We start from the raw sequence: 108,148 nt of genomic DNA on the forward strand, positions 1-108,148 counted from the left end.
GTGACATGGATGCCAGATGAGACCGCCACCTCTCCCCGCTCTTCCTTAGCGACAAATCCTGCCAGTTGCCGGTGACTAGACTCCTGACAAGACTCTGGAAGACTGGTCCCAGATGCACAAGGGCCTTCCCCGCCGCCTTCCTCCACATTCCCATCCTCAACTGCCCTCCTCCCATCTCCGGGTACCCACGGGGGCGGGGCCGCGGAAGCACACGTCCCTGCGTCATGACGTCATAATCCAGGCGCCGTGGAACCCGCCCTTAGCAACCGGCCCTGCTACAGCATCCAGCCGCTGCCGCCCCCCGCCGGCTCCTCTTCGCCAAACCTCTGCTGCGGGGGCTGGCCCGGCCCGGGAAGGACCGAAGGGGACCTAGCGTGCCCTCACGGCGGCTGCAAGAAGATCTAAGCATGGATGGCAGACGGAGAGGTAAAGGGCAGCTGTCGCGAGCGACCGCCATCGCGCGCTGGTCTGGCGTCCGGGTCCGGGCAGCGCGAGTCCAGGCCGCGCGCTGGGCACTCCCGGTCCCCTGCTTAGTCGCCGGTGTTGGCACGAGTGTTGCCCCGAGCTGCGCAGGTCTCTCGCACAGGAGGAAGCCCTGCTTGCGGATTTCACAGAATTCTGCCTCCTGCTCAGAATTTGTTGCCCTGACTCCAGGAGGCCCTGTCCCCTGAATTTGGGGTCAGTGACAGAGGAACCAGATTTTTCTTTGGAGTCAGACTTCCCTGGGTTTCAAATCAAGCCGCGCCAAACTCCTCAAATGTGACCCTCAGTTTCCTCATCTCTTGAACGTGGTGGTTAAAACACCCATGTCCTGGCGTTCTTGAGGATTAAATGCAGGTAATACATACAAAGTCCCTGGCACATTATAAGTACTCAGTAAATACAAAATCCTCCATACTGTAACTCCGTCCTCTCCTCCAAAACTAGTGAGTAACCCAGGGATTCTCTTAACTTTAATGTCAATAGGAATCCCCTAGGAATCGGGTTAAAATGCAGGCTGTGATTCAGTAGGTGTGAGGGGGGGCTGAGATTTTGCATTTCTAATAAGCTTCCAAACGATGAAGCGTTGCTGGCTACAGTTTTAGTAGCAAAGGATTAATCCATAATAACTATGTATACCTGCTCTTGACTGAATACTCTGGGTTAAAGTGGACATCACTTTGGAACATTTAGGGCCGTAGAACTGTAAATCTCTCAGAGTCAGCCCAATCCAAATAAGTTGCACCTTTATACTTTCTGAGCAAGGCAGACATGGCGATCTCCAGACCTCTTCTCCCAGTTCAGTGTATTTTTTTAAATGTATTTTAACCTGTACCTTTAAACCAAGCTGCTAGATGTTTCCTTGTGATAAGTCTTGCTTTGAATACGAGTGTGCCTTTACTGTTTAATCACTGGTCAAAATAAATGCTATTCTCAGTGTAGGAGATAACTGTTTGTTGATCAGCAAACTGTATATTCTGACACTTTACCAACCTAAGTTCGAGAAAAAGCAAACCAACATGCTTTTATGGTTCTAAGAAATTTTACCACATAAACTAACATTATTACTCTTGCTGTGTACCAGAAACTAGTCCCAGGTTATCTTGTGATTTAATCCACAAAACATCTTGTAGATAGGTACTATTCTTACTTCACAGTGGATAAACTAAAAGATCATGAGTAACTTGCCAAGGTCGCAGTAATTGGCACAGCAGGCTTTAAATCTAGGTGGTGAATGTGAAACCCTAGCACCATTGTTTTTGCTTACTATCCCATGGTGAAAGGATATGTGTAAAATTTAGAGCATGATAGACTTACTAAGACTTAGTCTCAGCATCTGTCAAATTATTTTTAAAAATTAAGTTCACATCAGAATGTCAAAAGATTTATATTTTCATAACTTACCCAATTTAATTAGCTTCACCTTTTGGACATTATGTAATATATAGTATCAAACATTGTTTTGATTTTGAGTTTTTAAGAAAAATGTAATATTCAGCAAATATCTGGGGTAGTCACTTCTCCTATACCATGATTATTAATAGGAAACCATAAGTAATTATAGCTAAAATTCTTAAGCTAAAATACTTAATTTTAATTGAAAACATTGTACTTTCTAAATTTCTTAGATTTCATTAAGAGGTTACCTTGGATGATTTCAAGAGCACAAAATCTGAAGGCATCTAAAGTTAAAATTCATCCTCTCTTTTGTCATTTACTCTGACTTTGTGTTCTCTAACTTCTCTAGATACACCTGCTTTCCCTTTTTCTGTGAACTGTAGGGAAACACATAAATTAGAAAGGACTTTGAAGGGAATAAACTATATACTTTGCAGCCTGTTTCATATGATATAATAGCTTCGAGCATGGTTTAAGTACTAAGCAATTTATATTGATCAAGATAGTGTAATGGCTAAGACTCAGGAGCCAGACTACCTGAGCTCAGATCTGAAATCTGTCACACAGTAGTTATGTGATCCTGGGCAAATTACATGCTTTACCTCTTTGTGCTTCATGGATAAAGTGGGGATAATGATAGTACCTACCTCATACGATTGTTGTAAGGATTAAGTGAATTTATAGCTACAAAGTGCTTAGAATAGTACCTGGCACAGTTAGCAATAATCAGTAAGTTAGCGTTTGACTGCAAGTGGAGAAACCCAACTCAAACTTGCTTAAGCTAAAATGGGAATTTTTCAACTCGTGTAGAGAACAGTCTAGGGAAGTAGGGCTTCAAACATGGTTAGATCCCGGGATGTTACCTGGGATCTCTTTCTGTCTTGCTTCTGCTTTCCTCTGTATAGACTTTATTCTCAGACAGGTTCCTATTGTGTGGTACAAGATGGTCACCTAGGTAGTGGCAGGCTTATTGATGTTCTAGGAATTTCCTAATAGTTCCAGTAAATGTCCCAGGATTGTGTCTCATTGGCCAGACTTGAGTCACATAGTCATTCCGATTTAGTTGACCAGTTTGGGGCAATAATGCCCACCTCTGAGCAGTGCGACCCGCTTAACCCAACTGGACTAAGAGAGGGGAGGAGTGGTTTCCCAAGCAAGATGAAGTCCTATTTCCAGATAAAGGGGCACTGGATTCTGGGCAGGCAAAAAGTCAACACCTTTTTTCCTCTGGAGAAATAAAGTTTGCTTGAGAGTTTGTTGGTTAGTTTGCTTTTTTTTTTTTTTTTATGTTTACTCTGTCTTTCCTGGTGGGAACTATGCTAATTTCATGACTGTCTTCATTACCAACTCAAATGGAATCACCTTGACTTCTCTTGTCCTAAATAAGTTGATTTTTTCCTTCTTGCTCTCTGGCTTGTGATGTAGAAGAAGCTTCTTATGTATTCTGATCTCAAAATTGTTTTATTTTAGTCTATTCTAGTAAGATTTGTTCTCTGGTCCTGTATTTTAGTTCTGTCTATTTTCAAATATCCATTTTTCTTCCAGACTTTGTCTGTGTCCTCCCCACACCTTTATAGCTTGTAAAAGCCTACCTGATAGCAGACTGGCCATTTTACCCACTTAAAACGTGTCTTGGGATACACTATTTATATTTTGCATGTTAAATTCTATTAAACTCTGTAACTCAGCCTTCCTATCTTGGAGGTTATCCCTAAAAACACAATCACTTTTGGGGGAGAGAAGTATATATCTAGTATTTTGTGATGAAATATATATCTAGTTTTCTTGTAGCCCATTTAATCTAAAAGATAAGACACTGACTTTAGGGGAGATAGTGAGTTTTCCATTACTAGAAGTGCTTTTAAATTTAAGATGTGTAGATAGGATCCAAGCAAGAGGGTAAGTGGGTTGAACTAGATGAATCTTAAGACATCTTTTAATCATTAAGTTCTGATTCTGACACTTTTATATACTTGTACATAATAACATGATATGACTTATAATTTATTAAATTTCTTTGTGAGAGGATTATTTTCTTTAAATCATTTTTAGGAACAGACTAGTCAATGGTTCAGTGAAATAATACATTTGTATTAACTCAAAATATTAGTTGTATTCTATCTCAAAATCATTTAAAAACCCAGTAGGTAAGTTTACAGAATAAAGTCAGTATATATCAAATAACAATTGATGTATTTATCATTTTATTCAGTGAAACTTAAATCTTAAGGCAAAACTATTTTGAAAATAACTTATTTTCTTAAAAAAGAACGCCCTTTATCTTTGGCAGCAGAATTTTTATCTGATATATCATTGCTGGTTAGTAATATGATCGAACACAATTTTAAACAATTCTGGTAGTGAAAGGTAGCTTGTAATAAATTCTATTATTTTTCATATGTTCAATTTGGTCTTTGTGAAAGTTGGGTTTCATTTATCCTAATTCATGTTTTTTTGTTAAAAGTCAGAGCAACCTCTGTCCTTCCCAGATATGGTCCACCATGCCTATTTAAAGGACAGTTGAGCACCAAAAGTAATGGTAAGTAAGGTACTTAAAATGATAAAAGATTGTTAAAAGATTGACTGTGTTTCCTTTATTTGTAAATTATATAATGTAATGAAAAAATACTTAATTTAATCAATATTTGAACTTCATATTATTAATTATAATTAAGTAATATAGGAATTCTTGAGATTAGAGAATTTAGGAGCCTGTCATGCCCTGGGTTGGACCTGGCCACCTCCTACTCTCTGCTGCAGCTCCAGCCCAGCCCTACTCTTTGCTGGCTGACTTCCCTGGCTGAAGGCATGCCTTTCTTGTTAAAACGGTGATTAGCAGCTTGTTAAAGACACAGCACTGAAAAGGAAAAGATATGTAGAGAAAAAGAGCACTTGAAAAACACATTTGGGTATCGGGAGTAAATGCTTAATCCAATTGGGACTCTATCTAATTGGATTTTTAGATCCTATGAAAGATGAATCAGTATTTTTCTAGATGTTTTCAAATTTTAAAGCCTTCAGAGTGAATTTTAATGTACTTTTAAAGTATTTTTATAATTATAACTTAAAAATTTTAAGCCTAGGGTTTTAGGCAAAATGATTGAAGGTCTTATTTTCCTTATTTACATGAAAAATCTTTGCTACTAATCCTCTGAATGTGAAAGAAGAATCATACTTTCAGTTACCTCTCATATTTCTTTGTAATAAAGTATATATACACATAGAGCCAGAATCATGAACTTTGAAAAATAATTTTTAACTAAAAATTTTGAACTAGTTTTAAAAGATACATAGAAGAGCAGAATGAAGAACAATATGTAGTTTGCTAGTATTTCTTTTTTAAGAATATACTTGCAGGGCTGGTATAGGTATGGTGGTTAAGTATGAGGCTGCCTTGGTTCGCATCAAAAGTGCATCCTTTTATCACCTGTGTGACCCTGAAGACCTTATATCTCTGTGCCTCAGTTTCCACATCTGTGTAATAGTGGTAATGATGACTAAATGAGTTTTTACATGTAAAGAACTTAGAACAATGCATACATGGTACCTATTCAATAAATGTTTTTAGTGTACTTATGATAGTCATATTAAGCGTATCATTATTGTATATGCTGTTGTTACGCATAGAATTTCCGTGGAAGAATACATTAAAAAAGTAGCAGCGTGCAATTCTGGGAGAAGAGCAAGGGGTCAGGGCAGGAAATTCACTCATTTTTCAATCTCTATTGCCATTTTAACTGTTATTTTAAACTCATGCATGTATTACTTCTCAAAAACCTTTTAATATTTTAAAAAGTTATGCCTAGGATTTACATTTACATTTTATATGTTTATACTTGTATATGCACGCTTAATTACTTCTCAGATTTCTTTTAAATAGTTTAGGTGAGGTCAAGAAGTTTAATGTCATTAAATTTCTTTGTGATTGTACTTGTCTTAAGATAGTCCTAATACTTCAAAAAGAATGCAGTAAACTGATTTGTTGGTCTTGTTTTCAGGTGTAAAATTAGAACTTTGCATCTCAGAATAGAATCTCTGCCTGGAGTTTTGGAGTTTGGGATTTGTTTGATTCCCCAAATTCCTGTTTTCAAGTATTAACAATGGTAACATTATTTTATCATCAGGTGAATAGCTAAACATTTTTAGTTACAAGGTTAAAAGATATTAATAAGAAATAGTTTTGTAAATATAATGGTAGATTATATTTCAGAATCTCTTTCCAAAACTCTCAGGCTTCTAAAATTTATTCCTAGAAAGGTTTGAACCCAAAGTAGTCGGTAGCTAACGAGATTAGGGCTGGGACATATTCAGCTTCACAAATATGATGTCAGTTTCTCCGTGGTTAAATTTCAGAACATTATAAAAATTAGCTTAAATGATCAGTAACTTGCTTATCTCATGGTGATTTTTATGTTAATTTTAAATATATAATGATTAAATATGTTTTAATTTTTAGCTTTTTGCACTGACTCTTCCTCTCTCAGACTAAGTACTCTCCACCTGGTCAAGAATCACATGGCTGTTCACTATAATAAAATCCTTTCAGCCAAAGGTAAAAATGTGCAAATGTGAACTTTTTGTACCCAACTTAAACCCTCCTCAACTTCACTTCTAATTAGTGTATATCTGTAGCAAAAATGAATACATCATATATAAGTGGATTTGTGTTTGGTGTAGTAAGGTATCAACTACTGACTTTATATGACTGAATATAAAGTTAAAATGCCACTTTTATTAACTAGCTTTGAAATCTGTATAATGCCTATGTTACTTCATTTTACCTGTGTTATTCCTAATATACTTTTGTGGTTAGATACTGATCTTAATATAGCAAAAGTTTATAATCTGCCCTTTTGTTTTCATATCTGAAGAAGTGCAAAGAAGATGGTAGCTACAATTTTTTTCTTTTTGTCAGCTTTATGGAGATGTAACTCACATACAATAAAATGCACTAATTTCAAGTGTACAGTTGAGTATTTTGAAAAATATGTACATTTTTATGATCACCACTACAATCACACTATAAAAGAGACGTCAGCTAACTACAGCTTGCAGACCAAATCCTACTGCCACTTATTTTTATACAGCTTGTGAACTAAGAATGGTATTTATATTTTTAAATGGTTAGAAAAACTCAAAAGAACAATATTTTGTAACATGAACATCACATAAAATTCGAATTTCATTGTCTGTAAATAAACACAACCACATTCTTTTTTTTACATATTGTCTATGGTGGCTTTTGCACTAAAAGGCAGAGTTGACTCGTTGTGACAAAGGCCATATCACCCTGCAAAGCCTGAAGAATTTACTCTCTGTTCCTTTACAGGAAAAGTTCACTGACTCCTGACATAGAACATTTTCATCATCCCAAAAAGTTCTCCCTAGTCCTTTGCAATCACTTCTCCCAAGTAACTGGCAACCACTGAGCTCCTTTCCATCACTATAGTTTTGCCTTTTCTAGAATATCATATAAGTAGAATTATACCATATGTATTATTTTGGGTCTGGCTCCTTTCAATTAGTTAACACTTTTAAAACTAATCCATGTTCAGTATTTCTTTATTGCTGAGTAGTATTCTATTTAATGAATATACCATAGTTTCGTTTATCAGTTCAACAGTTGGTGGACATTTGGATTGTACTGACTCACTTTGACTATTAGGAATAAAGCTGCTATAAACATTCACGTAGATACTTTGAACATATGTTTCCATTTCACTTGGATAAATTCATTTACTAGGAGTGGAATTGTGGGGTAATATGGTAAGTGTATGTCTAACTTTATAGAAAACTGCCAAACTGTTTTCCAGAGTGACTGTCATTTTCCATTTCCATCACTTCCACACCCTCACCAATACTTCCTATCGGCAGTCCTTTTTTAGCCATTCTAGTGGATAGGTAATAGTATCTCATGGGGTTTTAATTTATATTTCCCTAAGGCCTGATGATGTTGAGCAACTTTTTTTCCCTTTTTTTTTTTAACTGAGATATAGTTGACATATAATACTATGTTAGTTTCAGGTGTACTACATAGACATTTATCATTTGCATGCATTATGAAATGACCATCTGTCACCATAAAATGTTATTACAGTATTATCAATTATACTCCTTATGCGATATTTTGCTTATCTGTGACTTACTTATTTTATAACTGAGGTTTGTACCTCTTACTCCCCTCACCTACTTTGCCCCATACCCCTAGCCCCCTAGCCCTCTCTTTCCTGGTAACCACTCATTTGTTCTCTGTATCAGTCTGTTTTCATTTTGTTTGTTTTTTCAGATTCCACATATAAGTGAGATCATACAGTATTTGTCTTTTTTTGTTTGACTTATTTCACTTTACATAATACCCTCTAGAACTACTCATGCTGTAGCAAGTGGCAATATTTCATTTTTTATGGTTGAGTAATATTATATATGTGTGTGTGTGTGTGTGTGTGTATACCCCACATCATCTTTATTCATTCATTTTATCTATAGACACTTAGGTTGCTTCCATATCTTGGCTATTGTAAATAATGCTGCAGTGAATTTGGGGGTACATATAGCTTTTTGAATTAATGTTTTTATTTCCTTCGGGTAAATTCCAGAAGTAAGTTTCCGAAGAACCTCCATACTGTTTTCCATAGTGGTTGCACCAATTTACACCAACAGTGCACAAGTTTCCCTATTCAGTGAGCAACTTTTCTTAAGCTCATTCTCCATCTATATATCTTCTTTGGTGAAATATCTCTTTAAATTTTTGCCCATTTTTAAAAATGGATTGTTTATCTTCTTAGCGTTAAGTTGTGAGAGTTCTTTTTATGTAAGTATGTGTCCTGTGTCGGATACATATTTTCAGATATTTTCTCCTAATGTATGACTTGTCTTTTCGTTTTCTTTTTTTTAATTTTTATTATGAAATAATTTTAGATTTATAGAAAAGTTGCAAAAATAGTACAGAATGTCACAGAAACCCTTCACCCAGCTTTCCCTGATGTTAAAATCTTATGTAACTATAGTACAATTATTAAAATTAGAAATTAATATTGATACAATACTGTTAACTACAGGCCTTAGTTGAATTTCTCCAGTTTTTGTCTTTAAAAATTTTTTATTTTCTCATTTGAAGAGTAAAAGTTTTTAAATTTTAGTTGATGTTTTATGAAGTTTATATTTTAAATGATTAAAAATTGAAACAAAAATAATATTTGGTTACATGTGAAATCAAGTTCTTGTAATAGTTTATGCTTTTCATATCCTGTGTAAGAAACCCTTGTCTAATTTTAGGTCACTAAGATTTTCTTATGTGTTTTCTTCTAGAAGTATAAGTTTTAGCTCCTACATTTAAGTTTGTGATCTATTTTGAGGTAGTTTTTATATATGGTAAGATACAAGGATCAGTTTTTGCCTACGGATATCTAAATATTCCCAGTACCATTCATTGAAGAGACTGTCCTTTCCTTATGGAACTGCCTTGGCACTTTTTGAAAAACAGCTGACCATTTGTAAGGGTCTGTTTCTGGACTCACTCTTCGGTTTTGTTGATCTGTATGTCTACTACAATACCACACTCTCTAATCACTATAGCATTATAGTAAGTCTTAAAATCAGATAATGTGGGAGCTCCATTTTGCCCTTTCATTTTCTCGAGCTTCTTTTGGGACTCCAGTACAAGGTAGGTTAGGTCAGTGATGCTCTGTGCATTTATTTTTCAGTCTTTCTTTACTCTGTTTCATCTTGGATAGTTTATATTGCTATATTTTCAAATTCACCGATATTTCCTTCTGTAGTATCCACTGAGCTGTTAATCCCGACCAGTGTATTTCTTATCAAGGATATTTTTCACCTCTAGAAGTAGCATAAAAATCAAAACAAGAAACAGCGAGTTCTGGAACTTTTTGTGCCTTTTACATTTGATATTTGTTGTCATTTATAAATATTAAAAATATTATTGAACAACTGATTTTTCTCTTTCAGCTGCAGTTGACTGCTCAGTTCCACTAAGCATGAGTACCAGCATCAAGTGTAAGTAATTTCTGATATATTGCCTTTTTTTAAAAAAATATGGTAAACTGTATATAAACAAATTTACTATCTCAAATTTATCATTTTTAAGACTACAGTTCAGTGATGTTAAGTACATTCATACTGTAGTACAACCATCACCACTATCCATTTCCAGAATTCTTTTTATTTTGCAAAACTGGATCTGTATCCATTAAACAGTAACTTCCCCATTCACACCCTTCAACCATCGTTATGTTTTCTGTCTCTTTGTTTTTGACTTCCCTAGGTACCTCATGTAAGTGGAATTATCCAGTGTTTTTCCTTTTGTGATTGACTTACTTAGAATAAAGTTCATCCATGTTATAACATGTGTCAGACATCTAATGAACATCTCCTTGCTTTTTAAGGTTAAATAATACTCCATTGTATGTATATACCATATTTTGTTTATACATTCATAAGTCAATGGATAGTTGGGTTTGTTCCACCTTTTGGCAATGGTGAATAATTCTTCTGTAGACATGGATGTACAAATATCTCTTTGAGACTCTGCTTTCTGTTTTTCTGGGTAGGTACCCAGAAGTAGAATTGTTGCCTCGAATGATAATTCTGTTTTTAATTTTACATTTCCAATTTGAGGGTTCTGTTTTTTCCACATCACACCCCAACTCTTGTTATTTTCTATTTTTTGGATAGTAGCCATCCTAATGAGTATTGGCATTGCCTTTTGAGGAAGCATTTTCTAACTTTTAAAAATTATCCATTAAAGAAACTTGTGTTGTATTTCTAAGTTCAGAAACTTCCTTACTTGAGCCCAGGCTTTGCCACTAAATTGCTGTGTAACTCTGGATAAATTATTTAACTTCTCTGGGTTTTATTTTTCCTACATATAAAAATTTGAGTAGTACTAAAGTGGCTTGCCAAGGTTTAAGTTCTAGAATTCTGTGATTCTTACTGCCTTTGGCTTGTTAAGATTACTGAATTACTCATTAAAAATACCATAACTGGCACTTGTCTCCAGGTAAATATTATTTACTATTTGTATTCTAATTGCTTGATAAATATTATATGTTCAGTGTTGAGTATATATTTTTAAAGATCAGTTTCACCATAGTATACAAGTTAAATGAGCAAGTCATTTTATGTCTTGCCCTCCTCTTCTGTAAAATGAAAGATAATTAGATAATCCCTAAGGTCCCTTCTAGATTTTTAATTTCAATGCTTTATGTTTCTTCTGTCATATTAGTAACTTTTTTAGAGACAAAAAACTGTTTCAGTAGGCTTTAGAAATCAATCATTTGAATGAAGGTGGTTTTACCCAATTGACATTAGATTGGATAATCCTCTTTAACTAGAATCTAAGTGGAAAAGTTTTGCTAAATTTCCATGAACAATTTCCTGAACAGAAGATATATAAAATAAGGTTATCTCTCTTTTTTTAGGTTGTGTAGTTAAAAAGCCTGAATGTCTGTATTAATCCTCTTTCTGAACCAAACTGTTGGATTTAAATTCCAAATTTACCAATTAAAAGTTATCAAGCATTTTGCATACATTTTGTTTAGTTCAGTAGAGTTTATTTAGTGATTAATTCAGCAAATATTTATTGGGCACCTATTATGATAGGTTAGATACAATTCTAAGGGCTGGAGTTAAAAAGGTGAACAGAACAAAGTACCTGCTTTTATAGCGCTTATAAACTAGTTAAAGGAAACAATAAGCAGATACAAAGAAATAAGTAAATACAGACCAAATCAGATGGTGATAAGTACAATGAAAAAGAATGAAGCAGGATAAGGGAGATTGGGACTTTGGAGGAGAAGGCTTCACTGATAAGGTGAGTAGAGACCTGAAACTTTTCAGGAAGAAACAAGTGGGTAAGTGGAAGAATAATCAAGACAGAGGAAACAGTAGGTACAAAAGCCTTTACATGGCATTGTGATCAGTGTATTCGAGGGAACAGCAAGAAGAGCTGAATGGCTGGTGTGAAATAAGCCAGCTGAAGAGTGACAGGAGATGAGTTCGTTGAGATGGGGCAAAGGGATGAAGACCACGTAGGGCTGTGGCCATTTGCAAGCACTTTGGCTTTCATTCTAAATGAAATCAGAAGCCATGGGAGGGTCTTGAGTAGAAGACAGGAATAGAGCTAGTTTAACTTTAAAAGCATCTCTCCAGCTGGTGAGTTGAGAGCAGTCTTTAAGGGGCAAGGGTATAAGCAGAATGACTAGTTAGGAGACAGTAATTCAGATGAGAAATAATGGTGACTTGTTATGAAAAGGAATTTATATGTAGATAACTGAATCACTATGCTGTATACCAGAAATAAACATTGTAAACCAACTATACTTCAATTAAAAAAATATAATAATAAAGAATGATGACTTGGACCAAAGTGCTTGCAGTAAAGAGAGTGTGAAGTGGGTGGATTCTGGAAACATTTCAAATGTGTGTCAACAGTATTTACTGATGGATTGGATGTAGATAGAATAAAAAGAGGAGTGGGTCAAAGATGACTCTCAACACTTAGAATCTGTCAACTAAAATGACAGAGTTATAATTTACTGAAGTTAGGAATATGTTTAGAGGAGGGAGTGAATAAAGTGAATCAAGAGTTCGGTCTCGATCATTATAATAGAAATCCAAGTGGAGATTCTGAGGAGGCAGTTGGAATACAAAGTCTGGAGTTCAAGAGAGTTCCAGGATGGAGGTAAAAATACGGAAAATGACGGCATATAGGTTGTATTTAAATAATTGCTCCTATTTTTTGTTTTTAGAATTTAGATTTAGCTAGTGCTTATTTATCCCATGATATTTTCTGTTTTCAGTAAGTTGAGACGGAAGTTTTTCTTTTTTAAGCATGTGAATGAAGAAAATTGTGATGGCTAGAAGGATTGCAAAGACTGTATAATCACCAAACAAATTAAATTAATAATCATTATTACTTTGTGTGTTACAGAGCTGATGCTCATTATAATCAGTATGAACTAAGAAACATGTTTTATAGACATTTAAAAAAAGAAATCTCTGGTTTTGAGTCATCTCTGTTTTTATCAAATATACTTTTTCATAGCAGACAACTCATCAGATAATTTCAATCTTTATCTAAACTAGGATATCTAAACTAGAATATCTCTCTTTGTTGAATTGTTTAAATAATGCCATATTCTAATGCATTAGAAAGGCTTTACTTTTTATAGTAGTTTTTTTGGCAAATAATTTTCATACCATAAAATTCACTGATTTTTATTGTATACACAGTTGTGCAATCATCACTACAAGTCAATTTTAGAATATTTTCATCACCTTAAGATTCCCCACAAAATAGTAGCTTTGCAGCTGCTCCCTCATCCCACTCCCAGCCTTGGAAGCTACTAATCTGCTTTCTTTCTTTATATATTTGCCTTTTCTGGACATTTCATATAAATGGAATCATTTATGTGTTTTATTACATTATACTTTTCACTTACAATGTTTTGAAGTTCATCTGTTGTAACCTATGTAAGTCCTTCATTTCTTTTTAGTTATTAAATAGTATTTCATTGATGGGTAATACCACATTTTGTCTGTTCCTCCGTTGATTGATATTTGCACCGTTCCTGTTTTTCTTTTAACTGTTATGAATAGTGATGCTATGAACATTCATGTACAAGTCTTTTGTGTGGATATATGTTTTCATTGCTCTTGGGTATATACCTGAGAGTGGAATTGCTAGGGCATATAGTAAAATTAGAAAGAAAACGGCCAAACTGTTTTCTAAAGTGGCTGTCCCATTTTACATCCTCACTTCCAACATATTAGGACTTTAGTTGCACCATATCCTGCTAACACTTATTGTTGACTCCCTTTTTGATTACAGCCATTCTAGTGGGTACGAAGTGGTATCTCATTGTGATTTTAAAATTTGCATTTCCCTCATGATTAATGATGAGAGCATTTTTTCATATGCTTATCGGCCATTTGTATATGTTAGTAAATGCCTATTCAAATCTTTTGCCCATTTTCTAATTGGGTTATTTGTCTCCTTATTATTGAGTTAAATGTTATTTATATATTTTGGATACAAGTCTGTTATTAGATGTATGAATTTACAAGTATTTTCCCCCATCTGTAGCTTCCCTATTTATTTTCTTAAAATTTTCCCATTTTATTTTCTTCCTCTTTTATTTATTTTATTTCTTATGTTATTTATTTTCTTAAGTGTGTCTTTTGAAAAAGCATAAAAGTTTTTCATTTTAATTGTCTAATTTACATATATACATATGGGTACTTTTTAGCTTATGCTTTTGATATTGTATGTAAGAAATTTGGAGGTTTACTCCTATGTTTCTTCTAAGAGTTTTATAGTTTAAGCTCTTGCATTTATGCCTGTGATCCTTTTAGAGTTGATTTTTGGTATGATGCGAGGAAGCTTTACGTAAATGAATAGGTTGGACAGATTTGGTAATATGGAATTTAATTTTATATTTAATGATAGTATCTGAGGATTCTGACTTTATCATATTTTTTTACTTGCTTATTTTACCTGTAAGTAGGATAACAGATCTTACTGAAAAAGTTTAGTTTACTTTGCAAACATCATCTGCCATAATTTAGTTAATACATTCATTAAGTAAGTATTTGAGGATAGAATAAGCTTTTAAGTAATATTTCAGTATATGTTTTAACTGATAGATATATTTACTTTAATATGCTTATAATTTTATTAATCATTTTAGTTGAAATTTTAAATATACATATAGTTTTACAAGCTTGTAGAAATTTTTATAAATTCTAATTCAAATCAGGATGATTTGAAACTTGAAATTATCTTGTCCATTAAGTTGAGTTAGATTCCAATAAAAAAAGTATATGTTAAATTTTAAATTTTATATAAAAATACAAGTCCTTTTATGTATTGTTAACCTTTTTAACTCTGAAATTTGACTAGCTTTCATTTTGCCATTTTCCGTCTTTGATAACGCTCAGTAACTGACTTAAAAGCATACTAAAATGTGAAACCACTTTTCGTTTGCATTTTCAAATGAATAGCAGTTAAGAAAAATGGTAATTAATTATCCTGATTGAAAATAATGTTTTAATATTTGGTGTGATTTTTTGAGTCATATAAAACTTAAATTTTTATAGTTTATGATGATATTGACAATAATATTTCATTTGGGGGAGAGTGTATGAACTAATTCAAGCTCTGCATTTGGTGATTACAGTCACAGACTACGCGGTCAGGCATTTCTAACCTTCATATCTCTGTATCTGCTAGGAGTTGCTCCCTTGGGCCCTTAGGCTAACCAGTTTGTCACATCTTTAAATAGTTAATCCATTTGAAGTTTCTATAAATTAAATATTTGTTATCTTAGCTGCTCTTTATACAGAAAAGAATGTGGATTTTTATTTACATGTCAGTAGTGTAAACATCTTTAGCAAGAAACAATGTGCCCTTTATTAGTTTTCTAGGACCAAAAAATTAATTTTTCTATTTTATTCTGTATTTCAAAAGATTTTTTCCCCCTCAGATGCAGACCAGCAACGAAGAGAGAAACTCAAAAAGGAATTAGCACGACGTGAAAGAGAGTTGAAATTAGCTAAAACTACAGTGCAAGCCAATTCTAAAAGTAATTCCAAATCATTATTTAACACTCTACAAAAGGTAAGATAGTATTTTTACCTTTTAAAAGTGATTATTTCTAAGGTACTTCATTGGTGGTATATCCTGACTTTTAGATAACGTTTACAATAGGTCAGAGTTGGTAAACTTACCTGTAAACAGCCAAGTAGTAAATATTTTAGGCTTTTTAGGTCATACAGTCTCTGTCATAGCTATTGAGCCACTGAAAAGCAGCCATAGACAGTATATAAATGAGTATGTGTAGCTTTGTTCCAGTAAAACTATGTTAACAAAAAGGACAGTGGGAACACATGAAAAAATGCTCAATATCGCTAACTATCAGAGAAATGCAAATCAAAACTACAATGAGATAACACCTCACACCAGTCAGAATGGCCATCATTATACAGTCCACAAACAATAAATGCTAGAGAGGGAACCCTCCTATACTGTTGATGGGAATGTAGCTTGGTGCAGCCACCATGGAAAACAGTATGGAGATTCCTAAAAAACTAAAAATAAGACTTACCATATGATCCAGCAATCCCACTCCTGGGCATATATCTGGAGGAAACTAATTCAAAAACATACATGCATCCCAGTGTTCATAGCATCACTATTTACAACTGCCAAGACATGGAAGCAACCTAAATATCCATCAACAGATGACTGGATAAAGAAGTTGTGGTATATATATATGTGTGTGTACACATATACACACACACACATATACACAAAATGAAATACTACTCAGCCATAAAAAAGAATTAAAATAATGCTATTTGCAACAACATGGTTGGACCTGGAGATTGTCATACTAGGTGAAGTAAACCAGAAAGAGAAAAATACCATCTGCTATCACTTATATGTGTAATCTAAAAAGATGACACAAATGAACTTATTTACAAAACAGAAACAGATTCACAGACGTAGAAAACAAACTTATGGTTACCAGAGGAAAGAGGGGAGGGTGGAGGGACAAATTGAGAGTTCAGGATTTGCAGATACCCACTACTATATATAAAATAGATAAACAATAGGGTCTTACTGGATAGCACAGGGAACTATACTCAGTATCTTATAATAGCCTATAATGAAAAGGAATATATACATATGTATATATAACTGAATCACTTACTGTGCTGTACACCAGAAATTAACACAACATTGTAAACTGACTATGCTTCAATTAAAAAAAATGAAAAAGATGACAACAGTGGGCCAGACTGGACCTGTAGTCTCTAGTTTGGTGACCCCTGCCATAGGTTTTTTGTGATATGCTTTATCATCTGAGTAAGGAAGTTCTCTTCTGTCCCTAGTTTGCTAAGAGGATTTTTTTCCTTTCTTATGAGCACATGTTAATTTTATCAAATTAGTTAGGTCCTAAAGTTTTAGGTGGATCAGATTATTCCCTCTGATAATCTTTGCCCTTTAAGTTGAACATTTAGTGTGTTTTTATTTCTACCTTCTTATCTTGTACTTTCTATTTAACCCACAGTGGTAGGCAGAATTCTAAGCCCCACAATGACCCACACCCTTAAATAATCCCCCCGAGTGCAGACAGGACCTGCACCTTGCTTCTAACCAACAGAATGTGGCAAAGGTGATGAGGTATCACTTTTGCAGTTATGTTATACGCAAAGTAAAGGGAATTTCCCCCTGTGCGTGGAGAAAGAGAGGGAAAATAGGCCTGGGAAGAATTTCTGCAGTGGTTGCTTCCCCTAGCCACACCAAGGAATCAGGGAAGGGAGAGATTTTCTCAGGAATCTTCCTGCGTTTCTCTGAGAGCTCTTGGTGGGGTCCCCAGAGAAAAAGCTTGCAAGAGGGTACAAACTCCCCAAGTCTCGAAAGCTTCATACTCTGGTGCTACTCTGCACTCAGTCTTAGCAATTAGCTAAAAACTTCTAGCGTAATCTTCTTACCAGTTTATATGGCATTCTGTGACATCTGTCCTAAGTAAGCAAATGCTCAGGTCCTGTTTCTCCCTGCAGGTGCCTGTCTCACTCCAAATTTCAGGTTAGTTGTTGCTTCGTGACCTTAGTTCTATCATTAGTTCAAGAAAAATCATTAATTTGCAGTTCGCCCAGGTTTTTTCTTGTTGTAATGGAGAGAACTATGCTCTTTCCATCTCTCTCCATCTCTTGGCTGAAACTGGGAGTCTGTGTGTGTGTGTGATGGTCTGTTTTTTAAACTTTTTAATTCTGAAAATTATAGCATCTATAAAAGTAGAGTAGTATAATAAACTCATATGTTCTTGTCCTCCAGGTGCAACAATGATCAATTAATGGGCAGACTTACTTCACATATATCCTCACTCACTACCCAGTCCCAAATTATTTTGATGCAAATATCAGATATCATATAATTTTATCTATAAATATTTCTGTATGTATCTAAAAGACCATAATACCATTTTGTTATGCCTTAAAAATTAATAATTCCTTAATATCATCAAATATCCACTGTTTAGATTTCCCCATTATCTTTTTTTTTTTTTTAGTTTGTTAGAATTGGGATATAAATAATTTCAACTAATTGATAAATTTCTTTTAATCTAAATTTCTCCTTCTCCCACCTTTTTATCCCCTACAATTTGTGTATTAGAAAAAAACGAGTGCTTTTTCTTGGCTTAAAGTTTTTATGGACCACTTGTGTAATGCAAATTTAGTCTGCAAGCTTGTGTGGAGGCAGCATATGATTTCAGATTATCAAAGGCCAGTGTTCCCTCAGTGCCAGTATTCAAGATGGGCAGGTTTCTTTGCAGGTCACCTAATTGGGGTATAGCCATTGAGAGGATCTCAGATTCATGAGCATGGTCTTCTAGACTGTCCAGATGAGTCCCTGAGCTTTGTTTCCTGTCCCCTGGCACCTGTGTTGTGGAAGAACTATTGCTTGATAGTAAAAGCCAGTTTCACCGCTCTACTTACTAGGTACCAAGTGCCATATGTTTGACTCCACCTCTTTCTATTATACATGAAGGTGTGACATATCAGTAGGCAGAAGGAGAAGAAGTAGACCCCCCAGGACTTGGTCACTGTTTGGATGATGTGAAGAGCAAAAGACAGGAATTCAAGAGGGTCCCAGGTTTCTGGCTTGGGCAACTGGGAGGATGGTGATCATTCACTGAAATAATGATAACAGGACAAAGAGCAGTTTTTTTCTTTGGGGGCAGGTAATGTAATGCATGAGTTTACTTGTTTGGACATACTTGATTTGAGGCGCCTCTGGAGTGTCTACTATATTCCGTAAAGAGTTGGATGTAAGCATCTATGTCAGGAAAGAGATCTAGGCTGAAAATAGATTTGGGAGTCATCACGAAAGCTGTCAGTATATTGTTTAGAGTCCCCAAGGCTGTTATGCAGATAAAAGGACCAAGAATAGAGCTGCTTCCTTTAGAATAAATCTGCTATACACTGTACCACACTTCACCATCTGGGAATCTATTCTTCAGTATTTGACTCACGTGTGTATTTTCATTTTTAGGGATTGTACTTTTTAACTGAAAATTTAAAATAGTTTTCTGTTATCTAGCACTAATAATTGTATTTTAAGATAAGAATGGAATTTGTTGAAAATAAAGTCTGTAAATGTAAGATATTTTCCATTCATTTTTCCTTTTGTCACTGAAACCCTGTAACTTTTTGCCTCTAAGTATAGTTCATTTATGCTTTTATATAAGTATGTTTTTTACTCTATTTAGAATTCACAGTAACTTACAGTTTGCTTACACTTTTTATAAACCTTAATGATAAATATTTAGACACTTTCAAATTAAAATTATTTGGGACCTAAAATTTTGATCATTGGAATGGGTTTAATAAATAACAGATATCTGTTGTAGTTATAATCTGTATATACTGAAAATTTTTCCTCAATTAAAGAGAAAATGCTAACTTTAGCCTGTGGACATACTAGCTCTATATGTATGAGATCATGTAATCAGAAACTTTTTCTCCTAATACGGGCTACTTTTTTCTCTCACATTGAGACACACATGCTGTCACCCCAGGACCTTTCAAGTCTACACCCTATACCCCACAGACAGTTACTCATTATTCACTCACATCACTAGTATAGCACATACTGTGTGCTATTAAGATAAATTGAATATGTGAATGTAATCCATGTTTCTAAATAAATCTGTTTTAAAAACAATGAAAATCAGAAGCTGTCAGTTTCTTTTATAAAGTATACTTTGAAGCTTTTTGCAAAATAAGTGTTAATCAAACTTTTAAATAAATGCTATACTTGAATTGATTCCTCAACTGTTTTAAGACCTGACAGTTGGAAAATCTTTGTATACCTTTTCTTCTGATATTATTCCTGAAAAAGATTAAAACTCAGTTGTTCTGCATTGAATATTGCATATTGGATAGATACTCTTGACATGAAAACATGCATATGTTAACTGCGCAATGATTATCACTTTACATAAATTCTTAAATCACAGAAACTGTTTACAATAAATTGTATTAAACTATAAGGATGATATAAGAAAGTGAAAGTGGTCAGATTACCACCAGAATTTTTATTCCACTGACATAAAATTAACCCTTTTCTGATTTTAGAACTTTGCAGTGATCTTCTATTTTAACTTTAGTGAATTTACCAATGTGATACAGATTTTCTGTGAAAATTATATCCATCCAAGCTTTCTGATATTCATAGCTAAAGGAAACAATTATATAATCTCAAAAAAGCAGATTGGTACAGTTGATTTTACACTGTGTTCTGTTGGTTTCCAAGGAAAGAAAAAGTAGGATACAAGGTTGGGATTACAAAACATGAAGATACAGAAAAGTTTCATGCCTTCAATTAATTCAAAAACAATTTTCCCACTCATTTCAGGCAAATGAGCTCTTTTTTTTTGCCTTTAAAGACCTTCTTTGGTGTTTAATTTTGCTTATTAAAAATTCATCATTACTGATAAGAATTTTCTCATAGGTAGTCTAATGCCTTATGCATTTTTGCCTATTCTGATCTCAGTTTGTACTGTTGTTCCCCTAAGTGTAAATAATTTCTGTGATTACTGTTTAATAGCTTTAAAGGATTTTTCAGATCATACTTAGAAATTGCTTCCCGGGGAGCCAGACTCCTCTTGTATGTAAGCTGCAGCGTGAGTCTAGTTTGGGAGCACTTTTTACACCTAATGTAAAGTTATTAACCAGACAGTACCCCAGTGACTCACAATTTAATGCCAAAATACTTTGTTGCTTTGAGGTTTGCCTTATATTTGGGAAAGGGTTAGAAAGCACTTAAAAAGGAAATAGGTGACTTGACCTATTTTAGACAGTAGTTACAATATCCAGTTAATCTGCAATTTCCTTACTGCAGTACTTAGATACTTAAGTACTGAGATAAATCAGTACTTAAGTTAGGTGACTTGTTCACTACCAGGAAAGGAGTTAAAATCAGTTTTAGATTCCTGGTGGTGTAAAAAAAAATCTAAAAATGTATAATTTTCAAATGTGTCTGTAAAATAGATAATATGATGCAATAGGAAGAGCATAGGCTCACCTGGATTCAAATCTATGAGTACCTGCACCTCAGTTTCTTCATCTATAAAACAGAGATAATATTTGTACCACCACCCAGAAGTTGACGTGATGATTAAATGAGTTGTACCTGTAAATTAATTAGAACAGTACCTTGCACATAGTATGTACTCCATACATATCAGTAACAGTGATAGAAGTTCTTATTATTCCTCTTTTATTCCACTCATTGGCAATAACAGTACCTTTTCCACAGAAAGCTCCTTTCTTACTCAACTTGTTTATTTTCCTCTTGTTTTCCTCCCCATGAGCTTGTAGGGCAGATATAACTGGCTAAATCAGCCTTTTTCACCTCAGTTTTTTAAACTTCTATGTAACTTCCCCTCTACTGTTTAATACAGTGCCTTAGAGTTCTGTAAAGGATACGCAGGTGTCCACAAAGTCTGGAATCATGGACAAGACTTGGGCATCTAGTCTGTAAAAGAATAAAATATTGTCTATGCTCTTAAACCTTATGAAATAAAGCTCTTAAACCCTGTAGAAATAAAGTTAAACCAAAGAGAAACACAGCAGGCCAAAACACCTTCCCTTTCAGAGCTTTCCCCACTCATGATAAGTTGAGAAGGAAACATATATGAACTTTTTGCGGAATAAATCTTTCTTAATTATATTTAAAGTATCATTTACTTACATCAGGGCTCCATACATTGTGAAGAGAGGTTCCTTTTCATTTCTTCAGGCCTTTAAGTCACAGAGGAAGCGCTGGCGCTGAAGATTGCCACGACAACAAGACAGGAGGGGGCGGATGCTGCCACCAGCAGTGGTGGAGGAGATCAGTGCTCACAATTGATTTGGAAACTCAGAACCGAGCTCTGCCTCAGTACACAAGTTCAAGACCATGAACATGGATATATGTTATTAATCATTTTTTTAGTTTCAGAAAGAAAAATGATTACTCTTGCTTATATTTAAAATTATATTTTTATATATTAATAATTCAAAACCTTGAATATAACATCATATACAGTGTTCACATCTTCAGGAACCTATGTGTTAGTTTTGTAGAGCCCTGAAGCAGCCATTTTTTAATATATAATCTGGAGATCCCCAATTAAATGAATTTGTAAATGTAATTGATGACTGTCAAATCAAATTTTCTTAGCCTTCAGGAGAACCACAAGATGAAGATGGTATGTTAATTGAAGAAGTGAGTGGATTTCAATCCTTTACAAGATCACCGGTAACTTCTTCAGAGAGACTGCACCTAAGTCTACCCAAATCCAATAAAGTCCTCACAAATGGTGCTGAGAAGAACTCCAGTTCCTCCCTGTCCAGCATGGATTATGCTGCCTCTGGGCCCAGGAAATCATGCTCTGGAACCTCCTACGGCAAAGGGCCCAGAGGCACATTCCCAAATTCCCACCGGTTTCAGTTAGTTATTTCAAAAGCACCTAGTGGGGACCTCTTGGATAAACATTCTGAACTCTTTTCTAACAGACATTTGCCATTCACCCCACGCACTTTAAAAACAGAAGCAAAATCTTTCCTGTCACAGTATCGATATTATACACCTGCCAAAAGAAAAAAGGATTTTTCAGATCAGCGGTTAGAAGCTGAAACCCAGACTGAATTAAGCAGGTAATTAATGCACAACAGTCAAGAGTAAATCCTTCAGGATGTGGTAGAAACTAAATAATATTCCTTATTTTATATCATGTACCTTATGTGCCAGACTTCAGGTCTGGTGGTGCCCTTTTGATCGGAATGAGATTAATGTGACTTTCCCTTCTGCACACATCACTAGAACTATCAGAAATTGTTGAAAAAATAGCTATTAAACTTGTCAAGTACCTTATAAACATGAATGGTACGTCTTTAAACTTTTTGTTTCAAACATGCTACTAGAACTTGTGTATGTTTTTAAATATACTTTCAGAGAATCTTTAAAATATGTCATCAGACAGCATTTCTGTATGTCTATTGATTTATGTTAGAAATGGCAAAACAGTGGACTGTAGAAAGGGAGGAAAAGCAATTATTTGTCTGACTACTTATGTGCTCCCTTCCCTGCAAATATTCAGCAGCGTCTCCCCAGGTATAATATAGACAATTGGGGTGATTTCTGGAAATTGAGTATAATTTGCCTCACTATTCTGTATACACTAGTACCTGGCACATAATGAATTTTCATTAAAGGTTGCCAAATGATTGAAGAAAGAAACAAATCTCATAAAGTACTGAGGGTTAGCAAATTTGTGATTGTTTTTCCTTGTGTCATAGAAACAGATATTTATCTGGTACTAGGTTTTAATTATTTTAAAAAGTAAAAAAGCAATTTATGTCCAGCGTTCTTTTCTCTGGGTATAGTAAGATCAGTCTATATACATTTAATCAAAGAATTAAGGAATTGAATCTAATGGTAGAACTTTTCAAGTGAGGAAGAAATAAGGAAAGCAAGTATAACATATAATTTTCTGATTAGATTTATGACAGCTTTTTGAAGAAAATAGTTACCATTTCCCTAGTCCCATTTTATCCAACTGAAATCTAGCTGTTACTCAAAAAAAAAAAGGAAAAAGCATATATAATCCAAGTTGTATCTATTTCCTGATTATATAGTTAAAAATCACATTTTATAAGAATAGATGAATTCCATCTCTCATGTTTGAGTTTATTTTTTCTAGACAGTTAAGTTCATTATCACAGTGTTTATATTTTAAAGGTTTAACAATAATTTCTTTTAAAATATTACAGCTTTAAATGTGATTTTGAGACAGTTGAAATTAAGAACTTCACAGATTCAGAAGTGAACATAAAGCAGGTAATAAACATGAGATCTCTTTGTGTTCCACGTTAGAATTATAGCTGCTTTAACTTAATATGGTATATATAGCTGTTTGGACTGAAGAATAAAATTTTGTGTATGATCTGGCCAGTGCACAGAAGCATTGCCTGTTGACGAGTGGTGATAGCTCTCTGTGGGTGGCCCGATAGACCCTGCCCAATCTGAAAAACTACTTGTTGTTAGCATCTCTTCTAGATGGTTGGTTGGCTGGATGGATGGATGGGTGGATGAATAAAATACCTTACGTGTTCTTTTCAGAGATGCATACTGGGATCACTAAAGGAGCCAGAGAAGTTGTATAGAAGTTATTTTCACTTCTATGCCTGTAATTCTTTTTAAAGAATTGCCAGTGATTATATTATTAGAAATTACACATTTTATAAGAATAGGTGGATATCATTCTCTTATGCTTGCTTTTACTTTTTTCTAAGAGCATAAAGCTCCTTTTTAGTGTTTGTATTTTGAATATTTAGCAATCATTTCTTTTAAAATATTACAGACTTTGTGATAAACTGATTATTTTTATTTGGGGGGTATTACTCATATATACCTGCATCCTAGTTTAAATTTATTGTTTGTGAAAATGATTGTCTATTAAAATGTCAAGCAGAGTCAGAGATAGAAGAATAAAATATAAGCACACTCAACTTCCCTCTCCCCTTCTGGAAATGGGTAGAGGATCGTAGGTTGCCATCTCAGCCATTAATAGCTATTAACATAGGATTCTGCCCTTTAAGGCCCAAGGACAAATCAGTTTCTCTGAGAGCTGACTTTCCACATCTGTAAACACTGTACTTAATATGCAGGGTCATTGGAAGGAATGAACGTTGTAGGTAAAGTACTTGGTCTCACCCGGGCTTCATAAATGATACTTAGGACTAGCTAGAGATTTAGGAAGAGGGTTAGCTCTAACTAAACTAAAGCGGAAGTCCACTTTTATTGTGCCCCAAATGTTTATCCATAACCCTGTAAGAAAACAGTGTGTCCCCTTATTCTGTAATCAGTATCACCAGCAGTCTACTGAGGAAGCTAGTAGATTATTAGCTGCAGTAGATAGACCAGCATTTTAACAGCATTTTTAAAATTAAAACACTACACATAAATTAGCATTGTAAAGATTAAATCTGATGGTGCAAGTAAATGCTTGGCATAGTTATGTGGCCCCTTGTAAGGGTTCTATAAAAGTAAGCTGCCATTACTTTTGTTTGTTAATGTTATTGTTCAGACTGCCGTAGCTACCATTGCTTTTACATATTTGATAGGTTGGCATTTGAACAGATGGACTATTTGAATTTCTGAATAATAGGGTATTTTCTCTCCAGTTTACTTAAATCTTAACAAATTTGTTTCATTTTCTCTTTACATGTTTATTTGTGGTAATTCTTAAATGTCATTTAATATGTTCCTCAATAAAATATTAGAAATTGTTTTATTTTAAATTAAGAAAAAAGTATTGATTGTATGGAAATATATTCTAAAACATGCTTTGTTCTAATATGCCAGTCACTTTAATCTACTAAGTATCTGTACTCTCTCTCCTTGACTATTTTTAGAAATTTTTGCTCTTTTGCTTTATTTCTGCTTTCATGATTTTTGAAGCAACATAAAGATTTATTCTTCTCATTGCATCCCCAGGCATCTAGTTGCATGACATATGATACCAAAGGAAGAATAACCCCTTTACCTTTACAAGGGCATGAATTACCCTGGGACGAGGTTAAAGATGGTGCTCTTCAGTGCTCCGCATCAAGGTATTTCAGCTGTCCACATCGAACTGTCCTGTGTAACAGACATTCAGACTTTGCAGCACACGTACTGTTTTAATAGCGTGCTCTCATCTACTTAGGTGTTTGGTAGTGGCCTTGTTAGTTTTACTAAGGACTTTTTACAAAGTAAGTAGTCAAAAGTTTAAATGAACTGCTGCCCCACAGATGGCGGACCTGCCGGCACCACGGATGCAGCTGCCCTGCTGCACCCGTGACGTCGGGGCACAGAGGAAGCGGCTGTTTCTACGCTCAGTGCTCAGAACAGTGGGCACTAAGAATGGTTTGTAGCCGGACAGTACGATTTTCTTCTTCCATAGAGGAAGGCTCGTTGTGAGGATTAAATGAGATATATGAGCACGTGGCAAGCTTCGGGCACAGTGGGATTGACTCAGAGAGGGTCTCCTTCAGTCATTCAGTAGGTCTATCTGGGGGAGACTTTGTAGAAGAAAGAGTTGGGCAGGTGTGACCTGCTTCCCTGCCTGAGAGCCACTGAGCCGGTATCAGTGGCCTGTGTCCTGTCCAGACCCATTACTTCCTGTGCGGGGTCTGGAGCCACCTGGTCCATGAGCACTTGTGCTGTGAAGACCCTTGACAAGGAGCAAGAGACGGTTTGGTCATTCTGGAAGGAGCGCCAAAGGGTCACGCCTGGCATTTGCCCTGTGGGTGAGGCAGAGGTCAGGCCCCTGTGTGGAGCCCGTCGATGGACCAACCATAACCCTATAAATGATCATCCAGACCAGGGCCCTGGGGGGCGGAGGGGGCCGTGGCCCCCTGTCAGGTGGAGGGCTCAGTTTGCTGTTGAGGGTCGAACAAAAGCTATAGGTGACTGGCTCTCAACCAGCGTGTCCCTCCCAGGGCGTGTGGCAGTGGGCAGGAGGGAAGGGGGTCCCCGTGCTGGCAGGGCTGAGGTTGACAAACCTGCTGTAGAAAAACATGGTTTAGGGGGATTCACTGATGAGATTCCATGTCTCAGAAAAAAAAAGAAAAGTTTAAATGAATTCATTTTGTCAATTCATTAATAAAGGGAAAAGGGGCACTGGCTTTGTATTATTTATCATCACTACTCGTATATGAGAAAGGATTTCTCCCTAGACAGATCATCCAGCAGTGATGCAAACCAGTTTACATGGCACACGTCGTACTGAAGAACCTTACCATTGGAGATTCCATCATTTGTGATTTTGAACATCCATCACATGCTAGTGCTTTATCTATACATGCTTTGTAGAGGAGGCACTTTTTTTTAATGATTCATCATGTTTAGTAATTATGGTGCACTGCACCTAAATAAAAGTGATAGTTTAGCAGGTAGTATAGAACCTAAAAAATGCCTTTGATAGCTTCAGCTGTCAAATGCATTTCCAGTGTCAGCACTTGCATGTGAGATGAAGGAGGTGGAAGGAAAAAACGACTAAAGAGGGCAAGAATGAGGCATCCTACAGCAGGCCAGAAGGCAAGCATGCACGTTCCCTCAGGAACTACATCTGCCCTCGGGCCTGGCCTTACGGAGATCTCACCTGCCTGGCAGAACTTTGGGGGGAAGGAGGGTGTTGGGGGAGTGGTTCGTTGCTAACTACTCTGTCTTGAAATTCACGATGCTTTAGTGCTTATAACTTCAGAGGCTCTCCTGAGCTGGTGGAGCCAGTGCGCAGTGAACATAGAGAACGATGGAAAGAAGGGATGTTTATCTTCCCTGGTAGTTTCTACCTCAAAGACACAAAGTGTTGTAACTGAATATACCTGAATAGAAAGCTTGGCATTAACGAGTGATGACGTAACTGTGTAATGACAGAATTTATCATAATGACTAGCTTAAAATTTTTTCCATAGGGAAGTATGTTTCCAACATCATTTATGTTTTTATCTTAGTCAAATTGATAATTGTTTCTACAAGGTAAGTTTCATAGTACAGTTTTAAAAAAGGACTGTGAATTTATAATTAGAAGACTAATTTAAAAATCTGTCTTTGCTACTTACTGACACATGACCTTGGCAAGTTACTTAGCCTTTCTGCCCCTTGGTGAACTGTTTAGTAAGTGGGAAAAATAGTACCTACCTAGTGTATCTGACAGGGTTGTTCTGAAGATCAGATCAGATCATCAAGATAATCTTAAACGCTTATTGTATGCCAATCATTGTTTTGTTAAAATATTCTAATTCTCCCTTTCCAGGGCAGTATGTCAATATTCCCTGCAGCCTCCTTCAGAGAGAAAAATCTATTCTGAGTAAGTTCTTTTTGACCTCTTCATTTTGCTTAGTGGAAATCAGCAATTAAGAATCACACAAATTATTATTAAATAAGTTAGGATTGAACACTAATCTCTCTTTACAACCAGCTTTTGGGTTCAATCATGTAATACATACTAAATTTGAGAAAATGACCAGAATTTTCTGAAATAATTATTAATAACTTCATTTTTATGTCCAGTGGAACTTCGTCCCTAAGTTAATAATCTGCTTTTTTATAATTAGTACTCATCATTTTGATTTTTATAAATAAAAATAATAAAAACTAATAAAGATGAGTTTGAGAGAAATGCAGGCTTTTGGTAGTTCAGGATACCCTTCCTGGAGCTTTCTAACCTCACCAGTGTTCTGCCAATACTATACTTCTAGGTTTTAATGTTGTTTTAGTTAAGCTGCATTGTTTTTTAGGGAAAATAATCTATTGTTATAGTTTCATTTATTCTCAAAGTTGCTGCCTGTGAATCTGCTTGAAAGCATAATTTTATGCAACCTTTTAATATTCTATTTGATTTGCTAATTAACTCTTCCCCTTATATTTATTTATTCAGTAATTGAGTAATTGCTTGCTATTTATATTTTCTATCAATTTACTGATTTTAGCTAATTAAAATCAAACTTATAATAGTATCCTAATTTTCTTATAATGGCTACTAAAATACAGTTATCTCATAAAATAGTATAACAGAGAAATATGTCCAAGTAATTAAAAATTGTCACTATATTAATGCACACAGGTTTTTCTATTAGAATATTTTTGCTCATCTCCAAACATTTTGAGAAAAAAATTTTTTTTTCTGCTCAATAAATTTCCCAATCTTAAAATAAAATGCTCTCCTTAGGATCAGTAGAGGATTTCACAAATGAAGTTCCTGCTTCTCTGAATGACTTTACTCTTTCCCTTCCTGCAAGAACCATGCAGAGAGGTTCACACCCCTGTTGCAGGACATGGTTAGGAGCCAGAGTACATTTAAAATGCTTGTTGGGAACAGGTGCCCCCAGGGGATCACACTTATTTGGCCTCTTGCCCCAGGTGCTTTCTGTTTTGTTTAACCCCTGCTTATCCTTTACTGCTTGATGCATGTTGTAGATATCTATGAAATTTTATTCTAATAGGGAATATGTTCTCATCTTTAATAACTATCCTTGCATGCTTCAAGACTATAGACATGTTTATTTTATAATACCCCACTATTTCTAATTATGTACTCCTGTTCCCTATAGTTTTTAGAGTAAGTAAGCAATAATTTTTATGCTGTATATTGCTTTTCCTTCACAGTGAAGAAGAACTGTTGTATCTAAGTTTCATTGAAGATGTAACAGAAGAAATTTTGAAACTTGGTTTATTTTCAAACAGGTTAGATTTTTTAAAATTATATTATAGTGGTTGAACAATACATTGAATACTCTTCATTTGATGTTAATTTTTTTGTTTTGTTTTGTGTGGTTTTTGTTTTTACATTTTTTTATTGAGTTATAGTCATTTTAAAATGTTGTGCCAACATTTGAGGTTAATTTTTTAAAGTTATTTTCACATGTCAGGAAATGAAAATTATATTGATTTCATAGGGGACCATTTTCTTATAATTGATAGTAAATTGTAAAGAATATGTAATTCATATTCTAAGGAGAGTTCACAGTTTGAGGGAGTTATAGAAAAGAACAGAGCTTCTGTTCATTTCCCTTAGATACAGAGAACAGATTGGTGGTTGCCAGAGGCAGGGGCTAAGAGGTGGGGGAAATGGTTGAAGGGAGTCAAAAGGTACAAACTTCCAGTTATAATATAAAGAAGTCATGGGGATATAATGTACAGCATGGTGACTACAGTTAACGCCATATTACATATTTGAAAGTTGCTGAGAGAATAGATCTTAAAAGTTCTCGTTACAAGAAGAAATTTTCTTGTAACTATATATGGTGACAAATGTTAACTGGACTTACTATGATGAACATTCTGCAATATATAAATTCAAATCATTATGTTGTACACCTGAAACTAATATAATGTAGTTATATTACCTCAGTTTCAAAAACCTATCACAAAAAAAAAAAAGGTATTTGAAAGAAAAAAGTTAAATTGTCTTTATTCACAGATGACATTATCATCCATGTAAAAATCCCATACAGTCTACAAAGAAACAAGCCAAAAATATTAATATATTTCTTAGTTTATAAGACTAGGAAACTGAATTTTTGCTTCTTATTTGCAAAGATCCATCATCTGGTTTTCGTGTTTGAAACTCATGAGAATCCAAAGTAAGCTTGTTTGTTACAACTGTTAGTAGTAACAGGAGGACAAATTAAAGGTTAGGCTGGCACACTGTGAGTGAAAGGGGAAGTTTGGAAAACCAGGTTAGTATTGTATAACTTAAGGAAACTGTGTGGTCCTGAGCCAGCCTGAACATTTATTTGGCTAAAGTTTATTTAGATAACACTTTATGATAAGGATCATAGGACCCCATTATGTGTATCTTGCGTACTTTCCCTGTCATCATATGTCAAGTGCAGACATTTCTAATGAATTATTTCTGTTTCTATATGAAGCTTTTAAATTAAGGCAAACATTTTCATTATTAGTATAAAAAGCTACACCAAAAAGCCTAAATTTTTGATGGTAATTCTATTTACCCCTTTCATTTTAAAAAATTGGCTAAAAATGCATAATGGGTTGTAGTTTCAGATTTGCAAGATGAAAAATTTCTTTTGATCTGTTTCACAACAGTGTAAATATACGTAACACTACTGAACTGTAAATTTTATAATTAAAATGGTAAAGTTTTTGTTATTTTTTTACCACAAAAATAACAAAAATATTAAGATTCCAACTGTAAATCAAAAAAGGTTAGAAGCTGAAACAAAAACAAAAAGTTCACATGAAAAACATGTATTTTTGTTTTAAAAAACTCACTTTTTTTTTTTAGATTACAAGGCTGTTTATTGTGGCATTTTTTATAGTACATCAAAAAATGGAATCAGGCTACAGATTGAATAGTAAAGATTTGGTTGAATAAATTGTAGAATATTTATAATACTAAGTTCTGTTTAGAGATTTAAAATGATGATGTAAAAGTGAATTTATTGATACATGGAGATGTTCAAAATATATAATTGATTAGAAAAAACAATACAGGTATCAAAACAGTATGTACTGTTTAATCCCAATTTTGGTAAAGAAATAAACATGCATAAAAAAATGCCTAGAAGCGAATAGTCTAAAACATCAATGATAGTTGTAAAATATAAAATATAGATTTCTTGGGCTTTTTAAAAATTGCAAAATAATTCAAAACAAAACAAAAAATCTAAGGTTGGCTCATAACTTCATTGATAATAATAAATGGTAACAAGTGAGTTGTTTTTCAAGAAACCAATTGGTAACACTCCTGTGATAGCTGGACAGGCGTGGTAGAGCTGAAAGAATGTGTCTGGAGGCAGGCTCGTCTGGGTTAAATTCCTTAATAGCTTGTGACCTTGGGGGAGGGGAAGCCATCATCTTAGGGATGTCGTTTCTCATCTTTAAAATGGATTTTATAACACTTTCTCTTTCAGTATTGGTCATGATTAGAGGTATAATGATTACCATGTGTCCAACACAAATGTCTAGCACTTAGTGGTACTTATAAGTGATAACTTTTAGGTTATGTGAATTTACCATCAGTGGAATTTTTTTTAAGTATAATTTAGGAAGCATTGTAAAGTAATTCTTTATAAGAGAATTGTTTGGTTTTAGAGGTGGTTTGTCTGTGAAAGAGAAAGGGAGGGAGAAAGGCTTTTGGTGTTTGTGTACAAGTGAGAAAAAAAAGTTTCATGGTGTGTGCAGGGGGTTGGGGGAACTTTCTGTAAAATATTTTATTCACAGAAGTGTTAAGTAGCACGCGATCTTTCAGAAACACTGGCGTCTGTTACATAAATTACACATAGTGGCAGTCATACTAGCTTCCAAATCGGAGAACTTGACAGAACAGGGACAGTGCTCATCTTTAGAAAAGAAAAAGGTAATCTAAAACATATTTTCCAACCTTTAGTAGTTTAGTTATTGCATGGCTATTTTATATTCAGTTGATTTCCTGATATTGAGACATTAACATTTTTATTTATCATTTGTAGGTTTCTAGAACGACTATTTGAGAGACATATAAAGCAAAATAAACATCATTTGGAGGAGGTTTGTCTTTCTTTAGAACTTTATTATAAAAAATCTAATATCGAAAGAATTTAAAGTTTTACCATACTCTCAGAGAATACATTAAAAACAAGCACTTTTTTTCCCTTGCAATTTTCATGTGTATTGGCGGGGTGGGGGTGCAGGCACAGAGTGTGGAAGAAGTATTAATTCTTCTGAGACTTGGAGCACTGCGGACAAAAGTAATTCAGTTTCACTAGCTTAATTAATATAATTATTCACGTCTCTTTATTCTAGGCAAAAATGCGCCACCTGCTACACATCCTCAAGGTGGACTTAGGCTGTGTGTCCAAGGAAAACTCACTAAAGCTAGATGATGTTGATATGTTGCTTGATTTTGAAAAAACTGAGAATTCAGAACAAAATGAATGTAAAAATGAACAAGATTTAGCCATTAAACAGGAGCGTCAAGAATACCAAAAAGCTTTGAATATGTTATTGTCTGTACCAAAGGAAGAGAACGAGACAGTCTCCTCACCGGGTGAATTTTTCCTGCCCGTCTATAAATCAAAGTACTCAGAAGGGGTTATAATTCAACAGGTGAATGATGAAATAAATCTTGGAACTTCAATTTGGGGTGAAAAAAATGCAAGTATGTCAGACAGTTTACTAGACCAAGAAACCTCTGTGAATGTCATTGAAGGCGACAGTGACACTGAAAAGGTTGAGACGTCAAATGAATTGTGCTGTCTTAGCACAGCACTCTGCCCATCTATTCAGCTGTGCAGTATCGAAGATGATAATCAGGACATGGAAGCACCAACTCTTAAAATCATGGAAATGAGCATTGAGGACTAATCTTTGGATGTTTGATCGTCATTAATAAATATTCCAAATGGCCAATAATTCAGTATTCCTTTTACTCTTTTTTTCTTTTATATATTAAGATTTCTATGTTCATTTTCTATCTTGTATAATAAATTTCTATAAACTTAGCAGCTTAAAACAACACACATGTATTACTTATCCCATGGTTTCTTTGAATCAGGAGTCTAAGCACGGCTTAGCTGGGTCCTCCGTTCTTGGTCTCAGACGCCTACAAGCCGAATGTCAGTTGGTGCTATGGTCTCATCTGGAAGCTTGACTGGGGGTAGATTCTGCTTCCAAATTCTTTTCAGATTGTTGACAGAATTTCTTTCCTTGTAGCTATAGATTTGAGGGCTTTAGTTTCTTTCTGGCCGTGGCTATTGGCTGCCCTCAGCAACTAGGGTCTGCCCACCATTCCCTGCCACTTGGCCCCCTCCACGGGCAGCTCACAGGAGAACGAGCGAGAGTCTGCTAGCAAGATGGAGTCTCATGAAACAACACAGTAACGTAATGTGATCACAGGAATGACAGTAACGTAATGTGATCACAGGAATGACTTCCATCACCTTTGCTACATTCTCTTGGTTAAAAGCAAGTCACAGGTCCCGCCCACACTTAAGAGGTAGAATACAAGGGTGTGAATGCCAAAGGTGAGAATCACTGGGGCCTCCTTGGGATAAGATGGCCACAATTTCTAAAGTTACTTTTCAGGGGAACGTACTTTACCCAGACATCAGTGATTTTGTAGGCAGTGGGAAAGGGTCTATGATCTAGAGTGGATCTTGAAACAGTAAGCCTTCTCTACAGTACCTTTAACTTCTGTTTTCTCACTTTCCTGCAATACCTAAAACCTCAAGGCCTTTCTAGTTACCAGCTAGGATGGCCTGTCAGATACCTGAAACATCATCCCTTCCTGTGAGGGCACACATTCTACCAGGCTCAGTTTGACACCCTCCCCTTGCCCTTGTAGTCCATGAATGGGGTCCTTCATATTCAATCATGTCTCAGAATACTCTTCTGTACTTACATCTTTTTAACCACTCACAATAATGTAACAATATTTGAGTGCCTGTTACATGCAAAGTTTCACGCCTAGCTGCCATGGAGGGTAAAAAGATGAAATGGAATAATGATGCTAACCCAAATGTTCATCTAAAAACTTAGTGATTGCTTCCAAGTATCCCACTTCTTAACTCAGGCTTTTATCATCCTTTGCCCACACAGGTGTTTCCCAAAAGGTGGTGCATACCCCTGGAGGTATTAGACCTGATTTCTGGTGGTAGTTGGATGACAGGTCCATCTCACTCATGGGAAGCTGACCATCACCAGTGTGTTCAGGATTCAGGCTCAAGGACAACCTGCAAAGTATAGCATGGTAGGGCTGGGTACCCAGCCCAGTTCTCCCCCAGCGTCTTACGCCGCAAGTCACCATGCTGTAGCCCTTTCTCGGCTCCACCTACCCTCAGTTCTCACCTCTGGGATTTTTACCTTACCCCCTAAGCAACCCTTCTTTTCCCCATCTTGCAGTCTTCTTCAACCACCTAAAACATCCTAACATTATTCTTGGCTCCCACCCTGGGTCTCCCCATCAGTCATCCTTCACCCCTCTACTTGCTTCTTGAACTCCATCCTTCTTTCAGGCCCAGCCTGAACTTGCACAAACCCTTCCCGCTATTATCCATATAAGTACCTTAGACTCACTGCTCTGGTTCAGATTTTCCTCCCTTTGCTGGAGCTGCCATCTTGCTTAAGGCCTTCTCAGTAACTCTCTTCCTGGTGCTTCTGCACCCTTTGGGTCCAGCTCCAGACTCCTTCTGCCTGCCCTGACGTGTCTGGTCTTCTCTATCCTCCAACTCTAGGTCCAGCTTTTTGTCTCTCAGGCTATGACCCATCCTAACTTTTGTAGCCCTTAGGGTGTTTTGTTATCCTCAGGTTTCCCTTTAAAATTTAAGTTTAAAAAGATGAGTTGGTTTAAAGAAATACTAAAAGTGGTTCTTGGACATGGCAAAAGCTGTGTAAAAGTAGGAAGTGAATGGTAAATTTGGGAAATACTGGCTTAGACTTGAAGCAGCATGTTAATGTGTATCTTTCCCTCCATTTTCTCCCAGAGCCCATTCTCAGCTCTGACTCACAGAGTTGTGATGAGTCAGCCTTTGGAGCCAAATTGCTCAGGTGTGATCCTTATGAGCTGCAACTTTAAGCTGGTTACTGAGCTTCCTTGTCCTTTCTCACATGTTGAACAGGAGTAATTACAGAGCCTTTGTCCCAAGGCTGTAAGAAATTAAACAGGCTGTGTGGGACTCACCACAGGCTGTTATATTAAAACAGACCATGTCACCTCCTTCCCCCCCCCAAAATAAAACCCTTGAGAGTTTCCTCTTGCTAACAAGGTAAAGTACAGACCCCTCTGCATTTTTTATATTATAAAGTCGTGTCTCCTTCCCAGGTCATCTCTTGCCATGCTCTCCCCACCGCAGCCTAAGTGTCTTATCACATTTAATTGCTTGTTCCCTGAACCTCGAGGTCCGCCCTCTCTCTGCACCTTTGTGCTTGCTTCCTGCTCAGAGCATCATTGCCCCTCTGTCGCCCCCTGGAGCCTTCCCTGACAGCCCAGATTGAATGTAACACTTGGGTGACTGCCCCTGTATCTGTCCCTCCTGCTTTGGATGAGATCTTTCCACATCTGCCAGAAGATTTATAACATTGTGTACGTACCCAGTTTGTCTACTGTCTAAAATGTGGGCTTCTCAAAATAAAGGACTTGTTCTCTTTGGATCCCCAGGTCATCGTCTGCTTGAGCATGAATGCATCTGTTCGTGGAGGGAGACAGTTTGACCTCGAGGGGAGGTTTAGCTCCAGACAAGGGAAAACAGGACAGATATTTCCTCCTGTCTTTAACTCAACGTGCAAATTCCCCATATAGAACAGGCAATGTAGGAAACTGGTAAATTACATGAAGATTTCCTTATATGCTCACATTTCAAATCGTACAAAATATAAATTAGTATGTATTTGAGAAGCCTTAAAAAGTCACATTTTTCCCCCCATGAAGCCAATTAGAAAAGATCAGAGTAGCTTTTATAGGGCAAGATAATTTGCCAAGTGGATGAACTAGCTGTGAGCTTCCTAATGAATTATTTTATCCTGGGCCTTCATTTCAAAGAGTAGATTAGATGACCCAAAGATTTCTTTTAGTTTCAATATGCCAAAGTTAGTCTTAGCTTAATTCTTAGGGTCTTTAGAAATTATATACGAAATCATTTACACCTAGAAGTGGAAACCCCTGCTCACCCTTCATGTGCTATTATAGTCCCAGAAAGCACTCTGCTGAACTGACTCACATTTCAGTGATAGAAGATGTCACCTAGCCAGTTACTTTTTCCAGATTTTTTAAAAGCAACAGATGGAGCCAGTAATGACATATCCCAAAGAACAAATCCGTATGTTTAATTCCAAGGTCAGGAAGAAGATGCTTTTGAATTGGGGTAAGGAAAGCTTTGCACTAAAGCCAAACTTACTGCCTTGAGAATTGTCTTGCACCAACATTCAAGTTTTGAGGTGAAAACACCTAGCAGTCCTGGATGCAAGGGTTCTGTACTCACCTAGTTCTTCTAAGATCTTAAAACAGATGAGTTGAGATAGGCCAAGAGGGCAGAATAGAATGATCCTGAGTTCACCTCCAGGTGCATGAAAATTACAGCTATTTACAGAACGGCCATCCGTGAAAAAGACCGGAACCTACCAGAAAAGATCTTCTATAACTAAGATATAAAGAAGAAACCACAATGAGACAGGTAGGAGGGGCAGAGATGCAATTCAGTTGAGTCCCACACCCCAGGGTCGGCGGCCCACAACTGGGAGAATAATTACAATTGCAGACATTCTCCCCAAGGGGCAAGGGGTCTGAGCCCCACATCAGGCTCCCCAGCCCAGGGATCCCCAGTCCAGCAGGAGGACCCCTGGAAGCAATCCCAATTACAATTGCATCAAAAAGAACAAAATATCTAGAATAATCCTACTTAAGGAGGTAAAGGACTTGTACTCGGAAAGTTGTAAGACACTGATGAAAGAAATTTAAGATGTAAAGATATACTGTGTTTATCAATTGGAAGAACTAATATTGTTAAAATGACCATATTACCGAAGATAATCTATAGTTTCAATGCAATCTCTATCAAAATACCAATGGCATTTTTCACAGAACTAAAACAAATTGCTAAGTTTATATGGTAACTAAAAAGACACCAAATAGCTGAAACTATCTTGAAAAAGAACAGAGCTGGAGGTATCATGCTCCCTGACATCAGACTATACTACAAAGCTACAGTAATCAAAACAGTATGGTATTGGTACACACACAAAAGACACATAAATCAATTGAACAGCTATTGTAGAGCCCAGAAATAAATCCATACACTTATGGTCACTTAATCTATGACAAAGGAGGCAAGCATATATAATAGAGAAAAGACAGTCTCTTCAATAAGTGGTTCCGGGAAAACTAGATAGCTACCTGTAAAAGAATGAAATTAGAACATTCTTTTACACCATATACAAAAATAAACTCAAAATGGATTAAAGACCTAAATTAGGACTGGAGACTCCCAGAAGAAAACACAGTGAAACACTTTCACATAAATCATAGCGATATTTTTTTTGGACCTGCCTCCTATCGCAAAGGAGACAAAAGCAAAAATAAACAAATAAGACTGAATTAAAAACTTTTGCACAGCAAAGGAAATGATCAACAAAAGGAAAAGGCAACCTACTGAATTTGCCAATGACATATCCAATATGGGGTTAATATCCAAAATATATAACCAGTTCATAAAACTCAATATCAAAAAGCCAAACAACCCAATCATAAAATAGACAGAAGACCTGAATAGACATTCCTCCAGAGAAGACAGTGCATGAAAAGATACATGCACTCCAACATTCATAGCAGCATTATTTACAATTGCCAAGATATGGAAGCAACCTAAGTGTCCCATCAACAGACAAATGTGTAAAGAAGATGTGGGGGATATATATACAATGGCATACTACTCAGCCATAAAAAAGAGTGGACTCTTGCCATTTGCAGCAACATGAATGGACTTTGAGGATTTTATGCTTAGTGAAATAAGTCAGAGAAAGACAACTACTGCAAATTATGATATCACTTACATGTGGAATCTAAAAAATACAACAAACTAGTGAATATAACAAAAAAGAAACAGACTCACAGACACTGAGAACAAACTACTGGTTACCAGTGGAGAGAAGGAAGGAAGGAGAGGCAAGAAGGGGCAGGGGAGTAAGAGGTACGAACTACTATGTATGATCTACAAGGATATATTGTGCACACAGGGAATATAGCCAATATTTTGTAATAACTATATATTGAGTACAACCTTTAAAAACTGAATCACTGTGTTGTACACCTGAAACTTATACAATATTGCAAATCACCTATACTTCAATTTAAAAAATTAAAATTGAAAAAAATTTTAAAAACAAGTGAGTTGACTGTTTTTCCTGTGAGAAATACTTCTATTGCTGCTGTGATGATTTTAACAAACTTAGTGGCTTGTAAAAAAAATCCATATTTACCAACTTACAGTTCTAGAAGCCAGAAGTCATAAAATGAAGATGTTGCCAAGGCTGAATTCTTCTTGGAGGCTCTAGGGGAGAATCAGTTTCTTTTTCTGGCTTTTGGAGGCTGCCTGCATTCCTTCATTTGTGGGCCCTTCTTCCATCTTCAAGTCCAGCTGTGGAGCATCTTCAAATCTCTCTCTCACCGCTGCTTCCATCATCACATCTCTGCTCACTCTGGCCCTCCTGCCCCCCTCTTAGAAAGACTTTAGTGGTTACTTTGGGTGCACCTGGATAATCCAGAACAATCTTCCCCAATCAAGAACCTTAATTTAATCACTTCTGTAGAGTCCCTTTTGCCATGTAAGATACTATTCACAACCTCAGAGGATTAGGAAGTGGACATCTTTGGGGGCCCATCAGCCTACTACAACTATAAATACCATTAACCTAATAAAAGTTGCCCAAGTAAAGCTTAGTGCCTATTAACTGTAGCTTGGTTATGTCATGAATCCCAAGTTGTGGTCTATATTGAACATCTGTGGCTTTTTAATTACTAAAGCAGCAGTGCTCCCACTTCAGTGGACATCAGAATCATCCAGAGAACTTGTTAAGGCAGATTCCTGGGCCCCACACCCATAGCTTCTGGTTTGGAATTTGCAGACCTGGGATGTGCTTCAAGAATTTGCATTTTAACAAGTTTCCAGTGTTGCTGTTGCTGGAACAGAAACAACCCCACTAAAACGTGAAGTGGACATTCAACTAGTAACAAATTCTACTATAGGGATGACGGTGTGAGGAGCTCTGCCAACCTGCTGGGACGTACATAAATATTTATTCTTCAAATAGATTAATTGTTCCACAAATTAATGAAGCTGGGTATTTTGGCAAGAAGCATTCTAACTCGTAAATGATTGATTACAATGGAGACGTGTGATGACGGATTGGGAACTACTGAAGGAAATATCTATTGTCTGTACATTATTTAAAATAACCCAGTGGGAAAATAGGACTAATTATATGCCTCTTTGCAATAAGATCCAGAATGAAAAAAAGAGGCAAAACAGCTTTAATTGCACTATTCACACACAAATCATATCTTGCTTCAATATTTATTTTTATGGCAAAAATAGACTGGTTCATATATATTACATTTATTCAAACTCTTTGCCCATTAAATGTACACACTTTTACCAACCAATGACAGTTTAGAAGATTTAAACTCTGCTGATTTTATGTTTTTACATTGTTGATCATCAGACAGTTGCATGTAAAATTGCTTTTTAAACTAGAAAATACTAGACAACTATGTATACTACCAGGTCGAATTCCCAGTGCGTTGCTTGAATGATAGGGAAACTTTCTAAGAAAATGTATTTCATAAAAATTTTCTCCACATGTTTAAGTTTGTTAGGCCTATTAAATCATATTAACCTCTGTTGTAATTTTTATTTAAACAGATTTATCTAGATACTCATTTTTACAGTAAACTTTGCTAAATTTACTATGGATAGGGCTTGGACTGCTTCAATTTTTAACAAAGAAAATGTACAACAAATTCTTTTTGTTGCAGTGTAATTCTTCATCTGAACTAAACAATATCCTTGTAATTCAGAATATCTCCCTCTGTGAAGGACAACAGAGTGAAAACATTGAGGTGTTTTCACATGAAAATATTTAACATTTGCATGATGAAAATCTAAGTGTTTTATATATTAATGTAAAAAAATTACTTGAAACCAGTAAAAAGCAAAAATATATTCCAATGGCCCAATGCTAGTCTTTTGAGTAACTGCATCCAAGTTTTTTAAAGATATTTAAAAATATTTTTATTCTTTCCTCTCATTTCCAATGTGTTGCTTAGAAATTGAATACACTGGTAATTGTGTAATAGCGCAATTCTACAACAAGAAATTAAGATGCTTACTTTTAATATGGAATTGAAAACATCTAATGTGGAGAGAATCTAAACAGATACTAACAGAAAATTTTCAAAAACATTAAGAATCATCCCTGTACAATAACTACTTCACTTCTCCATTGTGCCACAGAACCAGACTATGTGGATAAAACCCAGCAGGGCATTACTAATCCAAAAGTTGTCACAAATTATGGTATTTCTCCCTTCTGTGTTTTTCTTTCATCTTTTTGTTTTATGGGCTTTAAGTTCTGCATTATTTAATCTTGTTTTTATTAAGTCTGTTCTAGAAATAAGTTTGTCCCTTCTGGAGAATTTTTACTCTTTTTCAGGCTATTTGTTGGACTGAACCAGTATGGTGTTATTCCAGTAAAACTACAAAACCATTAGATCCTTTCAGGACACTTAACTCTAAGATTAAATGACAGTTCAATAAATATTACTATAAAATAAGGAACAAAAAATTTCTCTCATTCAATGGTCCATTAATTTCACGTAATTTCTAATAAACTTCTGGGGATAAAAAGGTTTGGACAGTCTCTTAGCATTCATGACAGCAATCTGACCTGCGATATTTGCACTTATGAGAAATGAGTGACTGAGCTTATATTTCCCATTTATTTATTCAGTTTTCTTCAGCGGATAAACCAGCAGATAGAGGTGGAAAGCCAGTTAGCATGAAATCTGTACTAGTCTCATCAATTTACTCAAATACATGAGGGCTGACAGATTCCTATTCTCGCTCATCCACATAATCCAACCTTCTGAATTTCTTGGTAGCACAGACCTGGTCCTAAGAGTGAATACCGTAGATCTTTTCTTCACCAAGCTTTTCGAGTGTGAATTTAAAGTATACATGCACACTTAAAATGTCGATAGTGACAACCAAAATAAAGTACTTGTTTTGGATACACAGTTTAAAAACCACCTACGAGTTTACTTTAAAACTGCAGATTTAGTACACTGGAAGCGTGCACTGCTATAGCCAGTGAGGGTACCTTACATTATAGATTCAAAGCCAAAGTATCATAGAGATTTTAAGTGGTCCTTTTATACAACATATCACAGAGTCATTATTTGATGGAAGTTAAAGAATAATGATCAAAAGATCTACCTAATAAGTAATTTGCAAAAATTTGGAGCAGTATGTCACCCGCCCTGTTAGTTCTACAGGTAGTTTAAACAATTATTCCCTTCTTGTCATTCATCTGTAGTTATTTGTAATATTAAAGCATAATTTAAGTGTACAGGTACTATCTTTCTTAAGCCATCAACATATTGAACAAAGTTTAGATTTACTCCAGTTTTAAACTAAGTATTTTAATGTAAACATTTTTGGAAATATTAGTGCAGCCTGGCCCTAACTCACACCCATGTGACCTAGAGATACTCTTTACACGGGAGCATGTGCCTGGGAACCGCTGCTTCCTCAGCTGGGTGCTGCAGACCCGATCCATCCTTCTTGGCCCAGGCCCATCATCTGCTTCCCATTGCAGGCCAGTGACCATCCAGAGAGGCAGGAGAGGTAGGAGAGGTGGGGAGATGTACTGCCAATCTGTCCCCCTTCACCCGGCCCCACCTCACAGGCATTTTCACAGGCAGCATCAACGCTCATGTCACCATACAACCCATTCTGTTCCTTACCCTTCATACGCCACTCAAGTTTCTGAGACAAATGAGGGGACACTCACTTCTGTGTAATTCTCTCTTGAATCCCTGATAGATCTGAACTCCATTGCTTGCTGAGGCCCACTCCCCACTGCCAGGCAGACACAGATAGAATTTCTTCTCTGCTCTCACCGGCAGGGAGCAGCAGGGAGGAAAGTTGCCGTTATATTTTCCCAGGAGTACAGATGATGGAGGTTTGACTACCACTACCTAGCGCTCAGAGCCCCTGTGGCTTAAATGAGCTCCGGGAGGACAAGCTGAGAAAGTTAACACCAACATATGGTAATATTCCCCCTTGTAGGAGGGTAGGATATAGCTCAAGTGATAGAGTGCATGCCTAGCATGCACAAGGTCCTGGGTTCAATCCCCAGTACCTCCTCTAGAAAGAAAGAAAGAAACCTAATTACCTCCCTCCTCAAAAAAAAAAAAAAAAAAAAAACAAAATCCAAAACAAAACAGATATTCCCCCTTGTGAACAACATTCTCAGTCATTTAACATACACTTGGAACTTTTAGAGCATAGTTTTTATTTGGCAACTGCCTGTACTATAGAGAAAACCATGCCACTTTAACAATCCAAGGACCTCTTCAGGTATTTACTAAAATCCTCTATCCATCCACCCCCAACACATGCAAACCTTAAATTTCTAGACTTTCCAATTTTCCCTCATTTTCTAAAGTAATTATAGATACTTAGGGTAAATGGAGCCCTTGTCTACCAGAAAAATGTGAAAAACTCGTTCTTTCAAGAAATGTTTTTCCAGGCAAATTTCTAATGTGTCTATTCCTGTTTTTGAAATGTCTATCCCTCAGTTTAAAAGGAGAGCCCCCCCACTCCAATTCAGATTATTTTAGTAAATTTTAAACTGGGAAGAGACGGTTTAGCTTGTTCCACAGAACTCGATGGAAAACAAATCCCCTAAGCTTATGTCCAAAAAAGTTCCTTTAAAAAGTCTGGTTTTTAAAATGATTTACAGTAAACAGTAATTCTTTGTATTGTAATATGTTCAAAGTTTTGTAAGACATATAATGTGGACATTTATATTTTCTTAATATGGTCAACATTGACTTACCTACCCATTTGAAATGACTGTTCTCTTCTGATGATGAAAGCTTCACAGAAAGGTTGTCCAGGCCGTGCTGCCATCACTTGGGCCTACACCCGCACACCCTCCTCTGGGTTTCTGCCTAGACCGCGCTCTTTCTGGATATTTCTAAGGAAGTACAGCCTGTTTTAACCCTGCCAAAACGTTTTAAAGGCTACATTCTAGGGCTTTCTGTATGTTTCACAGTAGATGTTCCAGAAGAAAATAAGTAATAATGACTGCAATTAACATTCCAAATGATATTCTAAAATGAATACTTTCTGTTCTCAAAACAACTAGAATATTTTATCAAAAGATCCCACTCATCAGGAAAGCTGATGCCAAAGATGCCAAAATTGGTCAGTGGAAAACACTGGTTTATAACCTACTTTCTGTGAAAATGTACATTTTGGTAATTTTAATAAGAAATTAAGAGTATCAAGAAACTAAAGGACACTAAAATGCTGAAGCATAGTGGAACTTCAGCAGACAGACATGTCCTCAGTTCAGACACGGTGAGCCCGTGAGACCTCAGCATTCTACAGTTCGCTCTTAAAAATCACATGACTTCAAAGTCCAGTAATGTAGATTCATTTTTATTCAGAAATACTTTCAAATTCACTAACTGTTAATTAAAAGTTTAAAAATTCGAAAGGGACACCAAAAATTACATGGGTTTTAGAAGCTATGTCAAACATGCGAGTTTTAAGAGTGACGTTTATACAGTGTAACTTAGACCTCGTAAGTAATTCTCTTATAATCAAATTATTACAACAGAAACACAAACATACCATATATTACTCTTTAGATTTTTGTTTTACAATATGTTCTTGTCAATGGGACACTTCAAAATGTTTCAATCTGACAGAAAAGCATTTTTAAAAAACATACCATGGAAGAAAAAAAGCTTCAGAAACACTCCTGTCCTTTATATGGTATGGAGGTGGGAAATATTAGAATAAAAAACTTATTCCCTTCTTCTGGGATGCTCTTTCTGAATATTTACACTTGGGTCTATTGTCCTTTATAAACAATTTTAGATTTAAAATGAATGCTTTGTTCCCAAGTGAGAAGCATGCCCACTTTCAATACTCATTTTCATTAACATCTTCTGAATTTTCCTCTTAAATGGCTGTGTCTGGATCAGAGCAAGCAGACATACACTGTTTAAAAGAAATCCTGTTCTCACAGCCAACAACACACACTTAACAGTGACAAGAATGAGTTAAACCACTTTAGGAGTTAACGTGGGAACCAGAATTGTCCCTAGGATACTGTGATCTGGGGAAATAGCCCTGAACTTGACATTTTGGAAGCTCTGCATTTTGGAGAAGCAGCCTCAAGAAGGAAGAGGAAAGAGAAAGCTCCTCAGCGAAACGGACCTGTAGGTCCTTCCTCGCCCCTGCAGTGACCACTGGGACAAGGCCACCCCAGCCTGGGCTCCAAGCGACACCCCCCTTTAATTCATCCTGGTCCTGCCCATGGGGATGGGCCTAAATGGGAGCAGCAAGGGGCTAAAACAGACCTGGGGGGAAGTCAGGGGATTAAGGAGCGAAAATTCCAGTACCTCTTGAATACCACAGCCATCTCTGGTGACCCCGCAAGTCTGGGCTGCGGTTCTGGGAGATGAGGTGAGCTATTACTAACTCTTCCCTTCTTTCAACCAAAAGAAAACAAAGCCTGGTCAAGGCTTCTTTTAATGATAATATAAACCTGATTTGTTAAATAAAAAAAAAAAAAGAAGAAGAAGAAGAAGAAGAAGAAGAAGAAGAAGAAGAGAGGTGTAGATGGAAGAACTTCAAGGACACAGAGTGAGTCGTTGCCAGTGACGGGTCCTGAACTTCCCGGGAATACCTACCTCTGAGGGGGTCAGCCCCCAGACTCTTCCCAAGCCCCTACTCTCCATCCCAGCATCTCAGTCTGAGTATAGATAATACTGCATTTTTGTAAAGACGAAGGCAACTTGCATTTACCATCTTGCATTTGCACGGCACGTACTCCTGCCCGAGCCATCCTACATACACTTACTCATCTCTTCCAAGACACCTTCAACATGTCTGCTGTTACTGTTTCATCTATAAAGCAATATAACATTAAAAACTCAGGTTTGTTGTTTTCAACAAAAAAGTGCTTATAACCATCTTATGCAATTATTTTTCACTTCATTTTCAACCAATAAAATCAAACTCATTTGGGTTTACGAGTAATACTGAAAAACAATAGTGAATCTGATTATTCTCATACATTTTAAATAATGTGCCTTCATTCCCAGCTTTAACTTACATTAACTGTCTCATTTCAGTACCTTAATAAGTTGAACTCTTATTTGGAAAATATAGAAGGTACAAATATATAGAATTTTTAGGATAAAAAAATTTTCTGAATATAAAAATGTTTTCTATGTTTCAAAATAACACTTTTAGATTATTCTTATAGTTTTGGGTTTGGTAACTAAACTGTTATGTACCCAAGACTTTTTTCAAAACAATGAAATATAATAACATGGTTTTAAATACAAAGTTATATAGGAACCACTCATATCTGTGGATCATCACCACAGAAAGCTCAGTTTCTGGACAAGAAAACCCCAAATATTTTAGTCATAAAATAAAATTTCATTATCAAAAATTAGTTTATGATAGAAACCTATATGACTTAATGATTGCCAGAATTGCCCAGCGTAGCTTCTGTGAAATAAGAGAATTATCTAGAAAATACAATCGCCAAAAGTGTGCAAGTACTGCAGACTGGACAGACTGGAGCAGGCAATGCCCTCGAAACCAAGTCCTTCTTCTCCGGCTTCTTCCCCAGGTAAACCCCCTCCTCAGCCTCGCGCTCTGCAGACTTCCTTCTGCGCCGTCACTTACGTCCCGAGTAGCGCTCTGCGTGGGTTGAGTGTCGAGGAGAAAGCATGAGTTAGGCAAGCACTTTAGCTGTAAACGCTTCACATGATCAGGTCCCCCGGAGGAAGCTGTGGGAGCTTATATGAGCCTTGAGCTTTTCAGGAACTGAATGAGAACTCGGTAGACGAACGTGTACTGGCAGAGGGTCTGCACCATCATCATTCTCTGCTGCCTCAGTGTGTCCAGCACCCGTGGGATGTCCAGCACCTAAATCGAGAGAAGCAGCGATGAGAGCAGGGGGCTCCATGGAGAGAGAGGGGCGGGGAGCGGGTGTCCGAGCAGAAATCTGGCTGCAGACAGTCTCTTTTCTACCTCGGCATCTTCTATAACGAATCCCGAGGACATTTGTTCAGAAAGAGCCGTTAGGCCACTAGGTCCCTCTCTTTCCCAGCCAGGCGCCCCGCCCACCTCTCCCCTCACCCACAGAGGGAACAAGCACCTCGTTGTGCTCCAGACAGGCAATCATGATCTCCGACAAGATGACGACGCCGGTCCGCCCCACGCCAGCGCTGCAGTGGACCAGCAACGGAGGGTTGGGGCTTTTGGGCTCACTTGTACTATTTGTGTGGCGTCGAACAGACTGGATCTCCTCCAGGTACGCTGTGAGACATCAGTGAAATTGAAAAATACAGAGGGATTAAGGCCTATCAAATTAACAGTTTTCAGATTATCTCCACTGACTGGGGAGACTCCAGGTACAGAGCACTGGGTGCTGATTAACCAGCCCCAGATGTTAACTGACAGTGAGACCGCGGGCAAGTCTCTGACTGCCCGGGCTTCCCTTTCCTCGTCTACAAAACAAAACAGAGGAGAAAGCCCCTAAGAGTCAGTTACGGCACTCTGCTCACTACCAAGTCATACTTTAAAATCTCTTCTGTGAAGCATCCCTTAAACACTTAAAATTTTTATTTTAAAACAAGCCCAAAGCTTATGTGGGACAACAGAAAGGAAATGTTTCAGGAACCTAAGTCTTCCTCTCTGTGGCAGAGGCTGTGCTGGGAATGAAGATACTTACATAAAAATCCCTTGAGGTCCTCTGGACAGCCGTGCTCGGGCCAGTCTGTGTACTGGAGGTGCCAAACTGTCCTCTCCTGCCCCGTGAGAAGGTGCTTCATCTTCAGGCCCGTGGTGGCGTAGCAGCCGGAGTCTGTGCGGAACCGGGTGGTGATCTTAAACCTGCCGTAGGTGACGGTGTTGTGCCTGGATCCAAGGCGTGGCCAGTAGCGAAAGCTCTTCTCCCTCCCACCCTCCTGTGAAAGACAAGTCCAGTCAAAACACAAGATCCAGCAAAGGATGCCCTTTCACGGAGAGCATGTCTGAAATTCAGAGCCCTACTCTACTTTTTTCTCTAAAGGTCAGGATTCCACATGATCAATATTAACTGTCCTTCCGAGGCCGAGAAAATCAATTAAGAGAAATGAGTGCCTACCTCTTCTGCTGTCACCATTGCTATAATCGCAATTCCCTGTTCCCACACCATCTGCCAAAAATCCTGACAGGTGTTTTGTAATGGCCCCTGAGTGGCAATATAATCCCATTCAATTCCACTGACAGAGACCTGAAATTAGAAAAGGTGTAAAAAAAAAAATTATTATGTGTATAATACACATATGTACATTTGTTCATGCTAATACTGAAAAAGAACTCAACTATTCAGCAGAAGAAAGAAAGACTTTTTATCTTATTCTTTTTCCATTACGGACACCTTTATATATGTATGCACTATGAATTCACGTCGTATCTATGTGACCTGGGGCCATCTCCTTACCCTCTCCAAACCTCAGTTCTCACCTATACAGTAAAAATACCACCTACCCTCAAGCTGTCTGGGTTGAGCGAGTCAATATGTGCGGTGCCTTGCACGTGGCAGGTCGTCAGTAAGTGGTGGTTATTTTTTTTTTTATCTTATGCTTTCTGTTTTTTATTTTTTTTAACATTTTTTATTGATTTATAATCATTTTACAATGTTGTGTCAAATTCCAGTGTTCAGCATAATTTTTCAGTCATTCATGGACATACACACACTCATTGTCACATTTTTTTCTCTGTGAGTTATCATAACATTTTGTGTATATTTCCCTGTGCTATACAGTGTAATCTTGTTTATCTATTCTACAATTTTGAAATCCCAGTCAGTAAGTGGTTGTTATCGCTGTTAGGGTTCTTCTTCTTGCAAAAATAGTATCAACATCACTGTACCCCAAATTTCAAACACAATTGTCCCTCATGAAATACTAAACACACTAGATAAAGCATCAGCAACTTAGCCAAAACCTAAGTTAAATGTCGGATTTCTAGGGAAGAAAAGAAAAATCTTCCTGCCTAAGGTAGTCTCACCGCTGAACTGATGGTCAGGGTCATCCTCCATAACGATGCTAAGTTTCCACTTAAAATTTAACCTCCTTGAGAACAGTCCAGTGTAATAATTATAGGATGGGTCACCAGGGAATCTGGGTTAAATCTCGGCTCCCCTGCTAGTGAGTGACGACAGTAACCGCCCTGTGAGTGTAAACCCTGCTGCCCGTGCCCCCATGGAGGGCTGCAGCTTGAGTCCCCTCATCCTCCACTGGGCTCGCTGTGGGTGGTACCAGTTCCCCCCACAAACAGGAATCAGGGAGGAAGGGTCTGAGGGGGAGCCTAAGGGGGACATGTCGGAATTTCTTCATTTATTCAGAGATAAGTACACCGAGGTCCTATACTGGTAAGTGGTCAGTCCAGGAATTTGGAAGTCAGACTCCTTCCACTGCTCTCCAGGTTGCCTCTGAAGATGTGAAATAACACAACAGAACTGCATTATTCAACGCTTATCCACCCAGTCACGAGAGACGGGATAAGCTATGCCAAAGAAGTGCTCGGTTTTAAACAAATGATGTCCAGGTGCATAGACTCCTAAGGACCGTGAAGAGCTCGGCACTCACAGGCAGACAGCTGGCCCTCCAGTCTCAAGTGTAGAATGCTCTCAGTCAAACACCACTGGCAAACGAAGTAAAATGTGGGAAAGAAGAAAAATAACACCTGACCACAGACACTGACTCATTCACTATAAGGAAATATCCTCTTCCCAAAATAATGAACTGAATCTCCAGCCGGCATGAACAGAGAGTATGATGATGGAGAAGACAGAGCATCTGGCTTTGCTCACCTTCCTGCTGTGAACCATCACTTCTCCCATTTTAATGGATATAACGTTACCACAGTTAAATTATACTGTTTCCAGGGGGAAGGCGGCACTGCTTCTTTGAAGAATAAATGATTTTTAAAAATGATTAAGAGTGTAAAGGGGGAGGGTACAGCTCAGTGGCAGAGTGTATGCTTACTTAGTATCTCCACTGAAAAAATAAAATAAAAAATAAATTAAAAAAAAAAGATTAAGAGACTATGCAAAGAACACAGATGGCACCATCGTAAGGAAAAGCTTTGGTGAACACCATCAGAAAACCCAGACACTTCTGTCACATAAAAATGCATGTAGGTATGTGAAAAGGAAAAAGCAGCAATTCAGCTGCTCTTGAGAGCACTTAAGAGCTAGAAAGAGGTCTTCAGATTTAGAGGAACAAAGTTCTGAAGTCAGGCAAGTGGTCCTGGAGACCTGGTAACAATGCCGGGGTGGGGGAGGGGGGTTCACCACATGGAGGGACAAACGTGACCCCGGCTCTGTTGGCAAACACTTTCTATCCAGCCCTGGCATGTGGATTTCCCAGCTTATAATATACATAGTTTGTCAAGATGGTTCAAAACCAGGGTGCTTTTAGAATACAGACATGAATACGATTCTTACCATTCTTGTAATCTAACTGGAAACTTCCCAGCCTGAGTACCACTCTAAACACTCCCCTCACCTTAATATGTGATGCGTTGATGTAGCCGGTATTGTTTTCTTTGGTTGGGACCAGCTCCACTCTGGCATCGTCATAGGGAAGGACATCTTGGAACCGATTTCTCTCTGCATTTTCAGGGAGTCGTGCTGTTGAGCACTCCCCATCAACTAGCCGTTTTTTAAGAATTCTTTCATATTCTGTGAATACCATCCCCTGTTCTAACCGCTGTTCCAGTATTTTACACTGAAAAACAGAATGTGGGAAATAATGTGAATATTGTCCCATGCCACAGCTGCATTTTGATTGTACATCTGAAATCTCATTTTCTGCTTCAAGTCTAACATTATCTAATATTGAAAATTCTAGATGAAACCACAGTTGAATTTAAAAAGCCAAAACAATAAAAGAATAAATGAAATAGCCTTATTGGTGAGAAATACAATGCAAAGTTCTGTTATAATTAGCCTAAAACAATTCGTTGAATTCATTTCCTCTAAATCTACAGTCAATTCTGTGACCCCTTAAGAACAAAAAATTCTCCTGGAGAACAGTAAGTCCTAGAGTAGTATAACCAATTTCAACCTCTATGAATAAATGCTTCAATTTTATAGTATGATATATAAAAAACTGAAAACAGTAGTCAATATTGGTACTATCTCCAGGGTCCAAGTGTAAGTTAATTTTTGCTTAGCATAATTCATGCCCATCTGATTTTGGTATAACAGAGTCTCATAGCAAATACATCTCGGTCACAAGGAAAGTTTTGAAAAATTCAGTAACTGTTCACTGTTGAGATAAGTTTTCTACATAATGCAAGGAGTCAATGTCTGCCTTCTCTCCTGTGTGTGTGTGTATACTCATCTGTTTGCAGATTTCCTCCAACTTTCAGGCCATCAAAAATCAAGCCCGCCACAGACGGTCAGAAGAAGGTCAAGAACAACATTCAGAAACAAACAGACAAAAGTCATCATTTAGTCTGAAATTATCTATGAAGATGTTAGCTAGAAATTCACCCCCACTCTGAAATCCAGATTACAAAAGTCCTGACACTCATCTGTGATTATCAAATGTGTCAGAAAATTCAGTAAAATCCCCAGAAGGCAGCTGTGCATCACTGCGCCCAGGCCTGGCTCTGGCACGTACCCTCTCATCGTTCGTGGCTCTGGCAGGCACGTCCTTTCCTTCATCAGGCAGAGGCAGCCGGGACAGGGAGAGTCCATTTAGGGCAGCCAGCTTGAGAGGACCAACTTTTTTTGCATCTACTCGGCTCTTTTTCATTCCCTATAAAAATATTTATAGAGATAGATCAAATATACATAAACACAATCCGTTTGAAAAGAAATTTCAATCGACTCACGACGGGAAACAAAGAGAGGGAGGCCTCTCCTAAACCAGTCACCACAGGAGAGACACTCCTTCACACACACACATACACACGCACAGTTGTTTAATATTAGGAGGAAGACATTCCTTTCAAGGCCAAAGCCCTGATAAATCTTCCAGATACAAGGTTGTGAAATGCAACTGGTTTCAGGGCTCCGCTGTAATGAAGGGTGAGGCTCCCAGCAGACAGCGTTCTTTCATGGAACTCCCAAACATCAAACCACGACACACACAAAAGCATGAGCTGCAGTCCACAAAAAGGGTTTAAAAGTGGTCACCTGATAGTAAAAAGCTTTTATAATTTTTTAAAAATACAAATTATTTAAATCATTCTGAAAAAATTGTTTTCTGTGGTGGCTCTATTCCCTTGCAGACTTGTGTGACCTGGATTAGATCACCGCACCTCTCAGAACCACACATTTTCAAGTGAGGAAAACAGCAGGGCTGAAATCTCCATCATTACACCAGGAGGAGAGGGGATAAGACAGGGCATTGTCAGAACCCTGTCTCCGAAAACTGGTGTTTCCTAAGTTATTACTAAAGCCAATGATTTTCCCCTCTCAGGCAAACAAGCCCAAGAATGCCAAGTCTCCCTCCACAGTCTACACCTCCTTGGAAGTTATAATAATTATAATGACCTATTATAATTATAAGCATTTATAATAATTATAAATGGTTTTCTCAGTTCTGTCTCACAAATGAAATCAACTTTACTCCAGCTTTATCAGCCTGGGGGGGAGAGAGAGAGGCATAGAGACTAAAAGGTTCCTGCTGAGGCTTAAAATTTCGTGATTCTCATGTGTGCACAAAACTGGTGAATGTTTAACACTGGGCTTTGCGGTGGGGAGGCGAGGAGTTGTGTAAAGTTTGCCAGGTTCTGCAGTGCAAATAGTCTCACCACGGCTAACTTTCATCTGCCAGTTTATTATCAACCAGCTCATGAGACACTGAAAATTGAACAGTCAGCTCCTGCCAGCCAGTAGAGGTGGCCCAGCACTTCCTGGCCTAAAAATGGCTCACGATGCCCCAGCAAAGAAATGCTGGATGAAGCCAACTGGTTGTAAGGTCAGTTCTAAAGGTACTTAAAGAAAGGGGCATAGTGTCAAAACTCACTTCAAATACCCCTTATTTAGCCCTTAGCGTGCAAAGACATGGTCTTAAATGTACAACTCATACAATGATTTCTTCAGTGAGAACCACCACACAAGACTAAGGGTGAAACAAAAACACTTTATGTAGACAGACAAGCACTCAAACCAGTCCACCTTTTTCTGATAGCAATCAAACCCTGGAGGTGGAGATGGGTGGAGAATTCTCAAATGTTCCTGCTTATCTGTAATTTATTTCACTGTTTTTAGTATGAAACCTCTAAAACCATAATTCACATTAGTATAATCGCTGGCTGTAACAATTAAAATAATGGCCTCCAAGTTACTCTGAAGGGGGCCAGAAGGTTTAGCATGGGGTTGGGCTCTTCATCTCTTGGGAAGTCAGTCAGCTAAATGTATGATGCAATCTCACAGTAATAAGTTAAACTTGACTGAGCACTTTCTACATGCCAGGATCTCACTTGACTCCCCCAGCAACTCTCTTCGGTCATCTCATTTACAAATGAGACAACCAGTCAGAGAGTAAGCAGTTGGCCCAAAGTCACACAGCTGCCTCTTTATACACAGTAATCGGGGTTAAAACAATAAAAACTTTGCATTAAAATCAGTTATGCAGTATCATAGAATTCAGAAAGCACCTTTTACGCCTGACCTTATGTGGGACCTAACACAGTGCCACAGCAGGCAGAGGAGGGGTGACCATCCCATGGTACAGATGGAGAAGCTGAGGTTCTGGTGCGTGAAGGACCCAGTCCACTGGCAGGGAACGAATGGACGGCAGTGCTGAGACTCAGACCCAGGTTTCCCTAGGCCAGAGCCACCACTCACAGTCTTCAAGTAAGGAGATCCCTTATGCCAAAAGAGGGGCAGCAGCATGGTCCAATCACATAACCTCACTAATACTGTAGGTCTTAAAGGTCAATGAAGGAGACATTTTGTATTTTTAGAGAACCAGACTGATCAAAGTCCTCAGATCTAGCAGAACTTGCTAGGCCCATTCAAAACTACAGGGACAACAGGCTTGAACACTAAACTCTATTCAAAGCAAGTATCATCTGGGGAAGAGACCCAGGTCACATAAAAACGATGGACAGTTCTTGCTGTAATTAGGGAAGAGTGTTAACCATGAGAGGGCCCCGCCAGCTAGCTCAGGACAGAGTTACTTTGGAAGACACACCCACATCTTGTCCCCAGCCTGAATCATTGATTGTGAGCCCATCCCCTCCGCTGCAGCAGACCTGAGACATTGGCCTTCACTCTTCAGGCAGATGAGTAAGAGTGTATTCCCAAGAAAAATTAAAAATAAACTTGCAATTCAAATCCATTAGAAGAAAATACATTTAAATCCATGGCACTGCTGTACGTAGTTTTAGTCTACCTGTACTGATCTATTTCAGAAGCACTATGATACTATGTGACTTTTTCTCCTGCTTATGAAGATGTTTACAGCATCCTAGAGGAGCTACACTGGGCCAGAACCACACTTTCCATGGGCCCTCAAGTCTGGATATGCCGACCAGCAGAGATGGGGGAGGAGTCCTAGTTGCCGGGTCCCTGGGAGCAGCGCGGGACAGAATGGATAGGCTACTTAACCGCTTTCGCTTGGCCGGAGCCCAGAACACAGGGAATGGAGGCCTGGACAAGGAGGAGCCGGACTCCAGAGGGGTGCAGCAAGAGGACTCAGAGTGGGCACGGTGACATGGCAAGGCCCAAACGCCTGGGCAAAGCTGAGGCACCCAAAGTTCAAGGGCTTCCGTGGAAAGACACAACAGCAAAACTCAGACAAGCAATTATTACTTAATAAAATATACCTTAATGTGGAACAGTATAGAAGACAGGAGAACAAGTTGCAGAGATAAATATGGGTTTAAAATTCCAGTTCAGTCACTCACTAGCTGTGTGACCTTGGAAAAGTTACTTACTATCTCAGAGTCTATTTCCTCATCCGTAGGAACAATAAGCCTGCTGTAAACTGTACATGGTAAAGCAGACGGCGTGCTCAGTAAACGCCCTGGGAATGGCAGCTAGAGATGATGCTAAGCTCTTCTACATTTTGCTTCAAGTAGGTAGGAAGTGCTTAAATCATGGTTATTTATCATGCTGAATGTTAAGGAGCTGCATTTTCTACAAGGGGCCTTCCCCGGGTTCTCAGTTCACTTAATCTCTCTTTTAAACAGACCTGCAGCTCTCGGGTTTTATGTCTTGGTGACGTGCTCCCTTCCCAGCTCAGAATCACAGCCCTCAGCGATCACAGCCGAGCATCCAGGCTGCACCCGCAGGGACTGCAACTAAGGAACACGCTAGGGACACTTCCGGCACGTGTCCCTCAGACCTCACAGGAGCAGCTGAGCAAGAGCAGCCCTGGGCCCTGCACCCCCACAGCAGGGTACTTCCACGAGTGGCTTACAAAGCAATCTCAGCTGAAATCATGAAATCTTAACTTCTTTTTCCCTAATGTTGCGTTATTAAAACATCCCATGCGCCCTTTCTGGTCCTTTCCACAGAGCCTCTTAGGTTTACCTTCTGCTTCATCTAAGTTATTCATTTCTAGCAAAACCACCAGAATCCGAATCAATCCCCATTATTTCCAGAGATAATCAAACTCAGTGTTCCAAAATAAGACAAAAATAGGGTAAAATGTGTATGGAGGGGGGTGGAAAAAGTTAAAAGAAAAAAAGCTGAAAAACATCCGAAGTGATGAGTCAAAGAAAAGACGGCTAAAGCGCAGAAGGCGGTGAGGCAAGCCAGGCGTAAAGGGCAGTATTCTCGGTCGGGTGAGGGCCCCTGGCTCCCTGGATGGCTCACCCCTAACGGTGGAAGTCCTTCCACGATGTTCTTCTTTCCCGAGAGGTGATCTGACACCGGCCTTTTCTTCAGAGAGTCCCTCCTGGCGCGGTACCTCCCGGACGTGGTGAGGTCGGACTCGGACATGGACGGTGTCAGCAGCCCGTCCCTCCTGGGCCGCTGGGCCTCAGCCAGCATGTGAATCGGGCTGCCGTCCCTCCCCCTCTTCTCCGCCTCGGTGACGTGGGACTTGGGCTCGAGGATGTGCAGAGGGCCGGCCCCCGGGGAGACGGAGGCGCAGGGGCAGCCGAGCTGTGCTTCCTGGGAGTAGCTGCCCCGGGACTCCCGTGTGTGGGGAGAGAGCTGCGCCCCGGCTCCGGGTTCCTCTTCAAAGTCCTCCTCCTCCTCGCTGCTGTGTATCAGCATGGTGGCGTCTGAAAGAGACTTTTTGTGACCATATCTCAGGCTTTCCTGCTCGTCCGCCTCGTCTCGCTTCGTTCTCTCCAGGACGACGTTTGGCTGGGAGCCCGCCAACATAGCCCGCGGCGCCACATCCGCCGCCGACGCCGACATGGTCCTCTCCTTCAGCCTCATGCCTTCAAAGCTGTGGGTCAGCCCCGCGATCTCGATGCTGTTCCTCTTCTGCAGCTGGGCGTGCCGCGCCGCCGTGAGGGGCTCGCTGACCTCCTGCAGGGAATGGGCCACCGGCAGGCTGTCCTCCTGGAACGTCTGCACCGAGTGGTGGACGCGCCTGGTGATGAGATCCGGGTTGCTGCTGCTGATGTACAGGTGGCGGGACAGGTCGGGGGTGCTGTTGGCGGGCCTCGGGTAGGGGTAGGGGGGCGGCGGGCGGTACACCTGCGTTCTCATGATGTTCGGGGCTGGGTAATCCTGGGCCTGGAGCTGCACGTTGGTCAGCTCGGGCACGCTGACGGCGCCCACCACCGGCCGCCTCTCTGCGGTGTAGGGGTAGGGGCACTGGCTGTGGAAACTGTAATTGAGATTGAATGGGTAGTGGGCCGACTGGGGAGACATAAAGTGGGCGTGCTCCCGAATTTCAGGCTGGCTGTAGACCAGGGCATCGGGCCTGCTGTAGGCGTACGAGCTGCCGATGTTGAGGTTCCGTAGCGAGCGGCTGTGCCTCTCGGCAGGCGCCGCGCCCCGGTGCAGCTGCTTCATCACCGTCTCGTAGTCCGGGGTCGGGCGGTAGGACGGCGGGATCAAGGCGCTGTGCCGGTGCGACGGCACGTAGTCCGGCCTCATGACGTCGCTCCCGGTGATACTTGGGTTCGAGGACATGGGCGACGGCTGCAAGTAGGGCTGAGGGTTATTTAAGGAGCTGGTGCTGTGTGCGCTGTAGACGCTGCCATTCCGGATGCGACCACTAAGGTCAACCTGGGCGCGATCCAGACTTGTCTGAGAGTGGCAGTAGTACCCGTTCTGGTTGGTCACAAAGAGGTTGTCTGGGGGGGGGAAACATTTAAAATGCATTTTAAAATGAGATTTGTTAAATGTATTAAATTGGACCAATTACTCTATAGACAAATACTGAGACAGGCCCCAGGCGCTGATGACATTCTTGACATAGCTGATGAAACTCCAAGCTGCAATGACTCGGCTTTACCTACACCACTCTGAGCAACCCTGGACACATCCTTTCCGGGAACCCCGGCCTTCTTGTCTATAGAAGGGGATGGCTTTGCCTACGCTAAGGGCGGTGTTCAAGACTTGATACCCAGTAAAGATGAGTCAAATTTAAATCCAATATTAAGAGTACAATTGTACCACAAAATATTGTCTTTTCCTGAAAGTCAAAAACATGTGCTTCACTAGAGACACAAAGCAGACTTTCTGGAACAACAGGGAGCTACGGGCAGAGACACGTGTTTAACGAATTGGGTCTCTGACTTGGCCTTCCCTCCCTCCTGGGGATGAGCTGGGCTGATGCTGAGCTAGTTCAAGCACCAACTGTCTGTATACATTTTCCTTAAATGAAACTCTAGGTTGGTTGTATAGGTTCTTCCAAATGAAGACAAAAGAGCGATAGTTCAGCTGGATTTGAGCCTATGCAGGCCCAGTAGGGTCACCAGTAGCTCTAGACCTCACCAGGGGCCAGGAGCCAAGAAGACATTGCTAAGACAGCCACGCCTGCTCCTGCTCCGGCCCCCACCCCTCAGTAAGACAGGGGGTCCACAGCTAGCAGAATCAGGAGTCTAATCTAATCCGCAGTGGTTGTGTGTGTGCCCTTGCTCGGGGCTGGAGGGAGGCACGTTTCTTCTGTCCAATCTGCAGTTCACCTGAAAAATTAATGAGGGTGATTTCTAACTCTTCAATGGAAAGTAGCCGTCAAGATCATCGGAGAATTGCTGTTGAAAAGCATTCTTTTTGTGATTCAAAAGCCCCAGGATGGTTTCAGTGACAACTGATTATCGAAGTTAATGTACCACAGTCTCATGTGTGGACTTCACTCTCGTGGCACACACCGCCACAAAGAGGGAGGCCTCCAGTGCATCACTGTGTTCCTCCTGTGGGGACACAATGCTTCCCTTGTCCCTGTCCATTTCTTGTGTCTGGAACACTCTGCAATCTCCGAGTCTATGGAGCCCCCTGTCCTCACTTCTGTCACAGCTCAGCCTTACTCAAGCCCGTCTTGACTAGCATTATACCTGCCTACCTGGCATCCCTGCCTCCAGGCTCCTCTGTGTGTCCCGCAGACCATCCATCTGTGAGCCTGCTTGTGTAAAAGACCATGCTGAGAACTAATGGAGGGTGGGGAGAAAGACTGGAATCCAGACAAATAAAAAGGGAAAGTTATGTACCCTAATACCATAATCCAAAGAAGCTTTTCCCACTGAAGGAGGTAAGTGTTACAGGAGTCCGGAGGAGGGAAGGATCACTTCCAGTTTGGGCTGAGCCGAGGGGGACAGGGAGGAGAAGACCAAGAACCACCTCACAGAAGACAGGGCAACAGGGGGCCGTGAGGGGTGGTTGGGAGGGGCTCCATCGGCCAGCCGCCGGGCTCTCGGCCTCTGAGTGCACACTGGATATGCCTCCTCACCTCCGGAAGGCAGGCGCAGCCATGGGACTGGTAACAATCAAGGGAAAGTGAGCAGAGTTACAGAACCAATTTCTCTGCTCCCTTCTCCCTGCCACCCTGACCAACATTTCACATGGAAAGGGTCCCCAGCCCGAGCCCCTGAGGCAGGCTGAGGTGGAGCAGAGCCCTCCTGCCAGTACACAAAAGCAAGCTTCCCTGGGTAAGCCGCTGAGAGTTTAGAATTGTTTGTTCATGCAGCACAGCCTCGCCCATCCTGACTGGGCGGAAGCGTGTGGGCAGGAGAGTGCCTGGGTAAGCGCACCAGGGGTGACAGAGCTGTGCAGGCAAAGCCGGGAGACTCCACATAGAGGGTACACTCGGTCTGGCTAGAGGACCAGGTAGCTAGAGAGGAGTGCAGAACATCAGGGAATGAGACTGGAAAAGTAGCAGAGCGAACGTTGCTGAGAATGCTGACCACCAGACAAAGGAACACTCATCAAGGAGGTGGGATGAGATGAGACTGGCCACTGAATGGGGCACCAGGGAGAGTGGGGACTGAGGACATCAGCACCTGTGATGCAATAACTAATGAGAGGTTTAAAAAAAAAAAAAAAGAAGGAACTAGATAAGATCTGGAGCAGAGGGACAGGGAGAAGGGGATACAGAAGAGAGTTACATGAAATTAATTAGAGGCAATAGGATTTGTAACTGTCTGGGTGCTGAGGGCAAAAAGGAAGGAAGTTACATGTAGTTTGGAATCCAAGTAATCAGGAACAGTGTCTTCATTGTAAAGAAGCAAGGAACGTGGGAAAAGGGACTGGCTTCTGGAATAGTGATGAAAGCAAGTGCAGTATGCTAGTTTTCAGCAAGCTGTAGTAGCTGATAATATTCACTGAGTGCTTGCCACCCGGCCAGGTACCCGGCTGGCGGCTCACATGCAGTAGCTTCCTTAACTGCCCCGACAACCATCAGGGAGATGAAATGTGGGGCTGGAGCACAGGAGTGACGATGGGGTGAGAAATACAGAAGTGACAGTCATCCTCTGAAATCTGAGGCGTGGATGAGATGGCTGTGGAAGCCTGTAGAGGAAGGGGGGGCCACGGGCAGACCTTCAGAGATGGTGCAGGGGGAGGGAGAACCCCGTGCACTGAAGAGAGAGGTTTTTCAAAAGGGCAGAATGCTGGAATCCGATGGTAAGGAGTATGTGCAGGGCGCCGGGGATCTGTGAGAGGGCAGCTGGACCAGGGTAGCAAAGGCGGGAGGAGTAAACAGCTAACCAACAAACAGAAGCAGCACAAAGGTATGACTCTCAGAAGTGCGGTGAAAAATGAAAGGAAAAAATAACTCAAACTGCAGTCTGGAGAGAGAGGAGAGGAAAAAATATGAGGATGCTTGCAGATCAGGGGAAAGGGATAAACAGCAAGGAAACAGTAACAACACAGAGAGAAGAGCCTTTTCCCAGAAGTGGGAGGGGCAGGGGTTAAAAAATCAGACAGGGCAGCATGCAAGGAAGATGGTGAAGAAGGTAAAAAAAACATCCTGACATGGACATTCTTGGAATCCACACCCAAATCCACCCCCTCCTGCCCACCTCACTACACTGCATGGCGTGTCCCATCTTACACAGGAGGCCTGGCACCAACAGTGCATCATCACCCACCCTCTGGTCCCTTCAGGCACCATGTCCTCCCAGTTCCCTGGGGGAGTGAGTCCAAACACCCTCTTCCTCGTTCTGTGCCGTGGCTTTCACTATCCCCCCAAAAAACCAGAAGCAGCAGTCCCAATCAGGGACCCGCTTCTCTCTCTACCTGTTGAAATGCACCCATCTTTTGAGATCCAAAAAGTCTTTCTCAATCTCTCAAATATGAGAGTCTTTCTTCCATTCAACGGCACAGGAATTGCTTGCTCTGTCTCATTACAACCATCGTGTTCTCTTTGTATTTAAGTTATTTGTGCACTTGTCTCATCCCCCACCACTAGATTCTAAGCTTCTTAAGATGTGGAATTACTTCTCTGCATAAATCTCCTCAGCCTTTATACCAGAGCTTTGTAGACAGAGAGTAAAGGTCTGTACTTTGGAGGCGATGTCTTAAATACAGCTCCCTATACTCATTATGTGAAAAATAAACAAAAATAAGTAAAAATAAAATGTTTAAATTTTACAGGTGGGAGAAAAACAAAATGAGCCTGGGACATCCTGTGCTGGAAAGCAAGGAAGCGCTCAAGGCTCCGGGGGCATGTTAACAAGACAAAGGAGCCAGCTTGAAGGAGCGCCCACGGGCCAAATCTGGGACCATCTGAGCGTCAGAATCTGATGCTGCATGTTTTCTACCCATGTCCAAAAACTGACTTTAACAGCAGCTTCTTCTATGAATCTAGGACGGTTATAATCCTGGCCATAGTTTTGGATGTAACTTCAGCCAAAAATTAACCCCACTTCAAGATCTCCAAGTCTTTGTAATTTATTCAAATTATAATACTTCTGTAAGGCATTTCAGAAATAGTGTACTTTACCTTGGGAAGAAGTGTATGGTTCTGTATAATGTCCATTATAATGCAGCTGGGGTGGGGGAGGCATCACGTAGGGCTGGGGTTTAGGCTTTAAAGAAATGGAAAGTTGGAAATAGGGTTAAAACGCATTGCCTATGTAATACATCTAAAGTAATTCTCTGCTGGTTTCTTACTCTCCATTAAAACCCTTCTAAAGGAGCCAAACATATTATATACGAAAAATAAATCTGAACACCTCATAGCTCTTACCATATCTGTCTTTTCATTGTTTCCCAGAATGGCAATGCCAGGCCCTGTGCACTGATATCAGACATCAGACAGCACAAGAAAACAAGCTGTATCCAAAACGTTAAGAGCAAGAAGGAACAGACACAAATCCCCTGAATTCTTTTATAAACAACTGAATATAAGAAGCTTATACGTAGTATATTTAATCATCTAGTATTTTAAATATCTACTAACTTCTGACTACTCTTGGTTAATAGTCAACATTTTTAATATTAGGTTGGACCCAACATTTAAATATGTACAATATAATAAATATTATATATATTACATAAATATTAGGCTTAACCTATGGAAAATTCACCATGTCATTGGTCAAATATCAGCACACCTTTGTGGCTCAAACTAAAAATTAACACTGACAAAATCATACATTTTTAAGGAAGATGATGTCACTAAAAGAAAAAAAGCAATTGTATGTTTCCTTCTTTCTTACCAGAGACATCCTTGAAGAAGACCTCCTCCTAATCGGGTTCACTATGACGGTCTGAGTTTGCCTACAAAATAAGACATGTCTTTGAGAAGAGCATATATGTATATGCTCATATACACATAATTTTCTCATGCTATCAAAATAAGTTAGTAAGAAGGTAAAATGATAAATCTTCTCAAGCAAAAAAAGACAAACTAATCCAACTGTAAATTAGAGAAAAGAAAGGAGATCCCCTGTCCTTACTCGGGCCCCGGCCCCTTCCTGCTGCCCAGGTTCCTCTGACCGCATGCCAGGGTTTGAGCTCCTCAGGGAGCATCAGTCACCGAGACCACCAGAGGGTGGGCAGGAGTAACTTCCCCAGGTCCCCGCAGGTGGAACCTCTGGAGGGATCATAAGCAGAGGCCAGGCTAGAGGACCCACAAACACATCCCAAGGGCCTGGCTCAGCACTGACCTCCTCCATTAACAGTACTGAGGAGTGACCATCAGCCGCCAGCCTGAGCACCAGAAGCAACGGGAAGTGCCTTTAATTAAGAGCCTGCTAACCACAGACTACAAACACTAACGAAGAGATAAGTTTGTAACTTCAGAAACAACAATCTCTATTTCCTCAAAGGAACCAAGACAGGGAAAGTAAAACAGTAGAAAAATTGGTTCAGCGGGCCTGTGGTAAATCCATTTACCTTTCTTTACAAAAAACTTCTCTTTGGTTTTAAGTGTACTTTTTAAAAAGCAATGAGAATCTTAAGGAGTGTGGGCTGACATTTACCAGATAATCTGAGATTTTAAGCTATTCACAACAAGTTCCATCTTTGAATAAAAGTAGGTCAAAAACAAGAAACAAAAAAGTCCTTTTGTAATTCTATCTTTTTAAAACAGAGGCAGGCATTTTTTTTTGTTCTTGTGTGTGGTTAGTTTTATTGCAAATAAGATCTAGGAACCTAAACCCATAGGATTTTTGGCTTTGTTGGTGACATGATTTTGTCAAAACACTTTTTGTTTGTTGTTTGTTTGTACTGAGGGAGAGGTAATTAGGTTTATTTCTTTATTTATTTGTAATGGCAGTACTGGGGATTGAACCCAGGACTTCGTGCATGCTAAGCATATGCTCTACGACTGAACTATGTACCCTCCCCCAACCTGTCAAAGCATTCTTAAAAAAACCTTTTACCATCTGTTTCTGGCTCATGAGCTTATGTGACACGTGATTACTGATTACAAAAATATTTTATGATCCTTGGTTATAGTGTTGTAGGGACTAATTACTAGAAAATTCATAATCACAAAGTGAACACTTGCTCTATTTAATCAGTAAATTTGCCATAATATCAAATCTCATGTCTCATAAATTAACACTATTCTTAGCACTCTAACAACTAATTTTTTATATTCAAACTCTAAATGTTAGCTCATTTTTACAGATTTTTGAGATTAAAGAAAATTACTGCTTATTAGGAACTTATCAGGCAGCTACAATTGCTTTTGAGTTGACTTTTTTAAATTAAATGCTTTCTTTAACAATTTCTTTTTATTATCATTGGAATGTATTAAAATTGTTGATGAAGAAAAGATGTCTCTTTTCCAAAGGATGCTCATTCTGCCAGTAATTTTGTTACTCAACAATAATAAAATGGACGTTAATTCTATTAGATTGCAAAATACCTCTATCAATTGGTAAAGCATTATATTGGTAAAGGAGGAGGAGAACTCCTTAGAGAAGCAAATCAAGAGGGTGTGCCTGAGCCTTTTTTTTTTAAACACTCCTTAACTACTATATTAATACATTCCTATAATCAGTGTCCAGAATTTGAAGACACTGCATTTTGTAGCCTTGAAATTTACTTTCCCTTTGCTTAGACTCCATTGTCAGTGCTAGGTTTAGGCAAACTGGGTCCTTTGAGGTTTGTATTTAGTACAGAGACTCATGAAATTGACTGAAATTTTAAAGTACTACAAATTCAAAATTCAGAGACAGGGAGAAAGGTTGCTGATAGAATCCTCCAACAACATGCCCAGAGTTGCCCAGCCGGGAGCAAAAATAAACTTAAGTGTATTAAACACAGACTCCAAGGATGCAGAGCTTAGGAGCGTAGGTGGCAACTCCCACATGAGGGATCTATTTTGGCACCTTGCTGGTAGCACCCAGGATGGAGGTGACACTGCCCCCGCAAAAGCAGCTTCTGCTAAACACAAACTAGGATGTCTTCCTCCTGCCAAACTGTAGGCAGTCTCACCATCAGTTCTAATATTCTAACCTCCTCTTTCTTCTTGCCAACATTCTCGTAAATGCGGTTACTGTGAGATCAGCTATCCTAAACTTAGTACCCAAGACAGAATGGTGGAACTGTCGGTTGTGTTTTGGGGCAGTCACTGTGCTGATTGGTGCTGCTAAAAATGAGACAGCTGAAGAACTTAGGAAGAAAAAAAATTACTGGAATGTGTGTACTGGAGAAGCAAAATAAGAGAAGGCTACACGTGGTTACCTAATGGAATCCAAACTCCAGCCCCATGAGGGAGGCTGGTTATTATCCTGATTTTACAGATGAGGAAACATACTTAGATGAAGTAAATTGCTCCTGCTCACATGGCAAATAAGCAGCAGAACTGGCATTTGAATCAGGCAGTCTGTCAGAGTCCTGAGCACGTGCTCCTCACAGCTGATTATTCGTCTGACCCCTCTCCCCAACATCAAAAGCTCTGCAAGCTCCACAAAGGCAAGAGGACACACCTGGTACCACTGGTGCCTGGCACACAAGGAGCACGTCGACTGTTTGTTCAACAAATGAATGCAACAGTGACTGAGGCCTGAAGCTGATGCTCCCTGCTGAGCATCTAGCAGCCAAGTTCCTATTTCTAACAGCTGTCTGAACTTCGCTTTAGGAGCTTCCTTTCTTACATATTTATAGTTAGTGCAGAGGAGATTTTGTTGAACAGAAAGTTTGCTGGGTGGTGGAAATACCTAGAAAATGTTGGTCTCAATGACTTTCCTTTAATGGGACAGGGGTTGCTCCCTTCTTCCAGGCCTCCTAGTCTCTTCAGACACTGCAGTCAGCCTAGAAGAAGTGGGGTAACCCTATCTCCTTCCAGGCAGGGCCCACTCCAGTCTATCCCCCCCGACCACAGAAGTCTGCAGAACAGAGGCAGCCACTGGCCGCTGTGTTCACCGACAGCCCCAAACTGCGGGGAACGCGCGCCAACCCTCTGACTGTGCTCAGCAAGCGGCCGCTGGTGGCCGAGTCTAACGTCCCTTTTCAGAGAAAGTCTACTGAAACTTCTACCACATGCTTTTCAGGTTGGGGAATACCATCATCCCCTTCCCCTCTCCTTCCCCACAAAGAGGAGAGAGAAAAGCCTCCTATACCAACACCCTTCTCAAGACTCTCCCAGGCTTTCTCATTTAATTCAAGAGGCTGACTACAGTTCTGGGGCTCAGCCTTGGGGGAGGGGGAGGGGAGTCATTTGACCTAAGAAACTGACATCTCACTTAACTTCTACCCCAACCCTAAAGAAATGTTTAGGGCCCAGTATCATTTCTAACATTTTTCAGGCTTGGGTGACACAAAAAGATGATTCTGTCACCTAAAGTACTTTGAAAGCGGAGAGAGGGGGCAAGACTGAAGATGGGTAACGCCATCCTATAAATTCTAATAGTCATCTAGACCAAGGTTAGAGGAATCACGAAAGGCCATCCCAAACAGCATTAGACTAGGTATCAGGACTGAGGAGTGGGGAGGGGGACACTCAGGAGTAAAGTCCTCCTTTCTGCACAAGCAGAATCCATCTCCTGAGCCACCGGTTGCTGCAGCCCGAACCCGACGCCCAGGATTCACCGTCCAGTCCCAGGCCTGCTGTGGGCTCCTTACATGCCCATCACACTTCAGTTTACCCATCTGGACCACGAGAACAAGTCTGCCAATAATTCAGAGTCATTATCGTCGTAAATGTGACTAAACATAGCCTAGGTTGAGAGCCTTAAAAGAAATGACCATAAAAATTAAAGTTATTTTCAGTTTTATTATCCATCAAAATATTAAAAGCTAAGAATTCATTTCCTTTACCTGAGGAACAAGTGGTATATTCACTTCCCATAGAATGAAGTGGGTACCTTCCATCATAAATATTACACGGGAATAATCCATAGAAATGGACTTCCATACTCACTAGATGTAGAGTTTTTTTTAATGTGGAAAAATAGCCATTTAAACATAATTATTTCACTTTAAAAACATTCATATTTTCCTTATACAGATACAATATACGCAACTTAAGACCTAATATAAATGTGGTTTTATTTATATTTGACAATAAATAGTAATATGACAAAAATGAGATTTCTAAGACGGAATCATTTACCACACACACACAAAAAAACCCCAATGACTTATTTATTTTCCCTCTAAACTTTAAAACTATCACCAGGTGGCGATTTGCCAAAAAACCTTTTTTAAAAAAGTACTGACCACCACCAAGTAATGGATGTCTACTGGAAAGGGATATTTTATAGTTTATTCAAAATGACTGATTCTCCATCATTTTCCAGAAACAGAATGAGCTGAGGCAATGATGGCTTAATATTATGAACACTCTTAAACTTATGAAAGGCTTTGAATTTATGAAGAGGCCATGGTCCAATAGACTGCATATCTACTGCTCTATGCAGAACACACTTCTGCACAAAAAATAATGCCCCTCATGGCTGGGCAGCCAGGCCAGCCCAGAGGAGCCCCAAATGCAACTACCTTGGACTAGTGGCACTGAGTTTAGCCACCAGGGGAAACACTTTCATGTACAAATGCACCCAGAACTCCAAGCCAGGCAGCAAGCAGAGGCTTCCCACATTCACAAAGAAAGCAAGGTTGGTGCTCCCTGACAGCTAATGTTTTCCAAAACCCCATCAGCAGACCCGCAGTGGGACTCATACAGAAACACAGGGGTGGTGGGGACAGAGGGAGGAGAGGCGGAAAGGGGCTTCAGTGCTAATCGTTAGACTGTTCTCCTAAATGGAGTCTTTCCCTTCACAAGTCCCAGAGGAAGGCCTGCCTCTTTGCCTGTTGCTCTTGACTAGAGCTTTTCTCAGACCCTGGGTCCCTATAAAACAGAAAGCACCTCCATGGCATTTCCCCTTATTTCCCGGCCCTAAGGAACAAAATGTCCTTTCCCCTCTAATTCATAATCAGTAATAAAAGGAAATCGACCTGGAGCAAAAGGGCTCTTCTGCGCTCTGACTCTTGCTACTGTCTCGCCAAGGCCTTCGTCACTCACTAAGCCCTCTCACTCGGGGCGCCTTGCCAGACCCTGCCACCAAAGTGCACGAGGAGGCCCTGTTCTCATGCAGCTCTATCAGACAAGACAGACACATCCGGTCCCCGTCAAAGCAGCAGACCGGCACTACTCTGACGGTCCAGCGTGGTGACTATGGCCCAGGCTCTCATCACCCAGCTCCCAAAGACTCGCTGTATGGCAGGGGCATGACCCTTCACATCTCTAAGTCTCCATACCTTCATCTGTGAATGGGCAATAATAATTGTACCAAACAGGGAGAAAATTAGAGGACATAAATGCTCTCAGCATAATGCTTGACAGAGAAAGTATTTACTGAATTAGAATTACAGGTACAAAATGGTAGGGAAAAAACTAGAACTTTGAATGTGGTGCTGAGGACTAAGCAAACTAAAAGCACGGCAGACCCCAGGGCAGCAGCACTGACACTGGATTTTGAAGAATGATGAAGAGTCCTCTAGACAAGAAGAGGAAGGGCATTCCAGCAAAGGCCTGGGGCTGTGAGAGCCATCAGCATGGTAGGACTGACGGGTTCCAGGAGCCAGGATCAAGGGTCAGCTGGGCAGATGGGTCCAGAGGAGATCACAGGAGTCTGCCCTTCATCCCACAGCTCCGGAAGGCCGGAGGAGAGGAGCCGGCCCAGACTAGCCCTGAGCTGTAACCGAGAGCAGTGCTACGTCTTTTGCTCCTGTATTCAGAAGACTGGCCAGAGCCGATGAGATGGGGCGGGTAGACCTGACGGGAAGCAGCCAGAACAGACCAGAGGAGAGAGAACAGCTTAAAGAAAGGGTGTGGGAATGGAGTGAAACCAGGCTTCAGTTTAGATGCCATTTTGCTGGGAAGCCTTTCCTAACGTGGTGGATCTGGGTTAGGAGCCCTTCTCCGAAGGGCTCCCACAGCACCACGGACATCCCAAATCAGAGCTCTTCACACTCACTCCTGTAGGCTCCTTCAACAAACTCATCAAGGCCAACAGTGGCAGCCCTTGCTCGGCGCTGGGAATACGGGGTAAACGGCACAGGGAGAGCGTCTGCGCTGTGCAGTGCAGTGGCGTTCACCTACTGGGAGGGGATAAAGACAACAAGCAAGTAAACAAGTAACACAAACTCAAGTGCTTAGTGCTATGAAGAAGAAAACCACAGGGTAAAGGCATAAAGGGAAACAGAGCAGATGGGGAGGGGGATACACAGGGTGGTCAGGAACAGCCCCTCTGACCAAGGGCACCTGTGAGGAGACCATGATGCAATGAGGGAGCCAGCACAGGAAGACGTGGGAGGAGAGGGATGCAGGCAGAGGGAGGAATGTGTTCGCAGCCCAGAAAGGATACTAGTGTGGCTGGAACAGCGGGAGCAAGGAGGAGGGTAAAGGGAGCAAGGCTGGAGCCAGGCAAGGACCAGATCGCACACAGCCTGGCACTCTGAAGCACGATGGAGTGTCAACGCAGGTCTTAAGAAGAGTGACAGGGTCTGACTGACGCTGCACTAAGACCATCCTGGCTGACTGTGGAACGTAAGCTACAGGCAGGGCAGGCGCAGACGTGGAGAGTCGGAGGGCTACGGCAGTATTCCAGGTGAGAATTATGGCAGCCGGCACTAAGTTATTAGCTGAAAGAGTAGTGAAAATGATCAAGTTCCAGATACATTTTGAAGGCAGTGCTGGCAGAGCGCGCTGATACACTGGACGTGGGGTGAAAGGGAAACAGGCATTAAGCAGGGCCTCCGGGTTTGTGGCCAGGACAACTGGGTGACTATGGTGTGCTGCCACCTGTCGAAAGAGTAGGAAGCGGCAGATTCTGGGGCACGAAGAGGAGGAGCAAATCAAGAGTCTGGTTTTACCCTTAGAACGTACAGCACCGAGAGTCAACCCTAATATCAACTGTGGACTTAGGGTCATAATCGTATATGAATATTGCCTATCAGCTGTAACAGATGTGCCCCACTTGCAAGATGTAACAATGGGGGATTAGGAGGAGGGGGAGATGTTGGGGTATATGGGGACTCTTGGTACTTTCTGCTCAATTTTCCTATAAACCCAAAACTGCTAAAAAAAAAAATTTTTTTAAGTTTGGTTTTAGGCATATAAAATTTGAGAAGCCTGTGAGGTACTCAAGTGGAGATGTCAAGTAGATGGCAGGGTGTGAGAGTCAAGAGCTCAGGGAGACGACGGGGCTAGATAATGAAGTCGGATGCCCTTTCAGTATAAAGATCCTACCATGAAGCCTGAGTCAAGCTGAATCCCCTAGAGAACAAGTGTAGATGAGAAGAGGTCCGAGGACTACACCAGCAAAGGTGACTGAGAAGAAGCAGCCTAGAAAGAGGACAAACAGGAGAGGGGGAGTCCTGGCAGCCAAGGGGCGCAGGGTGCAGGGAGGAAGGCCTTCGTGATGGCCAGAGGTTAGGTGCTTCCCAGCAGTCAAGTACAAGAACTCCTGAAATGACCACCAGTTGAAGGTCACTGTCACTCTGGCAAGCGATGGTGGTGGTGTGGCAGCTTAGGGGAAACAGGGTGGAAGGAAGGAGAGAGAGCAAGATTATACAACTACTGAAGATATCTGTTATAAAAGAGAAAAGAGACATGATCCCATGGCTAGAGGGTATGTGGAATGAAGGGAAAGAATTTTAAGAGGTAAAATATTACAGCTTGTTTATATCCTGATGGGGATAATCCAGCAGGAAGAAGGAGATCCACATGGGCTGAGGAAAATGTACATTAGGAAGAAGGAGTATAAATTCTTGCAATGTCTTGAAAAGCTGATCTTTTATTACTCAAACTGCTGCTTTGAAAAATTCCCCTTTAGCTTTCAAGAATTAGAATAATTCTAGTAACTAGTTGAAAGAAATCTTAGAGGCATATCTGTGTAGTTACTAGAAGTTGGTCCAAAGGTGAAATTTTAAAAATTGAGAAAATTTTAACACGCAAAAGCAAAGATGTTACAAAAATGTTATGAAAATGGTATCTTTTTAAAAAAAATCTGCCTTCTAGATGATATACTGTAAGTCAAGGCAAAAAAGGGTCTAAATTCATCATTTCCTACAATTTCCACAAGTCGGACATACTTACAGGCTACACTGATTTAGTCTGTAAAATTTGTGTCGTGCGACACAGAGTCTCCACACATATTTTGCTGTTTCCATGTCTTCCTAGTAAATAAAATATGCATAAAGTAAATGAAAGCACGTCTACAACTTGATACAGAGCTTTTCTGAGAACATGACAGATTTGGGTGACATTATATCCAAGTCACTTTTAACAGACTGTGATTCTCATTTTCTAATACTGCACCCATTGTTCCAATGTTATAATTAGGATTTAAATTATAAAGATAAAAAAAAAAACCTGCTCAAAGTGTGATTCTTGTATCAGTTTCAAAATGACTTAGAAATTTTAAAATTATGAAAATGTCAACTTTTATTATTGACAAAGAGCTACTCAAAGATATTTTAAACATTTGACTTAGAGACTCATAGCCTTTGTCAAGAGAACAGAAGTAACTATGAAATAGTATTTCTATAGAGCTATTCACTTTTCAGTGGAAATTAAGATTATTAGTGCTTACTTTCTCACCTACTTACAGTCCCTTAAATTTAATTCAAGATCATCAGATAGTATTCATCCAAAAACTCATTCATTCATTCAACATTATTTACTAAGCAACTACTTTTTGCCAAGTTCTATTATGTGAAATGGTATAATATAAAATTTTATGCTTTATAAAACTATAATTTTAATGCTACCACCCAAACATGCACACAGAAATGTTAACTTCTAGGAAAAATATTCTATACCAGTTCCTAATGTTTACTCACAGTTTGAAACTGGATGGTCTCCTCTTTATTTGCCAGCTCTAGTGCAAAGAAGGACTTATTATGGGACATGTTAGCAATATCATGCCACCTAAAGAACGACAGACAGAAAAGGGCAACATGAGTTCTCATGTTTTTACTGAGACAGAATATATGACCTTTCCTTCTTGAGCTTAACATATAAGCTAATGTTTTTTAATCATTTTAGAAAGAAAACAGTTGTTCTAATCAGCTAGCATGCATTTTCTAATTGAAGTGACCACAGCTAGTTGCAAAAAGTAAATGCATGTATACTAAATGAAGGCAGCGTATTTAAAAATGTAAAATCTATTTATCCTCATTTGCTGGACTACTTTGATCAAAGATCCCACTCTCAGCTGGTTGCCAATGCCTCCTTCATTCATTCAACAAACATTTTCAAGGGCACCAACTATGACGTATCAGAAATTGTGTTAGGTCCTAAGATACTAAGATGAGTAAGGAACAGTGCTTCCCCCAAAGGGGTATAGTTGGAGGGTGGGGCTGAGAGAGAGAATGTAGAAGCAAACAAATACTGTTAAATTCTGCAGGTATACAGGGCATAATAAGGCATAAAAGTAGAGGAGAGGTGCTCTGAAAGCTAGTGAAGCAGGGTGAAGATAAAGTTCAAATGCCAGGAACCCAAAGAGTGAACTATTCTGGGTGTGTTCACCAGGATTCAAACTCTGATCGCGAACTTTCTAACTGTATTTTACCATGTTCAGATTTTATATATTAGTATTTTATTATGTAACTATAATTTTATAAAAGGGAAAAATAGGTCTGGAAGAAAAAAATTTACCCCCTTTTTTGCTTCTCTATTATGTTAAGTTTTATTTAAATTTATTTAAATAAATAAAATTTATTTGTAGGAATTTGGTGTTTAATTGTTAAACCTAAAGATTATTAGCATCATATTAAAGAAGGCAATTTCAGAAATCCCTATCCAGCGAGATGAAGGAAGCCAGCAGGATGTCCCCAGTTTTCCCGTGGCCTTCTGAGCAATGCCAGGGCCCTGCCCTTCTGGTGCAGGCCAGAGCCATTTTCTGACCGCCCCCAACTCAGTATGCTGGGAAGACAATGAACAGCTTGGGGACATGAGGGCAATTGCCAAAAGGAAGCCACCTGACCCAGTGCAGGACAGTCTAAGCGTGGGGATCTGCTCCTCAAGTCAGGTACATGCTTCCGTGGTCATCATCACCATGGAGAATTCAGGGCCCAGAAGGTAGTAAAGCAAAGGAAGTGAAGGTAGAGATGTCAGCTTAGAGAAAAACAATCTGAAAAGGTAAAACTAGTTCTAAGGAAGAAATAGCAAAAATGGTTTAGAAAGTTTTAATAGTGGGGGGAAATTAAATTCCTCTTAATAAAAGAAGCTTTTAAGATGGTGATTAAGAGTCCAGCTTGAAGTGGAGAATCTGAGTCCTTGGTTATGCCAGTTCAGAACTGGGTGACGCTGGACAAGTCACAGCTTTTCTAAGCCTCAATTATCCCGTATGGAAAATGTGGTAATCCCCTCTGCTCGGAGTTGCTGTGAAGATTATCAGAGAAAACACACAGAAGGTATTCAGCATCGTACCTGGCTCATAATAATCAACCAAGAAATGGTAAACACAAAGGGACCAAAACACAAAAATGCTATGTTTTACCACTTAATGAAAAGAATATAAACTAAGTTTTTCATCAAGAGACAATAGAGTCAAAGTAGAGTAAAATTGGCAATATTTCCATGAAATGACACTTTGGATTTTCTAGACTATGGATTTTAAGGAATGAAAAGGCAGGGATTGAACAACATGGTCTAACTTACTATCTGTAAGATATAAATTGGGACACAGAATACTGAAAAGGAAATTAAATCACCTGCAATCTCACTGTTCAGAGTCGGCCACTATCAGCACATTACTATATATTCTTTGTGTCCTTCTTACTAGATACATTCTAAGATTTCCGTAAACGAATAGCATCACATTTGTATAATCAAGAAAAAAAATGAACGTTATAAAAAGTAACTGAAGGGAGGAGGATATAGGTCAAGTGGTAGAGTGCATGTCTAGCACGCACAAGGTCCTGGGTTCAATCCCCAGGACCTTTTCTAAAAATAAATAAATAAACTTAATTACCTCCCCCCACCAAAAAAAAAAAAAAAAACCCCAAAAAAGTAATTGAAATTTGATTACATATTGGTATTTTAGGAATTTTTGTACAAACTAGAATCAGAAAAAGACCTAGATTTGCCCCAAGAAATAGCTCTAGAAACCAGAGCTCAAATGAAAAATTCACATCAAAACAAAGAATGGCCTCAGTATGGTAAGTAAAGTGTCACATATTTTTTAGCATTTCATAGGTACCCATCACTTTAAGCACTATTTTCTGCAACTTGGTTTTGAAGAATCTTATAAAAACCACCACGGCAGTGAGGTGGCATTTTATTCTAGGAAGGGCATGTTTCTATTTCCCAATCAGACCCGGGGGAGACTTACCTGTGAACGCTATAACTAGCATAGGTACTAAAAATACCACCAACAGGAACCACAGAAAGTCCACAGAAAGATGTCAGAAAAATACCTAAATATCACAGGAGGCCTTCCATTCTTATGTTTCACAAAGATGCCTTCGAGACACGCTCCGATGGATATGTCGCTGCCTTGGCTATCCTAAAAGGAGAAAGCACAACAGGAAACACTCAGGCGGCAGAAGCAAAGACCTACAACAGCTACATCTACTTCCCTCCCTGTGTTTCCCAGACATAGAATGTCCAGAAGACCTGCGTGAAGGGAAAAAGTCTGCAAGGTGTAAACGTGCCATCTTGTATATACGTATGAAAACAGAGTTGGGCTCCTTAAGGAACACTATTTCAAGAGCATTTCCAAGAACGAACTTCAAAACAGAAATGTGTTTTACTACAAAATTTGGTCACAAGGACCTCAGCTTTTAGGTTTGCAGACTTTTGCACATCTTCAGCCTTTGCACAGCAGGGCGCCCCTGGGCTTGCCCACTATTCGCTTAGAAATTATTCAGGTTACTTTTGGAGAGCCCAGTCCTTGTGCTAAGCTTACCTTCGCAGGGTAGCTCTCTTCGCCGTAGCCATCCATTCTCTCCACCTCCTGCATGTACAGCATTTCAGCATCAGGAGCAGTGAGCCCTCTGCAACCCAGAAGAGGTTAGCCAGATTATTCACAAAAACTAAAAAATTTAAAAAAAAACAACTATGCATCAATTTGGTGTAAAACATCATAAACATTTCAAGTTTCTAAGCATCTGTAGTTAGTTACATCAATCTATCAATATTTACTGAAAATCAACTACATGCAAAAGAACTGTTCTGAATCCCGAGGGTTAGTTATGTATGATCCTATCCCTTGTACTCCAGGCAGGCAAGGGGAAATGTAGGAAATAAAACAACTGCCTGAAAAACCTTCAGTGAAAGCTAGAATTCTTTCTAAACCACCAAAGTACCAGGCAATACTAAGCATTGTGAGCTAAATGCCAAATGGTAAGTACTGGAAGTAAGGGTTAGAAGATGGAAATCCTTTTCAGCTCCAGTGACAGAATGACATGGGTGGGTGGGTACGAAGGCAGTGTGGGTAAGGACGGCACTCAGCTGCATGGACACCTGCCTCTCCAGCCTCATCGTCTGCTGCTCCCCTACACCACAAGGCACCCCACACTGTGACCAACCCAAATGGCACTTCTTTGAATAGCCCATATTCCCTCATGCCCCTAGGCTTTGCACATGCCAATCCCACTCCCCGGTATACCCCTCACCCACTTGTGCACCTGGTCAATCCTTAATATCCCTCAGGTCTCAGGCTTCTCTGTCACCTCCTGTGGTTGCCTGGAGCCTAAGTCAGATGCTCCAGCTCTGAGCAGATCCATCACATTCTGTGCACACCTCTCCCCTGCACTCATTATGAGCTGTAATTACTATTACAGTGGGCTGTCCTGCCTATCCCATGAGGCTCCAGAACAGGGAATATATTCTTTGATGGCAGGTCACTGTTCTATTTACCTTTGTGCCATAGCATCTGGCACTCTGCCTCATACAGAGTAACAGCACTAAACTATCTTTCAATGAGATGCACAAATGAATGAATGAAAATAACAAAAGACAGAGTGATGTGTGCCTGAGGGATTAACTATGCTGCAAGAAGAGGTTCATATGGACAGCAGAAGGTAAAGCTGGAATGGCAGGATTTAACCAACTTGTGGGAAGTCTTTAATCCCCGGAGTAATGAACTCAGGCTAGCAGAAAGCAAGAAAAGACTTGTGAACGTCTGAGGAGAAGAAGGGAAATAAGGTGAAAGGGATTATTTTAGAAAGATTAATCTTTTGTTAGTGACTGTATGGATTCGAGTGGAGACAGACTAAAGACAGAACGTTATTTTTAATGGGAGGAGATGAAAGACGGTTACAATTAGACAGACCTGGGTTCAAATCCCACCTCTACCACCTGTAACTTTGGGCAAGTTATTTAGTCTCTGTGAGCATGATTTTCCCAATCTGTAAGGAGATAATAACATTTACCTTAAAGAGTGGTTATAAGAATGTAATGATACATAAAGTCGTCGGAACTGAGTGGTACTCGGTTTAGACTAAGACCTAGCCTTCTCTAGGAGAGGGTTCTTCTTAAGGTCAATACACAGATTCCCAAAGAAAGTCATTGTCTACCCAGAGGCAGGGGTCAGAAAGCACCACAGTTCCCAGCACAGCTTACCCAGAGGGCTGGAGGGGGGCAAGGGGTGCTGTACTTGCCACATCACGAAGGAAAACAAGTCTCCCTAATCTTACATCAGCCTACACAGGGCGAGGTCACCACCAAAACTCTTCATACACGGCAGGAAGAACTGGCACACAGACTGGCTGCTTTCAACTTTCCCAGTTTCATCAATGATCAAACATGAACAATAAGTGAGTTAACGTGGGTAAGAGCTCAGAGGAGCACGGAGTACACAGAGAGTGCTCTGCAAATGTTGGCTCCTCGGAACTAGCAGTGGTTGCAGCAGCAGCAGCAGCAGCAAAGCTCCAGGCTGAATGGTGTCAGCGCACGGTTCAAACTCAAACAGGCGTCAGTTCTACACTTCTTCCGTTTCTCGGCGTTACCTGTATTTCTGATGCAGCAAGGCCACTTTTTGAGTAGCTTCTTCCAGTACTTTTTCATCTTGTAACCACCCCTGAAGAAAACACACTGCGGTGAGTATGTAAACAAGTCACCCAAATTTCCTAGAAGAATTCATGCTGTTACTGACTCTTGTCAACCAGCAGGCAAAACTAGGACTCTATTAATATGTGAAAGCTTTGCTTAAGTATGTAATTATAATCTAAGGAATTAAGTGGCTTCTGCTCAGGAGCCAAAACACTTGCCCTCTTCTCAATTCATCTCCGAGAAAGTTTCAGATGGTTTGTTTCAGGTTGGTAACACATCCATCAGCCAGTGCCAAGCCCAGCACATAACAGCATCTTGTGTGTTCCCTGGCTGGCTGTGTGGACACTCAGGAGAAGCCTACCACCTCCTGTAGCTGTTCCAATGCACCGTTTTCCCCTCAGTTCCATCAGTAGGGACTTTAAAAACTAGAAGGTAGTGTCTTTCTTTCATCTACTCCTTAAATTGCTGACGAGAAACCAAATTCATTTCAGCACAACTTTATGAGGTTTTGAGCCTTCAGTTAAAAGCAAAACTTCTGTGTGGTTCCTCAGAAGCTGGAAATGAGTCCCTCTCTTTAAACTCACATCCAAACACAAAATGAGTTTCTCTGGCTGCGGCCCAGTGACCACAGATCCTTCAGTTTCTGTGGGTTTACAAGGACCAGAACACCACAACAGGGAAAGCCTCTGAGTTGCTGTTTATAAGAAGGAATTGATTTTTTAACTCTATTCCTGCCTAGTAAGTCTACCATATGGACTTCATTTCAGGGGTCATTAAGGGTATAGAAATAAACTGTTTATTAAAAGGCCCAATGTCAAAAGAATTCTTACCACAGGAAACAAGGCAAATTTCTGAAGGAAGTCCTGGGATTCATACTGATCAAAGTCACCAAAGTCAGCTATATAAAATGACAAATATTCACATGTCAATTATGTTTAATTGGAAGCAAATATGCACAACTAAATTCAATGTGCAGTGGGCAGATGGTATGCTTATGATTTGGAAGTTTTCAGAAGTCAAATTTGCCTTACAGCTTATAAAGTATGTATTTTTAAAATATCTTTTTAAAAACATTAATTGGGTAAATTTATGTGTCTTGACTTAGAAAAAATGCCTTTAATAAAGTGAAAAAACAAGTTAAAATTACATACAAATGACTTCATTTTTTATCACTAAAAAATAAACAAAACCTACCCTATAATCACGTGTGCCTACTTATACCCAGAAAAATGTCAGGAAGAAACCAAACTGTTCATAGTAGTGATTGCCTCTAGGGGACAGAATTAGATCATCTAAACATGTTATAGGATGTATTTGTTTAGAAACTTTTAGTTGTTAAAAAAATTGACAGTTCAGCAAAAAACTTATGGAAAAATTAACTCTTAAAGCCAAAGACGACACTTAAGAAGATTCAAAGTACCTTGAAAAGGAATGTGGCTCCATATATACCAGGCATCTGTTTGTCTAGAAATGATACGTGTCTCCATGCCTGCTAGTATCTGAAGGGATTTTATTCATAATTCTTCTGATTAAATTTCAATTCCCAAGACTAAATGCCAGTTATCATTTGAAATAATGCCCATCGTAAGTCTTCCCAAACTATATTACATACACGTAAATATTTGTCACATGAAAAATGACAATTAAACAACTCAAAAATACTTGTGAAATGCAAAACTATTTATTATGATTGATGCTCTATAATCTAGGACAACTATTTAAGAAACCAAACAAATGACGCATGCTTACAGTATAAGCAAACATGACCTCCTTGTTTGGTTGATCTTTCTTCCGAAAATACTAGCTAGCCGCAGACCCAGTCCTTGAACTAGAGGAACACGCAGCATATTGAATGCTATGTGTGTGTGCGTGTGTGTGTATTTCCTCTCTACTTTTGGTCTGTTTGCTCGGTTGACATTTGATAACATGCTTAACGTTCCTGAAGGTTGAGGTAATCCACTGAGGTAACCCAAGCTCATTTTTCCCCACAAGGAAGCCCCTTAGATAACAGAGTAACATTTCACTAATGTAGAAAACTACTCTATAGTACTTTCTATAAAGTCAGTTACTTTAAGAATCCCTTGCTATTTCTGTTTGACACACATTTCAACCTGATAGATCTATTACATTATCAACTGCCGTTACTTACCTTGAACAGCTAAGCCTGCTAGCTGAATTGCTTGTTCTAATGTACAAGGAATGTTTCCTTCCAAGATATCTTTCTTCAGCTGTAGATAATACTGATACCTATTTTTAAAAAAAGGTTAGTTTTTAAAAGTCAGTATCAGTATTATCCTCAATTAAGACACAATGCATTTTATCATAATTTCATAGAGGAGCATAAACTAGCCAAAATCTTAAGCTCAGATGGTTTCGAAGAATGACAGAAATGTCCCTGACTGTATCTATACCTGCAAACACATACACACACACACACACAATACAATCAAGTTATTGAGTCACTTATCCTTAACTGTATTTATTTCAAAGCTACAAACTACTATAATCTAGAAGACAGCTGGTCATCTGTCTGATACCCTGTAGTAAAACAGTCCCTGAGTTTTGTTCTTCTTAGACAGAGAAACAGAGAATCAATGGCCAATCTTTACTTTAAAAACTCTAATTAGTAACTTGGTGATGTAAGACTTTCCCAGCCCTGGAAAGTAAAGCCAGAAGGAACCAGTTCCTGATAATTCAGACCAGGCTTATATTAAAATACTCTTTGATGAAACACCAAACAGAATGGCTACTAAGATGCTTTCTTAATTCTCCTGTAATGGGGCTTTACTTCTGTTTATGCTTTCAACATATAGGGCACTAGTAACCAGCACAAGCTTTAGTCAGGCAGACCTAGATTAAATTCCAGATCTCCAACTTAGCATTTTGCCCGAACCTGGGCAAGTCATTATCTGTGGGTTTAAATTTTCACCAGGAAAATAGGGTACCATTACCCCTTCACAAGGCTGAACGTATCAAGGCATCTATGTAACAGTCTTAGCATGATACCGCTAACACATAGCTGGCGTTTAATAAACAGCTGTTGTCATTACTATCAGCAGTCATCTACTTTCAGCCAACCATCAATATTTCATCTGTCACTTCTCCATTGTGATAAAGGTCTACAGTGAAGATGTATTCTGCCTTCCTGTTATTTATTCACCTAGGTAATTACTAGGGCCTACTTTGCATCAAGCATTGTTCTAGATGCTGGGGATACGGTGTTCAATGAAGATCCACCGACCCTCTGCCAATACAGTCCACAGAACCATCTTGAATCCAGAATCTTGTCCAGGTTTGATGTCTGTTTATTGTCTACGAAGCACAACTCAGTTACAGTTCACAACTGAATTCCCGAGAGCCTGCGCGTCCTTACATCATCCTATTTTAGCTACCTCTGAGGTTTCCATTCTTTGTTTTGTCAGAACCTGACCAAAACACTACCCATTTTAATAAGAATCATTTAGATCCAACTTATCCCCTTCTACCTGCTCGTAGCAGAATCTGTAGATTTCCCTCAATCGGCAAACAGAATGCTGGTAACTCTGAGATCTTGCCAAAGAGGAGACCTCGAAACTTTCTTCAGTGGCTCCTTTCAAACATCTACTTAAAGGCTGTATTTAAAGAAGTCTATCTATTGAGTATGCTGTCCACATATTCCACTCTCAGTATTCTTGGTTCTCTCCTTAAATCAAATCACTGGAAAGCAGCACATCTGGACCACATTAACTTAGCCTCTCACAGAATTTTTTTTCTTTTTTTGCCATACATTGTATTTTTGCTGTTATGAGAGTTGATTCCTCCACATTTTCTCATTGCTGGTTCAATGTCTTTTACATAAAATCCCCCCTGAAAATTTCCTTTTAAGTGATAATACTAGGAAAATCTGTCATGTTTGCAAACTGGGATGCTCTTTTTTATCAGATAATGAAGTTTGGGACTCATAATATTCCTTCTGTTGCCATGACTGCCGTGAAATGCACAGCTAAAATCCAGGCAGAGCCAGTCACTGACAACCCTCGTACTACCCTCCTGGCCACTTTCTCCACCATTTAACAGCCACCTTTTACTGATGAGGAGCTGGAGCTCAGAGATTATGTAAAACGCTCAAATCCACAGGGGAAGGCCCCACTGGGGTTTGAATCCAGGTCCAAATGACCCCAAAGCTCATGTTCTTAACTGCCACAAATCTCCAGTTAGAGATTTTTCTAGTATTTTCATCTTTATTTTTTAGAATTTTTATACTATAGTCCATAGAATACAATGGTTGAGAGCAAGGACTCAGGAGCTAGCCTGAGTTTAAATCTCAGGCCACTGCACACTATCAACATGGCCTTGGGCAAGGGAGTTATTAGCCTTTCCATGTCTTGGTTTCCTCACCTACAAAACAGAGATAGTAACAGTACCTACCTCGTAGGATTTGTTCTGAGAATTAAATGAATTAACAAGTAGAAAGAGCTTGGGATAGTGCCAAACATACAGTAAAGAACAGAAGTGGTTGCTTTTATTATCTTTCCTTATATTATCCCACTGTCCCTAAAATCCTTTAATGGAAGCAACCAGGATATATATGTGTGTATGTGTGTGTGTGTGTGTATTACAGACCATATTATATCTTCAATAAATGTTTCAGTACATGAGTCAAAGTGGTCCGCTGCTGTTTTCTCCTTTTGGCTCTGCTTCTCTCTTCCATATTTGTATCTCAGATCTGTTCTACAGTCAAGGCATGCTCATCCCTACAACCTGATTCTGGATTTTTGGTTTTTTGCATCTTTTCCCAATAATCATCTGTGAACTCGGTACTTAAAAAGAATATTTCACAAACACAGGGCAGTACCAAATTCTTCCATCCGCTGGGCAGTGTGTTAAATATTGTTCGAAAGGCAAAGTTAAAGAAAATATGGGTTAAAAAAATGGGTTTAAAAATCTAAGAAAAAGATATGTATACAAATAACTATAATGAAAGGCTATGACAACTGCCATCTTGACATAAGTACAAGCAAATTCTAGGACAGAGCTCATTCCAGCCTGACGGGGGGACAAGGGGAGGATGTCACAGAAGCTTTATCGAGGAGGGTGCCTTTTGAACTAAAATTCAGATGAACAGGATTCCAGTACATAAATATAAAAGACAGGGGTAAGGCACAAAGGTGAAAAGGCATGCAGCATGTTCAGGACCCTGCAAGTAGTGAACTCAGCTTGGCTTGAAAGTAATGTTAAAAACAGGGTTAAAAAGATAAGGCAGTTGTGGATTTTGGAGAATGTGAAAGGCAGGCTCAAGAATGCAAATTTTATTCCTTGTTTTTTTTTCTCTTTATCTTCAAGGGGAAAAAAAAAAAAAAGACCATTTAGTTCCTCTATGCCATTCCCTCATACATTCTTCCCCTTCTGCCTTTGTCCCATCTAAGTGCACTAACTGGCCAAAACCCCCTGACCTCCAACACCCCTCTGTCTCCCCACTGACCTCCCCCACCTGTGCATACACGGTTACTGGGGTCAGAACTGGAAGGGCCCTTCTTCCACACATTTCCTTGATGAGTAAATACAGATTTTGTGTCTAATTGTTTTTTTAAATCTCTCTCATTTCACTGTCACAAAGATCAGAAACAAATCAACAAAAACATGACAGATGACATCACAATAAGAAGAGTTCACAGCCAGGATGAAAACATCATTCTGTCCTTTAATCATTCCCTTGTGCCTAGTGAACCCATAACTCGTGCAACATGCAGTAAAGCACATACCACATACCAGAACCTCCATGTAATACTGTAGCTAAAAATGTGGGGCGAGAGGCCAAAGTTTGGCCTTATCTCCTGACTTCAACCTTAGTTTCACTTTTTAATCCCACTAGATTTCCTAAAAACAAACAGCACATTATTTCTTACCTGGTAATCTCCTGCTGCAGCTGGGAAACAGAAGGCACATAAAACACCACTCCAAGGTAGACAGTAGGTTCCAATGCATATTTATCCAGCTGCTTCTTTAGAGGTTTTTCCAAATCTACCCACCGGCGCTGATTTTGCTTGTTGTAGTACCAGAGGCTGAAGTAAGTGATCTGGAAAGAGGGAAAGTCACTGAAGGAGGCAGAAACGCCCAAAAGAATTGCTCTAAACCATGACCTGGGATCAAGTGACCACAATCTCCTACTGCTTCTCTTCTCAGAAAGGGACCACAGCAAAACCTGAAGGGAGAGAAAAGGCCAGAGCTACCCGTATCTAGATACTCATTCAGGAAATAGAAGCGAAAAGTCAATTATCCTTACAGACAATTTCTTGAACCCTGCACAGAAAAATGCCTAGACATCAGAATGCAGCAGGTGCTATACAATCTTACATAAGTTCAACAAAAAACATACTGAAAAAAAGTTTAGTTTTTAAATTATCAAGATACCAAATATATAATAATTAATATTTTTTAATAAACATAACTGGGGTTCTACCTAGTTGAATTCTGACTAGATTAGTGTTCATCCAACTTATCACTACACTCAATTTTGGCTTCTATAAATAAATAATTTCACGTAAATATTACAAATTCTAGTAATAAAGATGCAATTGCAACACTTTTTTGTCCCTCAAAGTTCATTAGATACAAATTTAAAGCAACTATAATGCTGTAGGTAAATACACATACAGACAGATACAGTTACACACACACACACACACACACACAGAAAAGCTATACCTAAAGCAGTAAAATAACTTAAGTGTCTTACCCAGAGGTTTACAAAAAATACCCAGATATTAGCATTCAGATCTAGGGGAAGGGTATACAGCTCAAGAGGTCCTGGGTTCAATCCCTAGTACCTCCACTAAAAATAAATAAATAAGTAAATCTAATTACCACCCAACCAACCCCCCCAAAAAACATCTCCGATCTCAGCTGATGTGTAACGAAACTGTTCAGGTAAACCAGTCCTAACCCTGGGCTTGGTCATCACCTTAAAGGGTGCTAATGCACTTAGGGGTAGAAATGACAGCCTTGGGTCCCTGCTAATATTCGCCTCAAAATCAATTTACAGACCAAGGCAACTGGAAAAATCACTGCTTTGTTCTAGACTCAGGAGCAACAGTGTCGAATAGAACTTACTATGATGATGGGACTGTTCTGGATCTGCACTCTCCAATGTAACAGCCACGAGCTACATGTGCCTACCAAGCACATGAAATATGGCCAGTGCAGCTGAAGAACTAAATTTTTAATGTTACTTAACTTTAATTTACTTAAATAGCTGCAAACATCTAGTGGCATTGTACTGGATAATACAGCTTTGGAGTAACAACAAATAAAACGAGAAATAATAATACTCAAGCTACTTCTTTAACCTGTAATCCTCAAAAAAAAGTTTTCAACTTACAGAGAAAAAGAGTAATTATATGAACATGTCCTCTATATTAATTTCATCTTATAATTTTCTACAAGGAAAGAAAGACCTGTCAATAGAAAATGTTGCTTAAAGTCTGAAGTCCTGTTTAATTTCTAACACTTGCTAGCTGTGAAGTGGAAAGAATCAGTCCAATTGAGTTTTCTCAGGTGTAGAATAAGGTAATACCTCCCTCATAATTCCATCATGAGACCTAAATGCAAAACATATGAATGCATTTTGTCACTAGAAAACCGCTATTTTTTTTTGTTTAGTTTTACCTACTCTGCTAAACACCAACAAAAACCAATTAAAAGACCCTGCAAAAAAAAAAAAAAAAACCCTCTTCTAATTACATTTATTTAGATTGATTACAACATAATACATTTCTGTTCATTTTATTTGTGTTTTGTGTTCTTAGAACTGGACTGCATGTATCATGTTAGGTCTATAACACATACCACTGCTATGCATTTAATTCTACAAATATTTATTTTTTGCCATAAACACAAAAGACAAGTGGTACAGTGCATGCCTAGCATGCATGAGGTCCTGGGTTCAATCCCCAGTACCTCCTACAAAAATAAATAAATAAGCCTAATTACAACTCCCCCACAAAAAGTTAAAAAAAAAAATGCAAAAGACTAGGCTTTCTTTAGGATCTAAAATTGTTTTGGTCATAATGGTATTTCACTTTTAACCAAAATTGAAAGGTCTTAAAAATACTGTTTATATACATTATTTTTTCCTTTAAATCTAGTTGGACTTGAATGCTCCAAACACAAAATTTTAAATAGAATTATAAAACTACAGGTTTATTATATAATTTGTGGTTGCCCCTTTTGCGAGCTGATCATGACATAATTATAAGAAAATACCTGAATAATCTACTAACATTCCAAATAAAGCACATTCTGAAAGAAATAAACTCTTAAAATATGTTAAGTGTATTTATTTTAGCAATGCATTTATTACTCATGTTACATATGGATAGAAAGTCAAAAAGAAATAGATTTGTGAAATTCCATAGTTTTTCACAGATTATATACCTATAAAGAAGTAGAACTTTAATTGTGCAAATAGCTGAATATAGATTTAGCAAATTATTTGCTGATTAGCTATTTTAGATATAGGAGAGTATAAGATTTTAGACATTTGAACATTAACCCATTTTATGTTGCAGTAAAGTATCTGCTTTGGTACTTGTCACTGTGTTCAAGTTCTATCTTAAGCAGTAGTTAAGGTTAGCCAAACTAAAGTTCATGTCTTGTAAAATACTCCCAAGGAGGTATTATATTTCTAAAATTGCTGCTAGAAATGTTTATAAATGTATGAGTAACTAAAATCTCATAACACTACAATCATTGGATTCAATGCTTTCTTAGAATTTCTACACATACAAAATAAAATAACAACACCTGATTCCACAAGATTTTTTAACTGTAATATGGTTTGTTTCTAAGACAGGCATATAGAGTTTGAGCAACAAAATACTGTGATTAAATTTTCATCAGGCATAGAATTGTTTGTGTAAGTCCATTTGGGGGGATTTGTTTTGGATGATAATCTTGAGAAGCTGGGTAATTAACTTTTCAAAATAATTTAAAACCCATCCATAAAGCAAACAAAGGGCAGGAAAAAAATCAGAGACAAGTAGAGAACATTTCCTTCCTCATTCTATAGGCCAGCATTATCCTGACATCAAAGCCAGATCAACGACACCACCAGGAAAGACAACTATAGAGCAATATCCCTCATAACCATAGATGTGTAGATCCGCAACAAAATACTAGCAAACTGAATTCAACAGCACACTAAAAGGATTATACACCATGACCAAGTGGGATTCAACCCAGGAGTGCAAAAGTGGTTCACACAAAAACCAATCAATGTGATACATTACCGATATGAAGGGAAAAACACAATCAACAAAATTGACACAGAAAAAGCATTTGACGAAACCTAATGCCATTTCATGATAAAAATACTTAGAAACCTAGGAATACAAGAGAACTTCTCAACTTCAAGAGCATTTATGAAAAACCCACAGGGAACATGACACTAAATGGTAAAAGAGTGAAAGACTTTCCCCTAAGATTAGGAACAAGACAAGTATGCCCATGCTAGTCAACAGTGCACTAGAAATTCTAGCCAAAGCTCCAAGGCTAACTATAAAAGGTCAAAGAGTGGGCAATGGCCAACTTCCTGGGAATCCCAGCCCTTTTCCCAAGGTAGTTAAAATGGTCCTCCCAATTGTTAGCATATGAAGCTACCAAGCCCATAAAAACTGGCAACACGAGCCTCGTGGCCACTTCTCTTGCTCCCTCCTCTTTGGAGACGGCCTGCACTCTTGCCTGTGGAGTGTGTACCTAATTCTACTTTAACCTGAGCACCTAACCCCCACACCTTGTGGCCTTTCTTAAAAAAAAAAAAGTCCCTATCAAAAGACCAAAAACTAACAACGACAAAAAACTCCTCAAGCCAATAAACTCAGCAAAGTTCAAGGATTCAAGATCAACTTGCAAAACTCAGTATGGATTCTGTACACCAGCAACGGAAAATTCAAAAGAGAAATTAAGAAAACAATTAACTTATAATAGCATCCAAAAGAATAAAACATTTAAAAATAAACTTAAACCAAAGAGGTGAAAAGATGTGTATAGTAAACAATACAAAACATGGCTGAAAGAAATTAAACGGAAAAGTTCTCAAATGGAACACTTAGTACTGTTAAGATGGCAACACTATCCAAAGTGACCTACAGATTCAAATGCAATCCCTACCAAAATTTCAACAGCTTTTTTCACAGAAATGGAAAAACCAATCCTCAAATTTATGTGAATTGCAAGGGACTCCAAATAGGCAAAACAATATAAAAAAAGAATAAAGTTGGGAGATCCACACTTTCTAATTTTAAAACTTACTGCTAAGCTACCATAATCAAAACAGTGAGGTACTGGTATAAGGAGAGACATTTAGACCAATGATACTGAATTGAGTCCAGAAATAAACCCATGCTTTTATAGTCAATTGATTTTCAACAAGAGTGCAAAGACTATTCAGTGGAGAAAAATAGTCTCTTCAACAAATGGTTCTGGATCAACTGAAGACCCACAATTAAAAGAATAAAAATTAGACCCTGACCTCACACCATATACAAAAAATTAACTTAAACTGGATCAATGTCCTAAATATAAGAACTAAATCATAAAACTCTTTGGAAGAAAACATAGGAGTAAACCTTCACAACTTCATGAATTTGGAAATAAGATTCTTGAAGTGCCAAAAGCATGAGCAACAAAAGGAAAAAACAGATAAATTTGACTTCAACAAAATTAAAAACTGCATGCATCAAAGGACCAAATCAAGAAAGCAAAAAGACAACCTACAGAATGGGAGAAAATATTTGCAAATCATATATTTGATAAGAGTCTGGTATCTAGAATATGTAAAGAACTCACACAACAACATCAAAAGAACAAACAACCCAATTTTAAAAATAGGCAAAGGAGTTGAATAGATATTTCTCCAAAAAATATATATAAATGGCCAAGAAACATGAAAAAATGCTCAACCACCCCATCTTTAGTGAAATGCAACTCAGAACCACAATGAGATACCACTCCACACCCATTAGGTTGGATATAACTTAAAACAGAAAATAAGTGTTGCTGAGGAAGTAGAGAAATTAGAACCCTTATACACTGCTGGTAGGAATATAAAATGGTTCAGCTGCTATGGAAAACAGTTTGGCAGCTCCTCAAAAAATAAAACATATAATTACCATATGACACAGCAATTCCACTCCTATATATTCCCCTCAAAGAACTAAAAATAGGTGCTCAAATAAATATGTGTACACACATGTTTATAGCAGGGCTATGTGCAATAGCTAAAAGATGGAAATAACCCAAGTGTCCATAAATAGATGAAAAGATAATCAAATTATAGAATATACATACAATGAAGCATTATTCAATAATTAAAAATAAAGTAGGGGGTGAGTATAGCTCAGCAGTAGAGCACACGCGCTTAGCATCCATGAGATCCTGGGTTCAATCCCCAATACCTCCATTAGCAAAAAAATTTTAAATTTTTTGAAAGTTAAATAAATTAATTAATTAAATAGCTGCTCTATTCAAAAAAAAGTAGATGTACGCTACAACATGGATAGACCTCAAAAATATCATGCTAAGTGAAAGAAGACAGACATAAAAAGTCACATTCTGCATTATTCCATTTAAAGGAAAGATCTAGAATAGAAAAATCCATAGAGACAGAAGGTAGACTGGTGGTTGTTGAGGGGTGAGAGTATGGAGGAATGGGGACTAACTGCTTATTGGGTAGAGGATTTCCTTCTAGGGCAATAAAAAAGCTTTGGAACTAGATAGAGGTAAGTAATATGAATGTACTAAATGACATCACATTATTTACTTTAAAATGGTTAACTTTCTGTCATGTGAATTTCATGTTTGTGAATTTCATCCCAAAAAAGGTAAGATCAGAACTACTCATAATTAAAATCAAATAAAGAATTTAAAAACTTTCCAAAAAAATACATCAAATTCAGTTTATTTAAAAAAGTCTAAAGGAAAAAAAATGAACCAGAAATAGATGAACCTAGTCATGGGTTAATTATATTTCCTAATATCTATACTTAGGTCAAGATTTTGTACAGTATGACAAGTGCCTGGCAAACTCAACTATCTGAACACTGAATAGGCAAAAATGTTTTTGAGTAATTAAAAAAAATTTGTCAAAATCTAAGTTGCAAAATACATCCCCTTGACAAAGAAGAAATTTCTCCTTCTCTTTTACCCAACTTTTTTTTTTTCTAATTATACACACAGTTGTAATGAGTTTAGTGATTTGGCTATCTAATTAAAAGCAGATTAAAAGAGGACAAATTAAAAGGAAAAGACTCGTTAAACAGCATGTTGGCAGGAGCAGGAAGTGATGGGTAATACTCTTTCACCAAGAAAGGACACATACAAACAAAAATCCTTTCAAAAGAAGTTATAAAGAAATACAAAGGCACAGTAGTCCGCAGTTATTTTTCAAAGGAACAAATAAGTAAACATTACTTAGTGTTGTGTTTAACAACAACCACTGTTGCTAATGATTAGTCAGTGTCCTTTTGTTTAAGATGGGTAGAGAGGTTTATAAAGTTTTCTAAGTACTGTCCTTAAAAATAGTTTGGATAAAAGAGTACTCCTTGGTTATTAGGCAAAGTTAATAATGAAAGTTGTTTCATTTCCAAAATATGGTTAGAAAAACAACTTATTTTATATACAGCTTTACAGAACTTGAGCCAACTGAGGTTTCATTACTTCACTTGTAAGTTCAACCATATTCTCCAAAGCTATGAAAGATACTTCAATTTTGGCTGTTTGGGGAACTGCTGTTACTTCTATTTCCTGTAGGGGGCTATGCCTGTAATTCCAATAGCTGCCAAGTGCACAGACTGGTGGTCCGAAGACTTGGCTTCTGAATCCTGGTTCCACCATTCACCAGCTCTTAAGCAAATCACTTCCTCACTGAGTCTCAGTTCATCCATAGGGAAAATAACACATACCTTACCTTCCTCAAAAAGTTATGGTGAAGCAATTTGTTAAGTTATAACTGTGCTGATAAAAGCACTCATAATATTTGCTATGAGTATATAAGTTTAGCAGATAGGATCTCTTCAGGTGTGTCTGAGAAAACAGAACAAAACTTGAGTCAAGCATGCTTCCTCCTTGAAGATATACCTGTCCAGTAAATCAACTACACTTCAATTAAAAATTTTTTTAAAATTTACCTGTCCAAATAATCATCAAACTAACATCTTCTTTTATTTAAAAGTTACTGGGACCTTTCACTTTTTTTTTAAAAACACAAAAACTTTGACACAGACAGGCCCCCTGTGTACCTGAAATTTCAACTATTACCAGTCAATACTTGGTCTACAATAGTTTCTCAAAACCATGTGTTTTTCTCTTCCTTGAGTCCAAATTTTTGGGGCTATGCATGTCCTGTATTGTTTATGGGCTTGGTTGAATTGTAATAAAAATTTCCCCATAAACCACCCTTTTGGTCCATGCCTCTCATCACTCCTTATCTAACTTCCCAGTCCCCTTCCCAATAAGAAATTTGACCTCCACTTAGCTTCTCTTTCTCCACAGCTCCATCTACTCCCACTGGTGACCAAAGCAAGTTGACTTGGCCTGTGGGAACCTCATTCCAATAGAAGCCTCTAAATATCTGAAGCTTCTAGCTTCCTCTAGATCAAGCCTCAGTTATCACTGAATAATTTTTGTGAAAATTCTGCATTGTTGTATGTTTACATTCACCCTTTCCTATTTTGTTCTGAACAAACACATCAGCAGTTTTCATAAAGTTATTCAATGATTTCTTCATAGTGATTTAAGTGTTCAAGCTACTCCCCTAAAATTATACAGATAACTGTTCCTGCTATGCAAACTACAGTAAAAACAAGTTACACGGTTACAAAATCTGCCTTCTTCCCAGACACAACACTTTCTTTAAGTAAACTAACATTTACTCTGACAACAAGGTGATTTTGATAATTCAGCTTTCTGTCCAGAGGAAAAGATAGTTTACAAATTTTAGAGCTTGGGTGAAATGTGCAGTGCCCAGATCACAGTCTTTTAAAGAGACGCCGGCTATTAAAAGCAGGTCCAAATCCTGTCAGAATGCAAACCCTTACCTAATTCAAGTCATTTCTTGTCTAATTATTTTAAGAGTCTTTTTAGTTGCACTATTTTTAAAGCAGAGTAGAGGGACATACAAATTAGCCAGAGGGTTTTTTCAAGCCACCGATGCACTGAGTTTGATAAAAGTTAATCCCATATAAAACTGCAACTATACTTTTACCCTGATGCTTTTCTTAGACAAGGCAGAAGTCAGAAGACTTTTCATCAGGAGAGAGATGAGAGGAGATGGCACTAGATAAAGTCTATCCCAGGCGAGATCATCTAACAAGGGTAGTTAACAAGTATTAACCTGATTCAAGTCTCCAGCCTACCTCTACACCATGCGTGCTAGAAATAATGAAGCTCTCTGCTTCTTCCTTCTGACAGTGTGGTGGTCACAAGGCCTCTAAGCAGACAGTATGTTTTTCTTTTCTGTTTAATTTCAATCCATTTTCTTCTATCGTTGGTCAAATAATATACTATCTATTTTACAGTCAAGGTTATAATATATAATATCACTGTACTCTACACATAGGAAGAATCAAGAAAATAACAAAAGTACATCTTAGTCTTGAAATTATACTGAAACTTATTAAACTGAAGCCCAAGTAACTGAAGTCCTCAGATGACCAGATTTTGTTGTTGTTGTTGTAGCGTTTAACTTTCAGGGAAAGAGTAAAATGATACGCCAGTTTCTTGAAAGAAGGTCCAGGGCATGAATTGGGATTGCTATCTACATACAGGTCTGCTCATATCTTTCCTATTTACCGTCCTGGACAATAAGATGCTATGAAGAAACGATCCTGAAACACAGTAAGATGGTTCTTCAAAAAAATATACTGTAGTTTCTAAGAAAAATGGACTAATGTCTTAGAAAGAGTCACGTATTCATTCACTGAATATTGACTGAAAGCCTGCTATGTGTCAAACCCCGCTCTGGGTGGTGGGGACACAGCACTGAACAAAAGGACATAATTCCTGCCCTCACGTAACTTACATTCCAGTGGGAAGAGAAAGACAAGCAAAATTACATGGTAAGTCAGATACTGATAAGTACTATGAAGAGAGATATTCCATTATAAGATTAAAACAACATCAACCACGTTTTTAAAAATGTAAGCTAGAATTAAATGGGAAATTTTAGTAGGTACAGCATTTTACTACACAAAAATGATAGAAATAACTGGAATGTGAGTGCACATACTTCCAACATCGAAGGCTGATGGCCTCTACTTTGCACCGCCACATAGAAGGCCCCCTTGTTTAGGGCCACACGACTGAGGGTAAGCCACAGCCTCCCGTTCTTCAATCATTTTAGTGAACTAGTTTATCATAGTACAGGACCATTTCTTACATCCTAAGAAAGGAATTAGATCAGTTTCTCTTTACCCAGATCTCCCAAATTTGGGCCTTTGGCGGCTTGCTTATTAGTTTAATTCACAAATGCCTATGTTTTAGGGCAATGGATAGATAGCAGCGGTTCTTGGGGAGGAGGGTACAGCTCAGTGGTAGGGTGCATTCTTAGCATGCATGAGGTCCTGGGTTCAATCCATCAAAATAAACAAGTAAATAAATAAATCTAATTACCTTCTTCCAAATCCATATATATATATGTAAATAATAATACATATGTAAATAAAATATTTTTTAAAATAGTAGCTGTTCTCTTTTTATTGAGAAGACAGATAACCTCAGTCTAATTTGGCCTATATTCCAGTTTTTAGATTTCAATTAAGTCACAGGAAAAAAAACTTTTTTCATATTTTCTTGAACTCAAGTCTTAGTTATTCCTTCTATCTTGTCTTACCATAGATAGTGGTATGAGCAATATTTTTAGAAGCTGTAAACACACAACGTAAAAATGAAAAGAAGGGCTGAAATCTGTATATTTGGGAATAGCTGCTTGTTCTTCTGACATTCACTTGTCAGGTTAAAATGATAGCTGTTTCATGTTATATAGAAATAATTATGATGTCAGAGGAGGAGGGCCATAGAAAGATAAAGGGAATTAGGAGGAGAATGTTAGAACTATAAGGGAATGTGGGCCTTAATATACTTTGAGAAAGGATCTAAAGTTAATACCTATTGCTTAAAGATTACCCAACATATCTTCCATTGCCTTAAAAAAAAATTACAGCAGCTCCACTGTTCTTAAATTAGTATTACCATAAAAGAGTTGAGGATTATAAAATCAAGGAAATCACTTTTATGGCTAAAATCCTAAACAGATACAAACAAAGAAAACTCAGACTTCTGTTACCAAAAGCTATACTTGTTTTCCTCATTAATCAGTTTGCAAATCATGGTTTCATCATACAAGAAATAACTCCCCCCCCATATAGTTATAAGGTGACTTTCTACTTACAGCAACTACTTCTTTCATATATACAAATACTCCAAGAAAAGGGTAGAACTGTTTCCCTTTTTAGTAAAAAAGCTATTTTTCCTTTTTTATTAATAATATAAAGTTCTGTTTAATAAAGGCCACACTTAAGGTTCTGATAGATTTCCTTTTAAACTGTGCTCCTCACTGAGGATCAAGGCCCCGGAGGTAGGGGTGGGTGGGGGGAGGGGCATACACAACTCAGAAATACACACTCAATATTTCTTAATTATTTAAGTACTATAATGCAAGTTACATTTTATTCCAGGAAGTGCTGCTTAAAAATACATAAGGTATTTTCACTATACTTAAAAGCAGCAGAGGATGAACCAGCCATTAGTATGTATGTGCTATGAAGGATAATAGGAATTATCCTCAATTACCCTACATCCAACTACCCTATATATATTCAAGGAATATAATGATAAAAGCCTCAATGAAAAAAACAGACATAAAGGTTAAATGATAGAATCATGACCTGCAGAAGAGGAATTCAAAACATATTAGCAATTTACAGCTGCTCTATCCTCATGCCTCAAATTCACAGATTGTCAAACAGAAACACTTCTGTGGTGTGAACCGCTGTAACAGGTGGAAACACACCTGTGTGCACAGCAGATAAGTCACAGTGATCCAGCTCCACCGACAAAGGCAGCAAGCACTTCAGTGCGTTCACTGGCCTGGCACTTTTTCTTGTCTGGATGCAGATTCTGACTCTAGAAGCCCCCAAGTTCATCCAACAGCAGTGCAACCAGATCTTGCTTCAGAAAACGTCTCAGGAGAGAACTCTCCTGGGTATATCTCATCAGCCTAATCCTTCCAGCTCTGCCAGAGAACAAGGTCATGAATGGCTTCTTATCAAACAGCTTGGCCCTCGGCACTTCAGACATTCCCAGCCGGGTCCCAAGGCCTTATCATGATTCATGTTCCTGCTCAGGCTCATCCTTCTCTGCCTTGACGTGACTTCAGAAACATATTTTAAGCAAAATAAATCGTAGTAATTAAAACAAAAGATAACAAATCTCAAGAATACTTAAAACAACCTCCATCAGATTTGAGAGGCTGTACTGTGCTAAACTGTCCTTAAGGGCACGAGCTTCGTGGCAGGTCGCCTGTCACTGGCCCTAGGTCACACACTGGGAGGAAGGATGCTGATCCAGGAGCCAGAAGAACCAGTCCCGTTGTGATTCCTGCCACAGACCCGCGAGCGAGTTACTTCACACCTCTGTGTCCCGGTTCACCCAACTATAAAATGCCTCACTCACAGGATGGCTGGGTTTTAAATATTTAAACACTTAGAAGAGTGTCTCACACACAATAAGCTCTCAAGTAATACTAGCTCTTATCTTCAGAGTTTAAGTTCCCTTAAACAGTATAAAATTTCAATTTACAGCGGCTTTCATATAAAATTCTACACTTAAATGCTTCCTTCACTAACAGGGTTTTCTCTTTGGCAACTTTTCCTTTTTTTTTTCTTTCCTTTTAAAATAAACTATCAGAAAATACCAGCACTTGGATTGCTTCTCTTTAAGAAAATGGCAATGGTTCGAAGGAAGAGCAGTGTGTTGTTGAGGGAAAAGTGCTAAACCTGGAGCTGGAAGGCCTGAATTCTAGGCAGGGGCTGTCACTTACTAGCTGTCCCAGCCAGGCACTGGGGGTCCTGGAGTGTACAGTGAAGTTCGCACTCTAGGGATGGGTGACAGGTATTGTACAAGAACGTGTAATTTTAGATCTATTCTTCATTATTAAACATGCTTCATTTTTCTTTCTGTTATATACTGTAATACAGAATTTAGAACTATTCTCTTCCTTAAGTCACCATTCATGCATAAATCTGACTTCAAAATATATGCCATTAATAAAAATGCAAACAAGTCAAATATACACTTGTCTAAATATTATCTGTAAAGACAAAATATGGGAGAATGAGAATTAAGGTTATTTTCTAGATACTTCACTCCAAACTCTGGTATCTCAGTGGTACAGCTCTCGAACTTAACTGGCTGGCTTAATGATAACACTTTGAGTCATCCTTCTCCAATCCATTTTTCTCAGTAAATTATCCCAACTGGTGAACAAATTTACATGGTAAAAAAGAAAATGGAAAAAGCTAAAGAAAAATAACTCTACACTAAAAAACAGAGTTGTCAGTTAACAGATGTCCTGTGTCAGGACCTCCCTGGTCTGGACACTGTCCATCTTTGGTCCACTCCATCTGAGATGGTGGGAGGAGGGAGGAAGTCAATTACACTCATGGTTAAATTAAATATATGTAAAGTGTCTGCTACAGTGCTAGGCATACTGTCAGTACCCAATAAAAAGCTACTGTTGCTACCACATGCAAACATACCACATGTGAAAGAAACACAATCCAGAGAAGTTAAGTTTGTTTCCTTGGGCCACACAAGTAGTGTGCAGGGATTTGAACCCACGTTCATCTGGTACCAAACTCCACCTTGTTGCCTACAAAACTTCACTTTGAGCTAACTACAGTTGAATTTGATGGTCCAAGATTCAATCTACTAAATATTTACTTGACACTGAAATTTACATCAAGTCCAAGTCTTGGCCATCCAAATAATTGTAACATGACTGAGCAAAGACAAATTGCTTTCATATTCACAGAGAAATGAGCTGCTGTTACCCAGCATGAAATTACTTGTATATTTTCTTAGCCTGCTCAGTTAAAGCTTGTTCAAAATAACATAATTACTCTTGAACTATTTATAAATCTAAACACTGTACACCTTTCAGCTATCTCATTTGGCTAATCCATCACAAACCCTTGACAGAAAAGTTATTTCTACAACATCCTGCTACTACTTCTCATATACGACTTGTGACATGCATGTTTCTTCTAGTGAAATTGGTATCTTAAAAATTTTAATTGCCATCGTAAAATTTTAAACTGCCTCTGGATATCCTGTCAGTTTATCGAAAGATAAATCTAAGTGACATTTACTCTTATGAACAAACCGTTTGGAGAACCAAATAGGAAAATATTTGCTAGACCAGCATATTGTTAAGATAGTGATATGAGCAAAAGCTTTGTTAATGGAAAAGAAAAAGCCATGGTCAGGTAGGGTGTGTACCTGACAAGAAGAATGAAGTACAGGGCTCAACAACTGGGGCATTTGGTTAATGCATTAAGGAAGTATGAGTCATCCATTCATTCATTCAGTGGATAACCTAGGCGGGCACAAAGGTACTGTCTGGTTAAGATGGACATGGATCTTCCATCAGAGGGGCAATGAAGACACTACCATGCACAACCTCCTCCCTTTTAAGATTAAGGAGATCTTTCCTTAGTAGTAAGTTGTCTGAGTGAGGAAATGAATACCCCAAATGGCCTTTCTTGAGATCTGAAGATAAAGACCATTAAAAACGGGCATTGGAAGGGGAAGTAGGGGAGGAGTGATAACTTTAGAGGCAAATTTTCTTAAAAATATGAAGGTCTTAAATTTTTCACAAATATTCCATCCTACCACCACCTTCACTCTGGAGAAAGAAAGATTAGAGAAGAAAGACCCTGTTAAGCTGAGAGAAGGAAAAAGATTGACTCATCCAACAGGCTTCTATGTCCACAGCCTGAGCTCATACATGGATTGAAAGAGGGTGGTGTATCCAAGACTCACCTGAAATTGTATGCAAAATTCTGCATTTTGATTAGATTCCCAAAGGGGTCCATGACACAACTTTAAAAGCCAAAGGTCAAGCAGAAGTCTGATGGATACAAACTCAAGTTTGTATCATCCATAAATCTGACTTTAAAATATACGCAAGTAATAAAAATGCACGTGAGTCAAATACACACTTGATACAAACTTGAGTTCTGGCTCTTTAGCTTATTAGCTGTGTGATCGCCCAGATTAGCACAGCAAATCACCCAATTTTTCAGAACTTCGGTTTCTTCCACTTTAAAATGGAAAAGATAGTACCCAACTCATTGTGAGGATTAAATGAGTTAAGGCAAGTTAAGCTTCCAGCACAGCAATGTTCATCCACTCACGAGGAGGACAGCAGAAAACTGTCAGAGCTTCTAGTGAGGAATGAAATCTGAAACCATATACATCAAACACAATGACAGAACTTAGAGGCCTAAAGCATGGTCGGTTCCCCACGTTTCCCATTCTATAACAACTCACACACCTCCCCATACGAGCAAATTCATGCTTAATTCCTTATGGTCATGAGACTACACTGTTGTGGAAGATTGTTGGTGAGAGATTCAAGAACATCTCTAATGTCTCTTAGGTGAAAAATTCAGTACTGGGAGAAAAAACATCTCTAACTATTAGCCCTTAAACTTATTAGAAATTAAGTGAAGGTTGAATACTCTATTCCTTCAAGTAAACAAGCGCCCACATTCTGTAATAATCTGTGTGATGATATATTTGAAAATGCATAACATCTTCATGTTTGTATGTATAATCTCTCTACTTATTTATGACTAGTTCTTAATTATCTAGACCAACTAAGAAAAGTAATAGAAAACCTAAAAATCAAGAAAAATCCTTCCTCATTTATAATCAGGTTTGGACACTGGAATACTTTCTTTATCTGGCTAGAGAACCAATCTAAGATTTATATTTGCTTCAGATGGTCCAATAGATCTAACTACAGTATTTACTGATCCTTGTCTATACGTCAATCTTACCTGTTTTATAACATACATACTTGAAATGAATAACTACTCAGCCCAAAGGTTAAAAAGTTTGTAGGTATTATACTCTTACCTTACGCATATTTCAGCTATTTTTAAAGTTCAAATGAAAACAGCTAGTACAGAAGGAAATGCGCATGAAATTCTTGAGGTCTACTCAGATAACAGTCAAGATAAGGTCAGTGGATATTTGGAATACCTAAGACACTAATCTAAAATAAAACACTCTGATGGCCAAGAACACTTTCTAAAGTTGTTCTTCAGAGTAATGGTTTGTATTAAATGCTTGATTTCTCTCTATTCCAACAAATCCCTTAGACAAAAAATTTCCCCATCAGCCAGAAAAACACTGTGAGAAGAATCTGTTCAAAATTCAGCAAAGTAGTTGACACTCCCTTGATACAGCAATCTTACCTCAGAGAATGGCCTGGCTAAAACACATTTTCTAAGAATTTCAGCAGAAGGCCCAAAATGAAAAAGAAAGAAAAGTCAAAAGAAAGAAGGTTCTTTTCTACCCCTGTTCAAAGTTTTGTAAATGTTCAACTCTCTCCAGGAAATAAAATCATACAGTAAATAAAGGCTGACTTAACTGAACTGTGGTCTGTGCTTATCAATCTCAATTCAAAACAAGAACCTTAATTTTTAAACTAAGTAGATATTTATTCAGTAACCATGTACTGTAGAGCACAAGGCACTATTCCAGACACTGATGACACAACAGTCCTACTCTGATGAAGCTCATGTTCCAAAGGACAAAACTTGACCTGTGTGATGTACTTCAAACATAATTGAAAAAACATTTTCTGAAGATCTGTGATAAACCACAACAGAATAACCAAATATCAAAGCCTACAATTATAATTTTAAAATGAGAAGCCACAGTAAGAACTTCTAAGTTTTGCTAGACTTTCCACCTTTTTCAACAAATGCTTTGGTGGTAACCTGAAGGGTGGCTTAGTATTGACCTCAACTTCAAAACTGCTATTTGAAAATGTTCCGTGTGTACACCATGTATGTCGACGACAGTGAGGATCCTCCTTCCCTTCTGCACACACAGAGCAATCAGAAGTAGCTGAAAGAAGACTGCCCTCTAAAACTTAAGCTATAAAACTAACACATAATGTATCATAGCCAAAACAGGAAAAAGCTATCTTCCAAAGGCTCCCAAGATTTTATAACTTCCTGTTTCCTAACTGGAAATTTAAAAATTTATAATAAAAACTCCAAACAGATGTAAATTTAAGCTGAACAAGGACATTAAGATAAAGGAAGAAGCCCTATATAAGAAATAATAGTTTGCGATGCATCTAATTAAAACCCATGAGAGCATGACAAAAATGTAATATCAAATGTAATGTAAGATTTAAAAAAGATTCTTGAAAAAGACACACTCGAAAGAAAAAACATAAATCTTTAATCCAAAATTTCATAAAACTTTTTTTTTTTAACCCTAGGGTTAGGTTGAGGGCAAGAGGGAAGAAACAGAGACATAATACCTAAGAGAAGTAAAAAGCTCCTGAAGCTCTGAGGACAATGAGGCAGTGACATTGTACAAATTAATTTCAGCTGGCGTGAAAATAGAGGTTCAAATATGCCTGCTTGGGGAGGGTATAGCTCAGTGGTAGTGCGTGTCTAGCTCGCACTAGGTCCTGGATTCAATCCCCAGTACCTCCATTAATAAATAAATAAGCAAACCTAATTACCTTCCCCCCAAATAAGACTGCTAAATTACAATGGTATACTAAAGAAAGTTTAGTAATATAAGAAGTACAATTACCAGCAGCAACTACTTATTTGTACTATAAAAACATTTCATAAAACAAGCATGTGTTCTGTTAGTAAAAGGAAGAAACAACGATATTTACAAAATAAAGAAAAGAGTGAATTTGAAGCCGTCAGCACAACATGGAAATGGGAGTCACAAACAATAACAGTGCTGAAGATGACACTTACTCAGTTTCCTAAATCCCAGGTCCTCTGCTAAGCGTTTTCACTTAAGATTGAATCCTCACAGCCACTGTCAAATAGATATCATTATAATCCCCGATCTACAGATGAAAAACGACTGGACTTTGGAAATTAAAGTCATTTGCCCAAGGTCACACAACTAGTAAGTGGCAGGGCTGGGACCCAAACCCAGGTGTTTCCAACCCAGAGGGCGAATGTCTTACCCACTTCTCAAAAGGCAATGCCCACCCTAGCACAGCCTAGAAAGGGCACCTAGACTCGGAGGAACTTGTCTAGTCCTGGAGATGGCACTACTCCCCCGTGAAGATATGTAAGGTTTTCTCGACAGCCTCCCTTCTGATTCCATGCTCAACAAGCAACTTCTGGTTTGCTCTGGGTCCCACACAGCCTGCCTACAAGGAGATCATGGTCTGGCCCCAGGGCACACACACTTGGGGCCCATGGTGGTTCCTTATCTCATCATAAACTACTAAGCTCGCATCCTGGTTTGACATATTCTCCAAGAGCTGGGATAATGCAGGTCTTACTCTCTGAAACCTCTAGATTTTTAAGCCTGACCATCTCATTGTAGATTGTGATATCCTTTCAGGGACACACTGCCCCATGGGAGTGGTCGTGCCCAGCTGACACACTCTGGTCTCACCACCTCCATCGAGCCTCTGCAACATGCTTTCAAAATTAGAGAGAAAGTTTTCTAATTCTCCTTAATTCTATAAAGATTTCCATAGCCTCTCTTGGAAAAAGGGTTATGAAACTCAATGAATGAGAGATAAGGAATTTCAACAACTGAGAGGCTGTTGCTGTAAAGAACAGCAATGTTTACCTACAGCAGTAATTTTTTTTTCCATTTTCAAAAGTCACTTTCCATAGTTCAAATGTAGTGGATTTAGAAAAAAGTTAACAATCTAAGTTAACTATATTGGCTATAAATATGTTAACCTTTTTGTTTTTGGTTCCTTAATGCATTATAAAATGTCTCACACAGTCAAAAAACTATGAACACTAACAAACAAACATCATTTACTCACACATTCAGCTTAAAAAATAAAATACTATACATATAGTTGAAGATGCTGGATATAGCATTATAACAGTATTACTGTATAACCCTTAAAATTGTCCTTATACAAGTGAAATGGTATTCACCTAAGCAAGGAAATTGAAGATTTCCCTGCCAACTTAAATTTGGGCAGTAGCAATACTTATCAGCCAAATCTACATCCCTTGATAATTCTAAGTTTTCTTGATGAGAGAATAGTGCAAAATAACATACCAATATCTCTTGATATGAATCTCATAGGTGATGTATGGACACAAACTTAGAACAGTTGTTGCCCTGACTCAGAGGATTTCTGAACAATCATTGGGTAAGATTAAGCCTGGGCCTAAGCCATCTGTTTACACGCTACAGAGCAGGGCTTCTGGAGCTTCGAAAAGTTTGCTATACAAACTAACTTTCTAACCCTAACTGTAGTTAAATGTTGGAAATGGTGGGACAGCTGGGCAAGACAGGGTAAGACATTTTCTAGGGTTAATACCTGTTCTCACTTAAAGCACTCTACCTTTCTGTTAAAAATCAGTCTCACTGTATACCCACAGCGATATGAAGGTGCTTGTTCCTGAGTCTGATAACCTACCTCAAACAAGGGATGGCAACTTTTCTGGGCTTCCTGACCAACAGAGAAGCAAAGTAATGCTTCAGTTCAACCTGTATTTATTAAGCACATTCCATGCCTACTACTTTGGGTACAAAAATAAATTAACCACAGATCCTCAAGAAGTTGACTCTAGTGGCTGTAGGCAGACTTGGTGGATGAGGAAGAAATCACAAAAAAAAGAAAAAAAAAAAAGAAACCAAAATAGGAAAAATGGGTGAAGAAAGCAAAAAAGATGAAATAAACGCAGGTAGGCAGGACCAGTCACTAAAGTCGGCTCTCCTGGTTTAATTTCTCCTTCTTGGGCTGTTCCATTTCAGTTTCCTTCAAAGGCTCTCCCTCCTCTATTCAACCCAGAGGGGTCTGCTACATCCTCCTCTTCTCTCCTGGACAGCCTCATACCCTCTTCCAGGTTAACTGACCCAGACTGATGATGCCCAAATCTCTTCCCCCGAGCCTGGATCTCTTCCCTGAACTCCCACCTGCACGTGCTCTGCCTGCTAAACAGCTCCAGTTGGCACCTCAAATTCAATGCTTCCAGAATTGAACTCACCACACCCGCCCTTACTCCCCTCAAACCTGTTCTTCCTTTTGTGTTTCCTCCCTCAGTTACAGTCCCCATCATTTCCTGGAAACCTGAGTATCAACCTGGACGCCGGCTAGTCCTTCCTGGACACTTGAGAAATAGGTCCTGAATATCTCCAGACTCCACCCACCTCTCTCCATCCCAATCCAAATCCAAGTGACTACCATCTGCACCACAACTACTCCTTTCTAAGCCTTCTCCAGGGGGTTCACTCCTTATAAAAACAATCACACCACACCCCTGCTTAAAAACCCTTCACAAACTTCTCTACTTTCAGGACAAGCCTAAACCCTTTAACAAAAACCTCTCACTGTGTGGCCCCTGCTCCAGACACTTCCCTCTCCCAACTTCAGGCTCCAGGTAGATTATCTGACTCATGTCTTTAGCCATGTCTTCTGATGGAACAGTATCTTCCCACCCTTGACAGAACCACCTGCCTCATCCTTCAGGTCCCAGCTAGACATCACTTGCCCCGGGAAGCCTTCCCTTTGCTGCCTCTCTACTGTCTATAGCACACTCTGTTTCCTCTATCATCACCTGCATCATGCCTGTTTTCTTACTGGTACCAAAACTAGGGTGAGCTCCTAACAGGCACTTAACAGGTCTTTAATACTGACTGATCAAATGACTGGACAATCACCAGAGGCACCGTTTACTGCCAGCTTTTTATGAACTACAACATTAGCTGGATTTCCAGTCAAGACTACAACATAAACATTTAAGTGAAATAACCAGTTTCTCCATCTTTCTCTTACCTCAGAACCAGGCAGCCAAAGACTGGAAAGGTCCTAGGTTTAACTGGAGCCTCTTCACAGGCCTTCCTTACATAGCGTTTTAAACGTAAGATACTGTATGGATACTTGAGGACTCCATAACTTCCTACTGACTGGATTTGTGGTTTTCCTGGGCAAACCTCCCTATGACTACTGTAACAGACTAGTTATTAGAACTATGGCTTCATATGCATATTAAACCACACAATCACTCTGAGCCTTAGGCATCATTGTTATCCCCACGGTTCAGCTGAAGGAATTGGAGCTCTGACAGGTCACATAACTCACGTAAGGTTAAACAACTACTTGATTAAGAAACCAGAACTCAAGTTCAATACGTCCCTAGAATTTTGGCTTGGCCTATACCAAACATTCAATGAATGAAGTCAGTAAACTGTCCTCAATCAGGATGGCCCATTTGAGATTTTACTATAAAACCAGAACTTGGATAGTTCATTCTTTTTTTTTTTTTCAAGTGGTTTAAAACAACCATTATATTTTGCTCACAATTCTGTGGATCAGGAATTTGGGGAGAACTTGGCTAAATGCCATCTGGGTGACTGGGGCCTGGAAGGATCCAATTCCAAGACGGCTTCTTCACTCAGATGCCAAAATGCATTCCTATTCCATTTTGGATTACATTCTGGGAGAACATACAAACATTTTCAAAACTCAGGCACTGTTAATCCTCTTATGGAGCACACCCAAAGAAAGACCTCTTGCTCTGTATCAAATCCTTCCTCATGGGGGGTGGGGAGGGTTGGTTCAGGGGCAACTGATAGCATGGCCAGGAGGGGCATACTTTGAGAACACACGCAGCCAGCGTGCAATTATAATAGCTGGGAAGTAAGGAGCAAAGCCAGGCCAGAGAAGCCTGCAGCCCTTTGGGGGGCTTACCTCCCGCAGCTCCAGTCTTTGGGCCACAGCCTCTAGGCTCTCCTGGCCAGTGCTCTCCACAGACAGCGTGAACTCCACAAACTCGTTGTTGAGCAGCTGGATCCGGGCAACCAGGCAGCTCTTGCTGGATACCGTGTAGCGCCGGGTGCGTTTTAGTTTCAATCCAAATGGTAGTGGCATCTTCTTCTCCCTTCAAGAGTGGAGGGGTAAAAAGGGAAAAGCACCGCAACCAATCCAGTGGTGGCGATGGCAAGAGAAAGCGATCCTGTCCCGACGGGAGTACTGTACCGTCTCCGGCTGCTCACCCAGCAGCTGCTGCCGCCATCAAAAAGCAACCGAGTCTCCAAAGACCAGGTGATGGGAGCACCCACGCCAGTGCTGGGGAAAAAGGAACACTGGTTACTCCCGGCTTTGTTTTTAAAAATAAAAACCAATAAAGCTGTATCTAAGGAATTAGCTTTCCCTCGCCTCTGGAAAAATAAGGCATTAGCAGGATCTGGGAGGCAGTGAGGAAGTTTATCATCAGAGCTGCGTTATGCCCTGGGTCAGACTCCACCCCTCACTCAATCCCACAAATAGTGGTGACAATGTGTGGCTACCTTCAGGATTAAATGAGATAATGGTTGGCATTACTATAAACCCAAATTTAGTAGCTAGCATTAGTGGTCCTCTTTCTATTTTAAATAAAGTTTTGTTTTTTTCATAGTTAACTTTTTGGCTCCCCGATACTCCGAATGTCGGAGCTCTTTAGTCCTTAAGTGAGATAATTGCAAAAAACAAAAAACAAAAAAACTCCAAAAGAGCTAAATTCAAGTCTCAGTCCCAATTAGGCAAATTAACCCTGAACCCGAATGGAACAATCTCCTATAACATGTAGCAGCTGTGAGGTTCAAACAAGGTGAACATTTAACAAGCATTTATTAAATAAACCTTTTCTGATTTATAAATATTTACGTCACCAGATTGATTTATTTATAAACGAATTATAAAAGAGCCAACAAATGCTTGTTATCGGATTACCACCGCGAGTGTGTTTAAGTTCTGAAAAGCGTGGCCCTGGGCCCTCTTCGGGTGGGGACGCCTAAAGAGGCGGTGAGCCTTCACCTAAGCGGGGCCGTGGCCCAAAAGAGGAGGTGGGCGAGGCCTTAAACGCCATCCTGAGTTAACTACGGGCCGACGGAGCTCAGCAAGCCCATGAGGCCGCGAGGACTGCGGAGAGCTCGGGCTTGGACTCGTCCCGCGTCCTCCCCCCGGAAGAGCAGGTGGCGTTGCCGGGACAACGCGCAGCCTCGGAGGCCCCGGAACCCTCCGCCTGCGGCCCCGTTTCCGGACGGACGCGCTAGGTTAGGACGGGCCCCCGCCGACGCCGGAGGGAACATTTAAAGAACCCAGCACCAGCGCCACAGGCGAAGGCGAGGTTTGGGCGGGGTCCATTTGATTCCCGATTTGGAGCCTCAGGACCCCTGAAATACCAACTTAACAACTTTTAAAAACACACCTGTTGGTGGTAACGCCTGGGCTGAAGCAAACTGGGCATTAACGGCAGCAGGGAAATTTTATTTTGGCTGGGTTTTTTCCCCCTAAATGAGTCTACAAAATCGCGGATATTTGCAAAATCCCGGAACGGTACCCACCCTCCGTTATCTTCTGAACAGAGGCTGACCCCCAGGATGAATCGTACAGCGAGGCTCGGCCGTGGCTGGCTACACTGAACTTGGGCAGGGACCCGCGCAGAGGGGCAGAGTCAGCCCCCAACCCTCTCATCTGGCGGATACAGAACCGAGGCCTCGAGAGAAGCGGCTTTCTCAGCTCCACACTAGGACAGGCTGAGCTGGGAACCGATCCCTGATTCCTCACTCCCCGTACCTTGCTCTTTTACGCTTTTCTGACTGCGTCTCAGCCCCAGAGGTGATGGGCATTCAGGGCTAGGGGATGGGAGATCTAGAGATACAGTTTAGTTATTACACTAGGCTTTGCCAAGCTTAACATTTTATAATTACATTCCAAATAAGTGTAATACGTCTCTTAGTAGTGGGCCTTTAGAGACACCTAAGACGAATCATAAGCCGTCGCTGCTCTTAAGGAGATTACACGCATGCTATAATTACATACATGGCTGTATCTCTAATTAGGACCCAACCACGGTTTTCTGTTGTTTTCGTTCTTTGAGTTTGGATTTTGTTTTGCTTTTTGGGCTCTGGTTATCCCCGGATGGCTGGAAAAATAAAAGCTAAAAACAAGAAATAAAAGAAGGCCAGAGGGAAAAAGAAAACTAGAACTACCTAAAGCACCGTGTTAATTAACAGCATTTGCTGAGTGCTGTCGGAAGGTAAAAACACCATACTAAAGGGGAATAGAAAATAAATATTATAAAAAGATACGGGCTCTACTTGTAGTTTTCAATGCTCTTTGCTATGTCAGGGTATAAACCAAACAGACAGTTGAGGCAAAATGGAAAAAAAAATCGAGAGATGAGTGCCTTAAAAAATAAGCTTTCAATTAGAAAATTGCCTGCTGAGCCATGAGTTTGTATAATTTTAAAAAGATTATATATACATATCATATACACTAAGTACCCTTTCAAGAGATGAGGGGGTGAATTTCAATATTATATACAAATTATGGTAACTTGTAACAGGACAGATTAAATCATAAATGAAGAGACAAGATATTGTGTATATTAAGAGAAAAAATGAATATTTGTCTTGGGGTATTCAAATATGGTATTCTCTTTACTACAAATACAGAACTATGCCTTGAAGGCAGTAGATACTACACTATACAACTTAATCATTAACTTATGCTCTGATGTGTCCCTGAGATTTGAAATGTTTTACAGCATCAGGGATTAAAAAAAGTCAATGTTTTCTCTTTATTTTGGCAGCTGTTATAATGTAATTGAAACAGCTGGGGGGGGTGTATCAAATGCATTTTTGCCTTAGATCCATAAGAATAGCTTGCTTTTTGGTTATTTATATAAAACCTGTATTAAAATAATCTTCTGCCTAATAATTTACAAAATTATCAATGATTTATGCCTCTTAATTTTCAGTTATGTACAGCTTTTGCTACCAAATGTTATAAAATTATGAATGTCTGAATGGGTAAGCAGAAATTTGAGATGGTTTTGGGGGGTCTGTTTCAGGTGTAAAATAACTAAGTAATTTGAAAAGTAGCTGGGTCTGGAATTATAACTTATCTAACTACTAAACAGATAATTCATAATTAGCTATTGAAGGAAAATACTAGGAGATATTTTGCTTTTCTACAAAAATAACTTTGTTTTGAAATAAAAAACAGGTACATACTAAATTCTGTTCAGGTTTTCAAAAGGCAGTCTGAGATTTGTGAATTCATTTTAATGTTTTCACATCCTTTCTCAGAAGTTTCTTATACACTTTAATTCTGAATCCTATGGTTTCCCCCTTCTTGCATAAAGTCCTCACCACATGTAATTTTGCCAATGATGCTTTGAAATAAAACAATCACTAAAACAGTATATGACACTTTTAGAATAATATGTAGATCTATAGGATTAAAGGAAACGCATGTTTCTCCTGAACATTTATGCGTAGAACTCGAATATAAAATGTCCTAGAAACAAAACAGACAACTATTTTCGGAGTAAAATTTCTATCATGTCCTAAACTTAAAAAATCTGTCAGCAACCATCAGGCATACAGCAGTTGTCACTTGGAGCACACGGAGTGTTTCAAACGTGTTTGCGAGCACACGCTATTATTATAAGGCCTTCTCAGCAAAAAAGAAAATAAGACGAGCATGCCAAGAGCGGCCAATCTCATCAGGATTTGCAGAAATCACAAGTCGGAATTTGCAGACCCAAGAATTCTTTTTTCCAGAGTAAACACTCTATACTCCAAAAACAAAACAAGTCATCACCACCAAACAGTCCTTCCCTACTCGCCTTCTCGCCAAAGTTATCTGGCAAGTCTTGCACTTTATATGCCGAGAGGCACAAACATGCCTAAGACTTTTAAAACCCTGATCCAGAATTAAGCCGCTACAATCAGCCGAGGATTTCAGAAGAGAAGTTCAGGACCCGCTTTAGAAATTATTACTCAAGTAGATCGATGAGAACCTGGAAAAGGAAGACTTTTCTCTTTGTTACGCTCCTGCCTTGGGTCTGGTAGCCGGGACCCGTCCTCGGGGACTCCGGGGTCCCGACTCGCGGACACACCCCAGCGCTCGGCCTCGCGCCCGCCCTCCGCCCTCCGCCCTCCGCCCGCTGGCCTGGCCCCCGCGCCCTCACCTGCTCCCGCTCCCGCATCCTCGGGGCCGCGCAGCCCCGCTCAGCGGCCCGCCTCCCGGGGCCCCGCTGCGCGGCCGCCGCAGCCGCGCCTGCACGCCAGCCCGCGCCGCGGCGCGCTCATGGGGCTCGCACGCCTCACTTCCTGTCTCCCCAAACTCGGCCCGCAGACCATTCCCCCGCGCAGAGTCCCGCGGCGGCCGCGGCGAGGGGAGAGGCCCGGAGGGGGACCGGCCGGCCAGCAGCGCCGCACAAAGAAGCCGGGCGGGGGCCGGAGCGGCAGGAAGACAGACGGACGGACGGGCACGGGACGCGCGGCCGGAGCAGCGGAGCGGCCGGGGCCGGGCGTCCCTCCCCCTGGGCCGGGAGGAGGCGGCGGCGGCGGCGGCGGGCCGTGACCTCAGAGAGTTGGAATGCGGGCGGGGGAGGCGCGGACAGCTGCGCCCGGCCGCCGGGGAGGGGGCGCGCCGCGGCTTTTTTTAATCATATGACCGCTTATTTTAGGAGTTTCCAAATAAAGCGAGGCTTTTAATAAAAATGAGGGGAGGGGGATATTATATCGGTGCCAGGGAAAGGGTTTTATTCCCGTGTTGTTACTAGACGGTCTGTAAAGTACTATTACTGCTGGAGTTCGTTTACTACATTTGTGAAAACAAATATGCTATTTCTTCCCCCCGTGCTTTCATCTGAGGATATAACCCATAAAAAGAAAAACAGAAAGAAAGAAAAAAAACATTGGTATAGAGTGGCTAAGTCCCCTTCCCCTAAGAAAGGTTGATAACTTGTAGGTCTTCAAAAAAGCCGTATGTACATGCAATACAAAGTAGAGGTCTTAAGGATGGGAACTGCAGGGCCGAGTTTTATGGGTTCAAATCTCAGAGCCAACACTTACCAGTTGGGTGACCTTGTGCGAATAACCTTTCTGTGCCTGCTCCTCTCCTATAAAATGGTAATACTAGTAATCACTTTCCAGTAACTTGTGTAATGTATGTGAAGTGTTTCATTTCATTTTAGGGTCTATCAGCAATTTCATTATTGCATGGTATTGTTACATTGCATTATTATTATTATTACTGCACTGCAACTTAAGCCAAGGAATAAAACTGTGTGGCCCTAAATCCATTACAGTAGGGTGTTTCATCTTTACTTGGCATGTAAAGTGATTGGACCAGAGAAACTTTATTTATGCAAATTTTAATTTAAATGATTGTTTCAATGCTTTCCTTTCTGGAAAGCTTTTTTATGTTACTTTTCATTTACATCTCCTTTTCTTCAACAGACGCTTGTTGAGTACTTACTCATGGTCCCTGCACACAGAGGGCTTCTGGTCTA

The 108,148-nt window shown here is 39.3% G+C and overlaps 2 protein-coding genes and 1 non-coding gene across 5 annotated transcripts; 2 read left to right on the forward strand and 1 right to left on the reverse strand.

Moving 5' to 3' along the window:
• The first annotated feature begins 250 nt into the window (after window positions 1–250).
• SPATA7 (spermatogenesis associated 7) lies at window positions 251–32,851 on the forward strand. 2 transcript variants are annotated; one of them, XM_010989161.3, is made up of 12 exons: window positions 251–426; window positions 4,343–4,417; window positions 6,335–6,430; window positions 9,844–9,891; window positions 15,381–15,514; window positions 22,130–22,605; window positions 23,722–23,788; window positions 25,448–25,563; window positions 27,750–27,803; window positions 29,102–29,179; window positions 31,930–31,987; window positions 32,243–32,851. In XM_010989161.3, the coding sequence occupies exons 1-12, from the start codon at window positions 408–410 to the stop codon at window positions 32,801–32,803; spliced, it is 1,782 nt and encodes a 593-aa protein (XP_010987463.2). In that variant the 5' UTR covers window positions 251–407; the 3' UTR covers window positions 32,804–32,851. The 2 variants fall into 2 exon arrangements, with proteins under 2 accessions (XP_010987463.2, XP_010987464.2); XM_010989162.3 differs by lacking the exon at window positions 6,335–6,430 and having other exon boundaries at window positions 252–426.
• LOC116153744 (small nucleolar RNA SNORA43) lies at window positions 25,743–25,876 on the forward strand. The gene has a single exon (XR_004137626.1). It is a non-coding gene; the product is annotated as a small nucleolar RNA SNORA43 (small nucleolar RNA).
• A 10,789-nt stretch (window positions 32,852–43,640) lies between the features above and the next one.
• Window positions 43,641–107,150, reverse strand: PTPN21 (protein tyrosine phosphatase non-receptor type 21). 2 transcript variants are annotated; one of them, XM_031454158.2, is made up of 19 exons: window positions 106,820–107,150; window positions 102,550–102,927; window positions 81,452–81,621; window positions 77,716–77,813; window positions 76,397–76,464; window positions 75,524–75,594; window positions 73,480–73,567; window positions 72,989–73,077; window positions 70,409–70,496; window positions 69,663–69,742; window positions 61,327–61,387; window positions 60,609–60,693; window positions 55,079–56,520; window positions 50,925–51,062; window positions 49,803–50,024; window positions 47,393–47,521; window positions 46,979–47,213; window positions 46,403–46,563; window positions 43,641–46,170 (listed from the first exon to the last, which is right to left on the reverse strand). In XM_031454158.2, exons 2-19 carry the CDS (start codon window positions 102,727–102,729, stop codon window positions 46,042–46,044), a joined length of 3,534 nt encoding a protein of 1,177 aa, XP_031310018.1. In that variant the 5' UTR covers window positions 102,730–102,927; window positions 106,820–107,150; the 3' UTR covers window positions 43,641–46,041. The 2 variants fall into 2 exon arrangements, with proteins under 2 accessions (XP_031310018.1, XP_064342244.1); XM_064486174.1 differs by lacking the exon at window positions 106,820–107,150 and having other exon boundaries at window positions 102,550–102,979.
• Between the last annotated feature and the right edge of the window lie 998 nt (window positions 107,151–108,148).

Source organism: Camelus dromedarius, chromosome 5 (assembly GCF_036321535.1).
Source record: "Camelus dromedarius isolate mCamDro1 chromosome 5, mCamDro1.pat, whole genome shotgun sequence".
Taxonomy (NCBI): Eukaryota; Metazoa; Chordata; class Mammalia; order Artiodactyla; family Camelidae; genus Camelus; species Camelus dromedarius.

Excerpts from the sequence above, each read along its gene's own strand:
- PTPN21 (XM_031454158.2), bottom strand. The coding sequence starts at position 102,729 with ATGCCACTACCATTTGGATTGAAACTAAAACGCACCCGGCGCTACACG. Across the intron at positions 75,595-76,396 it reads AATTTGCCTTGTTTCCTGTG|GGGTGGTTACAAGATGAAAA; the intron begins GTAAGAATTCTT and ends TGTTTTCTTCAG. Across the intron at positions 73,078-73,479 it reads AAGAGAGCTACCCTGCGAAG|GATAGCCAAGGCAGCGACAT; the intron begins GTAAGCTTAGCA and ends TTCTCCTTTTAG.
- SPATA7 (XM_010989161.3), top strand. Across the intron at positions 22,606-23,721 it reads ACCCAGACTGAATTAAGCAG|CTTTAAATGTGATTTTGAGA; the intron begins GTAATTAATGCA and ends AAAATATTACAG. Across the intron at positions 25,564-27,749 it reads CTTCAGTGCTCCGCATCAAG|GGCAGTATGTCAATATTCCC; the intron begins GTATTTCAGCTG and ends CTCCCTTTCCAG.